We start from the raw sequence: 144179 nt of genomic DNA, 5'->3' as shown, positions 1-144179 counted from the left end.
GTACTTTCCCGATTGGCTGCTGATAAAAAGGAAATGACCATATTTGGATCGACAGCATTGTACAGGAGAGAGAGAGAGATGTCCAGCGGTGTGTGTGATGACGGTTCAGACAGAGATCGCGGATCATGATGATTTATAACGCCAACTTTTGATGAATTTAGGAGAAATCTACAGACGCAAATAGACAAAGTTAGTAAAATAAAGACCTAAATGTGTATTTTGGACTTTTTTTCACCACAAGTCTGAAAAGAAGACATGTTATTGAAAACAAATAGCCCAAAATCTCAAAATTGACCAGTGAAAAAAAAAAGCGATGTTTTTGCCTGCCGAGTCTCGCCTTAAAATAATAAGAAAGAGGCGAACGACTCATTCTGTATTCTGTGTGCTGCATTGCGCCGGGTGTGTGTGATAGGACCCTCAGTGTGAATGTAGAAGTGGTTTCTTTTCAGTTGAAGTTTGGCTCAGTCTGAGTTTGCTTCTAATAACTCAAGTGTGATCACTCTTCTACGAAGCGCAGATGCTACCGTGTTTAGCCCAATCCTCTCTGTCTGCAGGACGGTACCTGGGCATGTCGGTGCCTGTAGTGAATGAGATCACAATGGCAGATGACGGCACCAACTTCATGAAGGACGTGTTGACGGCGTACTATCTCCCCGCTGAGTTCCAGGACAGACCGCCTCAACCGACAGACCCGGACATCAGCATTGTCCACCGGGACACCATCCGAGTCATATCCAGGTATTTCATCTAATATTCAACAGTATTATTGATCTCCTGCATTGACACCATTATATGAGAACTGAGCTGAGCTGGACGATAACATCACGGTTTACTTGTAATATATGTATAAATTAACTAAAATAATAACTTTTTTACAATAAAATGAAACATCACTGAACTTACTTAAAGGATAATTCCGGTATTTAACACCTTGAGTCTATATTGTAGTTTGTTTTGGATGAACAAGAGTGGTGGACAACATTTTTTTGACAATGGTTCCTCTCTCGAGTTTTTGACTATAACAGAATTGGCCATGGACCCATTTAACATTGGAGTCAATGGGCATGTCCGAAAATGTCATTAAAACAGCCAATAATGTTCGTTTACAAAACTGTTAAACTCACCGAGTGATTAGTGGTGTTCGTTGATGATTATAAACAATATCCGTTTCTCATAAGGCTAGCGAGCAGAGCAACTGTGCTCCGGGAGAGTAAGCCAAATAAACAAACAAAACCTTGAAAATATTGAAAGACGTGACCACTGACCAGTGCAATATGAAGTTGAACTCGACTGTGACCGTGAGTGTCCCGCGAGACATAAACATCGGTTATCGCCATCAAGTGGTCGGGAGTGTGCTAACGCTTCAGATTCAAATATTGAGCGGAAGTTACACGGTTGTGAAGTGTCTGAAAAAATAGTTCCACTATAGCAAAATAAACGGATTGGAATCATATATTGCGAAAATATATTGTTTATAATCATCAACGAACACCACTAACCACTCGGTGAGTTTAACAGTTTTGTAAACGAACATTATTGGCTGTTTTAATGACATTTTCGGACATGCCCATTGACTCCAATGTTAAATGGGTCCATGGCCAATTCTTTTATAGTAAAAAACTCGAGAGAGGAACCATTGTCAAAAAAATGTTGTCCACCACTCTTGTTCATCCAAAACAAACTACAATATAGACTCAAGGTGTTAAATACCAGAATTATCCTTTAATCCTTAAACAGGCAAGAGTAGAAAATGATAAGCAACAAATAATTTCATGTCATTTTTTTATATCATCTTGACTTAACTAAATCATATCCAAAAGAATTTTTGAAAAATGTTATGAATTTTGGATTTTATGAGTTGTGACTCTCAGATCACGTTGCCTGTTTAGGGTATAAAAAAGGGACCAAATCTATAACTGTAACTGCCATTGTATGTTTAAAACAATTATATCCTATACTTCAACTCCTATAATGTTGACATATTATATATCATTGCTTACAAACTCTAGATTCAGCCTGTGAAAACCGGTTTGAAATCGGACCTTGCGTGACCACAAAAATGGTACTTTAAATTCGTTTAGCGAGTTCCTTACCTAGTGGGTGGTGTCGGGTTTCTTATTACAACATTTATTTTAACTACTTTATAATAAAAAACTTTTCTAATCTTGACAAAAAACATATCGTCGGAAAGGTCTGAGACTATTGAGACTAAAAATAAATTAATTTGTTACAAAAAACACCCAGTGGCTATTTTTGGTACAGCTCCTAAAGCATTCTTGAATTACAATCATTTAAATTTGGATAGTGCAATATTACATATATTCTCAAAAAGGGGGATGACAGGTTTGCATTTTTAACCTGTAAATATTATTATAAAAAAAGATACAAAGATACAAAGATACAAAGATAGTCAAAAGTAGTGTTAATCCCTTTTTTATACCCAAAAGTGGCAATGTGACTCAGGTGTAACATATATTTCAAAGTAGGGTTGTAAACGATTAATCGAATCCAAAATAAGTTGGACGTTTGTGTTTACATAATATATGTGTGTGTATTGAGTATAATTATTTTGTATATATATAAATACACACACATGCATGTATATATTTGAGAATTATTTGATTTTATATATTTTTATATGATTTATATTATATATAAATATAACTATTTTATATATAAATAACACATTTTTCTTAAATTTATACATGCATGTGTGTGTATTTATATATACAAGATAATTATACACAATACACACACATATATTATGTAAACAAACTTTTATTTTGGATTCGATTAATCGCGATTAATCGTTTACAGCCATATTTCAAAACGTGCTAAATAACAACATGAACAACATTTTTATACATTTTCTTTTTCCGCACCTTAAGACAATGTTCATAATTAATGTTAGCAGTGTTAGTATTATTTTTTCAAAAGAAAAGTAAGTTTAATATATATTTACTTATCTGAAAATCTGAATGTCCTGCACCACTGGCAGCCATGTTGGATTTAGGTCAGGCTGACTAATTAATCACACATTTTTTGAAACAAGTCATGTGACCAGCATACTCAAGACAGACCAGGCTGTGATAAATGATAAAAGGATTTGATGAAAAAAATATTCTTACGCCCCAAAAAAGACGACAAAAACTATATTACACCCAGATCACATTGCCAGTTTTAGGGTTAAGCTGGACTGTGACGCTATTTTCTTCTAGTAACAAACTTTGTTGTATTATTTTTTCTGTTATCTCTGTAAAGCAGCTTTGAAACACCCAAACGAGCCCCTGTTTTCCATTGTTCTAGGGTGTTTTACGGGACCACCACAGAGGAGACCGTCTCTCGTGAGATCAGCATGCTCTGGGAGCTTCTGGGCAACTCCGGCGATGTCCTCCAGAACCGCTACATGGTCGCCGCGTACGAGAACCCCGGCGTGCCCCAGCGCAGGAACGAGATCTGGTTCATTCGCCGCGGCCCGTGAACATTTCCCAGCGCATTTGTTAAGCCATAGGAGACGTTTCGCGTCGCTGAACGTCTCTAAATGAAGGGGTGGAGATAGTCATAATCAAAACCCTTTTATCCTTTTGTATTGTTGTGAGGAAAGAATCTTATGGAAGCTTGTTTCCGCCACAGAATAATTTTTTTTTTTAAATAATTACTTTTTATCTCAGAATTGCGAGATGTAAAGTCAGAATTGCGAGATATGAAGTCAGAATTGCGAGATATAAAGTCAGAATTGCGAGATATAAAGTCAGAATTGCGAGATATAAAGTCAGAATTGCGAGATATAAAGTCAGAATTGCGAGATATAAAGTCAGAATTTCGAGATATAAAGTCAGAATTGTGAGATATAAAGTCAGAATTGTGAGATATAAAGTCAGAATTGTGAGAAATAAAGTCAGAATTGCGAGAAATAAAGTCAGAATTGTGAGATATAAAGTCAGAATTTCGAGATATAAAGTCAGAATTGCGAGATATAAAGTCAGAATTTCGAGATATAAAGTCAGAATTGTGAGAAATAAAGTCAGAATTGCAAGAAATAAAGTCAGAATTATGAGATATAAAGTCAGAATTTCAAGATATAAAGTCAAAATTTTGAGATATAAAGTCAGAATTGCGTGATATAAAGTCAGAATTGTGAGATATAAAGTCAGAATTGCGTGATATAAAGTCAGAATTTTGAGATATAAAGTCAGAATTTTGAGATATAAAGTCAGAATTTTGAGATATAAAGTCAGAATTGCGAGATATAAAGTCAGAATTGCGTGATATAAAGTCAGAATTTTGAGATATAAAGTCAGAATTTCGAGATATAAAGTCAGAATTTTGAGATATAAAGTCAGAATTGCGAGATATAAAGTCAGAATTTCGAGATATAAAGTCAGAATTGTGAGATATAAAGTCAGAATTGCGTGAAATAAAGTTTCAATTGCGTGTCATAAAGTCAGAATTGCGAGAAATAAAGTCAGAATTGTGAGATATAAAGTCAGAATTTCGAGATATAAAGTCAGAATTGCGTGATATAAAGTCAGAATTTTGAGATATAAAGTCAAAATTGCGAGATATAAAGTCAGAATTGCGAGATATAAAGTCAGAATTGCGTGATATAAAGTCAGAATTTTGAGATATAAAGTCAGAATTTTGAGATATAAAGTCAGAATTTTGAGATATAAAGTCAGAATTGTGAGATATAAAGTCAGAATTGCGTGATATAAAGTCAGAATTTTGAGATATAAAGTCAGAATTTTGAGATATAAAGTCAGAATTTTGAGATATAAAGTCAGAATTGCGAGATATAAAGTCAGAATTGTGAGATATAAAGTCAGAATTGCGTGATATAAAGTCAGAATTTTGAGATATAAAGTCAGAATTTTGAGATATAAAGTCAGAATTTTGAGATATAAAGTCAGAATTGTGAGATATAAAGTCAGAATTGTGAGATATAAAGTCAGAATTGCGTGATATAAAGTCAGAATTTTGAGATATAAAGTCAGAATTTTGAGATATAAAGTCAGAATTTTGAGATATAAAGTCAGAATTGTGAGATATAAAGTCAGAATTGTGAGATATAAAGTCAGAATTGCGTGATATAAAGTCAGAATTTTGAGATATAAAGTCAGAATTTTGAGATATAAAGTCAGAATTTTGAGATATAAAGTCAGAATTGTGAGATATAAAGTCAGAATTGCGTGATATAAAGTCAGAATTTTGAGATATAAAGTCAGAATTTTGAGATATAAAGTCAGAATTTTGAGATATAAAGTCAGAATTGCGAGATATAAAGTCAGAATTTCGAGATATAAAGTCAGAATTGTGAGATATAAAGTCAGAATTGCGTGAAATAAAGTTTCAATTGCGTGTCATAAAGTCAGAATTGCGAGAAATAAAGTCAGAATTGTGAGATATAAAGTCAGAATTTCGAGATATAAAGTCAGAATTGCGTGATATAAAGTCAGAATTTTGAGATATAAAGTCAAAATTGCGAGATATAAAGTCAGAATTGCGAGATATAAAGTCAGAATTTCGAGATATAAAGTCAGAATTGCGAGATATAAAGTCAGAATTGCGAGATATAAAGTCAGAATTGCGAGATATAAAGTCAGAATTTCGAGATATAAAGTCAGAATTTCGAGATATAAAGTCAGAATTGCGTAATATAAAGTCAGAATTGCGAGATATAAAGTCAGAATTTCGAGATATAAAGTCAGAATTGTGAGATATAAAGTCAGAATTGCGTGAAATAAAGTTTCAATTGCGTGTCATAAAGTCAGAATTGCGAGAAATAAAGTCAGAATTGTGAGATATAAAGTCAGAATTTCGAGATATAAAGTCAGAATTGCGTGATACAAAGTCAGAATTTTGAGATATAAAGTCAGAATTGCGAGATATAAAGTCAGAATTGCGAGATATAAAGTCAGAATTTCGAGATATAAAGTCAGAATTGCGTGATATAAAGTCAGAATTTTGAGATATAAAGTCAGAATTTCGAGATATAAAGTCAGAATTGCGTGATATTAAGTCAGAATTTCGAGATATAAAGTCAGAATTGCGAGATATAAAGTCAGAATTTCGAGATATAAAGTCAGAATTTCGAAATATAAAGTCAGAATTTCGAGATATAAAGTCAGAATTGTGAGATATAAAGTCAGAATTGCGTGAAATAAAGTTTCAATTGCGTGTCATAAAGTCAGAATTGCGAGAAATAAAGTCAGAATTGCGAGATATAAAGTCAGAATTGCGAGATATAAAGTCAGAATTGCGTGAAATAAAGTTTCAATTGCGTGTCATAAAGTCAAAATTGCAAGAAATAAAGTCAAACTTGCGAGAAATAAAGTCGCAATTGCGTTTTTCAGAATTCTGACGCAATTGCGACTTAATATCACGCAATTCTGACTTTATATGTCCCAATTGCGTATTATAAAGTCAGAATTGCAAAATATAAACATGCAATTCTGAGAAAAAAAGTCAGAATTTCAAGTATATTTCTCGCAATTGCGAGTTTATATCTCATAATTCTGACTTTATAACACGCAATTCTGACTTTATATCATGCAATTATGACTTTATCTCTTAATTCTGAGATAAACTCGCAATTGTGAGATAAAAAGTCGCAATTATCTTTTTTATTTTTCACTCTGTGGCGGAAACAAGCTTCCACAGAATCTACACAAGAGATATGAGATCTAGATTATACACTGTACATATTCTGCTGTTGATCGGGGTCAGCGCGTGGACTGCTGAGAGATATCAGTGGGTGAAACTTCACCCTGCCATTATTTTTAACTTGAATAATACAAAGAAACATTTGTGCTACCTGGGGTTGAAGACGATTCATTACGCTTCCTCTCTTTTATGCTTGATTTAAATGTTTTACACTACTTGAATTTACTCTCGTTTTCAGTTTCTGTTTATTTTATCAAAGAAAATAGTGTTTCTAGGTTTTCCATATAGTGCCCTAAGATAGCGTTGTCCATTAAAAGCAATGGCTTTTATAGCTTCTCATTTGCAATATATGTTGCTCGGAAAATAGTTATTCAGTCAATTTCAAAAATATGTATTTGCAGCTGGGTATTAAGTTTCAATACTTATCATATATTTAGAATTATTGTCGTTTTAAGTAGCCGTTTAAACTCTGTGTTGGAAGACTATTGTAAAATACAATATTTTTGTACGTTGTGTAACAGACTATCAACATTTACCAGACAATCAGAGCACTAAAACTTCTACGTTTTTATCTTACGAGCCAATCAAATTGTTACTTTGATATTAGTAGTGCAGTTTATTTGCTAGAAATTGTGTTTTTTTACGAGTATGCTTGTTCTTGATCTCTTTTCTTAAGATGCAGTCTACAAGTATAGTATATCTAAACAGCTTTTTCTTCATCAAATGAATGGGACCACATGATTAGATCTCTACACACAGCCATGGTTTTGGTGAAATATGTCCCTTTGCAGTAAAGTATCCGATTACTATATGGTCTCAAGGACATAACTGCAATTTACTTTGTATTTCATTGTTGTGTTTTATGTAATGTTGTACAAACATGTGTAACATCAGCGCAGCGTGTTTAGCATATTACTCTTTAAAACACTGTTTTGCTATTCTTTTACATGACTCCTTGCTTTTGTAACATTGATGGCTTAGCTTGTACTTTTAAACTTGCACTCTCCCCCTCAAGTCTGTAATAATACTAAAAAAAAGTTTATTTATAGAGCACTGTCTGAGCATATTAACAGTAGCTTGCTTTACAAAGAGATACAAAGTTGAATAAATTTATACCAATAAAAACAATAAATTGTGTTTAGTTGTTGTGAAGGTGTTGGATAACCAAAAGACCAAACTTGTGATGAGTGAGTTTAAACTAGATTAATTATACTTTAACTTGGTACGCATGCTTAGAAAAATCTCTGAAGACTTATTTACATGTTTATGTATTTGTCTGTCTATAGTTTAAAAAATGTGGCTAAAATAAGGAAGGATTTGCCATTCTAAGCCTGTATGCAGAGATTAACTAGAGAAATTTACATTTTTAACATGTTATGTTATGTGGTTTTAACATTTTATTAAATTTTCCATTATTTTTCCATGCATTGAAATCGCAATTGCAACATCGGCCAGGTTTTCTGAACCCCGAGTGTACTGTAAATACTTCAGAAATGTTTCAGTTATAAATAAAGTATAAAGTAATCAAATGTAAAATAGTCTTCACTTTATAAAATAACATAGATTAATCCTTATTAAAGTTACAAAAGTTATTCAGTCAAGAGCAACCAGTGATTTTCTGCAGCAGGAAAATTAGGCTGCTGTCACTTTAAGAGCTAATACATGGATCCAATATACATGTGTGTTTGTGAATTAATAAAATAAACGAAAACACATTTCATTATACATAGTTTAAAAAAACAGTAAAAATAGAATAGGCTACATTTATACATAAAACAATAAGCAGAGGAAAGCTAAACCTTATCAATAGGATCATTATAAAAAGTGTGTTGTTTCAAGAATCTATCACACTGGTTAAACTAAAAAGATTTGAGAAGTGAGTCTACATTAAGAGTAGAAAACTTTGTTTATGGGTAAAACATTTACAAAAAAATAAATAAATAAATTCAACATAATGTGGATTATATATTTGGAAGTGTCAGTACAGTAGCAAATTTAAATGAAAAGATTGGGCAACAAATAAGGGGTTTAATTATAGAGTATAACTAAGAACCAAACTTCTGAATAAATTCACAATAAAAGTATTATGTATTAATGTAACTAAATGTATCAATGTTTCATCCTATTGAGCACAAGGGCCTACAACTAACTTTTTGCCACGCCTGCTAATGGCCGGAAACAGACAGTTATGACACCAAAAGTTTAGATACCAGTAAAAATTCATAATTCTCTCCTCCAATTTCAATACGACAGCTAGAACTATCCTAACTAATATATGTAAATGTCAAATGATAAAATGTAAAAAAAAAAAAAAAAAAAAATTAGGCTGCTGCCACTTTAAGACCGAATGAGCATAGCCTTTCTCTACTGTTTACATTCACTTAAGCCATAACCGACTATGTTTACGAGGATACTTGCTGAGATGGCTTTTAAAAAAAACATAATTTAGTGTGAATTTTTCCATTAAAGAAAGCTCAATTCAGTATTCGCGTGCTATCTCAGACGCGGCGAGTAACGAATTGAGTTTCCTTTTGCGTCTTCTTGCACTTGAATATTTAAATTGGCAAGGCTTAAACTTTTTCTTCACATGGTTTCTTCAGGTTCATGTTCTCTCAACATCACATTGTTAGAATTCATAAAAACGGTTCAACTGGCGATTGACACCATTTCATATACTCGCTAAACGCCGATTTTTGCCATTTGGTGGTGAGTGGCGTACAGGTTTTAGAAACATGTTTAGACACTGTCAAATTTACAGGCCATATTTTTGTGCAAGATTTTAAAGTGGACTTCCTTAGTCTCGTTGGGAAATTAAATTTTTATGGGGCAACAATGCTTTCTCCAAATCTATTTTGTTAATATAGGCAGTCCAATGCCATGCCATTTTCACGTGACGTCACCGAGAGATGCGCGTGCACGTCAGCTGCTGCCATTGGAAACCACAGTTGGAAACCAATGAATGGATCTGCCAATAGATGGCAGTCATGGTGAAGAAGAAAAAACTAATTATATTTCAGACCAGCTGCAATCCTTTTAAACAACTGCACTTACGCAGCTATTTTAAGTAATGCTGAATATAAGATAAACCAAATGAGATCTTTTGAACCGAGTGAAACTAACTTCCCATCAGTGGTGTGTTACTGGTTTCCACTTACCTTCCTCGCGCCCGGGTAAAGCCCACCCACCTTCCCATCCACTCCCACTGGAGAGAGAAACACGACTCCTGTTCTCTCACACAAACCCCCAGCAGCACTGGCTCCAGCACACGGTCAGAGGGGCTCTTTGTCTCCATTTCCAGGAGGTTTCTGCTCAGTTCAGCATGGAGCTCTTGACACATCAGCCAAACCCGCAACCGCTCCAAACTGAAGAGTGAAACTCCCGAAAGACTCGCCGCGAGGAATAACTGGATTCTAGCCTTTATACAGCAACTCACAACCGCAGAATTTCCTCAACACAAACACTTTTGAGCCTTTAATCCACAGCCGTCGCGTTCCTCGACTTCTTCAGCCATGGGTTTGTGGACGAGAAGACGCGAGCGCAAACTCACACACGCCGAGGCGGTTTTCCTGACGCTTACTCTGATCGGCGAAGGTAAGAAACAAAGTATCCATCTCTCCATCAGCGTTGTTCCCTTGCTTTCCTATCACACAGGTCAACATGTTTGTGGAAACTTCCCTTCTTTTCCGAATGTTTAAAAAAGTTATTAGACGTAGTAGTAGATGTGCGTGAAACTAACCAACGCGAAGTTTAGTTGCGTTCACACTTGGATCTGGATTCAACGTGAGTGTTTTGCACATACTTGCCAGTCATTGTGTTTGCAAATGCACTTATTTCAAATCTCAGAAAAATGTTATCCACTGAACTAAATAATACCCATGCTTGTAGATGAATGAACCAAGCCACCCCCCAGAAGCTCAAGTACAGTAAGGGCTCAAGAGGCCTGTAAAATAACATTAGCATACTAGTCTGTAAAAGGAGAAATGGGTCTTGTGTCTTATTATCTGTACTAGATATGCATACTTGTTGTAGTCGGCTAAGTGAACTTCATGAAGCACGCCTATCAACATGAGCTGAATATCAATTGCATCCACTTGGACTTCTTGAATTTTAATTAGACTTTGCTTCAGTTAAGTCAAGTAAGCGAAATGCACAGCAACACAGCATGAAGAATTACATGACATTCCAGAGGAAAACAAGAAAGGAGAAAACAAAATGAGTTGAAGTACGATGTCTGTATGTGTGAGATGTTAACTTTTTTTGCTTGACGTCCAGGAGAGAACAATCCCATCTGTGTGGCCGGTAATGAAATATGCATGGCTGGAGCGTGTAGTTTATCTTGAGGGAGTTTTGGGGAGGTGTAAGATGTTAGTCCTGAAGCTTCTCTTCTGGGGGCCATAAAAAGCGGTACATGCTGTCCTGTGGAGTGACCCATCGGGTTTCTGTTTTTTTTAATCTCTTGATTAATTGAACCCATGAGACGTGGCCACAGGAGCGCTGGTGGAAAAACAAGAGGAAATGCTTGCATGTTCAAAGGGTTTCTTCTGGAGATTCTATCATAATCAATTCCAGGTCAAGTTCTTACTGGATAAACGAAGAAAACGAAGAGGTCTACTGAATGTGTTGCTCTTTTTCAATTGTATATGGCAGGGGGGAGTATTCAATTAAAGTTTCCAAGAGGTCCGGTCTCGGATATTTCCTTCCCACTGGACAATACTTTTTTATTGGAACTGTTATACATTTCAATCGGGGCACCCCTAGTACTTTGTGTAAGAAAATATCTTAAAGATTGAAAATTAGTCATCAAAGATTATATAATCTTATAAACCCTGAGAGCCAAAGCAGTGATATCTAACAATGTTTACCAATAATTACCAAAATAAATGGATTTCTCCCAACTGGAAATCAATATAAAAACGTTAGATCGGATGTTTTATCAGACTTTTCTTTTTTGTAATTTTTTTTTTTTACATTTAGACACCTAAGTCTACGGCAAAACGAAGGCCTTGTGACCTGAGAAATCATACTGAGGTGCAGGTTTACCTCTTAAGAAAAGTGTGAACCATTTTTATATTTTGCACAAACAAAATGATAAACTACTAAAAACAAACAACGGACTTAATCGGATCAGCAAAACTCTCATCATGAGCACAAAACAAAGTTAACTAGTAATTTCAAAGTTTTTTTTGTCTTCTCTTGCCATCTATAAATAATTCCCCCAAATTATATATTTTTTTATTATGAAATGCTCTGAATATGCCTTTTAATAATGCTAAATGTATGGGGGAAAAACGTCTAAATGCGCCACATGTTAACTTGTCTAAAACCTAGTTTAGTTAATGGTCAGATGGATAGAAATCACTGTATTTTCTGCGTTCCCGTTTTCTGTGGTGTTGTAAGTGTATATTCTGCGGCTCACCGTGTTTCTGTAAAAAAAAAAAGTTGGTTTAACTTTAAAAAAGTTACCTTGTTGCCTTAATTTTGAGTTCGTTGTAATTACAAATTTGAGTTAATACAATGAAGAAGAATGGTTTACTCAACTCAAAATAGCATGTTATCTTCACACATTAGTTATCGAAGTTGATTTGACAAAAGATAAAAAGTTGTGATAACAAATCATGAAAATATTTTTTTACAGTGTTTCTGCTACTGTTGTAAAATAACCGCGTCGTCTGCGGCTCTAAATGCGGCGCTTTAGCGGGAGAGAGAAGTAACGCTCACGGTGGAAAGGGATTGAATGAAGCGCATTTGGCTCTAGATGAACATATTTGAGGACACCGCTCCGAGAGATCGACCCTGAGCACTTTACACTGCACTCTAAAAAATGTGGCTGCGATTAGTTATAACAACTTAAAATTTGTTGAGATAACTTAAATATCCAACTTAACTAAACTAAAGTTAACTAAGCTTAATATTTTAAGTCAAGCATGAACACATACTTTTTAAAGTTGAAACAATATTGGATTTTTAAGTTGTGATAAATAATCGCAGCAAATTTTATTTTTACAGTGTGTAGAAACGGTAAAATGTCGCAATTATGTCCAGTGGTCCGGATGAAATTGCGTTTGAAAACCGCTGGCATATTTAATAATGTCATGCTACTGGACAGAACTGGAGATTTAAAATCTGTAAGGATTTCTTAAAAGTCCTTTTGGTGTCTTACAGGGGCATATGTGACCCTCGATCACAAAACCAGTCACATGACACACGGGTTTATCTGTGGCAATAGCCAAATACATTGTATGGGGCAAAATTATCGGGGGTTTTTTTTTTCTTTTATGCCAGAAATCATGAGGATATTAAGTAAAGATCATGTTCCATGAGGATATTAAGTAAAGATCATGTTCCATGAGGATATTTTGTAAATTTCCTACCGTAAATATATTAAAAATATATTTTTTGTGAGTGAATGCAGCACAATCGTGAACATAAATGCACAACTTTAAAGGAGTTTTTTTTTTTTGCACCCTCAGATTCCAGATTTGCAATAGTTGTATCTCGACCAATATTGTCCTATCAAACCACACATCAATGGAAAGCTTATTTATTCAGTTTTCAGATGATATATACATCTCAATTTCCAAAAATTGACCCTTGTGACTGATTTTGTGGCCCAGGATCACATTTGTCTTTTTGGGAACGGCCTGGAACTGTGCTTTCCAGAAGGTCCGCTTTCTATGTTGTGCTGGACTTGGAAATCCAATGGAAATTTCCATTAGGATTCTTCAATTATAACAGAAATCCCATTGGTAATTGCTTCATTGTTGGACTGTGATCGAGATGGGCTGTGGTCATTGTCGGAGCGAGGAACTGCCCCGGGGCCCATTGAAGAAACGCCAGCATTTGCATGAAGACTGGGAAGATAAAAGGGTGGAGGGCCGAAGCATTTCACAGGTACTTGAGGGCTCTGCTTGATCTCGGGGACGACGGGGGTCCATCTCCTGTCTTTCTTATGCTAATGGGGGACAGTCTGGGAAAGACATCTCCCCCACGATGCAGCGTCGAGGTGCGACTCTGGGTTTATTCCTTTATCTGAGGTCTGTGTTTCACTGAAATCTATTCGATTAGATGTTTTCCGTTAAATATTCGAAATTCTCGTTCGTTTTGTGGTCTTGATCATATTATCATAATCATTTGCTTCATGGTCCTTTTAAACGTCACTCCAACTGGAGAAAGGGGAAAACAATGTCTCATAAATTATGAATGAGAAGACTTAGTTCCTTAAAACTGTTTTTGTAATTTCGCCAGAGTAGTTCATAGAAAGAGTGTTAGTCAGAATCAACTTGGAGGATTTGACCAAAGTTGATCGGATCCTTGTGAACAGTGATATTTATTAGAAATGTTTTTAAGTGTCATGTTTTTGTGTAAACTCTGTAGTCTGGCTCAAAGACCTTTAGACATACTTTTTATTACATTCATACAGTTGAAACTCAAAAATGTGAATATGGAGTGAGATATTTCAAGCCTTTATTTGTTATCATTTTGATGATTATGGCTTACAGCTTATGAAAACCCCAAATTCAAAATGAGAATATTGTGAAACAGTTTTCATAAGCTGTAAGCCATAATCATCAAAATTATAACAAATAAAGGCTTGACATATCTCACTTTGCATGTAATGAGTCTATATAATATATTAGTTTCACCTTTTAAGTTGAATTACTGAAATAAATGATATTTTGCACCATATTCTAATTTTTCAAGTTTTTCCTGTGTTTTAAGTCATTTCATAATCGCCTTAGCTTCCATTTGTTGCTAAATTTATTATTTTAAAAGCAAACTATACTAAGTAACTCCCAAAATGACATGTCTTGGTCATATTTCAACCCAAAATCAAAAGAAAAAATAATGAAAAATGTTGTTGTTGTTCTAAATTAAGCCTTTTTTTTTTGCTTTACAATTTAAGAATATTTTCATGACAAGTTTTCCTTAAATTCTCATTATCGTAATGCAAAAAATACTGTAAAATCCTGTTTGGACTTAGGACACAATATTTATCAGCCTAAATCCAGTACTAATATTAAAAGGAGTACTAATACTATTAAACAAATTATTAGCTTAACAAATTTACTTTACAGTAAGATTTGCTTTACCAATACAGTAATGAAAATGAGCTGTTTTTGCATTAAACCCGAATTAAGGGGAAATGTATGCATTTTCATGATTCAATATCACAATGCATAAGGACTTAGTGGTCCTGAAAGTCCATTTTGGTCTGGAGGTGAAATATAATGTGGACATTGTTTTCATGCCCCCCCCCCTGAAACTAATGGTTCTTGTTATCTTGTTAAAGCTTGTCGTCTGCATACTTCAAGCACACGTCAGGTCAAGATGTGGCGCTGCCAGCTGTTGTTTCTCTGACCCAATTTCTGCGGTGTTGTTTTAAAAAAAAAGCGATTTTGTTTGATGAAGTAAAAGACGCGAGCAGAGCTCCACAGGAGACGTGTTGATGGACACGACAGCTGCTTTACCCCTGCATACACACGGCCTCGGAGACTCTGAAAACGAGATCACACACACAGGTTTTTCAGGAAGTTCACACTCATTTAGGAGCCTTTTGTGGAGTCACTCATTGTCTTTTGTTTGCAAGTTACTGTGAGATGGTGAGGTATATTTCGCGTTAAGTCTCGGACCATTAAGATTTGCACTCGTTCTTTATTACTATTGAGAATAATAGTAAAGCCATCAACACTATGTAATAACCCAGAGTCTGGCGAGAAGTGCTGGCTCCATCACCTTGGGTAAACTCGGCATGTCAGAGCATGTCTGAACGGGCTCGAGTCTCTGATTAAACTTCTGGGGCCGGCTGACAGCGCGCCGGTTTGATCTCGCTCTTAATGAACTCCTGTAACGACAGCCTGGAAGATGCCTTAAGATCACTCTCGATGGCAGTGATGAAATGCAGAGGTCTTGAGACGCGTTTATCTTGGAGCCGCGTTCAGAAATGTGAGCCGGCTGGCTTTTAAGTGCAATGCACAAGGTTTAAATAATAAAGCTCATAGTTTTGTTAACGCAATCTTAGTGGTTTGTTTGAGTCGTGCATTTTTAAAATGTGAATCATGCTTGAGGTAGGACTGCTTTTTATGACTTAATGTTCTCTATATAAAGGTCCCTTTTTGGTATCCTTACCATATTATGTGAATTTTATTTTACTTTGTTTACTGGTTTGACATGGCGGGAGTTTAAAAATTAGACTTAAGTTTTCAAGGTCACTTGATGATTTTATCACACTGGTCTTGTGTTATGTAATTTTCAGGTCTTATGGCTGTTATTGGTTATTATCACGTACATTTTCAATAATCACTGGGGTCAGATCATATGTAAACAATGAATAGGACATTGCCTCAGTATCACTCAAACATTACGTTTTATTAAATTGTGCTGCTTTAAGTAATTATATGCAGACAGTGTTGGGTAGGTTACTCTTATAAAAAAATAAAAATAAAAAAAGTAATTAATTACCAGCTACTAATTATTCAACAGTGTAATTAGATTACTGTACTAATTACTCTCTAGCTAAAAATGATTGCATCACTTTATAAATCCCATATCAACTTTCGTGAAGTTGAACAATACAAGGATAGACATAAAACTGCTCTTAATTCTTTCAAATAAACAATCTAAAATTGCACAAATTATTATTCAACTGAACAAAGTAGGATTTAAACGTTACATTAAAAACATGCATTTTAACATTAGACGTTACATTTTATGTTAAATCCACTATTTTTGTTTGTATAATTATTGCATAGTCTATACAATATTTAATGCAATTGCATCGGAAGTAACTAATTAAATGACAGATCAATTAAGAGTACGATTAATCGAATCCAAAATAAGTTTGTGTTTACATAATATATGTGTGTGTATTGTGTATAATTATTTTGTATATATAAATACACGCATATAGCCTATATTTGAGAAATATTTGCATTTATATACTGCATATATATGATTTATATTATATATAAATAGAACTATTTTATATATAAATAACACATTTTTCTTAAATATATACATGCATGTGTGTGTATTTATATATACAAAATAATTATACACAATACACACACATATATTATGTAAACACAAACTTTTATTTCGGATTCGATTAATCGCGATTAATCGTTTACAGATCAATTAAGATTAATCCCTTACTTTACTTTTTCAAGAGGAAAGTAATTAAATTTCATTAATGCATTGCAACGCTGATTATATTATTCAACATTTTTGAAGACATTTTGTTAACACTTTTTAATCAGGTCTCATCAGTTACAAACTAACATGAACAGTACATTATTACAACTTTTATTTATTAACCTTTGTTAATGTTAGTTAATAAAAATGTCCATGTTAGTTCACAGTGCATTAACTAATGCTAACAGATGATACAACTTTTGATTTAAAAAAATGGTTAGTAAAAGCTAAGTTTAACGTTAACTAACATTCTGTAGAAGTACTGTTCATGTAATGTGGTGTATTAATGTAATATTAATAAATAAACATTATTATAAAGATTTTCTGAAATGTGAAAGTCCAGTTTTAGAGTTTTAATCCAAAGCAAACTTGAATTATTTTTTATTATTAAGTATTTGAACCATGAAAATAGCCAAGGAAGCCGGCATGGCTTTAAAACTCCAACCATCCAATGTGTAATTGGTTTATAATTGTGTATATCAATGTTTTTCGCAACATAGATGGACATAATTGTGTGTTGACTCTGTAATATTCTGTTTAAAAGTCTCGGGATAGTTCAAGCAAAAATAATAACTCGTGTTGTTCCAAACAGTTTGCATTTATTTATTCTGTGGAGCGCGAGAGCATAGTCTGAATAAATCAATCTGAAGTAGTGCATATGTAAATGAATTGACTGTTAGTGTAGTTTTTCAAGCGGCAGAAGCAGCTGTCGTCTCCACTGTGAGCCATCCAGGCCATGGCTTTTGCCAAGTCTTACCCAGCGTTCTCTAATGCTCTGCTAAAGACTTCCACAAGCTGCTCTTCAAAACCACAAGTCCGTCATCAGAGAAATGTGTTTGACCAAATGCAATGATCTCCTTGTGATGCAAACGGCATATGGGAAAGTTTCCCTAAACTATATGTAATAATCCCTCAAAGTAATACAAATACAGCTTTTTTTCCTGATCCACAAACTATTCCTTGCTAGCGTTACATGAGTTTTCAGTGGTTTTGGGGTCAAACCGTCTTATTTCATCCCAAAATCAAAAGATAAAATGCATTTTTTTTTTGTATAAAGAAATATCTTGCACTGCATCCGTTAAGTTTTTGTTTGCATCGACACCATTTTTTTGATAGTTATGCAAATTTTTCATTACAGTTATGCAAAATATTTGATCACGTGACAAGCCATGTTGGAAGGGCATTTCTTCACGAGATTAGCTTGTGATTTTCAGTGATGTGTTCTGATAAAGTATGATTTTCGAGGTAGTTTTTCAGGGTTCGAGATGAGAGGGGGTTTGAGGCCTGTGTGGCGTCCTGGCCGGCTCTTCACAGAGCGAGTGGTTCTTGTTAGTTTTGATAGGAGAATGAGAGCGATTACAAGAAGTGCATGTGCTTCACGTTACATTCGCTGGCCCTTCCCCCGCCGCTCCGTACTCCGCATTCCCCTCCTTCACCACAATGCCGCCCAGATGATATTTAATGAAAAAAACCTGTGCGTACTTCTCTGAAGGGGACTGCGTACTGGTTTCTGCCCTCGGATACTCAAGAGTAAGTCTTCGAATCATTAATAAGTGGGACTTCAGCCTCAGAAGTTCGTGTTTAGTATCACATTCCGAAGTTTTGCTTAATCCAAACAATAGCTCTGGATTCTTGGTTTATTTCATTGTGTGCACATGCTAAACTGGATCTGTTTGTATTAGGGCTCCATGGTGTCTCCTGACACACTCATCCGATGCTCCCGCTGTTTAAAGTGTGTGAAGCGCTCGTCATATTCCACCAGCGCTCCTTTAATGTCGGCTAATTGCATCAGATTGCAGGTCTGGTGCTGTAAACACGCGGAGGGTCACCGGAGGACTCGCGGCGGTGTGAGCCGACCCCCAGGACTGGACCCAGAACACGTCTCAGTCATGAAGCCATACGCATATGTTCTTCATTCTCGTCTCATTTATTAGTGAGGACAAGCAGAAAAGTATCCCTGATGTCCATTTATAATGCACTGCACAAATAGCAGATTTTTCACGTTCCTGTCTTTCTAAACGCTAATGCCGTGTGTCCACTAAACGCTTTGAAAACGCCAGCCGCTCTTCTGAAAGCGTGCTCGAGAGTCGCTATAATATGGAATATTATTATTATACGGATTTGGAGACGGATCAGATCTGATTTTGCAGATAATTTAACATAAAAACATAAAAAGGTTACACTTTACAATAAGGTTCATTAGTTGTAGAATGAACAATACTACTTCAGAAAAAAATAATCTTAGTTAATATTAATTTAAACATTTACTAATACGTTATTAAAATCAAAGGTTGTGTTTGTTAACATTAGTAAATGCACTGTGAGCTAACATGAACAAACAATGAAGAGCTGGAACGTTAACAAAGATTAATAAAAATGTATTGAATGCTCATTATTAGTTCATGTTAGTTAATACATTAACTAATGATAACTAATTAACCTTATTGTAAATTGTTACCAATGAAAATAACATACAATGTAAAGTACTTGCTGTGGCCCTTGTTTTAAATGATTTTGTTCAGTTGTTGTGCTTGTTGTTGTGATGATTGGTCGGTGTGGTATTAGTCCCGCCCCTCCTCCCCTGTGATTGGACCGCTGGGTAAAAAGTGGCAGTGATGAGCGCTGCTGGTGTTTTCATACACACAGTGCTCCCATTGAAAACAACTGGAGGAAACACACTGGGCTTAGGGGGAAAAAGGGATTTGGTGGAAACATGGAAACAATTGCCTGACAATTTCACAGGCTGTTTGTGTTTCTGCCCCTTTAAGAGTTGAACATGTAAATGACTTCTGTTGTGATTGGCTAACCTCTTCACTGAGAGGTTTGCTGTTGGTCTAATAGCCTAGCTGGCACTGCACCGTTGTTTTATCTATTAACTAATACAAAAATACATTATAAATGCAATTAATTTGCCCAATCCCTTCTATGATTGACTGTTTTAAAGTTCTAAATGAAAATTCATTTTGATATTGTTTTGGTGTGCATAGTCAAAAATGTAATTATATAAATATGACTGAATCACTGCTTATTAATATTTGAAAGAAAAAACAAGAACATTTACCAAATCAAAGTCGCATACAGGATGAAAAATATATATATATAAAATATCATATCATGACTGTGTGTCAATGTCAATAAGTCTAAAATATCAGCTGATTTGTAATTTTTATGTTAAAGTTAGATTCAAGTTGTTAATTACATGTCTTGTGACGCAACTCTCCAAAAACGTATAAACGTTATAAATAATTCATAACACTTCTAAAAATATTATACATCTAATAGTAGGCTATATATAATTTTTACCTTGAATTAATATATTAAATAAGGGGAAATAATTAAAATGTGTGCACATATGTATGGAAGATATTTTATTACTTGGTTACTTCACACAACATTTTAGAGTCATTCAAAGTTTTTAAAATCATATGAAGCATGTCTACACCAGATGTTGTATAGATCACACAAGTTTGACCCATGCTTTTTTAGTTAAAGGTGAAGACCCAACTTTATGCATGTTTTGTAAGATTCCCTTTTCTGTCGAACAGGCACGTGCAGAGGGGGGGGGCTTTGGGTGCTCGAGCCCCTGCCCTTTTTCAAAATTAATCAAAAGTGCCCTTCTCAAACATATATCAATGATAATATTGTGGTCAATAAAACAAAATGCATTTGCTTATAATTTACATGACAATGTGTACAAGACTAAAGTAGCCTAAATTCACGTTTATTTTTACGTTTCTGTCAGTCTGAGGTGTCGTTGCTATAACGCGTTGCTATGGGTTGCGTCACTTGCGTCAAGTTGTGCGTGTCTTGCTCCGGTCTTGACTGACGGTCTCCATTTTCGAGGCTCTAAAACTCCGGAGTAGTGTGTGGGCGGCAGGCATAACCGTAGCAAAAGTTATGCGTTTTAAAATGAAAATGTATTAGTGTACACGTAGGTATCCCACACAGTCTGCTTGGGAACCGATGCTCTCGAGCGTCTTTCAGTGAGTAACGTTATGCTCGACGGCAGGAAAAAAAAAAAAAAAAAAAACTTTTTTTTTATTACTATTATTATTTTTTATAATAAAAGGTTGTGTGTCGATTCAATTAAAAATCCACATAACACATATTTTAAAATATTACTTAATTCGCTGAAGCCTGTTTGTCATGCATAATACACCGACCAATCGTCATCTGGCACAAGAAGTTCAAATATCATTGGACGGTCATTTATAAATAAATCATTTGAAAATTACATGGACAGACGAATTTACATTGAAGTGATCTGAATCTCCGTCGTTGACCTAATATGTTAATTGACTACAAACCAGCACCAAAAGTAGCATTAATGGTAAGTATAGTATTCAAGTCACTTGAATTTAGGCCTAGTCTATATATTGATACACCGTTTACATTATGAAACTAGTTTGTTAAATGAAGCCCAGGCCTACAGTGTAGGCCTATTATGTGAGGTGTAGGCTGCCTGACAACAACAGGCGAAATGGTGACTTTATTATTTTAACATTTTTGCACACACAAATTACTATTTTTTTAAAAAAAGAAGTCCCTAATGCGCTTTAAGCCTGCATTTATTTGATCAAAAATACAGAATTTTTTAACTTTAAAAATATAATTTATTTCTGTGATACAAAGCACATATTTATATATATGCCCCTTTTTATATTTGAGCCCCTGCCCCTGAGGAACTCTCTGCACGTCCCTGCTGTCGAACATGTTTTATTAGATTGTCCTGGACTTAATACAAGCAGAAGGCTCTTTTATGAAGTTACCTCACTTAAGGACTTTAGTAAGATTATGCCTGAAAAGGTTTTGGATTTTCTATCATATGTTAATTAAAAAAATCTTGTATAATATGAATTGCTGTTTGGTTTTTATTGTATTTATATGATCTTTGCTTTTTTGTGATTTAATTTTTGCCATGAAAATAGCTTTGAATGCCGACATGCTAGGGGTGTAATGGTACATGTATTCGTACCGGACCGTTTCGGTACAGGACTTTCGGTACGGTTCACATGTGCACCGAATGCAATCTTTCACGTAAATTAGGCTAGTTTTGTGTGCGGAACATGCGTCAATTCCGAGTTTCCACCCGAACATATTAAGTGTCGGAAGTCTCCGCGTTGCACTGATTAAATCTGATTAATCGTTTTTGTGATTCAAATACATGTAAAATATTACCATAACATCTGTCTTCCTGTGTGCGGAAATTTGTTTATGTTGCTGTGACAACGAAACGCGTGCAAGCGCGCCTGTGTTAAGAGCACTGATGCGCTCATCTGTGGACATTTCTGAATGCCTTTCTGTTAAAAGCGGGCTTTCCACACAAACAAACGTACATGTGCCATTAGTATGAGAAAAATAAATTGGACTTTAACTCTCGGGTCGGGCTCGGACATAAATATCGCATAAATAAAGATCACCACATACACGGCACGCTCGCTTTAGCCCAGCCTCTCGCTAGCTAGCGTCACGGCCAATATTGGTTTAAGAGTATTTTATTTAGTGGAGAACTTTGCAGCAGTATTTTATTTCTTATTCTTTTATTTTTTTATTAGCCTAACGTTATATTTTATTAAAAAGTGTGTTTAAAAAAAGTATAAACAAATTGTAAAAAAAAAGTTTATAGTAAACAACCAGCAGTTTAATGTTTTGCATTTCTTTCCGTTACTGTACCGAAAATGAACCGAACCGTGACTTTAAAACCGAGGTACGTACCGAACCGTGATTTTTGTGTACCTTTACACCCCTACGACATGGCACTAAATAAAACAATCTGATCTCATATTGCACACTGTAATTTGACATTGACCCCATTCCCCATTTTACTGTTGTGTAGTTCTGGCTGAAACATTCCTTGAAAGTTTTCAGTTTTGATAAGAGCTTCCTGAAACGTGTTGTAGTTCATCATTAATCGGCCCTGTCCCAAATGAGCCTTCAGAGACCACACTTTCGTGACTTAACACCGCTCAGCAAAAAGTGCACATCAAGGGCACGTATCAAGCCTTCAGAAACCTAAAATGACAAATGGGACCCCCTGTGGTCTTGTGAAATTAATGGAGACACGCATGCGGTGACCATTGCAGGGCCTGGGTTAGTGCACATGAAGTGTGCCATATAGGACAGGGCCATTGAGTTGGGTCAGCAGATGCTATTCACCCTTGAGAGGTAAAATCGATCCCACAAACCCAGTCAGAATACGAGTTGTCTATAAACTTGCCGTTTGTTATTTTCAGGGCTCTGCTGGTTTCGCCCCCCACCCATCATCACTCGTATAAACACAGAGAAGCCCATGCTTCGCCCTGCTAATGATGTAAGGTGTTGGGTTTCCACAAGTGTGGAGGCTCCGCTTGACCTTTCAGACCTCCTCGTGAAGAGCAGTGAGTGGAGCACAAAGCAAACGGTGTCACGGGGTTCGGCTCAAAGCGCGCTCGCTGTCCTGATATCACAATGACAAACTCAGGAATTCAAGTCTTGAACATCCTTGGCCTTGGTAAATAGTTTGGCGCAATCTGTTATTTCTTAAAGTATTTTTTAAAATCCATTACTGTTGGAAAAAAAACACGTAATGTATAGTTATGAATGGCCTTGAGAGTGTAAATTGATTGCAGTCGTTTTTTGTACAATCTGCTTATGGCCCACCAAGAGTTATCAATTGAAATATTTGAGAAAGCAAGGTTGCTTCAGGTTTTGAAATGTCATGTGGTGCAATTCACCAAAATCTGTAAAAGAACTAGTTTACGTCGTTTTTTTGCAAATAATGTTTAAGATATGGAAACTCCCATGTATTCAAGATTAAATATTAGTTATTCTTACTTGGTGGTTACACCACATGATCATTTTGCGTTCAAAATTAGCATCTTGAAAATGGTTTCAAAGCTGTATAAAACAAAGAAAACATTTATAAAAACGTTCTCACGAAAACCAACTCTGGGCGAACCAAGGGACCAAGTGATATCATAATACATAATGGAAAATGTGTCTTATAAAAAGCAGTAGTGTCTTATTCTGTAAGTGAGGACATTAGTTATCACCGGTTAAAACCAAATAGCACCTCTTCATCTTAAAATGTGTGTGTAATTGCTCTTCTCCGTGCGAGAATGCCGTCCCGATGAAGCCTTGATTAAGTTAGAGGTCGAGCAGGAATGACGGCATTCCTGCTGTAGTGTTTGCATGTGTCTCGACAGCTACAGACAAAGCCACAATAAGCTCGCGGAACGAACTTGTCAATCATCAATGGATGATGCTGAGGAAACGCTGACCAATAAGAGGACAGTTGTACTCGCATGTGACTTACTTGGTAAAAATTTAAATGTTGCCTTATGAAACAAAACATGAAAAACTGCAACATTGAAACAAATCAAGTACTTGTTTCAGAACAAAGCAAACGATCAACTGGTCTGAAAACCCTTAAACTTGATTTGTAAAATTTTGTTTATTTTGGAAGCTCAATTTTGCCTCAATTAACCAAAAATGTTGCCTCACTGTAACTATTATTTGTACTTGAAATCCAGTTAAAAACTCTTATCTCTTAATATAGTCTGTCTAGCAATTACTGTAAACAATTGTGTATATAAACAGACCCCTGCTGTGACACTCCCTGAATACCAAATCCGCCCGATGGTAATGTTCTGTAATGTGATTCCTCTTCGGCGCCTGGCACCTCCACCAGCCAACCGGCTCTAATCAGACTGGATTTGCCGTGGTCTCTTCTGGCCGTTTCATTAACCTCACCCAATCCTTCAGCCACCTTTGCTCCCGCATGCATGTGCAGCCGCCTCCATTTTCTTCTTACACGTTATTATGATCCAAGAAGTGGCACCTGTTCAGCCCTGCCCGAGCGCAATATGACGACTGTGATGCGGAGAACAGCTGCGAAAACAACTTCCTTCCTGCGTGAAATGAGTCTCCCACCTATTCAATAGATGATGGAGCACCTTGCAAATCTCCTTGTTTTGGGGTCAAAGGCCTGGAGCGGGCAGACAGGACATTTTAGGGATAACAGGCTTTAATATCTAGTTTCCCTTAGGGAGAGAAACGGCTCGGCCTAAACGACAAATGCCTATTATGTCTGAAGCTAGATCTTGTTTGGATATTTCCGTTGAGTAAAACATTCCTTGTCTCCAAGTAGAAATTGCAGAAACTCCTGTTCTGTGGCTGCTGATAATTAAATATGTAATGAGTGTATACTTAATGCCCAAGCCCTGAAAGGGCAAAGGCCCTATTGGTTTCCTTAAGATTCTTTTTCCGATTCTTCTTATTTTTCGTCAGGGTTTTGGGGCCCTTAATTTGCTCAAAAACTCTTGAAAATTTGTCAATCCATGGCCATTAGGTCCGGACCAAAGCTGGTACACGGCTTTACACAAAGCGCATACTAGCACACACATGTATGAAACCCAGTACACATAGATCTCATTGGGCTGGACAACTTCCGTACTATATGTCATAAGCTCCGCCCAACAGGAAGTGGGTTAATTAGTTAATAATAATAAGGGTTGCTCTGTAATTTGATATTCTCCTCCTAGGGAATGCATCCGATCACCTCCAATCCCAGTCAGCATGAAGTCAAGACATCGAGGATGCTAAATTGCGAGGGGATTTTTAATATCTCGAACGGTTTGGCCGTGGCGTTGAAATATTAATTAATGGCAAGTAAAGGGAAACAGGAAGTGTGTTATGACTTCTGCATACATTGAATGATTTGGATGAAACTTCAGATGTGTGTTCGTTCACGAGTTCACACTTACGAATGATCAGAGAGTAAATGGTTATGCGTATTTGGCGTGCTGTCCGGGGGAGGGCTCCGAGCTCGGAAATTGGGCCCGAACCCAGAGTACTCCCCCGTCTCTGGTTAGGAAGATAGCCATGCAAGTGTGAGGAGATGGGGTGGTGGAGGGATGCTGAAAACTGTCGAGGAATAAGGGTGAGTTGACTGTGAATATTTATAGGTTTTACTCATGCTGATTGAGTAGATCTGTTGATTACTGATTGATGACAGCTGGTTGGAGTGACTTGATTGCTTTATCATTAGAACGTGTTCCTCCCGAACCTGGTTAATAAAACATCATTTGTTGGAGACCTTCATTATTAGTAGTTTTGTTTCCTCGTAAAACTTTTTCTACAAAATCACCAACCTCTTAGAATAGCTACATTAGTGTTACATTAGTGTTATTGGCCATCTTGATTTCTGTTGGCATCGGCCATTGGCAAACTTGCATTGGTCAACTGGATTCAATTTTATGGCTTTTCATTTTGCTGAATTTTCATGGATAAAATCAAATCATTTCAATGAGAATTTGAATCGGGTTTTCCCTTACACAGATTTTACAACTGGTTCAAGTTGGGTACGCAGATTCACTGCATTGTTTTCTATTGATGTTGCTTCCCATCTTTGCCCACAGAAATGAATCTCATTGGTCCAAAACCGTATTCCACATAACTGCATATAAAAGGTAAAATATTTAGATTGACTGTGTTGCACCTCGCAACATTTTTGCTTAAGTGTCAGGAAAAAAAAACGTTTGGAAAATCTTTTAGTGTCAAATATTAAAATATGATCTCATAAAGTTTAGGTATCCAGTTCTTACGCCTACAGTTTTCTGTGGGCCGACCCACAGCGTCACATTTCCAAGTGAGCTGTTCTGATGCTTTCAGATCAGATTAACAACCCAATTACAAGTGTGTTTAAAGAAGACAGGTGGAGTTCATCAGCACCAGCTATGTGGGTGCTTTGCTGTCTCAACATCTGTGGGTGGCACAGTGTGTGTGGGGTGGGTCTAACATTACAGTGCAGTCTGAGTCCACCAGTCTTTGTTTCATATGCCAAGTTAATCACACCGACTCATAAATCAACGGCTCTTTCTAACTCATCCTCCCGACTGCATACCGGCTGTGCTTCTTGTTGCACCTTTTAATACACACAGTTGAAACACAGAATTGGTGCGTCGGCTCTCTGAAATACTCCATTGTGATTGGTGAATGGCGGCATTCTGCTGCTGAACTGTGTAGTCGACAGGTTTATTTTGTGTTAATGACTGACTGAATGTACAACATCCCTTTAGGGCTGAACGATTTTGGAAAATAATCTAATTGCGATTATTTTTACCAATATTGCGATTGCGATTTAATATGCGATTATTTTTTAAGCTCTTTATCTATTATATTATTCAACAAACACAAGCAATAAATCATTGTAAAATATGGATGGGAATCTTTAGGCACCTCATGAGCTGATCAACTTTTTTTATTTATTAATTAATCTTATTAATAAAACTTTAAATATTTATTTAATTACATATGTAATTATAAGTAGGCTACTTTAAAAAATAATTACACATTAAAAAACGAAATTAATAGTTACATGTTAATAATTTTAAATAGGCTATATAAACGATTATCTTCAAAACATAAAAGTTATCAATAACAAAGAGGGCAAAAAACATTACAAGCAATAAACAAAGAGTGCTTCAGTATTTAAGAGTAGTCTGAATGTTTTCCATTCAAGAGCTGTGATTAAGTGTTTTTCTTTCTCAGTTTAGATACGATAAGCTGCTTCACACTAATGCACAGATCTCTTTTGAAATATAAGATGTGGTTTGTCCTGTCTGTTTAATAACTTAAGACATAACTGACTGTTTATATTAATTTCGCGTCATAAACGCATTTTGAGATGCAAGCTAACCACGTAGACAGAGTCGCTCACAGCCGCATGTGAGAGCGCTCTTCACAAAGCGGGCGTGAGTATTTGAAATTGAAAGCAGCTTCTGTTGATGGTTTTCATATTTTTATTTTTAATATATAAGCCAACTGCATTCCAAAAGACATATGATGCCTTTATAGAGCATTTGTAAGGAAAATACCGGCGGGCGAGGAATTAGAAGCAAGCAGGATACGGTTGTGTTGTGTATAAAGCACACGCAGCGTCATATCACGCATCTGTGTTTAAAACTAGCTCAGACTCGATTCTGAAATTATCTGAATCTATACAGAATCGTTGAAGAGAATCTATAACACAATCGCATAAATTAAACAAACTGTTCTTTCCTGTAGCCTATGCCAGGCCTATATGTGTAGCGTAACAAGTTGATGCTTCATCTGCAGTGCAGACTGCTTTACTATCGCGTGTCACGTGACCAGAGAGTAATCGCAGCTTTTGCGGTTACAAAATCGCGTTTCATCATATCGCGATATTATCGCAAATGCAATTAATCGTTCAGCCCTACATCCCTTACTTGTTTAATGGATAATCAGTCATGACTCTGATACAAGCGGATTAGTGGATCCCAGGTTTTCCAGATGTGGTTTGAGTTCGACCACAGGTGCTCCTTATAAAGTTTTTCTCAGCGATGACCATCTGCCATCTAAGGTCCATTGTGAAGGTGGTGAGCTTAGTGCTTGCAAGGAAGACTGATAGCATTGTAAATATAAGTTGAACCTCTATTTGTTCAAATTCTGGTCCTGTTCATCCTTGTGTTTGTGTCTAGAGCAATGTCAGAAAACATAATTTTGGATGGTTTCTTCCAAATGTGTTGGTCTCTCCAGTATCTGGAGGTGTGTGTGTTGAAAGGGGCCAGTTTGGACACAGTTTGATAGTGTTAGGGCACAGCCCATGCTCTTTGGAGAGGTTTTTTGAGCAAGCCTACATAAAGTTTATATGTTCTTCAGCCAATCAGGTTCCTCTCCTGGTTCTCTCCTGGCTTGTTAGTTGTAGAGAGGGCATGAATGGCATCTTTGTCCCAAAAAATTCAAATTCCTCCACAGGAATCCAGGAAGTGGAGAGCAACTTCGGCCAGGTTAGTGCTCTTGCCCTGAAGCATCCTGTTCTCATCAGCGCCAATGAAAGTCATATTGATATTAGCTGCTTTTGAGAACTTGAAGATTAAACACAACATGGTTTCATTTAAAACATTGTGCAGTTGGTCTTATTTCGCCGTATACAAAAAGTTTATTTTGATGTAAGTTCTTGTTTTGATATAATGTCTAAAAGGGGGGAGCTCCGATTGATCTGATACTGATCGCTATCAGCCGATAATAGGGCTGGATTTATGGACGGTATGGGATTTTATTTTTGTTGATATGAAACAAATGTGGTCATTTTTTAATGAAATTGAAACAATAAATACTGTTTTGTGGCTCTTTAATGTGTCTGACAGATCGCTGTGTCGCCTCAGTTAAAGCCGCTCGTGAACCGATCATCTCTTCCTTCTAGTTCATTTATAGCATCAAATAAACATAAATGAACATCAGAAGGAATGTTGTTTTAACCGCGGAAAGATGTCCGTACACTGTTTTTCAAGTTCAAATCCTCCAACGTTAATCTACGAAGTCTCCTTAACAGTTTTGTCGGACAAAAATGGCGGATGACGTATCATGATTGGTCAGATCACCTGTCAATCAAACTCGCTGCAAAGGGTCAGACACAACGTGCACATGTGCAGGCCAATGTTTTTTTTTTTGGCTGTGATGACAGTGACGAGCTCAGACCCGCGGTAAGCGTCATGTGACCGCGGTAATGCGGTAACCGTCCTAGCCGATAATCGTTTTGGGAAGTTTGATCAGCGGTCTCTATAAAGGCCGATCTCATGCTGACAACGCATAAAGACGGGTAAAATAATTATAATGCTAAAGGTGAGGTACAATTAATATTTCTTTATTAAATAGCTTGCAAAGTAATTTGAAAACTTTATGTGAGATGTAATTTCGCTAATGCAAACTCAAAGCCCACGCACATAAGGCCGCCTCACAAACAGCTCGCCAGTACCAAATTTGGCTTAAATGGTCAAATACACAAATGTATGTACATAATTACAGTTTTGACGAGTTATGCACATAGTCAGTTTTTGTCATAAGTGAATGTAAACAGTATATTGGATCCGTGCATTCGGTCTTAAAGTGACCGGAACCTAATAATCCTGTTGCTGTCTCAGATTTTTTTTTGTCTTTTGTTGTTTGATTAACATTAATGACTCTCACTGCTCTCGAATGCCTAATTGTAAGGATAAATCTGTGTTAATTTATTCAGGGAAATTTTGTTAGAATTTCTTACCTCTATACTACTGTTAATCCCACCTGACTTAACTTAAATCACTGTTTATTTTATGTTTATATTTATTTGTTACTGCTTGTAAATTGATCTATTAATTTAAATTTTAGTGTAAGTTTTAGTAATTTTGTTTTTTGTATTAGTTTTTTTTTTTTTAGTTTATTTATTTTATTATTATTTTGCTGATTCAACTTATTTCAGTTAGTTCCCAAAGCAACATTTTAAAATTTCCATCTAATATTTGTATTATTATTGTTATAATAAAAATATATATATTTTTCACAGTACACAAGCTGACTTTAATGAAATGCTCAGAAGATGTTTAAAGATATAATTAATAAAATGAATAGTAAAAATGGAATGTATGTTTGTAAATAAAATAATATAGCTGTGCAGCAACTTAGAAACTTTAGAAACAATAAAATAATTTTCCTTTGTTTTAACCCAGTGCTTTCCCATAAACTTAATTTGGAGTAGTTGTTTTCCTGCATTAAAGCTTTCGATGGTGGTCAGTCGGATTGTGTAACAGTTGTCGGTGCAGCTGTGTGGTTCGTGTCGAGTGGCGAGTTAATTCTGCCCCTCGGCCTCATGGGAGTTTACAGACTAGCTCTTCTGGTCATGCGGAGCCGCAGATAGAGGGCTTTCTTTTCCTGTTGAAGCACAAGGAGAGATTATACATCTGTGTTTATTTGTGTAGGTGTGTTAGTGGTTTGTGGTAGGAGTCTCCCGCTACATCATTGCCCGGCTCTGGTTTGCTGTGGCACTCAGTTCGTAAAGTACAATACTTATAGTGGATGTCTATTGCACCAGTAACATTGACTTTGTGCTTTTAAGAGCCCTTTAAAATAAAGGAAATTTTCCTTGGTCTTTTATTTTGATATATAAGAGGTCTTTGTACCATTAAAACATCCTGCAAGTTTAATAGGAACAACTTTATACATTTATATTTGAACTAGGGCTGTAAACGATTAATCATGATTAATCAAATCCAAAATAAAAGTGTGTATAATTAATTTGTATATATAAATACACACACATACATGTATATATTTGAGAAATATTTGCATTTATATACTGCATATATATTTTTTTATGATTTATTTATATATATATATATATATATATATATATAAACTTTTTTAATATATAAATAACAAATTTCTCTTAAATATATACATGCGTGTGTGTATTTATATATACAAAATAATTATACACGCATATATTATGTAAACACAAACTTTTATTTTGGATTCGATTAATCGCGATTAATCGTTTACAGCCCTACTTTGAACCTCAAGGAACAAATTAAAATATTTTGTCATGACAATTTTAATATTTGTGTGAAATATTATTTTATTTCGTTATTGATGAATTATTATTTTAAGTGTTGCTTGCAAATACATTTTTGTCTGAATAAAAGACGTCAGGATTAACGCTCATTGCCTTATTCTAAACTTTTTTTGAGATTTTAAACAGGTTTCAAGTCTCTTCTTAAAGCATATTTTTTTCCTTTGCTTTTGAACACGTGGTAATATCTTGATTTATTAAGTGTTGTAGAATTATGCTCTTATTGTGTTTTCTTGCTCCACAGCACTTTGGTCAGTCTTGTGTCTGTTTTTAAACGTGCTCTATAAATAAAACAACTTGAACTTGAACTTAGAAATAGCTATCAATGAAGAATGATGCTTTTTGTCCATTTAAAAAGATGTAGTTGCAACATCTACAAGAAGAATTCATGCTAAATGCCCAAACCTAGATATAAATGTCTGTAAAGCATATTTTACATGGAGCAAACTCTACTACACACATGAATTACATCAGTAACTCATAACCGAAGTTTTATTCTTCAAATGAGTGATGCTTTTAAATCTTTAGGTACTTTTCCCCCCATAGACTTCCATTGTAACTGAGAGACATGATGAAATCATCTATGGGAATGCAATAATGCATGTCCATCGAGATTAACTTGCATTGAACCCAGAATGATCCTTTAGTGCTCTGCTGGCGTGGAGATTCTTCATAACTATGAGTAAGGTCTGAAGACGTTGATGGTTTGAGGACGATGTCAGGTTCATGGATAAAGATCTTGTCTCCTGGATACTTGCATGTGGAGACATGAGTCTGCTTTCATAGACCTACAGGTGTAATGACAGGTGGCTTACGTATGGGATTTGATGATGTTCAGTGTTTCTATGGGTGCACATTCTTTGTGAGCATAATCATAACCACATTATAGTCAGTAGTCAGTCTTCAAATGTTGTTTTGATGGGTTGGGAACCTAAGGTAGTGGCTGGACACATAGTAGGAAAACCTTTATTTTTTACTAGGGCTGTTACTGTAAACGATTAATCGCGATTAATCGCATCCAAAATAAAAGTTTGTGTTTACATAATAAATGTGTGTGTATTGTGTATAATTGTTTTGTATATATAAATACACACACATGTTTGTATGTATATTTGCATTTATATACTGCATATATAATTTATATTATATATAAATATAATTATTTTATATATAACACATTTTTCTTAAATATATACATGCGTGTGTATTTATATATACAATTATAATTCTACACAACACACACATATATTATGTTAACAAACTTTTATTTTGGATTCGATTAATCGCGATTAATCGTTTACAGCCCTATTTTCTACTAATGATTCAAATTTCTACTAATTTGATTTTGTAAGTTTGATTAAATTTCATGATTAATTTTCTTGAATCAATTTTATCATACGCATTGTTGTTTATTAAAATATTTATGAATTTTAAAATAGTTTTTTATCACATATGTTTTGTTATATTGGTGCATATAAAAGAAAATAGTTAAATATTCTTTATTTTGTAAATAAAAATCACTGTATGAGCTAGGGATCGTCATCGATTAATCGCATCCAAAATAAAAGTTTGCGTTTAAATATATGTATGTGTACATGTGTATAATTATTTTGTATATATAAATAAACATGCATATTTAAGTACTATTCGCATGTATACAGTCATGGTCAGAATTAATGGTACCCCTGGTAAATATGATCAAAACTGGCTGTAAAAAATAAATCTGCATTGTTTATCCTTTTGATCTTTCATTCAAAAAATGGCCAAAATTCTAACCTTTCATTGAAGCAAGAGAATTGAAAGTGGGGCTAAATCACATTATGAAATAAATGTTTTTCTCCAAAACACGTTGGCCACAATTATTGGCACCCTTTTATTAAATACTTTTTGCAATCCACACAGAAGCACATGCAGGAATATTTACAGATTTGCCATTTCTCAGATGACACGCATTCAAAACATACTAACCCTAACTAGATATTCTAGGGGTCACTTGTTGCATTCAGGGGGTTTCAGACTGCCGTAAATCGGCCTGTGTTTTGATGTTGTTTTACTGGGATGGGAAGCTTTCGGAGCTTAAAAACAGTTGGGCGCAGACTGGTAAAGACCGGAGAGCCGAAAGTATACTTCCCTTGTCCGCGTTTCACTCCGACTCACGTCTACATGACGTAAACTTCATCATCACCACCATAGTTCGCTCATGAAAAGAAAGGTCCTCTAGAACGCATCCATTCTCCCGGTCAACAGATTGTACTTGGAAAGGCTTGTGCACTCAACAGTATGCGAGACGAAAAATGAAGTACGCCTGGACTGTAAGATGACTATGACCTGCTCTCGAGGAGAATATTCTGACACAGGTGCGGGCGGAGATGGCAGACTCATAAGACAGCAACAGATGGATGAAGACGCAGGGTTTCATAGGCTGATGTCACGTTGACATCATGTCAGAGTGATTTAAAGAGAGGTTATCTCGCCCCCTAACAGGTGCAACCTTCCTTTACCCTCGTGCACTCATGAAATATCCCAGTTCAAGCTTCAGTCACTCATCGCAGCTGTTTATTGAATATGTTTTACTCCACTCCACAGGGAATCCGGGCTTCATTTCCCATTCCCAGTGCAAGCTGGTCCTCTCCCAGCGTGAATTGTGCTTGTTGGAGCGTGACCGACTACTGTCTGTCTGTCTGAATGTGAAGTCTTCTGGTGAATGGAGGCTTGAAAATGGGCAGAGGCGCCAAAGATTTAGAGACTCCTGTCGTTCACCGGGGATGCCTTTTGTTTTATTCCCCCCTTTTTTTAATGTGTGAACGTTGGCATGTCGGAATGAGTGATATAAATATAAATATTTGAAGATTATATGTGACCCTGGACCACAAAACCAGTCACATTGGTCAATTTTTTGAAATGGAGATTTATATATCATCCAAAAGCCGAATAGGCTAAAAAGCTTTCCATTGATGTGTGGTTATTGGCCGAGATACAACTATTGTAAATCTGGAATCTGAGGGTGCAAAAAAAATGTAAACATTGAGAAAATCTCCTTTTAAAGTTGTGCATTTATGTTCACGATTGTGCTGCACTCACTCACAAAAATACATGTTTTATATATTTACGGTAGGAAAGTTACAAAACATCTTTATAGAACATGATCTTAATATCCTAATGATTTTTGGCATAAAAGAATAATCTATAATTTTGACCCATACAATGTATTGTTGGCTATTGCCACAGATATACCTGTGGGTCATGTGACTGGTTTTGTGATTCAGGGTCTCATGGTCGTCACTGGCATATCAAATTTTGTTCACCAAAGCAAGCATCACTTTTACTATTTACTATTGCTTATAGTCGGATTGCGGTTCATATTCATAATCAATATCTCAGTTGCTTCCTTCTACACTGTTTCTGCACCAAACACGTTTCCATTATTTATCAATGGCTACAGATGGATATTGGGAATGCTGATGTTATGCTGATATAGCACTTTTGCTTTAATGTAAAGTAGGAAAACAACACATGGGTAGCTGACAAGATATGCCAACAAGTGGCTTATTATGTGCTGGTTGTTTTTAATTAGTCAGTCAAAAATATTAAGGAAAGACGTTTGAATCAGACTGAATTGTTACTGAGATCACAACTGACTCCTTCACTAAACCATTTTTTGGTGGTGTCCAACTCAAAATAAACCTGGAACTGCAATGTCCTAAACACTCGCATTTTTCCTCAGAGACGAGAAACTCGCCCCTCGAGAGCCAAAGCAGTGATGTCCATCTAAGAATTTTTACCAATATTTACCTAAAAAAGTAGATATTTCTCCCAATTGGAAATGGATCTAAAAAGGTTAGATCAGAAGCTTTTTTTTTATCAGGCTTTTTTTTTTTTTATAAACCTACGTTGTCTGGCACATCGAAGGCCTTGTGACTGAGAAAACATACTGAGGTGCAGGTTTAATATGAACCATTTTTAGATTTTGCTCAAAGTAATAAACTACTAAAAACAAACAACGTATATAATCTAATAATCAACTTTCATCATGAGCACAAAACTAACACAAAAATAATTATCCAGTTTATAACATTGTTTATTATGAAATGCTGATTACCCTTATGTGCTGTTGGGGATGTTTTCAGCCACTATGGGGTATTTTTGAGTCTTAATTTGGCCATAACTTTTTCCGTGTTTCAGCAAATGGAATGATTTTTGGTGACAAATCTTTTGACACATATTTTAGGAAAATGCTTTGAAAATTTTTTAAAAACATAACAGTACACTGTGGGCAAATTCACCACCCTTTCGTTATGTTCGGGGCTGAAAACAGCCACTACTTTAAACTGCTGTAAAAATTGATCAGATAAATATTTTTTTTTTTTTTTTTTTTGCATAAATCTATTAATCAACCTCAGTCCTGTTCAAAACTACTAAATGTTTTTTAAAAATTCAGGATTTTAACTCTTTAATTGCCAAATTCATAAATTGTCACTGATTTGGGGGGAAAAAAACACAAAATGACTTATTTTCAATATAAAATGTTTTTTTTTTTACCTTTTATCACAGTCTTGGACATGTCAAAGATTAGAAACAACATTGGTTTTGATGCACACACACACACACACACACACACACACACACACACACACACACACACACACACACACACACACACACACACTTTATTATGCTATTATACTCCATATAACTCCATGTAAAAGGCAGAAACTAAGCTTTTTTTTTGCACAGGCCTATATAAAGGGTTAATGGTGCCACCTGGTTATCAACAGTAAAAAATACAAATTTTACCTCTTCCCAACAGGGAAAACCACCAACAATCAAAAATGCATGATTATATGGTGTCATGGCTTTGCAATCAAAAAATGTGGTTATAATGGAAGTCAATGGGGCAAAAACAGCCACGAACAGTAAATGAGGAAGAAAAAGTTAAAATCTGATGCTGCACAAAAACTAACAATGCATCAAAACCAATGTTGTTTCTAATCTTTGACATGTCCAAGACTGTGATAAAAGGTTAAACAAATCCAGTCCACAATCACATTTTATATTGAAAATAAGTAATTTTGTGTGTGTCCCCCCCCCCCCCCCCCCCCAAATCAGTGACATAATTTATGAATTTGGCAATTAAAGAGTTAAAATCTTGCATTTTTTTAAAAAACATTTAGTAGTTTTGAACAGGACTGATGTTGATTAATAGATTTATGCAAAAAAAATATTTATTTGATCAATTTTTACAGCAGTTTAAAGTAGTGGCTGTTTTCAGCCATGAACATAACGAAAGGATGAGAATTTGAACAATGCACAAGGGTTAATAATGTTAAATGTATGGAAAATAAACATGTTTATTACTAAAGTTTACATGTGAACATCTGCCCCACATGTTAACTTGTCTCAAACCTAGTTTAGTTAATGGTCAGATGGATAGAAATCACTGTATTTGCTGCGTTCTCGTTTTCTGCGGTGTTGTAAGTATATATTCTGCGGCTCACCGTGTTGCTGCTACTGTTGTTAAAATAACCGTATCGTCTGCGGCTCTTAATGCGGCTCTTTACGTCTTTAGCCGGAGAGAGGAGCGGAAAGGACTTAAAATTAAATATTTGAGGATGTAGCGCCAAAAGATCATTAGCATAAACAACCCTGAGTGCTCGTGGCGTGAACCGCTGCGCTGTTTTGACTCGCTGCTCGCTTTAAACTGTAGAAGCCGTAAAATGGCGCAATTATGTCCCCAAGCCGTTTGAATACCACAGGTTACATTAGCTGCGCACTTTAGTGCTTCTGAACTTTGAGTGATTCTGTATTAATTAGTTTGGTTGTTAAATGTTTCATTCAGTTATATTGCTTGTCCTGCACCTAATCAGCCTGAAAGTAGCCAGCTTTTTTTTTTAATCTGTTTATTTGTTTGTGTTAGGCCTGACCGGTATGTCAAAAATATATTGGCAGTATTTTAATTAAATAAAATATATATCCTATTATTAATCAACCCTAACCTCCCCTCCCAATAAAAACACATTAGCATAGCAACCTAACAGCAACATCTTAGCAGAAACCCACAACATTGTAGCATTGCCCAAGAACACCCCAGCTTCACCCTAGCATGTTGGCATGGCTGTTTCATGAAAATCAAATGTGATTTGAAGTTAAATAATGTTATCCAAATGAATGAAGGTAATGCATCATGTAAAACCCCACACTTTGCAATGGTGGATGATGCATGTGTATATAGTTTATGAAATCACGCTTCTAAATGTCTTTCAGGAGTAGTATACAATCCAGGTGCTCTAGCCACACTTTGATCTTTAACGAGGCCAATGCCAATGGTTTTACTCAAATACACAATGCTTAAGGTTATCGTTTGGGTCAGATCGACTGGTCAGCATTAAAAGGGTCCAGTTCTTGACTCGTCTACCCCAGCTGTCTAAAGCACACCTGGGCTTCTGGCCTTGAAGTTCCAGCTGGATGAAAACAAAGAGCAAGTCTGAGGGAGGGTGAGGGGGTGTCCTGCTCTTTTCAAAGCTACATTCTTTCACCTGTGTTTCAGCATCTTGCTAATCAACAGCACAAGTTGCCCGTCTGGACATGTAAGCGCTGAGACTGATCTACTAGATTAGGACTATAAGTCGAAGTTTTTTTCATAGTTTGGCTGGTCCTGCGACTTATAGTCGGGTGCGACTTATATATCAAAATGAATTAATACTGACTGAGATGAACCAAGAGAAAACATTACCGTCTACAGCCGCGAGAGGGCGCTCTAGTTAGCGGAGTTGTTCACAAGCGACACCGAGGAAGAACTCAATGGATTCAGTGTTGAGGAATGAGATCGGGAGCTTGGTCTTTGTTTACCGGTAACTTGTTGAACTCGCTGGCTAATGTTAGTTTAGCCTATTCAGCCTCCCAGGTATATGTTCTTTATGCTGTTGTGCAGCTGAATAACTGTTAATGTGTTACGCTAACACACCGGACACTATTCACCTGTTGTTCTGTGTGCTGTTGTGCAGCTGAATAACTGTTAATGTGTTACGCTAACACACCGGACACTATTCAGCTGTTGTTCTGTGTGCTGTTGTGTCGCTGAATAACTCGCCTTTCCAGATTAAATGTCTGTTCTTGATCTTGGATTTTGTGAAATAAATTTCTAAATAAATGCGACTTATAGTCCAGTGCGACTTATATGTTTTTTTCCTCTTCATGATGCATTTTTTGACTGATGCGACTTATAGTCCAGTGCGACTTATGTTTTTTTCCTCTTCATGATGCATTTTTTGACTGATGCGACCCCTCTCTTTGACCCTGATCCTAGCCCTAACCCATGATGCATTTTTTATACTCCGGAGCGACTTATAGTCCGGAAAATACGGTCATTTTTTGGCGCAGTACTGGTTATCTTTGCTCATGCCTGTGCTTTGTTTTCTTCTCTTCATAGTGATCCTTGTGCAGGCCGGCTCTTTCTATTTCACCAAGGAGCCAAAATCCCAGGATGCCTTGCACGGCCGCAGTGCCATGCTGCGGTGTGAAGTAAACGACCCTCAAGGTGTCATCTACACCTGGAAGCACAACGGTGAGACTGTCACCAATTCAGAGCGACGATTCCTGGAAGGGGGCAACCTGAAATTCACTGCCATCGACCGAACACTGGACTCGGGAAACTTCCAGTGCATTGCCTCAAAGAACACCAGTGGTGAAGAAGATAACACCGGCGAGGCCTCCTTCAATATCAAATGTGAGTGTATCGCCCATCCATCGCTCAAAATATCCCTCCCTCCCAAGTCTTAACAAGTTAGTTAAACTTTGTGTTTTCTGCCTCTTGGAAATGCTTTCCCTGGCGTGTAAAACACATGTGAACCATTGGCTCTTCTTGGCCTGCCTACTTCACCCCCTTTGCGACTGCAGTAAGCTAAACAACGCCCGCGTGAGACAAGGTTATTTTGAGCCAGCAAGTGAAAGCCAGACAAAGCGCCCCTTTATATCCAATGCCAAGATTAATTGGTTGAAATGCAGCGTCCGGCCGCTTGTGTCAGATAACAAGTAAGGTCAACTAAATGGAGAGGCCTGTTTTTGCAGCGGGTGCAAAGCATGACCAGATGGTGTGAATGGGGGAGTTTGTTTTTGATAATGAGTGCAGAGGGTTTCAACAAGAGTTTCCGCCATCTCCTGATCATCTAGCTTGTTGGTCTTTAACATGTCTTTCTTACAGGGTTGGAGAGTGGTGCGGTGAGTCTGAAGAGTCCAGAATCAGTGGCAGAGATTGAGAGCTCCTCACAAGTGATACTACGGTGCAACATAGACGGACACCCACGGTGAGCTATTGCATGTCTGATTCCTTGCCGTAGATCAGAAACATGCGACTGCGTTTAGCGACGCAAGCTCATATTCGCATTGAGTTCTGCAGCTCATAATGCAGAGCAGGTACTCATTATGTTCTCATCGTAAAGGTCCGGATATACTTTGTTTTCTGCGCTCCGCTCCGTCTAGCACAAGACTTTCAAAGTAGTACACTCCAGATGGACTCTGGTGCATTTAGTGGACCTTTCTATTTGAGTGTTAAAATCACTTGTGTTGTGGTCCGGGGTGCAAACGGACGTGTGCTCAGACAGCAGCAGACTGCTGATGATGGAAATTGCATATCTGTGCGCCAGAGCAGAACGCAGACAAGGGAAGCATAGTTCTGGCATAAGCCACGGGTTTCCAGTGCTGCTTCTGGAAGGCCCGTCCTGCGGATTTTAGCTCCAATCCTAAATTAAACACACCTGGATCAGCTAATCAAGTTCTTCAAGATCACTAGAAACATCCAGGCTGGTATGTTGAGGCAGGTTGGAGCTAAACTCGGCAGGATCTGGCAGGAGCAGGTTTGGACACCCTTGATTTAAGGGGAGCATAACTTGCATCTAGCTACATGAATAACAACATGTCCGGTATAATGACAGAGACATTTGATGGTAAATTGCCCCCTTGAGGATTTTATTACCACCACAGTGTGCACGGTTAGTATGTTGACAGACATACTAAACGGGCGTTGACCAAACATTCAGATCACGACCACAAATATCAAGTAATTTTCCAAAATTCTTTGGTAACATACTACAAAATGCACATAGTCCCCCTGTAGTCAATTTTATAACTTAAAACCGGTCTACTTTGAGCCATCAAACACTAGTTGTAGCTGAGACAGTTTGTTTTGTGTTGTTAACATGTCGAGAAGATGCTGTTTTCTGTTCTACGATAGCAAATCCACTTTGATGCACTTCCAAGGGATGAGTACTCACGCTGGTAAATTGCCCCCCTAGAGAATTTTATTACCACCATAGTATGGACGTTTAGTATGTTGACCATCATTCAGGTCACGACCCAAAATTCTTTGATAGCATATTACAAAACGTCTTAGTACATCATATTACACGTCATATTACAAAACGTTACAAATTTTTTGACAACATACAAACAAACTACATGGAGAAAGAGCTTGTGGCCACGTGTGGTTCTTCCACTCAGTTTCATTGGTTGTTGGTCATTGTTGCCGTCTTGCTTGTTGGAGATAGTGTACCACAAGTTTGAAATCCATAGCATTCGTAGCATCTCTGACTACTTGGAGCGTGAAAACGACTAAAACTGCTGTTATTCATGCCAGGCCAGTAGGTGGCGATGTCACTTTGTAAAGAAACACGAAGCGCCTATAGACAGAATATGAAATACACATGCGCATGACATCACCGTTTTTACTAATTCATGTTTTTGTAGTTTACACGGAGACGATAACGGTATCATTTTATGACATACAACTTGTATTAACTATGTTCAATGTCATCAGAATACAAATGAGAAAATAACAATGAGCTGAAATACTAAAATAAATAAAAAAGATAGAGAAAAAAAAACTTGAGGGAAATATATTCATCTATACATCAGTTACACTGTACACATTTTTTCATGTTATGTTTAAATTTGCATAAAGAACAGTTTCATAAGAAATGTTAGGTAATGCAGGGTCCAAAGTTTTAAGAGTATAACACATATTTGCTTGTGTTTTTTCTATTTGCATGTGCTTTTCTATTTGCATGTGCTTTTTTTCTATTTGCATGTGCTTTTTTTTCTATTTGCATGTGCTTTTTCTATTTGCATGTGCTTTTTTTTCTATTTGCATGTGCTTTTATTTCTATTTGCATGTGCTTTTTTTTCTATTTGCATGTGCTTTTTTTTCTATTTGCATGTGCTTTTTTCTATTTGCATGTGCTTTTTTCTATTTGCATGTGCTTTTTTCTATTTGCATGTGCTTTTTTCTATTTGCATGTGCTTTTATTTCTATTTGCATGTGCTTTTTTTTCTATTTGCATGTGCTTTTATTTCTATTTGCATGTGCTTTTTTTTCTATTTGCATGTGCTTTTTTTTCTATTTGCATGTGCTTTTTTCTATTTGCATGTGCTTTTTTCTATTTGCATGTGCTTTTTTCTATTTGCATGTGCTTTTTTTCTATTTGCATGTGCTTTTCTATTTGCATGTGCTTTTTCTATTTGCATGTGCTTTTCTATTTGCAATTGCGTGCGTTTTCTTCAATTGCATCGCGTGAGCTCTCTTGGCCACCGCACTTCCTTCAGTTCTAACTCTGCTGCAACACTCCTGCCTGTTATTTTCAAGTAATCCTGAGCCAGTTAATTAAGGTGCTCGTGTGTTTGATTTAAGGCTGGGGCTAAATGAGTGCTAGGCAACTCTGGCCCTCGAGATCCACTTTCCTGCAGAGTTTATCTCCAATCCTAATCAAACACACCTGAACAAGCCAATCGAGATCTCTAGGATGACTAGAAAGCTACAAGCAGGTGATTTTGATGCTGAGCTCTACAGGAAAGTGAAACTTGAGGGCCTGAGGTTGCCCAGTCTTGAGTTAAACTCTGCAGGTTGGGAGCTCTTCAGGGCCTGGGTTGGCGACCCCTTAGCTAACTTCTTGTGAAGTTTTCTTCAGCTGTAAATAACCCTTCTCCCGACTGAATCTACAGGCCAACCAATCGCTGGCACAGAGATGGAACACAATTAACAGAGAAGAGCTACAAAATAAACAACAAAGACAGAACCCTTACTCTGCCGAATGCCAGTCCTGATGACAACGGACTCTACTACTGCTGTGCCAAGAACGCAGCGGGCCAAGTGTGCAGCAATGACAACTTCACACTGAACATCATAGGTATGCGTGTCTCTCAATGTGCTTTGCGTGTGTAATTGAACCACAGGCACTTATATTATACAGGTGAACCTCGAAAAATTAGAACATGGTGCAAAAGTTCATTAATTTCAGTAATTCAACTTAAAAGGTGAGCTATTTCAAGCCTTTATTTGTTATAATTTTGATGATTATGGCTCACAGCTGAAAACCTTTTCACAATATTCTAATTTTGAATTTGGGGTTTTCATAAGCTGCTAAGCCATAATCATCAAAATTATAACAAATAAAGGCTTGAAATATCTCACTTTGCATGTAATGAGTCTATATAATGTATTTGTTTCTCACCTTTTAAGTTGAATTACTGAAATAAATGCACCATATTCTAATTTGTCGAGTTTCACCTGTACACAGGCACTATAGTTTAAGTTTTACGTTCCCATTATGTAATGAATGGCATTGGTCTCTTCTGTAGATAAGAGTTTTCCTCAACCAGTGGTGAAGCCAGAGGATTTGGTGGTCATGAAGAATGAGGAAGCGCTTTTCCACTGTCAGTTCACGGCTGAACCGCTGCCTACCGTTGAGTGGTACCATGAGAATGAGCTGGTGGCCAACAAGAGCCGGTACTACATTTTAAATCAGTTTGCGTGTAATTACTAGAAATGTTGTACTTTAAAAAGTTATATGCTCTTAAAATGAATGCAACTTTAGAAACATGTGAACTGTTGCCTTGGCTTTTGGCTTGCGTAGTTTGAGACATTTAATATTCAACAATATTATTGATCTGCCTTACTTCGGGTGGATGATGACGCAATTTTCTTCTAGAAACAACTTTGTTGTATTTTTTTAATGTTATCACTGTGAAGTTGCTTTGATACAATCTGTATTGTAAAAAGCGCTATATAAATAAAGGTGACTTGACTTGATGACATGAGATACGCCACCCATTGTAGCATTTGTCAGCCACTTGTTCTGCCCATGATGATTATAAACTATAATGTATGGATGCATTTCCTCTATTTTTCCTACAGTGTCTTTATTCTGAGCAATGGGTCCCTCTTCATCACTCAGGTGAAGCATCGAAACACAGGCCTGTATAAATGTGTGGCACATGGACCCCGTGGCCCTCCTGTCTCTCTCGAGGCCTCGCTGCAGATCGCAGGTAACAAGCTTAGACCTGTTCATGTGCAGTTAGACATGTAGTGTACAGTGACACCAGACCCTTCTCAGTTGTATCTGAGAGTGGGTCTGGGGAAGGTTCATTCACAGCCCATTTCCAAAGGGGCGTCACCAACAGACGTCGCTCAAATGCCTCTGGGCGCAATTGGATAGACTTAAAACCAATCAGAGCGATCGTCATCATGTAAACCCGCCTCAACGCTCGTGATTGGTGCCTCGATTTGGAAAAATTGGAAATGGGCTCTTGGCCAGATGGACTTGCAGAGCAAATCTCAAATTTGCCGGAGCTTTGTCAGGGTTTTCCCAGGCTAAGTGTACAGGCCTCTGTGGCCCATAGAATCAAATGTATGTAGGAGCGAGAAATATCAGAGGGATTGACCCATGACTTTATTATTGAATTTTTAATTAATTTTGATTTTCAAACAAGTCAGGGTTAAAACCGATTAAACGAATGAAATTGAAAAAAGAATAACAAACCTCAAAGCTTCTCTACATAATATTTTAAAATGTTTAACCGCCTAATCAATGTCATGTCAAGATCAAGAAGCATGCAGGAAAAAACAGGAAGTGAGATTATAGAGCGAACCCCTGCAGACATTTGTGACTAATTTGATCTTCTTTTTTTATATTGACTTGTCTTGAAAGTGCCCCTATCCCCCGAAGAATACATTTCATGCAGTGTGTAATACTAGCTGCTTGTGAACGTAAAAGAGCTGTGAAGTTTTTAAGATCAAATAAAATAGACAGAATCGATTCTGAACTGCTGAAAGTTAATTCAAGTAATTCCAGTCTCACTTCCGGTTTCAAACCTACGTAACAATGTAAAAAGATTTTTTATAAAGTTTTGTCTACTTTGACCCTCAAACACTGTAGTTGTAGCTGAGAAAGAGACTCAAAAACTAAATTAGGAACTGTTAAAATGGCACAATGGGGCACTTTACAGGAGTCCTTAAGGTATGGAGTCGGTGAGTGGATCTTGAATTGGACCCAGAATTGGTGCATCCCTTCCTTGATCCCATTGGTACTGTATAGAGGCCTGGTGTGCTTCTAGTGGCCCTCACATACTGGTGAACTCTGGGATCCTGGTGCAGTAAATCTTCAGAGCGATTAACTTCAGTGATGAAGCTCATCTAATCCCTTTCTGTTTCCAGCACCTGCTTGAGTGCTTTTACAGGACTGAGCGGCTTACACGGCTCAGATGTCATTGTTTTCACTGAATAAGGGGCTGCTTAGAGTCCATGTTTTGCTCTCAAACGTCTCCATCTAACCCGTTTCTTGTCACCGCTCCCCCCTCAGAAATCGAGGACATGATGCCGAAACAGTCCAGGGTGTTCACCGGAGACTCTCTGCAGCGAGTGACCTGTCGACGCCCCCATGGGCAGCCGGAGCCAGAGGTTTGGTGGGAACATGCGGGACAGCGAGTTCCTCCCACAGGCAGAGTATCCCAGGATGGACTGGACCTGATTTTCAGTCCCACTCGTGGCGAAGACTCGGGGACCTACACGTGTGTTGCAGAAAACAAGGCTGGAGTGAAGAAACAAGAGTTGACGGTCACTGTGGCCAGTAAGTCTCAGGCCAGAAACGCACTCAGATGTGAATGCTTGGCCAAAGTTTTGCAAGTTCTTCTGTTAGTGGTGACCGTTGCCTTCAAATGTCTGTGCCATTATGGATTGCTTAACTGATTTGGTCAGCTCTTCAAACTGTTGCTGTGCCATTAAAGTAGTTGACCTGAAAGGGATACCTGTGCTAATAGAGCATTTCAGCACGCTTGTGTTCCTCAATGCATTTAATTTGCGTATTTCAGTAGCATATGTTTCGGGCCCAACTGTCCTCTACTGAATATCTCACATTCCACCAACTTTTCTTCATAATGGCCAATACTATCTTATGAATGTGATCTTCGACACGAAGACAAGAAAGTCTGTTAGTGTGACACAATAGGACCTTTCAGGACTTGAAATAAATTACTAGTGGAAAAACTTCCCTTGGAGACTCGTCAGCTGAAGTAACCAGATTGACCTTTTTTTAATGGAGTTGAATGATTGGATACAAGTTTATGCAGAAATGAAATATTCCTTTACCAGATCTCCGCTGTAAAAGTGTGACGGGACGATGTTTAAACTCTGATTTCTGTTTTGCGTGTGCAGCCCCACCGGAGTGGATCGAGAAACCTGAGAACAGTCATCTGGAGGAGGGGCGCGCCGGGTACCTGCACTGCCACGCGCGCGCCACGCCTGAACCCCAGGTCACGTGGTACCGCAACATGCAGCCAATCAGCGCAGAGGTGAGGGGGACAGTGATGTCATGCTGATATCATATTTGTAAAGTGATCTCTAGCTGTGTCCTGAGGCCAGTGAAACCTTTTGATATTTCTGAAAATGAAGATGTGGTGATGTTTCTACAGGGGAAAGGCGATCCTCTGCTGCACAGTAGCAAATATATTAACCCTCATGTTGTTTTCCGGACATTTTGACCTGGAGAGGATTTTCTTTTTCCTGAAATGTTATTGCATTACTGACACGTGTATAACAACTATTCTTGATCATTTTTTGTATTTTTGGGGATATTTTTTTCATACCTTGTTCCACATGTGATGGCCCTGGTGAAAAATGACTGGCCTACAAAAAAATGCTTATGAATCTGTCAGTATGCCATGTCATTAACAGTTATTGGATTCAATCTTTTTGTGCACTTGTTTTCTTTCAATTAAAGGACACACTCCACTTTTTTTGGAAATGGGCTCATTTTCCAACTCCCCTCGAGTTCAACAGTTTTACCGTTTTCGGATCTATTCAGCCGATCTCCGGATCTGGCGTAGCACTTTTAGCATAGCTTAGCATAGATCATTGAATCCGATTAGACCGTTAGCACCTCATTCCTTGGCTTAAGACGATTTGATTGCACCCTATGACGTAATTTTCTGAAAAACCTACCTTTTTGAACTCCTATTTACTCAGATGTTCATAATTTAACCAGATCACTGTCAGACTATGTCGACAAAAATTATGTAATTCAATCAGCTGCGCTCATCTACATAGCGCAGCTGATTGGTTGCTGTTGTATCAGTGGCTCAACATTCAAACAAATACCGGTAGTGTTGCTGTTAGCAGTGTGCAGCGCGCTCTCAGAAACCCTTCCCCAGCTCCACCTGTATAGATCTGTTACGGGGGGTTATTTCATGTATGTTACATGTGCAGCCTCATGTCTTACACATGCCAATCGCTCCAAGAGTTGTCATGACCGTAATGTTGTTATCATGGAGTCTTTTTATTTAAATGTGCTTAACACTCTTTGTGTTTTGTAAAGGACATTCGCTTCAAGCTCTTCTCCAATGGAACTTTGCGCATAAATAATGTGGAGGTGTATGACGGCCATATGTACAGCTGTGAGACCAAAACGGAGGCGGGGAAACTTAATGCCCAGGCACGGGTCTATGTACTCGGTGAGGAACATTTTGTTACGTGCCGATTGTTGTTTGGTAGTTTTTTTTGTCTGAATGTCTGATATAATGCCTATATATAAAAGCCTTTCGAGGCTGTGCGGCCCAGAGCACTTCTCACCAAGTGCTCGCTGTTACGGTATCTGTTTCAGAGCGTCTGAAGTTCACGCCGACGCCGCAGGCCTACCAGTGCCTGGAGTTCAGTAAGGAAGGAAATCTGCAGTGTTCTGCCAAGGGCCGCGAGATCCCCACCATCCGCTGGATCAGAACAGGTGTGCAGAGAAATAAAGATGCAACTTTACTACTTTGTGAATTATTACCCCAACAGCTGCCAAAATAAATGTATGGGATATTGAATAAACCTAATACTTAATATCCTAATCTTTATATACAGTGACTCCAATTAGGGGTGGGCGATATGGCAAAAATATCATATCACGATTTTTTTCAGGAAAATCACGATTCACGATTTTATCACGATTCCTTTTCATGTTGGTTTTACTATTTTGCAAGTGACCGAGCATCACAGCCAAACTAATGTTCCTATTCTAAAAACAAAGCCTTAGGTAACAAAATATAAAATAAAAAAGAATGGCAGACATTTAGGCCAAAGTGGCGAAGATAAAAAATATTTGTCTTTGTTATTAAAAATTAAAAAACACAGATACACATACACAACTTAATATACAAATGAAATAAACAGTGCTTTATGTTTTCAGCTACAGGTGTATTTAACAGCATTGAAGAAAGTAATTAAATGAACAAATATGAAAATAAAACACAACATCGACTTCACTGTATAAATTTTACATTGATTCTTATTAAAGCTACTATTAAAGTTCTCAGTCAAGAGTGAGTGAGATGCTCTTTGTATTTTGTTGTTTTATTAACAGGGATAGTTCTCCCAAATATTTAAATTCTCTCAAGCCGCTTTAAACCCGAATAAGTCTCCCTCTTCTGTTGAAAATAAAAGTTATTTGGAGGAATGTGGGTAAACAATCAGTTGATGACTTCCATAATAGTTTTTTCCTACTATGGTAATCAATGGGGACCAGCAACCGCCCGGTTAGCCACACTCCTCAAAATATCTTCTTTTGTGTTCAGCACAAGAAATAAATGGTAACACTTTACAATAAGGTTCATTAGTTAACATTAGTTAACTACATTAGTTAACGTTAACTAATAATGAACTGCACTTATACAGCATTTATTCATCTTTGTTAATGTTAATTTCGACATTTACTAATACTTTATTAAAATCTTGTTAACATGAGTTAATGCACTGTGAACTAACATGAACAAACAATGAACAGCTTTATTCATATTAACTAACATTAACAAAGATTAATAAATACTGTAACAAATGTATTGTTCATGTTAGTTAATACATTAAATAATGTTTAATAAATGAACCTTATTGTAAAGTGTTACCAAATAAATTAATACAGGTTTGGAACAACATTAGAGAGTGAGTAAATAATGACAGAATTTTTATTTTTGGGTAACTGTCCCTTTAAGGACAAGCGGCTGCATGTTTAATATTAGGGCTACTGTCTCTTTAAGATCTGCGCGCAACGAGTCTACACGCATTTGACAAGCAGATTTTTTCTTCATTTTTTCTATTGTTCTTTCACTTTAGACATAACCAACTTTGTTTATGTAAACCTTGTGTGTATTTGACACAATAAGACTCGAAAGATAACTTAGTCCAGTAAACAGACGCTGTTATACAGGCTTTTAGTGCATGTGCGCGTCGGGTGTTTGCGCTCAGAAAAGCGCCCGTTAGAACAGCGCATCAGCAGCGAATGACATGTTTAACCGGCAAGGCTTTAAAGCACATGCAAATAATAAATTTTTATGAACTACAGTGTCCCGTTCCTCTGCATTTCATGTGGATATACGTCGCGCTGTACAGTATGTTGAGACTGAGGCGCCAGAAATGCAAACTGATAAAATGGACGATCCTACGATATTTCTTCAAAAGCAGATCGTGGAGACATTTTAATCGTCCACGATCAAAAATCGTAATATCGCACACCCCTAACTCCAATACATATTTGCACACCTAAGTCATAATTTTTCAAGGTGAACAGTTCACAAAACTAAAATTATTTAAACAATTCTTACACTTTGTGGTTCTCAACGATTGGTGAAACATGTTCATAGTTAATGTGATGAACTGCACTTGTGGTTACACTGCTAAGACAACTGTGTGATCTTGAGGGAAAGTGATGCATCCAAGTTAGTACTGAGAAAAACTTGCGCAACACGTCAATTGGTTTCATATTTCGTTACCTAATGAAGTCATATTCAGACATTTTGCGTTACTTGTCCAGGAATATTTTGATGCCGCTGTACGTGTTACAAAAGGTTAAACTAGGGCTGTCACGATTCCTCGATTAAATTCAAGTACTCGATTTAAAAAAATTCTCGATAGCAAGTTACGCAAAATACCAGAAGTGGCGCGTTTCACAGACAAGAATCCATGAACTGCATTATTAGGCCGTTTTCTAAATATGCACATTTTTGTTCATTGCGATTTCAAAATAAAAGTTTAAGCCTTCGCTCTGAGTTTGCATGTTTTGATGTCCACATATTCCTCTTCAAGATAATACAGTGGCTGTAGCATCTCTATCGTAAAGTAGCCAAATATCAAAGATTAAGTAAACATTTGAATTAAATGTTGTTTGGCCAATATTAAACAAGGATTTGGTCTGCTGTAAAGTGTAACAACACCAGGCCGTTGTCGCCATCTGCAGGCATTTGTTATAATACATATTGTACATAAGATGATTGTTTATATTGCTGTATGTTTTTTAACAGTGTTGTTCTATAAAACCATATTATTAGTTGCTTTTGATACTTTATTTGAACCAAATATTATTGCCTGATTGTTATTATATATGCATTTTTAAGTCATTTTAAATGCTTAGGTCTTTGCATGGGCCTATTTTTACCACAAAATATCCAATTACTCAATTAATCGTCAAAATAATCGACTGATTACTCGATTACCAAAATAATCGTCAGTGACAGTCCTAAATGAGATATCTAGTTTATGTGCCTTTAAACTCCTAATATCCTTTAAAATTCTTCCCTTTTAACCTTTCAAAAAAGTGTCACTTTTTTTTTTTAGCAAACTTTGGCAGATCTAGTGATTATTTTCATCTGAAGTGAAACTGATTTAGCAGCAAGGTCCCTACGCTGGATTCTGTCAACTTTCTGTAATTGTCATGAGCTGCAATGAATATTGTGTAAATCTTTAATTACCTTTTTAATCAAAACCAAAGGGGATGTGGGGGTGTGCTATTATATATTAAAGAAACATTTAAGTGTGAGGAAGTTAACATTGATGTGAAACTTGAATGTTTGGGGTTAAATGTAATTTTTTTCTCCTACAATGAAATTTAAATTAATCGTCATTTACAATCCATCTTCACATGGAGCAAATTTCGATGATGATTTTAAGACTCTTCTATTGAATATTGACAATTGTACTGAATGTATAATTATGGGTGATTTCAAAATAAATTGGCAGAAGAAAAACAACAGCAGAACAAAGCTGAACTCTTTGATGGATAAATTCAAATATAAGCAAATTATAAACCTACTAGAATTACCAGACACCGCGAAACATTGATTTGATTTTTGTAAATAGACCAGAAAGAATAACTAAAAACTTATAACCTGATCACAGGGCTTACCGATCATAACATGACATTAGTTGTCAGAAAGTTAACTAAAAAGCGCTTCATTAATCATAATAAAGCAGAAAACAAAATGAAAACAACAGGAATTCCTAAAGCAAAAATAAATTAAATTAAATTAAATTAATTGTGTGCCCTTGAAACTGAAAGCAACTGTTGCTGGAAAAATAGATTTTGATGTAGTGAGTGTGTGTGTGCAGATGGCAGTGATATCCCAGTGTCGGTGGAGCAGCAGAGGGGCACACTGCACTTCACCAAAGTCACCCGGGCCGACGCGGGCAACTACACCTGCCTGGCCTCCAACGATCAGCAGGGAGAGATCCGAGCAGTCGTCCAGCTCACCGTCGCAGGTACAGCCGAAACGCCACTTCACTCCAACGCCAGAGCTAGCTGTGGTTGATCAATAATTCATGCATTTGTTTTCATTGAAAATATCCCTTGTTTTTGTCTCTTTTTTTGTTTCCTTTTACTCTAACTCCTTTCCCATTCATTAGTATATGTGGTGTTTAAGCTCAAGCCAGAGAATACCTCAGTATATCAGGGACACACTGCAGTACTTCACTGTCAGGCCACTGGAGACCCTCATCCCTTTATCCAGTGGAAGAAAAAAGACAAGTTTCTGGAGGCAGACAAGAGCAGGTAAATCACAAACATTATCAGAATTTCGGCTTTCTTGAGTTCAAACTGAAGCGGGAACATTTCAGTGCTGATTCTTCTTGATTATTTCTAATTCAGATTCCAGAAGATGCCCAACGGCTCCCTGGTCATTCATGACGTCAGCACGGAGGACACTGGGAGATACACTTGCATTGCAGGGAACAGCTGTAACATTGCACACACTTCAGCAGAGCTCTATGTTGTGGGTGAGTCCGACACCCTCCACGTTCTTCAGTTATTAGTTAGGAGCCATCAAATCTGTTGGTTTTGTTATTTTCTGAGTGGGTGTCCATTGGTAGGGCTGTAGTCAAGACCACCTTTGTCGAGTCCAAGACCAGGACTAGTCGAGTCCAAGTCAAGACCAAGTCCAAAGAGGTTAGAGTCCAAGACAAGACCGAGTCCAAAAAGGTTAGACTCCGAGTCCAGGACAGGAAAAAAAAAAAAAGTCTTATACATGACATCAAGACAATCATTTTGGGTCATTATTTGTTGATCTAAAAGCAAAAACAGTGTCACAACACCCAGGATTTTTAAGTATAGACGTTCCCCTTGATATCATCTAATCTAAAGAAAACAGAATGATGACATATGGTGATAGCCCATAATAGCAGTGTTAGATCTGATATACAAACACCAACCCACTACTATTACCACTGCTAGGTACTAGTACTGAGCATTTGAGCAACTAAATGACAATATAGCTTCACTCCAGTAAAAAATATCTATGATAATTTCTTCACGTTAAACCGAACTTTTATTTTGATGGGTTTCTGAGTGTATCTGACGATGAAATGCTGAAGATGAACGTGTACTTGAGTATGTGTAGTACATGAACCTGCGGCACTCATTTGATGGGCACTACAATCTGCGGAGGTTTCTGCGGAAGTCTGCGGGTGCATACTACAATAATACGTTACTGGGAACATGATAAAGAAACCTGGACTCGGTCAAGACCAAAAGCCATATTTGGCAAGACCAGTGGCCGAGACAACTCCGAGTCCGAATACCAGCGAGTCCGAGACAAGTCTGAGACCATAGAAAAACGGTCTCGAGTCCAAGACCGGACTCGAGGACTACAGCCCTGTCCATTGGTGCTCCTAAATCTGGAATGGTTTTACAATTTGGCTCATGGTATCAACACCTGTCATGCCAAATTTAAGGTTTATTTCAAACCCTCTGCCACCACCAACTGTTTTAAGTTGCATGCACATTTAAAGTCATTTGATTTCAATGATTTGCTCAGCCAAATTATTCCAATGTCACCAAGCACTTATTTTTAATTACTTCTGGTTATATTTTGGTAGGCATATTTAATAATATTTTGGATTAAATGCGTTGTATTATTATTATTTAATTCAGTTTCTCTTTAGAATGTGTAAAATGCAAATTGCAAACTCTGAACTTTGAACTTGGTCGAAAACAAGGTTGGTTTTCGGAACTTGGTTTTCAAACTTCTATGGCATTCTTTGGCTATTCCCTCAATTTTGGTCAGATTATGTTGAGGCTATCCTAGTTAAGTTATTAAAAAACTGTCTTTAAGTTACCTGAGCTATTCCAAAACAGGGCAAACTTTCAAGGTCGGTCCATATTGCCGGTTTACCATTTTGAATTTTGTCAAAAATGTTACTGTGAAGACACCAAACAGAAAATGAAGATGCAGTCATTAGCAAATTTTCTGTTGTCAATAGTTTAGCATTGTATGAAGCACAGCTCACACAAGTCACTTTCAAATCAAACATCTTTTTGCTGGTCAACACTGCAAAATCTGTGTGACCAACTTGAACTAGTTTCAAAATCTGTGCAAATAAATTCCCTATTGAATTGACTGGGATTTCACCAACTCCTGCAAACTATTCTAACTCGAAGGGAAAATCTTAAAAAGTAAAGACTGAAAGAGTTGTCAGAAGCTTAATGGTCGTGATGTTGAAGTCATGTGATGTGGTGTAATTCATTTCTAGTCTAACTGTTGCACGCACTTTTGGAGATTTTGTATTTATAAATTAATAAAAGTTGTTGATTTGTGAAGACTACCATGATAAACAAATTGTGTAAGAATCAAACTTTTGTCGGTCACAGAGCTTATTTTCTGCAATATTTCAAAAACAATTGGATAAAATCACTGGCGCTCCATGGGATCATGTCCTGCTGGTCAAACGTGCTAAAAAATGGCTATAACTACTCTAATCCTTTGAACCAATTACAACTGTTGTCTTGCTGTTTTTTGGGGCTTAACTGCTCCTTGCAGCCGTGTATTTAACCAAGTTCGGTACTATTTGGTTCTTTGAAACCTTATAAATACTGTAATACAGTTTTAAATGGACAAGCACTTTGAAAGATCACCCTAAACTAATTGTGGCCTGCCTCGGACATACCAACTCAATTTTCAGATTAAGTTGAATTACAAACTCTTTAAGTCTAGTGGTGGCGGTGACTTCAAAGAAAGGAGAGGCACTTGACATTTTCTGTGTTTTGGTGAGAGTTCAGGACTGTAAGATCATAATTGAATTTTCATGCCAGTGTGTCACTTGATTCCTATAAGGAGACTATTTAAGTTGGGATCAAAAGAGATTCAGGAGTGAAACCGCTTCTCTATCTAAAAACATGGTGTTTAATGTATGATTGAACGAAGAAACGCTTGACTTCAAAGAAAGGAGAGGCACTTGAAATTTTCTGTGTTTTGGTGAGCGTTCAGGACTGTAAGATCGTAATTGAATGTTCATGCCAGTGTGTCACTTGATTCCTATAAGGAGACTATTTAAGTTGGGATCAAAAGAGATTCAGGAGTGAAACCGCTTCTCTATCTAAAAACCTGGTGTTTAATGTATGTTTTGTGTGTGTGTTTGTGGTTATCTACAGAAAAACCAGTGCAGCACTCTTTAGCAGATGATGAAAAGACCCCTTACAAAATGATCCAGACTATTGGTCTGTCGGTGGGGGCGGCAGTCGCTTACATCATCATTGTGCTGGGTCTCATGTTTTACTGCAAGCAGAGACGCAACGCCAAGAGACTCCAGAAGGGGCAGGACGGAGACGAGCAAGAGGTGGAATGTCTCAATGGTGTGTGGTGGTAACTTTTGTTAGCATGCAATTATGTGAATACAGTAGAATCGGTTCTCTGACACAGTTCTCTGATCAACCCATAGGGGACGTACAACAGAATGGCCACACCACAGCAGAGATCCAGGAGGAGGTGGCGCTGACCAACATGGCTTCCACCGGAAACAACAAACGCCACAGCAGTCACGACAAGCTTCAGTTCCCCCGAAACAACCTGCACACCATCACAACCCTGGGTACAGAAACTACCCCAAAACCAAAGACCTATTGACTAGTGCGGTTTAACATCACTATAACACTTTACAATAAGGTTCATAAGTTAACATTAGTTAACATGACCTAAGAATGAACAATACTGCTACAGCATTTATTAATCATATTAATCAGTTCTACATTTACTAATATGTGATTAAAATCAAAGGTTGTATTTGTTAACATTAGTTAAAGGTACAATATGTAAGAATTTTGTAATAAAATATCCAAATATCACTTGCACAGTGTGATTTATTTCCTGCAGTTGTGTACTTGCAATATCCCATTAGTTCACAAAGATTTTTAATTTCAGAGAAATTCCAATTGTAAATAATGGGCCGTCCCGGACTCCCTGTTCACTTGTCGCCTGTCACTGACGTAATATCCGCGTTATCCCTGGTTTCCGCTCGTACTGCCATAGTAACCATGGCGACAGACATGGACAACTGCGTAGTGCTTAACGTCTAGCTGCACGCTGTTGTTGTTTTGTTCAAACATGATGAACCCTGGCAAGCAGACTATGGGACAAAAGAGAACTAAAACGAGGATCAATATCAGCGTGGTGTTTTCGAGACGCCGAGAGCTAGCGTACGCAACAAACTTCGACTCGACAGAGACGCTCTTACATGTACTTTATTAGACAGGTGAGCAAATGTACATAAAACGAATCAATGTAATATAGCTCAACTAGAGATGCACCGATTACAATTTTCTAGGCCGATTCTGATTTCCGATTTTTCATTGAGTTTGACCTGCTGATACCGATTTTAGCACAAATATGTATTGTCTATATAAAACACCATATACTTTTACCCAAACTGAATAATAAAAACAAGTTTAAATGGGTCAATTTTCTATAAATATTTTCTTTTCTGACACACTACTACTGTTAAAACACGACATGCAAATTCTGTGCATTTTGGGCACTTTTTGTGTGAAATCATATTTGTTTTGTCTATCAAAAGTGTGCTTTCACTTTAATTGAGCGTGAGCAGCGCAGCAAAAATAGACTCGGCGCCAAAACCCACGCTTTGCTGCTCACGCGACGCTCCTGCTTGACGCTCACGCGCCGGTGTGAACACACTCTTTGATGAACATGCACGCCAGAAAAAATATGCGCTGCTCACGCGTTGCTCGTGTTTGCGGTGTGAAACGGCCGTAATTCACGAGGTTTCCTACATGTGCGTTCCGTGTGCACGTGTGATGCTGATGTTGCGATGTTAATCATGCGGTGCCCGAGTGCATTTGACCCGCATAAAATCGCCATATGTCAGACTGACTGGCCGGTCGCCAGTCATGGCCGATCACGTGAAAATCGGCCTATATCCGGTCACCAGCCGATCAATCGGTGCATCTCTAAGCTCAACATGATGAAATGCTAGAATATGATCAGTATGTTATTCTAATGTTGATCTAGATTACTGCTACTCTCATACAGACAAACTAACACACAGAATAACATTATAAGTTTAACACACTCAGATGCAGTTTAGTGTGATCGTGTAGAGCGAGTCAGACAGCGCTGCGTTACCTCACAAGCTTCATTCGCCTAATAAACTGACCTGTGTGAGTAGTAGCCTAATTCAGCACTTGCGTGTAGTTCGGTAGAATGAAATGTCCTTATTCCTTTATATCCGCGGGACTCGTGTGTGGCACTGATATCTGTCTCTCCGGCTTCATACCACAGTCATGTTAAAAACATCAATGTATTCACTCATCCATAAACATTAGATCTATCGGCTTGACGACAAGTTCCATAATTCCGCTTATGCGTTATCAACCTACGCCTTTGTTATTGTAATAGGTTAGCGACACTTAGCGGCGAAAAAATTACATATTGTACCTTTAATGCACTGTGAAGTAACATGAATAAACAATGAACCGCTGTATTTTTTATTAATTAACATTTAACAAAGATTAATAAATACTGTAACAAATGTATTGCTCATTGTTAGTTAATACTTTAACTAATGAACCTTATTGTAAAGTGTTACCAACATCACAAGTGTTCAGCCAAAACGAGGCACATCTGCATTTACCCTACGGCAGCGGTGTGGTCACATGCCTTATCGCAGAAAACAAATCAATCTACACTGTTTGTCATCATGTAGGTAAAGGAGAGTTTGGTGAGGTGCTGCTGGCTAAAGCTAAGGCCAGCGAGGATGAAGAGGAGAAGGTTGTGCTGGTGAAGAGTCTGCAAACACGCGACGAGCAAATGCAGTTGGATTTCCGTCGCGAGTGTGAGATGTTTGCTAAGCTGAGCCACGCTAACGTCGCTCGACTGCTGGGCCTCTGCAGAGAAGTGGAGCCGCATTACATGATCATGGAGTACAGCGACATGGTGACAACTGCTCAACACTACATATCTGTCCCTCTGTCTTTCTTTACACTTCATCACTCTGTCCATCCAACCTTCCTGTCTGTCTGTCGTTCTATCTGTCTATCATCTATATATCTATCTATCTGTCTGTCTGTCGTTCTATCTGTCTGTCAATATTCAAATAGCTTTATTGTCATGGGGAAAGAAATCTTTACATTGCCAAAGCATTAATAACACTACAATACAAATATTTGTTTATAAATTAATAATAAAATGTCTGTATGTCTACATGTCTACATTTCTGTCTGTGTCTACATGTCTGTCTGTCTGTCTGTCTGTGTCTACATGTGTCTGTCTACATGTCTGTCTGTCTGTCTGTGTCTACATGTCTGTCTGTCTGTCTGTCTGTCTGTCTGTGTCTACATGTCTGTCTGTGTCTACATGTCTGTCTGTCTGTCTGTCTGTCTGTCTGTCTGTCTGTCTGTGTCTACATGTCTGACTGTGTCTACATGTCTGTCTGTCTATCTGTGTCTACATGTCTGTCTGTCTATCTGTGTCTACATGTCTGTCTGTCTGTCTGTCTATCTGTGTCTACATGTCTGTCTGTCTGTGTCTACATGTCTGTCTGTCTGTCTGTCTGTCTGTCTCTGTCTGTCTGTCTACATGTCTGTCTGTCTGTCTGTCTGTCTGTCTCTGTCTGTCTGTCTACATGTCTGTCTGTGTCTACATGTCTGTCTGTGTCTACATGTCTGTCTGTCTGTGTCTACATGTCTGTCTGTCTGTCTGTCTCTGTCTGTCTGTGTCTACATGTCTGTCTGTCTGTGTCTACATGTCTGTCTGTCTCTGTCTGTCTGTGTCTACATGTCTGTCTGTGTCTACATGTCTGTCTGTCTGTCTCTGTCTATCATCTATATATCTATCTGTCTGTCTGTCGTTCTATCTGTCTGTCTGTGTCTACATGTCTGTCTGTGTCTACATGTCTTTCTGTCTGTCTGTGTCTACATGTCTGTCTGTCTACATGTCTGTCTACATCTACATGTCTGTCTCTCTGTCTGTGATAAATGGCTTTATTGTAGTTGTATTTTTGAAGTGGTGATTGACATATTATATCCTGAGCAGTGTCTCTCCTGGTTTGGTTAATTGAGCTGTGTGTGTGATTTTCAGGGTGATCTGAAGCAGTACCTGAGAGTGTCCAAGAGCAAAGATGAGAAAGTCAAAGTCCAGCCGCTCAGCACCAAACAAAAGGTAATTAATAACTATCCCTCGTCTTTCATATAAACACACACACACACACACAAACACACACACACACACACACACACAGGACCGAGCTCACTCTCTCTCCACCAGGTGTCGGTGTGTCTGCAGGTCGCTCGAGGGATGGAGCACCTGTCCAACCAGCGCTTCGTCCACCGAGACCTGGCCGCTCGCAACTGCCTCATCTCTGCCAAACGCCAGATCAAAGTGTCCGCTCTGGGCCTCAGCAAAGACGTCTACAACAGGTACAGAGCCACGCCTACCACTTCCTGTTTTATCAAATGAGGAATGAAGGATTGTCCTGTAATCCCGGTTTGAAATTAACATTTTCACTCACCGGCCAATTTGGCTACTTAATTTAAGTTACCGGCCATTCAGAACTTCTACTAGCCAAAAAAAAAAAAAAAAAAAAAACAGATTAAATGTCACATATATATATATATTAATAAAATTTTGATTGCATACATTAATTTCTTATTCAAAACAAAATCCTGTCATCCAGCATCTCCTCTTTCATCCTCATCACCAACAATGTGTTGTAGAAGGACAGATCAATACAGTTCAAAGAACTTCAAAAACATGTAGGATGTTGGTAAATAATGTCTTTTCTGTCAACCAAATGCTTTTTAATCTTCGCTATTGCTTCAATGTTATTAATCGCAACTAATCGTTTGCAGAATAAAAGTTTTTGTTTACATCATATGTGTGTGTACGGTGTATAATATTTATGTATATATAAATATATATAAACATGCGTGTATAATTTTAAGAAAACAATATATTTATTTATTAAGTATTTATAATTATATATAATATAAATTATATTTAAATATAAAAATGTATATAAACATGTAAATATTTTTTTAATATATACATGCATTGTGTGTGTACTGTGTAAAATAATTATGCATTTATAAATACACACGCATGCATGTATATATTAAAAAAATATTTACATGTTTATATACATTTTTATATTTAAATATAATTTATATTATATATAATTATAAATACTTAACATATAAATATATATTTTTCTTAAAATTATACATGCATGTTTATATATATTTATATATGCATAATTATTATACACAGTACACACACATATGATGTAAACAAAAACTTTTGTTCTGCAAACGATTAGTTGCCATTAAACGTTATGCTGCCCTACAAATGATCAAGCGCGCCGTTATTTGTTGCGTCGTGACGTTTGTGTGTGTTCAAGTAAGCCAGATATGAGCAGATCCTGCGCAACACGCTCTATTTAATATATCATGACGACTCACGGGTTGAGCGTTTGCGCTAAATCTGGCTTACACGAGCTTCCCCAGCAAAGTGCTAAACATAATAACACGGCTAATTGGCTCGTGATTTGTACCCGCCACAGTTGGTATTTACCCACATTTGGTGTGTTAATTTCAAACCCTGCCTAATGATTGTTACACACACACACACACACACACACACACACACACACACACACACACACACACACACACACACTGCTCCCCCTTGTGGTGACAGTCATCATTGTTTCTGTTGTGTCTGTCTCCACACAGCGAGTACTACCATTACCGGCAGTCCTGGATCCCCCTGCGCTGGCTGCCGTCCGAAGCCGTGTTTGATGACGATTTCTCCACCAAGACGGACGTGTGGTCGTTCGCGGTGCTCATGTGGGAGGTGTTCAGCTTTGGGGAGCTGCCGTACGCTGATCTATCTGATGATAAAGTGCTAGAAGGTGTGGGATAGTGAGATGGCTTGCGTATTGGCTTATGGTTGTGTTTGGTCCCTGACTGTCTGTGTGTGTGTGTGTGTGTGTGTGTAGCTCTGCAGGAAGGCAAGCTGAAGTTGTCTCCTCCTCAGGGGTGTCCATCTCGCGTGTTCAAGCTGATGGTGCGCTGTTGGGCCGCCAGTCCCAAAGACAGACTGTCCTTCAGCGACATCACCAGCGCGCTCGGCGACCTGCCGTCCGAGAGCAAAGTCTGAGAGCGTGGATCACCCGCCGGCCGCCACACACACCCTGGATCACCCGCCGGCCGCCACACACACCCTGGATCACCCGCCGGCCGCCACACACACCCTGGATCACCCGCCGGCCGCCACACACACCCTGGATCACCCGCCGGCCGCCACACACACCCTGGATCACCCGCCGGCCGCGATGGAGAAACCCGCCGCCACACACACCCTGATTCAAGTGTCTTGTCTCGAGAAAAAAGACTTGTTTTATTATCAACCATCTCTTCCTTTTATATATATATATATACTGTATATGTTTAATAAAATGTTTTAGAAGGTTCCTCCAACATTTGCTTTTTAACGGGGTTTGTCTGACTTCTCAGTGTGAGTTTGCCCGCTCAAAACCAAGAAATGTAGTAAATGGTGCGTTTGTAATACCAAACCATGCACTGACCAATTTTATATTTTAGAAGGATTGTCTCGGGAGCCTCTTGATTTATTTAAAAGGTCCTGTTTGTTCAATGTACAGAAAGGTACTGTTTATACGACTTTTTTTATGATGTTTATGAGTTAAGCCTTTTTTTTTTATATAATTCAGAAGTACTCATAGAAACAATTGTTGAGAAAACCATGTTTATAAAATGACTGTCATCGAGATCAAAGTTCAAGTGCCTGTAGAATGAAGGATGTCTTGATTTTAGTATGCTGTATGTTACGACTTGGAAATGCCTTGAATGTTTTAATTTTAATTTTATATATATATACATTTATAGTGTTTTATTGCTTAGTAAGAGTCCAGTGTTTTATCTTGTAATTGCTACACACACGTTACATATCGGTTTCTATAAAAGTCCAGATGTTTTTTTGACTCTGGGGGGGAAAAAGTGAACACAAACTTCTGTCGCATACGTTACTCTGCTGTCGCAATAAAACTTCACTTTTAACAAAGCTTGTTTGATTTCGTGTGATGGAATTATTATTTTTTAACTAAATGTAACAATGAACATTTAAAAGGGACCTTTTACAAAGTCTAAACTAAAAAAGTTTTTTTTTGTGATTACACAGTGGTGAGTGGTAAATGGACATCTTAGCACAAATCTACATATATTATTAAAAGTGACATTTAATACTTTCAAGTTTACTTCTGAGGTGTTTTGATGGACAACATCCGCATAGTCTTGTATGGGAAATATTAACTGTGACACAATTCGTAACCTAATCCTTTGAGTAAAACACTTAATAGAGCGAAACAATATTCGCAAGTTACAATTAATCTTTTTTACAACAGAATTGATATGACATCTAAAGGTAAGTTGTGAGTCAAGCCATAGGCCCAAATATCATGATATTTCAAAATATCAAATATCAAAAGTTCATCAACTTGTAATAGTTGAGTATCGTCTAAAAATTTGAGTGACAGATTGTTAACTTGGTTCCGTGTAGCTGATCTGGTGGGGAACCGTAAACTATATGACTTTTTTATTATTATTCAATAATAGGAGATGGTTAGATTGGAACCAAAGTTGAATAGCATTAAAGTCCGATTGCAGTGAGGATTGAATCTTAGAGACAGACTTATTGGATGTATAAATCACTGTGTCATCTGCATATAGATGAATACAACAGTCTGAGCAAGTTAGAGGAAGGTCATTAATAAACAAAGAAAATAAAAGAGGCCCTAATGCAGAGCCTTGAGGAACACCTTTCTCCATTATTAAGGACTGCGATACACAAACATTAACATAGACACGCTGACGTCTACAATGGAGATAAGAATTAAACCAGAGAAGAGTGTGTCTAGAAAGGCCTATTGCATATAATTTGTCGAGAAGCAAATAGTGATCGACCATATCAAAAGCCTTAGTGAGATCTATAAATATTGCACCAGTTGACATGTTATTGTCTAGAGAAGATGAAACATCGTTGGTCAATTTTAGAAGAGCAGTAGTTGTAGAAAAGTTTGGTCTGAAACCAGATTGATCTGGTGATAGAAAATTAATTAATATATTTAAATAATTGTTTAAATATTAGTTTTTCAAACACTTTTGCTGTACTACTGATGATAGAGATAGGTCTATAGTTGTTGAGATCAAGTGCGTCGCCACCCTTATGTATTGGTGTAACTCTGGCAGATTTCCACATTAGTGGAACCACAGAGGTGGATAAAGATAAATTGAATAAATCTGATAAGGGAAATGCCAATACATGAGACGCAAGCTTAATAAACTTAATCTCCAGGCCATCAGGATCAGTGCCATTACCCAACTTTAGTTCAGAGATTGATTGTTGAACGTCAGTAGGATTTATAGTAGCAAATGAAAAGGAACTGTTAGGCTCATCTGCCAAACTAGAGAAGGAAACATTAGAAAATTATGAGCTACAAATAGAGGAAAAGTGTTGGTTGAAGGCATTGGTAACTGCGGAAGGATCACTGATAACATCATTATTAACTTTAATTTGGGTAGCAATGGTTTTAGTGGACTTGTTTAAGACTTTTCCAGAACTTCTTAGGATTATTTAAATTATTAGACAAAGAGTTTTTGTAATAATTTGATTTAGCATTTCTTGTTTTAGTCGTACACGTATTTCTTAATTGTTTATATACTGGCCCATCTACTGGGTCCTTTGACAGGCGGTACTTGTCCCATGCCTTATCTCTTTGTTTGAAAAGATGTATTAATCTGCATCAATCCATGGTAAGTGTCGGCCCTTGACCTTTATTGATATCCAAGGGGCGTGTTTATCAATTACTTTAAGAACTTCCGTATAAAGAAAATTCCAAGCATCCTCAACAAATGGAATGAGATCAAACCTATTCCAATTTATATCTAATAAATCTTGGATAAAAAAATCTGTGTTAAAATATTTGCTCTGTCTTACCCTGATCACTTTGGGTGGTAAACGAAGTAATCTAATTTTCCCGAGTTGGTTCACTAATTAATTGAGTCAGATTTAAGCTTTCAACATAATTTCTATCATTTATAGATGACCGTTCTAACCAGTTAATATTAAAATCACCTAGAATAGTCATCTCGTTTGAGCTACCCACAAATTTTATAGTATTACCTATGCAGTCTTGATTTTGTTTTTGGACTCTACTTGAATTTCACGCTTAAATGTTCAAAAACACCTTTAATTCCCCATTATTGCGGCTCCTCTCTTCCCAGTCTGTCAGTAACGCTCTGTTTACTTCCTGTCTCTATGAAGCCCCTCCTTCTGAAAAGCACACTGTGCTCTGATTGGTTGACTGGATCAGTGTGTTGTGATTGGTCAAGCGCTTCGGGAAATGTCCCGCCCCTTACCATAACCACCCATAAAAAAAAAAAACTAAACTATTATTTGAACAAGTAATTACTTCACGAGTTTCTCGTTCTCTAAAGGAAATACATTTGTTCTTGTTCATGAGCCGTTTCACTCAGATATAGGAGCAAATCAAGTATACATCCAGCTTTTAATGTTGTTTATGTGTCTATGTGGTGTTTTTAATCTGCTTTAAGACAAACCGTGTGTAAGTTCATAAGTCGACACGACAGCATTGCTGAGTATTTTCTGCTTAAAACGGCAGTGAACCAAAGACAGTCTCAAAAACACAGTTTGAAATCGCTGGTGTTTCTGACGTCACACACTACCTTGTAACCAATCAGATCAACGTGTGATCGTCAACCAGTGGATCTCTGAGTGAGTGAGTGGAGGCGGGGCTCATTTGCATATTCATAGAACCGCGCATACTAAATTAGGAAAGCGTGTCGAGTAAAATGATTGACTACAGGGGGACTTTAAAGGGATAGTTCACTTTGGATGCTCCGGAAGTGGTCTCCCGAGCTTACGTAAATGTATTTTTTTACATCGGTGTAAACATCCCGGATAAGCGCAAACTAGTACCATCTCTATTAGCCGTCCTACCTACAATCTCTGTTCTGTGCATAGGTTCTGGTGTAAACAATGAGTGACGTACACGCGCGAGAGATCACTTCCGGAGCCTTCCGGCGCTTGCGCAAGCGACGTTAACAGATCACTTGGACGTGGTTGTGTAAAAGAGATAAAAACGATATAAATACTGTTCGTTTTATCACACAAGCCGCTTGTTTCGTGTCTTAGGCCATCAATGTGCACTTACGATGGGGAATTTTTTTATTTGGACTTTTCTCTGCATGCTTTTGGAGACAGTGCCTATAGACCTGCATTATATGACTGACAGACAAGAACGGTTTGACCTAAAAATGTCAAAACTGAAACTACTGCAGAGACAAAGACACCTACATCTTGGATGCACTTCAGGTAAGATAAAACATACCAACATTTAATTTCAAAGTGAACTATCCCTTTAAGAGTCGTCTTCACGGCTAGACCAGCATACATGCCTTGATTTAAACCTTCAAACCGTATTTCTGCGGTGCACAGTGAGTGTTGTGTACACTGCCATGTCAGCTCCTGCTGGTCGATGCCGTAACTACACCATCATCCTCTTCACAGCCATGCACAATTAGCTGTGTATTCTGACCAAATAATACAACTGTTTGCAAAATATTGCTCAAAATTAATTATAATAGTAGAGGTTTTACCACTGTTTTTATATTATTTTGTTATATTTATTATATATTATATATATATATATATTTTGTCATCATTTACTCTCCCTCATGTTGTTCCAAATCCAAACCTGCATGAGTTTCTTTCTTCTGCTGAATATCTGATTTTTTTCCTATTATGAAAGTCAATGGCTATCGTCGACTCAACTGTTTGATTTCCAACATTCTTCAAAGTATCTTTTGTGTTCAACAGAATAAACTCATACTGATTTGGAACAACTTGAGGGTGAGTAAATGATGACAAAATGTCCTTTTTTGTGTGTGAACTATTACTCTAAGTGTGCTATTCCTAAATCAGCATTTTTTTTTCTACTAAAATTGTTGCACACTTCTAAAACTCATTTGACGGCTCCCCCTGGCGGTGTGGAGGATGTTTTGTTCAGAATCTACTGTGTTTCCAACATACAATTTAAATAAAACATGATGAAGAAATTTAGACTTAGTTATTCTTACATTTTTTGCAGTACTGTTTTAAAGCCGTTAGGTGGTGATGTAGACCAAATATGGACAAGCATATTATAGTGCGCTTCTTATTTTAAGAGACAGAACATTTCAACAGTGTATGTAGGTTCATGCCCTTTTCCCACACACTATAGTCTCAAATAATGTGGCAATATTGTGCTTGCCATGACAAAGCATCTGCAAGTGATATTATAAAACGAATTATTTATAGTAAATACGCGTTTAACACTTAAATAGCGGCATTGATCATTTTAAGACAGAAGCACTGAGCGCTATCATTGTCCTCCCCCTCCGCGTGTGTGTGTGTGTGTGTGTGTGTGCGTGTTTCTATCAGGGTGGATCAATGCAGGAGCCTGAGCTCCACACACACACACACTCGCGCGCGCGCACACACACTCGTCCTGTCCGCGCATCCGCAGCGTCGCGCTCGCTCCGTCTCTCTCTCTGTATCGCCCGCGGCTGACGCGCTGACGCGGGCCGCTCCTGCTGGATATGTGCATGTTATAGTCGTAGGTTGAAGGCCAGGAGACATGCCGGTGTGAAGCGGGTTCAGATATCTGTATCTTCCGCGTTATCTTCGCTGAGCGCCGGTGCGGAGCGCGCGGCCTGTAAACACAAGATGTCGACCAGAACGCCATTGCCCACCGTCAACGAGCGCGACGCCGAGAATGTAAGTCAATGATACAACATATCAGTCTGCATGAATATTCATGATTACAATGCATCTGTGCTCGCTCGCGTCCTTGTGTTTTAGCTGACGCGTACACAGGCTTTTAATGCTTTAATAAGCCGGATTGGTTGAATGCTCGTTTGCCTTCTGAAGGTTTGATAGTCATATCTAGTGTTAATTTAAAGCCATTAATAGAGCTATATCTGCTTTATAGCTATACACAATGGTCAGGGACGTTCAGGTGTATAAGATGCCTCCCCTGTCCTATGTTAAGCATTCAGCACAGTGATGATCCTCATCACATCACATGTTTCCCATCATCTGTCCCACCTCATGCTTCATCGTCCCGGCACCAATTTCAACACTGTTTACTACATTGTAATTAATATGTAATAAGCTTGGTAGGCCTACTGTACAGTTTACTTAATGAGGGTTTTCAGGATGAACGTAGAGTTTAATGACAGCAAAAGGGATGTAGGAAAACAAATACTGGAATAAAATTGTTATTTCGCGCAATATAGACTACTGAGTGTATAAAAAATTATAATAATGATAACACATTGTTTATTAACCACCACTGACACAGCTTTTGGTAGATTTACAGGCTGACACAAGGATAGTGAACACATAATGGAACATTTTACCAACAATTTACTTGACTTTGTTTCTAGCGATTTGTATTATAGCGTGAATTTGTGCCAATGAGATTTAACCGTGGGTGGGGCTACACGACACAACTGTGCAGGACCGGATAACAATTATGTGTAGTATGTACTATGTGTAGTATAACAAGTATTATCATAAAAGAGTAGGCAAAAGTACCCGGGTGAACTATAGGCTACGTCGTCCATATTTCATTCCTACTACACGCATCCATACTTATTTAATGGTTGTGAAGTTTTAAACAAATGTACTACTACTATTAACTTTGAATACAGCTATTATGTTTTTCTCTCTTTTACGTACAATGACGTTTTTTGTACCGTCATGCTCCAAAGGGACAATAAAATCACCATAAAACTGTGCTATATTCCCAGTCTTCAGAAGCCATCCATTTTCCCCCTCCAAATTTAATGAAAATATTCCACTTTGGTCTGAGCTCTTAAATCTTTTTAATTGGCCTGGCAGAAATATTGGTCTGTAATGAAGTTAATGTGATTTGAGAACACGAGGTTTGTGCATTTTGATGCACAAAAGCTCTTCACTCCTAGAGGAATGATCATTGGGGAAGGATCTTGATCGGTGAGTTATTGGAGAAAGGAGGCCGTGTGAAGTCTTGTGTTCCCGTGGGCTTAAAGTCACCTCGGGTTCTCGGCCTGCAGAGCTCAGATTATGTAAAGGATTGCGGAGATCCTCCAGTGATGCGAGACTGTGGGCTGTGGGAGATCTTTGTGGCGGGCGGATAATGGGCGCACAGGGGCTGTTGACTCAATCATGTAATTACTGGCTGTGATTAATGAAAAGCACAGAGACGCTCCGAGGTCGTCTGGGTCTGTCATTAATGCTGAATCCGTGGCATCACCTCCGGACATCACCATGTTGTCAACCCCGTTATCGCATTTCAACAGTGCTTACTGTTAAATAACTGGTTAAATGCCATTCACAGATCATGTGTGAACGCGCCCTTTCCAAAAAATACCGGTAAATCAGTTCTGGCAATTGTGTGGCATGAGAAGTTGTAACATTACGAGTATGAACAACGCATCAGAAAAAGAAAAAAAAAGAAACATTTCTAGACGTTAACTCGAACTATCAAATATCTTCGTGTTTGTAGACGAGGAAAAGGTTTGTAACGGGCGAGTAAATGATGACGAACTAGGGCTGTAAACGATTAATCGCGATTAATCGAATCCAAAATAAAAGTTTGTGTTTACATAATATGTGTGTGTGTACTGTGTATCATTATTTTGAAATACACACGACATATTTAAGAAAAATGTGTTATTTATATATAAAATAGTTCTATTTATATATAATATAAATCATATAAAAATATATATGCAGTATATAAATGCAAATATTTCTCAAATATATGCAAGCATGTGTGTTATTTTTGTATATATACAAAATAATTATACACAATACACACATATTATGTAAACACAAACTTTTATTTTGGATTCGATTAATCGCGATTAATCGTTTACAGCCTTGCAGTGCATTATGGGTGTTGCATTTTGCATGCAGTGAGATCATGATATAAAGATGCGGGGTAATAAACCGTCATCAGATATTGAATCTTGGTTTGCATTGGCGGTTGTGTGTTCTCACTGGGCCTGAAGTTGCAGACGGGCCGGTGTGTGTCTGACAGGAATGAGTGTGTCGTAAAGCTTGTCCTGGCAGAGGTCAAAGGGGGTTTGGGTATCAGTGCACTTCTCTCGGTTATAATCAATGCAGCTGTCCAACTATAACACACTCGAATCCACTGTGTGTGTGTGTGTGTGTGTGTGTGTGTGTGTGTATCTGGAGAATGAACAGCAGGACTGTCTGCAACAGTGTTGTTCTGGTAATTGGCTCGTCTAACTATTGCTTGAACAATTACTCGACTATTTGGCCGATTAATGCAACGATTCATAATCAACTTTTCAGCTTTTGCCTTGAGTTCGTGCTTAGTTGGGGACATTTAATATTCAACAATATTATTGATCTGCCTGCATTGACTCCATTATATGAGAGCTGAGAAAGGGTGTGTGTCCTGTACAGCGCTGTAACTCACTACCGTAGCACGACGCATCGTTGAAGAACTCAACTAGCGAGTCACGACTGTTTCCCGAAACTGGTCGTTCACTCGCGTTGGTTAATGACGTCACGCAGGAGTGGAGTAATAACTACTTTTAAAGGGGTCATGACATGAGAAACCAAATTTGCCTTGATCTTTTGGTATATAAGAGGTCTTTGTACCATTAAAACGTCCTGCAAGTTTCATAGCTTAAGACGTCCTCCCCATTATAAACAAATCATTTATTTAATCAAGCTCTAAATACAGCTCGTTCTGGATCCATGGTAAGAAGTGACGTCACGGTACGAAGTGACGTACCAGCGTTTGCATATCACCACCTCCAGCAGAAGACAACTACGCTTAAAGCGCAAGACAACTACGCTCATTTCGTATCATCGTCGCGCCCGCGCGCTGCGCGCCTCACAAGTGTTCAGTCGACGGACAGCGAGTGGGCAGAGTGGATCTGTGTACAGGGAAATTACGACGCCGCAGATGTGCTGTTCCTGGCTGTGGACAAACAACATCTTTGAATACGCTGCGAAAGATCCAGTCGTCAGGGGAAAATGGATGCACTTTATTTTTTGCGGACGTCTCAGTCACGGCAGTGTTAGTTTAAGCGTTTGTTCTATACATTTGAAGGATGACTGTTTTGAGCTTTGCCAGAAAACTGTTGCTCAAAGATAAGTCCGTGCCGACTATTCTTGGCTCAACAACGACGACGCAAACTGTAAGTAATGTATTTAAAACTTTAAACTACTTTTTAAATACGCTGAAAGATCCAGTCGTCAGGGAAAAATGGATGCACTTTATTTTTTGCGGACGTCCCAGTCACGGCAGTGTTCTATACATTTAAGGATGACTGTTTTGAGGAAAAAATCCCAATATGATGCTTGGCTTTGCCAGAAAACGGTTGCTCAAAGATAAGTCCGTGCCGACTATTCTGGGCTCAATAACGACGACGCAAACTTACTTTTTACCATGGCTAATATAAACACATTTGTATAAGAGAATCTTGAAAATATGTCGCCTTTCTAGTAGGCCTACATGTGATAGAAAATTTAAAATGTTGCCTTTATCAATGCTGCATCTTCAAAGATGGCCTGTCTGTGCATGCATTTTTGTCCGTGGTACACCCTATCGTGTCATTGGAATTAGTTAAATAATGTTAAACTGTTAGCAAATGAAGCTATAGGATAATTATGCAACAATAATCCGTTTTCAAGTGTCTCGGGTTAATTTTTTTTTATTAATTCAAAATAGTTTCACTTTCCATGTGGACACGGGCTGATCCAGTCTTCGTTGTTGTGGTGATGCTTCATTTTCCTCTGATTCCGGCTCAAACATAATAAGGTTTTATCATTGCAAGAGCCATCGCTTCGCATGCATCACCCGCTATTAAACAGTTGCGCCGAATCCGCAAACGTTCTGGCTGGGAGCGTTAATAATTGACGCATAGGCACTGACGTTAGCCAATCATAACAGTGGGCGTTAACACTGAACTCTTAAAGGGGAAACACCCCCAAAACAGACTGTTTGAATCAGAGGATGAGAAACAGGGTGGGAAAAGGTCATAAATCACTACATTTTAAAAGTTTTTTGTAAAAAAAACTATAGTAATACTATAATTGCACCTAAGGGAACATAATAATAAAATAAAAAAAACCATGTCATGACCCCTTTAATGAATCTGTTTGAGATCGTATTAACGCTAGATGTTTTGATAGAAATTACAGACATGTCATCTGACGACTCTTTCTCATTTTTCTGTTATTTTGCTTTATTTCCAGATTCAATCATAGGCTCGTTCTTACGCACTAGAGCACGTTCACACATACACACTCTTCAAAAACTACGCTTTAACTCTCTTAAGCGGCACCCCCCTTTTTTTAATAGACATGAAAATGCACATGCCGAACTTAAATGGTTGTAATTCAAGAATTCTTTGGAATATAGATGTGAGATTGGTCTTGGTTTAAAGAAGACATTTGGCAGATTTTTTTAGAAGTGAAATAAATTAAGAACGTTAAACAAAAAAAGTTATAGAAGTTTGAGTTTATGAAAATGTACAATGTTAAAAAATGTATTATTCATATTTTATATATATTTTTTCAAAACCTGGTGGACTCTAAAAATGCAAAAGAATCAAATAAAAAAATCTGAACAAAATGTGTTTCAAATTTTAGGTTGATATCTCAGAAAATGAGCTTTCAGTGAGATTTAGTTTGTGCGCAGTACCACACTTCTCCACTAGTGGACATTACTGCCCATATAAGGGCGCCTCCATTTCCATATGTTGTTTGCGTGATCTGAACCATTATTTTTACAATTTTCATACAATTTATGAAGTAGACATCCTATTCAGAAGTAGTGTTGGAAGTTTGGCAGATTTTGAAATGAATTCAACCTCTAAGAAACAGAAAGATCACGCATGTGCATTATAGCTCGCCGCCACATCACTAATGCTGAATCTATTATTGTTTTCTTTATATTTGAAACATTTTCAGACCTTTTTTTCTAAAAGAATTGAATGGATGCTATCTTCTGAACTCTTGGCATGAAAACAAACTGAGGTTTCTACCATTCTTTCATGATTTTTCATGTTCATCACTATTTGAAAATAAAGGTCTGAACACGCCTTAGGAGTATGAACATATTATTGTTGCAAATTGATAAGTTACGACTTCTCTGTAATGTATTTTGAAAATCAGTCACCAAATATGTAAACTAGAGATTGTAAGCTTTCAAATGATATATAGTTTGTCAAGATTTAGTATAGGATATTACTGTTTTAAATATGTAATGGCTTTGTTGGCGATGCCAATATAAGTTTAAAGACGTAAATGGCATTTGTATGTTGTACGCCGGTTCTTATCTCTGCGACGTCGCGGCTGGAACAACTACAGAAAGTGTGATAATCTCAGGTACTGAGGTACTCGGGTACATTTATTTAATGTTGAAAGCGTCTCTGTGAGTTTGAATATCATTTTGTGTGTATTTTATAGCCGTACTGAAAGCAACACACCTCAGATCTTCAAAATAAATGAAAGTGAACAAGAACGTTCAAATTGTTAACAGACAAGTGTATTTATGACAACAATTGTTTCAGTCACTCAGTTTGTATTTTTAATAATGTTTAAATGGTGTAATATTCAATATTCTGATTGGCTGTGGTTTTGTATAGTTTCCCATATGGGTGTAACAATATATCGTGTCACAATGTATCGCAATACACAAATGCAACAATATAGGGCTGTAAACGATTAATCGCGATTAATCGCATCCAAAATAAAAGTTTGTGTTTACATAATAAATGTGTGTGTATTGTGTATAATTATTTTATATATAATACACACACATGCATGTATATATGTACGAATTTTTATTTATTTATATATAAAATAGTTATATTTATATATAATATAAATTATATAAAAATATATGCGGTATATAAATGCAAATCTTTCTCAAATATATACATGCATGTGTGTGTATTTATATATACAAAATAATTATACACAATACAATACACACACATATATTATGTAAACACAAACTTTTATTTTGGATTCGATTAATCGCGATTAATCGTTTACAGCCCTAAGTCGTGGATAGTTCGCCCCAAAAGGAAAATAACTTTGCGTGAAAAAAGAGTTTAGTGTCAGTACATTAAACTGCTATATATAATGTTGAATATAATGTATAATAATGTGAGATATAATGTATAATAATGTGGGAATATTTGTGGGTCCTGATAATACCAAATGTCTGTTACCAGTAAACATTATTTTAAATATATCTAGTCAGTGACAGAGTGCAAACATATTCGTCTAAAATTATCCTGTATGTTCAGCTTCAGAATCATGAATATTGTTATTCTGGCGTCTCTGTTGTCCTGTGCTTTGGGCTTCCAGCATCAAGTCCAACACTATTCATTTACACACACTATGTAATACCAAATTTAGCATTTTATTCAACAGTAAATTTTTTGTTACCCTTTTATCATATGACTTGGAGTATCGCACTAATATCGTATCGCACTAATATCGAATCGTGACATGAGCGCATCGGTACACCGCTAGTTTCCCATAGTCGCGTCGCGTCTGGTATGGACAATGTGTTAGCATGCATGCTAACTAATAATAAAGGCACAATCTTACCTTTTAATAACTTTATAGGTCAAGTTTTAATAAACTACATATTAAAACAAAAAAGTGTAATTCAGTTAAAAACACGATTGCCCCTGTTATGTTTACAGTGCTGAGGAGATTACTTACAAATTGTAGATTATTGCTGAATACAGATTACATGATTAAAAATTTTAGTAACGTAATACATTACACATTTAGGGTCATATAATCTGATTACTTTTACCTTTATCCTCATTTTTACCTCATAACTTATTTATCAAATTGATTAATGTTTTACTAGTGATAAAAAATACAAAAGAGAAAGAAAAATTATTACATTTTTTGTCATCAACCAAATGAAGGACACCCACACCTGGGTCTGAATGACCAGGACCGTGTGGATTAGAGATTGGACTGCTTTGTTTGCAGTGCACACCCACTTTTATTAAGTATGGACACAGTGAATCTGATGAAAAGCGGCGTTTGTTGACATCTGTTGGTCTGATGCCTTTAGGTTGTGAATTTGTTGCGTATTTTCAACACACTAGTTCTGCAAATTGTGCAAGTGATGTCAGTGACAGTCCCGATAATCTCCCTATCGACTTCCATTGTTTGCTTAAGAACAAATCAGAAGCCAGTCGTGTGACCTTTGCTATCCCTATATCTTGACTCACACTACTGGATTGATGAGTCAGTCGGGACCGGGACCGTAAAGCCAGAAGCACGCGTGTGTTATGTTGATGGTTACGAACCTCCGTGCTCAAGGATGTGAAAGAGTATGAGCTTCTGTGGCATGGGGATGAGTTTAGAGAAGGCGTTAGCATGCTGTGCGTTAACATGCATTAGCGATGGACCCGAGTACTCAAAGGTGACCGATGATAATGCGTGATTTGACCTTTTACTGAGTTTGAAATTCGACTTTGGCTAAGCCACGCCCTAGAATGTAGATTGACCAATCACAGCGCAGCCAAGAACGAGCTCCACAGCGGTCCGACACTTCTTCACAGCGCTCCATTGACTTTAACACAGGCGTCTCATATTTTTGGTCTCGGCAGGCTATTACCGTCGTAGTTTTATCAGAAATATGGTTAACCGTTGTGCCGGGGGCATTTGTAACACAGATACGCGTTTCCCAGAGAGGTTGGAGGGGGGTGTCCGTTTATTCCCTTCCCAAAACTGAAGTAAAATACTGACAAGTGTCGTCTTCGGATTAAACTGTGTGGACGTCCTCAGTCAGCGAAACCCCTCAAGATCAACAACACACCTTTGTGTTTTAACCTTACTGTGAAGTTATACTAGTTAGACAGTTTTATGCTATGATTTCGGTTCTCTACGCTAATTGTTGATACGCTAGCACACGCTGCTAATAAACACAACTTTATACTCGCGTAGTCCGTTTGCTTTGTAATAACGATTATAGAAGTGTATAGAGACCCAGCTCTGCATGAACAGTGTTGCTCCTGATATTGAGTCCCAGCCTCCGTCTCGATTAGGATATGCGGTGGTTCATTTTTTAACTGTGACCGTTATGCTTTTGCCTCTATTTGGATCTTGTTGTTGCTTGCGTTTCTCCGGTATGTCTTGAATATACCCTTCGAACGCACACTGCAGCCGCTTTTGCCTACTTCTATCGGACACTTTATTTGCTGCTTTATAAAAGTTTGATAACATTTCAGCAGGAAGAGCCGTCACAGCATAAGCCATGTTGATACCAAACCAGAGCCCAGATGAAGTTGTCGGAGGTAGCAACAGTAACTAAGGGGGGCGGGGCTTAGCCAAAGGTGAATTCAGAAGAAACAATACATAAAGGCGTCCCACATGCTGCTTTGATTTTTATTTTCTTGTAGGTCTGCGACTGACTAATAGTCCTCGCCAGTGTTTTAAAAAAAAAAAGTTGCCAGCCAGCGCCAGCATTTTTTATGATTTTCACAATTTCATGGCCCCCAGAATATTTTGTTACAACATGCACAGGTATATCTGTGGCAATAGCCAACAATATGATCTTATGGGTCAAAATTATAGATTTTTCTTTTATGCCAAAAATCATTAGGATATTAAGTAAAGATCATGTTCCATGAAGATATTTAGTAAATTTCCAACCGTAAATATATAAAACAATCGCGAACATAAATGCACAACTTTAAAGGAGATTTTCTCAATGTTTCAATTTTTTTGCACCCTCAGATTCCAGATTTTCGAACAAACCACACATCAATGGAAAGCTTATTTATTCAGCTTTCAGATGATGCATCTCTATTTAAAAAAATTGACCCATGTGACTGGTTTAGTGGTCCACGGTCACATATATTTCAAACAGAAATCTGAGAAAATGGCTTTTTGTCAAAGAGTAGGCTATACTTCCTGATCGTATTCGAAACAATGATCATAACATAGATGGAGATCAAGTCCATCAACACCTCCAAAGCTTCAGTCGTTTCCTCTTCCTTATTGCCGTTTAATGTTTGAAGATTGCGTTATTGTACATGTGCGTAAGCAATGCTTCTATCGCTTGTTTCTGCTTCTTCTACACCTGTGTTTTGCTCCAGAGATTTTGTGCTCTTTCGGAAGAAGCGTAATAGCGCCTCCTATCGAATTACCGTGAAAACATGGATAGCCTGAAAATTTCGTCAATGTTGATTAATTAATCGCTTGATTATTTTTGGAATATAAAAAGCCTGAGTTAATTTTTTTTTAATCAAGCGTGACGCCCTGAAAAGTGAAGCCAAAGTGTCTCAATTCCACGAAGTTCCTATGATAAAGACTTGACTGTTGTCAGAAAAGACAAGAGTGACCATATAGAAATGCAGCTATAGCTCCCCTTGTGGTCACACCGAGAATGCAATGCATAATGTGTTGCATTTCAGAACGCGGTTATGCATGAAATCAGGCTTGAAGTGTTTTTACATTTGCATACTTGCGTATAGTATGTTTCCGTACAGACGGCAGAGTATGGAAGTGAAAGTGAGGCAGAGATTGAACAGAGCCATCATCATCATCATCATCATCATCATCATCACAACTAATGTTTTGGAGAGCGCTTTTTCTTTTACAACAGTTGCATAACAGAGGAAAGACTGCGAGAGAAGGGAGTGCTTTTAAAGAAACGCGTGTGTGTGTGTGTGTGTGTGTGTGTGGAGAGGGGGGGGTGTGCAAACGGAGGTTGTACCTTGTGGGAATGTTGTGTCCAGGCAGTGTGTTCATTGTCATGCTAAAGCAGGAATGCCGATGCTGTGTCATGAATGCCTTCAGTTTAATTTCTTTTCTCTTTTCTTCGGGATATTTAACATCTGTGACTCCTGATCAAACTTTAGCGCTCTTCCAAAACCAAGTGAGCTGCCTGGCTGCCTTCTAAGGGCCCTTCCACGCAGTGTGCGTTTTCATAAAACCGAACGCAGACGCATTTTTAAAAGTTGAACACGAGAGTCAAAGATGTCCGTCTGGGATGTGGCATATAAAAAAGATGGCAGATCTTCTCACAAAATACTGATGCTTTCTCAAACGGACAAACAAACAGAGTCCTCAAACAAATATTGGGTAAAATATAGAGATTTAATTGGAGCTATTTGTATCAATGCTTATATTTCTAATCAACACGGGTCATTGATGAACAAAAGTGTCCAGGATAAAGCTATCAATAACAATAGCAGACTGTATTTGCCTTTCACCTTCATTTCAAAAAGTCTTTATGGAGATTTTTTAAAGGTAATAAGTTGTTGGGGAGTCGCACTACATGACATTTAACAATCTAAACATTGCCTTGTGATAGAAAGGTCAAATCATCAGCTATTTTAGGAGAGCCTGACACACAGTCATGAGGGTCTGCAGGGGTCATCTCTATGATATCATTTCCTGTTCTATTTTTAAGTTGATTTTACCACATGACAAGTAAATATTTAAATATTAAGCAGTTTTATTTAATTAAATTAGAATAATTTCTTCATTATGATCTCAGTAAAATAGGATTTTAGGCCAACTAAGGTCACGGCGAAGCAACGTTTTTAAGAGAATCGGAGAAAAGTTAAACTGTCGACACTATATATAACCTTGTGAAAAAGAAGTGCAATTAATTGTGTTGAATATGCACTTGTAGTGTGCTTAAAATCTATTTGTAATACTTGTGTGTGTATGTATATATATGTGTGTGTGTGTGTGTGTGTAGCATAGTTTGTTGTTATGGGAAGGAGGAGTCTGGAGCCGGCGAACGTTCACATACTTTAATAATAACTGAAAGTAAAGACGGCAGCCCCTCATGGCCGACTGCTGCAACATTAATAAAACAAACACAACACAACATAAATCAGGCCTGCCTTCTCTCGGTCTTCAGTGGCGTCGCTCCTCCGTGAGAGATGCGAGTCCGGTGCGTCGCGCAGGCCTCATATAGATATATATATACTTATTTATTTATTTATTTATGAACTACTTTCAGATAATATAATAATAATGAAATAAACGGTTCATGACTAAGGGCCCTATCACACGCCCGGAGCAATGCAGCGCTGGCGTGACAAGTGTTTTCTGCTAGTCTCAGCCCGACGCAGTTATCATTTTCACAAATGCATTTGCGCTCATCTGTGCCCCATGGGCTGAAACCAGGTGTGTGTTCAGGCGCATTGCTGGAGCGTTGCTATTATGAGGAACTGAAATAGACTGAGCCATTGATCAACTGAAGCCTGCTCTGAAGTCAGTGGCGCTGTTTTTTTTTATTTAAAGAGCACGTTAGTAATGTGAGCCTATAAGCGGGTCCACAACTTGCGTACACTGCTTATTACACACACACACACACACACACACACGCACACACACACACACACACACACACACACACACATTGCACACACACACATTGCACACACACTCTGCTTATTACACACACACACAGACACACACACACACACACTGCTTATTACACACACACACACACACACACACTCTGCTTATTACACACACACACACACACACACACACACTCTGCTTATTACACACACACACTCTGCTTATTACACACACACAAACACACACTGCTTATTACACACACACACACACACACACACTGCTTATTGCACACACACTGCTTATTGCACACACACTCTGCTTATTGCACACACACTCTGCTTATTGCACACACACTCTGCTTATTACACACACACTCTGCTTATTACACACACAGACACACACACACACTCTGCTTATTGCACACACACTCTGCTTATTGCACACACACTCTGCTTATTACACACACACTCTGCTTATTACACACACAGACACACACACACACTCTGCTTATTACACACACACACAGACACACACACACACACACACACACACTGCTTATTACAGACACACTCTGCTTATTACACACACACACACACACACACTGCACACACTCTGCTTATTACACACACACTGCACACACTCTGCTTATTACACACACACACACACACTGCACACACTCTGCTTATTACACACACACTCTGCTTATTACACACACACACACACACACACACACACACTGATTACACACACAGGGACGCGCAGCAGCACACAAACATGCCAAATATGAAAAATAAAAGGATTACAATGTAAAAGATTAATATAGTGTACATAAAGATATGGTGGAATCCGGCTTGTCCAGTAGAGGGTCTTGCTTTAACCACACACACACACACACACACACACACACACACACACACAGCTTTAACCTCGTGCACGAGCAGATCCGTTTCGTCTCTGGAGAAGCGTTTTTCCGCTTGCAAACTCCTCCATGTAAATAGTGAATCCGCCGTGGCGCGAGCGCAGCTGGCTTTTAAAGGCAATGGGAGATGAGACTCTGATTGGTTTATTGTACGTTACGCCCAAAACACACCCATTACTCATTAAGAGAACAACACTTTTAGACCATGCGCCGGGAGCGCCGACCATTTTTCCCGCAGTTAAACTAGCAAAAGTGGACTTGGACACTAAGTGCACTTCCGCCGATCGTTAAAATCGGGCGTTAAGTTTCTAAATACACTTCATGACATTTTCAAAAAGTGCGCTTTGTAATAATGTCATTTAAAAAAAAGACTATACTTTTTACAAGTACTTGATTATAATTTTAACCATCGTGTGTTGTTTGATATTAGAGATGCACCGATTGCAATTATCTTGGCCGTTTCCGATTTCCGAGTTTTTTGTAAAGTGTGTCCTGCCGGTTATTTCAATGAGCAATACTTGACAGCGTATACAAACATTTTATTTTCATAAAAAAAACTTTTTCAAAAAAGACAGTAATAAAGTAAGAACAAATAAACACATTTCAAACAACATCGCAAATAAGTGCAATAGAATAAAGAGAGAAATGAAATAAACACGGCTTTAAGTTTTTCAGCTGTGAATAGAGTATATTCAGGTAAGAAAGACTATAGTAATCAAATGTACAATAACACTGGATAGTCTTCATTGTACAAATTAAATACAGATTAATGCTTACAATTAAAGTTACAAAAGTTATTCAGCCAAGAGCAGAGAGTGCTTTTATTTGTCTTTTATTAACATCCTCAGGTTTATTAGACTACTGTCACTTTAAGAGTTTGTGCACGGATCCAATACACCGTTACACAACTTGCCTTATCTTTCTCAACTAATTAGGTTTCAAAACTAACTGCTGAATACTCATTTTGACATAATTGTGTGTGTATTTGGCCGTTTAAGCCACTCATTTTGGTACTTGTGACTCACAAGCTGTGTGTGAGTGCGAAAGCGGAGTAAAATTATACGCAACACAAGCGCTATTTAACCGGAGCGAATGAGTATTAAGTATCCTGGTGAGCATATACTAATGATTCCAGAGCAGTATTTACAGAGTGATTGAGTTGGGCCTGTGTATTAGCCTCCTGAAAGTGCAAAATCTGCTCCTGGGCAGCGTTCGGTATCATGTGTTCGGATCATTCGATACCTCGCTGAGTCACCAGTTACACTGAATGCTGATTGTCAAGGCCGGCGTTGGGCTTTCTGCCATCGGGCTCAAAACGCAAGATAATGTGGATGCTACTAGTTTCGTTTCTTGAGGCTTAAGGAGTGACTTATTCCACCAACCTCACGGTCTGAATGGTGCTGGGGTAAAAATGTGTCTGCGGTGTTGAGGTTTGCTCAGGCGCCAGATTTGAAGTGTTAAAGACACTTTATGGTGTTATTGAAGTTTGCTCTGGGAGACGCCAGATCTCCGCTGACTGAAAGCTGTCATCGCCGTTGTTTTGGTTGGTGTCGGAGCGGCCAGATCCTCCCTGGCATTAGGTGGTCTTTTTTCTCTGCGAGCGTGTTTTAATAGTTTCCTTTTGAGAAGAAATGGTTGTGTTTTGCAATGCTGAGTTCTGCTTGCATTGATGTCAAACATGGTTTTTCCTCCAAGACATCACTAAGACCTGCCAGTTTTCCTTGTTCAGGGGCGTCGTGAGCTTATACGACTGCTAAAATAGAAAATAAACCAAATTCTATACTATTACATCCATAAAAGAAAGTGTCTTTACACCCAGGAATGTTTTGTGGTGCAACCAACATGCAGAGAAAACAAACAAACAATGTAAAACAGGAAATGATATCATAGAGGGGACCCAGGAGACCAGGTGTGTCAAGATCAAAAAATATCTTAGATAATTTGAGGTTTTTATGACAAGGACAGTGTCATGTGGTGCAACTCTTCGAAAGCTTAATAATATTTATGAATTAAGAATTACTGTTATTTAAAAAAAAAATCTGACTTGAAAAATATGCTTTGAAACCTTTATAAAAGTAATGACCAGGATGTGTACTTTAACGTGTATTCAAGATGTAAGGAAAACATGTTTTGCTTTTGTTGTGGCAAATACAATTATATCACTTAATAAGAGACAAACATTTCCACTTCTCTTTAATGGAAAAATTAGGGTTTCAAAGGGATTGAAAATGGGTACATTTCCAGAAACCTTCCGAAAGTTTCCAAAAAAATCCTGGAAAGTTTCCGAGAAAGTTTCCAAAAAATCCTGGAAAGTTTCCAAAAATTCGGGAAAGTTTCCAAAAATTCGGGAAAGTTTACAAAAAATCCTGGAAAGTTTACAAAAAAGTCCTGGAAAGTTTACAAAAAATCCTGGAAAGTTTCCAAAAAAACGGGAAAGTTTACAAAAAATCCTGGAAAGTTTCCAAAAATTCGGGAAAGTTTACAAAAATTCCTGGAAAGTTTCCAAAAATTCGGGAAAGTTTACAAAAAATCCTGGAAAGTTTCCAAAAAATCCTGGAAAGTTTACAAAAAATCCTGGAAAGTTTACAAAAAATCCTGGAAAGTTTACAAAAATTTGGGAAAGTTTATTGAAACTTTGCAACCCCACTTTAAATTATATTAAACCTTTTCTTAAAAATGACATAAAAGTTACCTCGGTTATATGGTTTCAAGAGTTATTTACGAAACCCACATGAATGCATGCAATTTTTAGGAACTTGACACTGAATATTTCAATTTTTTAAATAGATTTTTTAAAGTTATACTGTATCGACAGCTTTGTGGAATAATATCATACCAGAAAGAAAATGATTTTGACTTTGTGCATGTTCATCTGCCTAGAAAAAAAGTCCCTGCTACAAGATGATTTGAACAACTTTACAGCTCAAACAATAAATGCTTTTTGCTGAATAAACGAGTAAAACTTTACGAAATTCTATGTTTTACATATATGCTTTTAAACCATCCCATAGACCGTCTTTACTGTAAACTGGGATGAGTGGAAACTAACATTATGCCACAACTGCTGTTGATAAAGCTGGAATAGTGTTGAGACTTGAAGCTACCCCTCATTGTGAGGCGGTAAAGACGGCATGTATTGACCAGGGCAAATGGATGAGATGTTTATTGGCTTTCCTTAAAGTCGCTGTGTGTCACGAGGAACAATAGAGGAGGCGCAGTGAAAGTAAGAGCACGAGGGAAGGACGTTTCTCTAGTGTCAGAGTTTTATTGTGTTGTAAGACACAGGTCATCCTCAGTTCACCAAAGTCACAGGATGTTACTGTACTAGTGACTCAGCAGTGATCCACAACAGGCTCTTCCAGTCACTGGTTTCTGGACACTCTTCAGTTCAGTCAGTTTGTCTGGAAAGTCCTAGCATTGTGTTTCTTGTCAGGGTAACACTGTAGTTTTGGCAGTTTGTGCTAGAGATGGGTTCGTAAAATTCCCCTTACCTATTTTATGCGTGTTATAGATATTATTGTAAATGATTCATCCATATTTTTGACCTTGTTTTATCTAAACATCATGAAAATAATCAAACTGGCCCTTCCAGTGAAAACGACGGACATCTTTTAGCGTGTTTAAACCAAGCGGCAACCATTTTTTTACTCACAAAAAATTTGTTGCACATGTAAACCAAGCGGCAACCTTCCCGTCTCTCTTGGATCAACACTGAAGAGACTCAAACTGCAGTTCATCGACTGGCCACTAGAGACCGGCTGCAGAAGAGAGTCAATCCCATAGACCCCCATGTTGAAATGCCCAACTTTACAGCAGAAAAAAACATGTTCACAGCCTGGTACTAAAAGAGCATTTGGTCTATATAGCTAATTTTGCCCTTCATGACGACTGTGATTAAAATTATATTAAGTCTTAAAGGTCTGGATAATTAAGGGCGTGGCCACTTGAGTGACAGGTGGATTTCCGCTGCTGTCACTGCTAGCCATTTGTCTGCTGTGTTAGCGTCACGTCACCTCAGCTAATCCGCCTCGCTGCCCACTTTCGGTTATCCGGGACGGGACTGACGCTGCCAAGATGGCGACGGCCGGTTCCGCCCACTTTGGGCTTCAATAATGCCCTTCAGAAACACTGTCACAGTCCATATTTTTTTACGGACTGTGTTTTTTTTAACCTAGTCCCGCCCTAATGCAGTCTTCTGTTGCTAAATTGCGGGATTTGCTTGCTATCAAAACGTTAAATGAAAGAGAACTCAATGGTTTTTTATTACTGATTTTTAATGTGTCTTTTTAATAATTGTTTGTAGATTTTTTTACTTTCATTAGTTAGTGTAATATTAGTTTTTGCATTTAAAGGGACAGACACAAAACGTTTTTGCTCACCCTCAAAAAGTGCCAACTTTAACATGCTATATAAAAATATCTGTGGGGTGTTTTGAGCTAAGACTTCACACACACACAATCTGGGGACATCAGAGCCCCCCCCCCCCCCCCCTTTTTAACTCATTGTAGGTTTCACACAGCGATAGTGTGGAAGTAGTGGTTTCTGAGGCTTTGAAGGACTAGCATGTGTCTGGATACTTGAGCAGAAATGAAGAGTTTAGACACACACACACACACACACACACACACACACAATTATTCCAATAGTAAAGATTCAACGTTAACTAATGCACTGTACAATATTTATTATATGATGGCTTGTTTGTTAGATAGTCTACAGTATATTGTAGTGAGCTGCATGGTTTGAAGGGTCATTTTGAATATTGTGTTTTGTAAAAATAACCAATGAAATATCTTGAACTGTCTTATTAATTTACTTTTAAATGATGTCCATCTGACTGTACATTATCTCCTAGTTAACATGTTCACAATGGGTTTTGTTTCTCATGCAGTCTGTATATTCAGAGGAGTTTTCACTACGGCATGTGAATGACTGGATTGCACTTCGCTTGCATCTGATTTTAATGTGAGCAGGTCTTGATTTTCCTTAATTCTTACTTTATTGATTGTTTTATTGGATATGGGAAGTCATTTTCTGCAACTTATGTAGCTTAACCAATCATATAGCTTCATGACGTTCACACAGAGGGCTTTTATGATGGCCTACTCATCTCAGATTTCCTCCGGTAGACACAGCTCAGGTAATGAAGCTTCACTCGTATGGACCCAGCGCTGCGCTGTAATGGGTCCTGGTGTAAGTGCTCTCTGTGGTTTGGGCTGAACGTCTCTGCTCATTTTCCACTTTATCCAGGAGCTTCATATATTTTTGATATAGATCTCTGTTAAACCAGGGAATTAACAGCATGATAGTCGCTTTTAAAACGGAAGTTGCGCTAGTCTTTTCTTCCCCATTGTGACGTATATCTGAGTGAAACTGCTTATCAAATAAGAACAAATGTGGGCGGGGCTTGATTTTGTCTGTGGGGAATTGATTGGATGGTTATGGTTTGCTATTGGTGGATCTTGTGTGATTGACAGGTCATAGCCCCGCCCTCATCATCAGAGAACAGAAGAGAAGAGCTGTCAATTGACCCTTCGCAGGGAGTTTGATTGACAGACGATCTGACCAATCATAATCCACCAAATCCGCCATTTTGTCCGACAAAGCCATCAGGAGAGTCAGTAGCAGAGAGTTCAAAGCCGTCAGTAGATTAACGTTGGAGGATTTGAACTTGAAAAACGGTGTACTGACGCCTTTCTGCGGTTAAATTTTTAACTGCGTGAGAACATGGTGTGTGTGTGAGAGCGGCGTAGCTTGTCAGACATAGCAACAGTAACTAAAGGGGGCGGGTCTTTGCGAACGGTCAATTTTTATTTCATAGTGACTTTAAGAAGTCCTGTAGACACTTATTTAAGTTGCCATTCAGATGTGTTCATTTAGGATTAATTGTTTTATTTTGTTGAAATTAAGAAGAACTCAGGAGTCTCGATTGATACACTTTTAAAAGTTTGACTCAATGTGTTATCTATTGAAAACTGCTCACGGCGTGCGACGCTGAAAAGAAATGGGGATGGATTAACAGCCAAAAACATCTCTCTGAATGTGTACAGAGTCCTACAAATTAAGTGTTTTTTGTGTGTTATTTGTATGTTTTTTAAAGGTGGCGAGTGTGTAAAAGTCCTGGGATGATGATAGTGTGACGTGATGCTTTAAGAGTGGGACGCAAGACGCAGCTTTTAAAGCCTTGTTTATACTTTAATTTAGCACGTGGTACAATTTTCTGAAACAATCAGTGTTGGTGAAAGTTACTTTTAAAAGTAATGCGTCACAATACTGCGATACTCCCTAAAAAAGTAACTAATGGTGTTACTTAGTTACTTTTTATGATACTTTTGCTTAACTTTTTCTCATCTGGGCAGGGCTTGCTTGTTGGTTTTTTAATAACAATAAAGTTCTGTATTTGACAAATGTAAAGGCCAAATGAAATGCAAATACACAGTAGAGTACAGTAGATGTACAGTAGAGGGCGCCGCTCAGACAAGCTAGGAGAAGAAAGACTTAAAAAATTAAAACACTCACTTCAAAAAATGAATAAATCTGTGATGTTTATCTAAAGTAATTTTTGCTTTTAGTATGGTTGAATTGTATCATCGAAGGTATCATCGAAATATAAAGTAAGATTAAATGCATAAAGTATTTAACATTTAATTATTATAAAGAAAAATCCTCGAAACAAAGTAGTGTAGAAGCAGTAGTTTAGCAGAACAAGGTTTCGGAAAGATTTCTTGGAAAGATTGTTTTAGAAGAACGTGGAAACTTATGAGGATTTTTAATAAAAAAAATTCGTATTTCATGTTTTTTATTTTAAAAATATAAAAGAAAGGACTAAATTAAAGCTATTATACAAATAAATAAATAATACATATATTAGGAATAAAGATAATATATCATGTAAAGATACTAAACTATGAAAGTTCAACACATAGTACAGTTATACAATAATATATATAACAATAATTTTACTGGGAAAAATAGCATTGTCAGCCATCATTTTATATATGACTTCTACTCATAGTTATTTTGTTTATTTTCATCCATAAACTCAAAATCAAAGCAAACAAAAAATAAAACAAAAGTCTGTATATATAATCAACTAAATAAATTGACCAAACACCCCATAGTGACCAGAAAGAAGTAGACTCTTATACTTCTCACGATTTGTTCATTCAGTCTCTCAGTAACTTATTAATTATTAATTGATCCACCTGATAAGCATCTCAAAACCAGAACATGGCCATTCAACAATATCTTATCAACCACATTTAAAGAATATAACCTTCCTTTAGGTATTTGTATTTGTAGGTATTGAATACAAAAATAATATTTACGTTTATGTTTGATTCACTGACCGTGTGTAAATATTTATTGGCAAATCTGCATCTGTCATTGCATTGTGGAAAGTGCATGGCTCGCTAAAGTTACAAAAAACGTCTTGCACACGAGCCCACACAAATTTATTGTCTTTCTTTTTTTACTTTTTCCTGTGCACTGAACACCCTGTCCTCTCCTCTTCCAGCACACGTCTGTCGACGGCTATGCGGACACACCAGCCCCCCCCACCAAATCAGCGAGTCGCCAGAGTCTCCCGCGCTGCAGGAACTCGGTGGCGTCCATCACGGACGAGCAGCCTCACATCGGGAACTACAGACTGCTCAAAACCATCGGCAAAGGCAACTTTGCTAAAGTCAAACTAGCCCGCCATGTTTTAACAGGAAGAGAGGTGAGCGGACACTTATTTGAAGATGCTTATTGTGATTATTTTAGGTAATGTCTAAGCTTTCAGGGGTCATCGGATGCCCATTTTCCACACGTTGGTATGATTCTTTAGGGTGTTCATGTAAAGTTTGTAACATACTTTGGTTAAAGTTCCTCAATGGTTGTGTAAAACAACACCCCTTCTACCTCCTCAAACACAGTGTTCACAGCGACTCGTTTCGGTGCATGTCTCTTTAAATGATAATGAGCAACTGCTCAGAAATATGGTAATACGGGACAGTCGGGGGCGGAGCATTATGACATCATAGTGCTCAGAAAATCCAAACGGCCTGATTATTGAGTGTTTAGGCTTTGAGGATTTAAGGCGAGACACGGCAGGCAAAAACATCGTTTTTTTTTCACTGGTCAATTTTGAGATTTTGGGCTATTTGTCCTCAATAACATGTCTTCTTTCAGACTTGTGGTGAAAAAAAGTCAGAAATACACATTTAGGTCTTTATTTTACTACACTTTGTCTGTTTGCGTCTGTAGATTTCTCCTAAATTCAACAAAAGTTGAATTTCAATTTCAAAAAATAATTTTTTTAAGGCTATTGACAGTATATTCTGATTTACAGGATAACAAAAGTAGATATCCATAAATCCCTCTGTAATTTTTTCCCATCGAATATGTGAACACAATGAAAAATAAATTAAACCTGGCTTTATCCAATAATTTTTTCTTTTTTAATTTTTTTTTAATATATGCAAATTAATGCATATTTAATTAGATATTGCCTAATTTGCATATTTAAACATTAAATTACTGAAAACTTGTAATACATTTTTTTCTCATCTTAATGTAGGTATAATCAACTGGGAAAGTTTCATGGTGAGATCAGCTAGTTAAAACATTTACCCTATTCACCTGTAGTGTCTCGCCTTAAAAAAAAAGAGTGATTTTTTTCATTGTATGGTGGTTGTCCACACACTGCAAAGACACATTTATATGCAAACACCATATAAAAGTAATTTTTGCATCCGATGACCCCCTTTACGTAACCTAATTTTGCATTACCAGACTTATGACTGTTGCCATGCATTGTGGTGCACTGTCCATCTGATTCTGTACAGGAACCGCCCACTTAAACCCAAATTATACTTCCGCCGTCCGTTCTGGGATGGTCTGTGACGTAATTTTCATCATGTCCGCGTGTAGCCCAATTCTTGTGCCGGCGCGGACAGTGCACATACAACAGTGCAGGTTTAAGGTCAATGTTAAAGTCCCGCTGAAGTGCGTTGGAGCGCAGCTTTGTTTTATGCGTTGACGTGATTTCCACTGAAGCAGGAGCTGAGGCGGGACATATTGAGTGGCTCCTCCCCCTTTTCAAACAGCCAATAGCGTTTCGTTTCCCTCACAGACTGAGTCGTACTTAACAGCACATGGAAGCGAATCCGGGCGCTGATGATACGCTGGATTCAATAGTAGAGCTGTGAATAAACTCTAGCCATTTCATTCTTAACCAACGTACGGTTGCAAAACGGGATAAAACTCGAGCGTTTGAGCAACTGAACACACACTGCCACCCGTATTGCTCCGTGTGTCAACGGTCGCTTCGGCCAGGTGGTGTTTATAGCAGAGGGGGCGGAGCTTTATATTCTAGAGAGCATTTGATTGGACAGAAGATGTCATAAAAATCCCTGATCCAGCGGAAGTGAGAGACTTAATGCTTACATCTCCTAAACGCGGATGTTGTCATTGTTTTGGATCACACCAGCTTATTCACAACCTTAAGGCTAACATATTCATACTAAAAGCTAAAAAAAAAGATGTATCTTTAACACAGAGGAGTCCACGCGGTTGTGCAGTTTTACTGTGTTGATGTATTATGCAGTAGAAGAAGAGTGTGTGGAAAGAGCCATACACAACAACACGAGAACGAGGACAGTAAACGAAGAAGTGTATCGTTCTACCGTCATATTTGTAAAATTCTTGTTCTAAACTTCGTATGCAATGGCGGATCCGCTAGTTTTCTTCTTCTGTCCTTCCGAGCGAAGGTCCTGTAAATGACTGGACTCAGTGCTGCCCTCTGACGACTGGTAGAGGATTGGAAAACAGGTGCTTCTCATCTCCATCCGGATCAGATTCTGGGTCAAACTGGAAAGCTTGAACGTCTACGAGCCATTGCGATACATCCACCTCTCTCCTCCTCATTAGCATTTAAAGCTACAGACACAGAAATGGCACGTCCTAAGGAATGCTCATTGTGGGACTGGCTTGTAGTGGCTGTAATTCTGCACCAAGGCTGAATTTCGGGAAAGAGGATACAGGATTAGGGGACCACAAAGGCCTATATAAAAGCATCCAAAAACAGCGTGTCTAAGGACCTTTAAAGTGCCAACCACTTGTAAATCTGAAATAGATTGTGCACTTCTAATATACCAGTTATTTCACAAACATAAGTCAGAAAACAAATCACATGATACATGTATCCTGTTGAACTCTTGACCCCTGTGAACCTGAAGCTGAAGAGATGCTGTTGAGCTCTAACCCAGTGCTCGAGACGCCATGCGTTAGTCAACACGTCACATGACCAGCACATGCTGTCAGACACGGAGCCGGTTTGACTGTAGGTATATAGGCTATATATGGGAATCTATGAACGTTTCACAGTAACACAGTGTTTGTCTTTCAGGTAGCAGTGAAGATCATTGATAAAACACAGCTGAACCCCACTAGTCTACAAAAGGTGAGACTTCAATGTTTGTTTGACTTCATGCTTCATGCTCTTTTGTGACTTTAATCCAGTTGCTAAGTATTTCAAAGGTTTAAGGAACCGTATGTAAGATTGTGGCCAAAACTGGTACTGCAATCACTTTCAAATTACTGTAGAGCGGTGTATCCCCCCCTGACTCGAGGTTGCCAGATAGGCTGCAGGATCCAGAGTAACTAGAGTTAGGGTAGGTTAGAGCAGATCTGGCAACCCGGATGCCGAAACACTACTGACTTCGTGATTGGTGGATAGGTGGAGGGTGGCGCATCAGGCCGAAACACAACATCAACATCAGTTGAGGGCTGCAACTTCACTTTTAAATGACAATATCCTGGCCGGACTACTGTTGTCAGTGATATAAGTGTTTGAAATTAACATGATTTCTTAATGTCTACTGACATATCAGGGCCATTTTATGATTACCGGTATTTGAAATACATTTCTTACATACGGTTCCTTTAATTAAGCTTTTGAAAGTAATTAATAGACTGAAGAGTTAATAGCCTGGGATGGAGAATTGTAAGTTAAAGACAGGTGAGACTGAACGTTTGCCGGGTCCCGAGTCCTCCGTGCGAGTGTCCATTGAACATTTAAATGTAATATTTCCATCCTTTATGAAAGACAGCATTAAACGGCAGCTTGTCAAGCGTAGATTTCTTAGAGTGAGTGGTATAAAAAGTTTATATGAAACTTGTTTAATAACCAATGTCACAGAATCATATTATTCCTATTGCTTGATCTAAGTTGTATATCATGTGATGCGATTCGTAGATGCTTCTTTTTTTTTTGAACGCCACATTTATGTTATCAGGTAGAATTGAGTAAAAATAGATCGTTCTCCTGAATCCTTATCCAGTAAATCATGATCAACTAGGAAAAACTGTCAAAAATGTTGATCCGAAAATGGATTTGCGAAAATCCTAGCAAGAAAAAATAATACTAATACGTTTCCTAAAATTCCCCCTCATCCCCCATCGTCCAGTAAGGGCGCTGGAGGGTTTTGGCATTATAAGCGAGGATTTCAGAGGCGTGGTCTTTAGCGAGACGAGAGCGGTCCAGGATCAGATGATGACTCCCCGACCAACACCTGTGTGGATCAGGATAATCCGTCGGGAGCACGCGTTTAGAATTTGCTTTTAATGCGTTACGCCTTTGTTCAATAGAAATATGTGTTTTATTAATGTACCAGTAGTGTAATCTCTGTAAAGTCAATTATAATCTCATTTGAATATGTTAATGAGGCCCCTCCCCCTGTTTTGATTGATGGGCACATTAGCATCGCTTGAACAGATGGACAGTGAAACCTACACTGATCTCGCGTTTCGACAGCAAGATTAATGACCGCACACACACACACACACACACATAACTTGTCTGTAAATACAGTTGCTCCCCCAACAGCGCTCGTCCAGTTACTTTTTCATATTGTTAAATTGTTTTTGGTCACAGATGAATGGTCCTCCTGTAGCTTTATTCATCCAGTGTCCAGCCGTTACAATAATCATCATCATGCTGGAATATGATCCAACACTATCAGCGTTTATTCACATATACGTGACCCTGGAGCCGCACGGGTATATCTGTGGCGATAGCCAACTATACATTGTATGGGTCAAAATTATAGATTTTTCTTTTATGCCAGAAATCATTAGGCTATTAAGTAAAGATCATGTTCCATGAAGATATTTAGTAAATGTCCTACCGTAAATATATAAAACATGTATTTTTGTGAGTGAATGCAGCACAATCGTGAACATAAATGCACAACTTTAAAGGAGATTTTCTCAATGTTTTGATTTTTTTGCATCCTCAGATTCCAGATTTTCAATAGTTGTGTCTCGACCAAATATTGTCCTATCCTAACACACCACACATCAATGGAAAGATTATTTATTCAGCTTTAAAATGATATATACATCTCAATTGCATAAAATTGACCCATGGTTTTGTGGTCCGGGGTTACATGTGTAAAAAATAAAAGCACAAGTAGGTTTCCTAAACATCCTCCCGTCTTGCGTTGTTCAGTAAGAGCAAATTTTTAAATTCCGAGTCTCAATGAAATTCCCTCAGGATTTGTGAGGCGTGTGTGTGTGTGTGTGTGTGTGTGTGTGTGTGTGTGTGTGTGTGTGTGTGTGTGTGTGTGTGTGTGTGTGTGTGTGTGTGTGTGTGTGTGTGTGTGTGTGTGTGTGTGTGTGTGTGTGTGTGTGTGTGTGTGTGTGTGTGTGTGTGTGTGTGTGTGTGTGTGTGTGTTAAACAACATCATTCGTCATGAGTGAGTGTGTGTGTGTGTTCAACCTCCGTGAGTGGCAGGGAACTGCTGCGATGACGTCTGTGTAAATCAGGGGATTGAGAAGCGCACACACACACACACACACACACACACAGGAAGTGACACGCGTGTCAGTGTCAGAGAGGAATGTTGCTGTGGCTGTTTTTAGAAATATCTGTGTAAAAATAGAAGCTGTGCTGATTGTTTACCAGAGCCGACTGCCAAGAAGAAACACGCTTTCTCTTCTCCTCCTCCTCCTTTTCCCTTTTCCTCCCTCTCTCACTGCCTTTGCCTTTCCGAAGGACACGCTCATCGAGACCGAGAGAGGTCAGAGGTCACAAACTTCATGATATATGGGTTATCAAAATCATTTGCTTGTTTTATAAATCTCATTATATCATGTGGACTTTATCAAACGCTTTAATCAATTCAAATTTAAACAAACTATTGTGGTATTTTTTTTTTTTTTACTATTTGCATACTATTCTCATTATGCAAATTAGCAGAGGCACTTTATTAGGGTTTGCAAAAGACCTTGAAAATAAAATATTTTTATTATTTATTTATTTTTCAACAAATTGTCAAAGGAAGTGCTTAACTTTCAAAAATGCTCATTATCATAATCTATGATTTTTTTTAAATTTTACATGTTTTACAGTTTTTAACTGTAACATTTAGAAATGACTGGAAACAGTTTAAAATCTTTATTTATATGATTTGTTATATAAAGATAATATAAAGATAAAAGATAACCGTTTCAAGTAACATAGTGGCAATGCTAAAACGGGACCAAATGTTGATTTGTATTTATTTGTACAAATATGTTATCTATAATTTTTACATAAATGTATCAATAACATGATGAATATGGGTTGATAATTCAGCTTGATGAATGCAGTCAATATTACAATTATAAGATAACTGACTCGACTTGAGTTGTGAATGAGTTCATGCCGTACACACGCTCAGTTTCATATTAGCTAATAGTTTATATCTACATTTATAATAGTTCTCATTTAAAAAAACAAAAAACATGGGATTTGTGGATCACAAATATAATGCAAACAGTACAAATAGAAAATGACAAATACATTAGTAATAAAATCTCTCAAAACTTTTTCATTTTTATGACTTTTAAATACATTTACAGTAACACTTTAGTTTAGCATCCAATTCAATCATGCGTATTACTAGGATATTGTCTGTTTATTAGCACTTATGAAGCACATATTAATGTCTAATTCTACATGATCATATTCAACATCCCTTAATCCACATGATACCTAAACTTAACAACTACCTTACTGACTATTAATATTAATAAGCAGTGATTAGGAGTTTATTGAGGGAAAAGTCTTAGTTAATAGTGAAAATTGGAGCCTAATCTAAAGTGGGACCAAATTGATATTCAAGCATTTTTTGCTGGGTCGTTTGAGTCTAAATGTTAAACATTTGATTCGTTTTTCATGTTAATGTTGTGTTGTGTAATCTTTGTGTGGTTGAGGTGTTTTCTAAGCCCCTTTCACACAGAGATTACGGAAAATACACGGATAATGTCAATGTGTCCCGGACCGTTTGCTTTTGGTTCATTCACACTGCCAGTGATTTTCCGGGATCTGCGAGTTCCCGTAAAGACACGTGACGTGTAATATCTCCACATGCGTCTATGTTTGCTTACATTTTTCTTCTGATTGGATCATAAACTAGCGCACTGCACACCGCTCCACTCATCTGGCGAACGATCCCGGCTTCAGCGCCATCACTACGACACACACGTTACGGCATCGGTCCTGGCTTCTGTTCACACAGGGCTCGTTCCGGGACTGATCCCGGCAATGTCACTCGGTCCCCATCCCGGCATCGATCCCGGGACGTGTTTGCGCTCACACAGAAGACACTCTAGCAATTTTACGGCAATTTCCCGGGATCAACGCGCTGTGTGAAAGGCGCTTTTCTAGAGTGACATTCCCACATAGATCTGTTTGTGATCCCAAAAAACTGGCCCGTTCCCGAGGAGACTGGGACCACAAAACCAGTCACATGGGTTAATTTTAAACAAAATTGAGATTTAAACATCACCCGAAAGCTGAATAATAGTCTTTCCATTGATGTGTGGTGTGTTAGGATATGACATTATTGGTCGAGACACAACTATTGAAAATCTGGAATCTGAGGGAGCAAAAAAATGTAAACCGTGAGAAAATCTCCTTTAAAGTTGTGCATTTATGTTCACGATTGTGCTGCATTCACTCACAAAAATACATGTTTTATATATTTACGGTAGGAAATTTACTAAATATCTTCATGGAACATGATCTTAATATCATAATGATTTTTGGCATAAAAGAAAAATGGATAATTTTGACCCATACGCTGTATAGTTGCTATTGCCACAGATATACCCGTGCGGCTCCAGACTGGTTGTGTGATTGAGGGTCACATGTTGAGGTATTGCATAAAATATAGAGGACATGCACATAAACTATGATGGAAACACATTAACTAAATAAATTCCTCGATTCACAACAAAAAGCTCAACCGATAATCTGATTGGATAACTGGAGTAACCAGCGGACCAATGGCGTCGCAGCATCTCAGATGTTGGTTTGGAGTTTCTGAAACCAAAAGCTTTCATTTGGTTGAATCATATATTCATTTGCCTTCGTATCATATAAATAGTTTTTTTGAATGTGCGCAGGCTATATTTTGGTGAATCGTGGCAGAGATTAATCCGTCGCATCACATCTGTGTCCCGTCACGTGTCCGCAGGGCTCCTTCATTCACTGAACACACACACACACACACACACACACACACACACACACACACACACACTCCTGTTGTTGTTACTGTATAAGAGCGCCTGTCTTCAAGAGTGTGTTTGTGTGTACGACAGCTTTTAGTACGCGAAGAGAAGGATCATTTCTTTACTATATAAGACGCCCACTTACACAGGACTGTGTGTACCCGTGAGTGACACAGTGTGGACACATACGACACGTATGCCATGTTTACAGCTGGGTAAATATATGAAAACACATATTTCCATGAAAGAAGATGTGCTCATGAATATTTGATTTACTTGCTACTAAGTGCTTAAAAAAACTCTTGAACATATTTCTGAATTAGTGGCATGAAGCGTGCAAACTCTGGCGAAGTGACCATGCTGGCTCCTTCAACTCATGCAACTTTGTTTCTTGCTGTTTTAAGGCCTTTAAAAGCCTTAAAGGTCCCATGACATGAAATTTTCACTTTTTGAGGTTTTTTAACATTAATATGAGTTCCCCTAGCCTGTATATGGTCCCCAAGTTTCTAGAAATTTCAATCGGTGTAAATCGAGCTTTTGCTATCTTTCTCTGCCTTTGAAAAAGTGGACGCTCAATCGGGCTGATCTTGAATCTCCTCCGTATGACGTCATACGGAGGAAATGTTACCTCCCCTTTCTCTGCTTCGCCCGCCCGGAGAATATTTCCAGTCCCTGAGAAAATGAGGGAGTAGGAACGCGTGCGCGCGATTTTAGTTTGTCCACGGAGATATCATGGCTTTTGAGCGAGCGAAGCATAATAATTGCTCAATAATTGGATGTACAAATGAACACCGAAGCCTTTTTTTAGTTCCTTCATCCAAGCCCCAGAAGAACCAGTGGATTAATTTCATTTTCTCTGGAAATGCGCCGACACAACTCCCCAAAGTTTTGCATGTCTGCGGCATAACTTACATTTCACCGACGACTGTTTCCTCAACTTGGATCACTACAGAGCTGGCCTCGACGAACGTCTGAAAATAAATCGATCGAGCCGAGCAACAATTTCTGATGTGTAATTGTTCAAGTTCAGACAGGTAATCTTTCTCTCAAATCGTTCAATACTGCTGTTTATGCCTCAGTAAGTCAAGCCAGTGACTAAAATATCAACTTCACATCGTTTCTTTTAGTAGGATGAAAATAATCGTATTTAAATTGTGAATAAATTATATACAGAAAGCGATCAAAGAACAATCTTTGTAGGAATCGCGCGCACGCGTTCCTACTTCCTAGCTCATTTTCTCATGGACACAGCGCGATCGAGTTTATCTGGACACTAGTCAAACTCGTTATGAAATCAATGACACACGTTACACTGCACAAGCTCTTACTGTATTTACATCATGGTGTTTGCATTGGTGAAAGCAGAGAGAGTGCAGAAACTGCGTTGAAATGATAAGATCTTCATTCTCGCGATCAACAACAGACTTTCATCTGCTTGCGCAATGCTCATCACGGCAACATTTTATGTGATGGGAATATATCTAAATACTTTAAAAGCTTCTGACGATTTGTTCATCTCGATAGCTGTAATAGTAAAAACGTATAATAACTGTAGTAAAAGTATTCGAGAGAGTTTCACATGTAATAAGTAGCTATTTCATATGCAAGCATGTCAGCCAATCACAGCAGTGGCCGGTTACACTGAAGTCTCACACAGACACGCCCCTTCAAACAGAGCGTTCAAATCAGAGGCTAAAATCAGGCTAGGAAAAAGGCCTTTTGTTTCTAAATTATGACTATTTTCTATCTAAAAAACATACTAACATTATAAGGGCAACCCAGGACACATTATAAAATAATATAATAACCCCATGTCATGGGACCTTTAAATGTGTTGAATGGTATAAGAACATTCCTTGTTATCATTTTAAGAGGTCTTTAATTTTGTCCAGATCTGTTTTTGAACTGTAAAGTAGTTTTTATAGTCATTTTATGGTTTAGTAACCATACATTTTTACATTTTATTTGTGCAGGTCTTAAAAAGCCTTAAATTTGATTTTAAAAATGAAAAAAGGTTTTAAAATTGAAAGCTCTTGCCATGTTTGCAGTGGTGGACAGTAAGGAAGTATTTTACTACGGTATGTTACTGTACATCTGAACTTTTTTTTTTAGTATTTATTTTTTAGGGACATTTTTACTTCAGTTTATTTTATAAAAACATATATTTTTTAAAATTATTATTTCGAAATAAAGAAATCAACCCCGCTCCGCGATAGATAGATTCGTGAACACGCTGATTCTTTTCAATGAACCTGTTCAATTGAATCGAATCATGTTGAATCGGTTCGCAGATCGCACTGATCCGATTGCTGCTTTCGTCGAGTCACTGATTCAGTGATCCGGTCAGAGCGATTTACTGAACTGTTCAGAGCGATTCACTGAACTGTTCAGAGCGATTCACTGAACTGCTCAGAACAATTCACTGAACTGTTCAGAGCGATTCACTGAACTGCTCAGAACGATTCACTGAACTGCTCAGAGCGATTCACTGTATTGCTCAGAGCGATTCACTGAACTGTTCAGAGCGATTCACTGAACTGCTCAGAACGAATAACTGAACTGCTCAGAGCGATTCACTGTATTGCTCAGAACGATTCACTGAACTGTTCAGAGCGATTCACTGAACTGTTCAGAGCGATTCACTGAACTGCTCAGAACGATTCACTGAACTGTTCAGAACGATTCACTGAACTGTTCAGAACGATTCACTGGACTGTTCATGACTCAAAATGAGTCAAAAACCGGGAGATGCTCTGAGTCACTACTAGTGCTGAAGCTCAGGGATTATTTATTACGAATAGTGGTATTGTAAGTTTTTGTTAGTAGAGACTGATATTTTGATATTAGACCAGTACTGTATGTTTAAAGTTAAACTGCAGAATATATGCATCTTATCTGACGTCTCTGTCTCTGTTTGTTCCCACAGCTCTTTCGTGAAGTGAGGATTATGAAGGTCTTAAATCATCCTAATATAGGTAAGACATCATTCTCATATTCAGGTTCATGATCACTACACCATATTCTGCAAATTCTTGTTTATTGCCACAAAATCAGGCAATAATTGCATTTGTCCCTTTTGAAACGGGGACCCCAGTTATGATTGGCTCACATATTTGCACATCAAATGCAAAATTCAAATGCAAAATACTTTTAAATGTTTTTTTTGTGCCTATGTTACATTAGGAGAAGTGTTAAAGAATCATATAAATGCATTTATATGACAAAAAATAATGATATCACACTAAAGTGAATCGTTTAGGTTGTAAAAATGGCCTTTGTATGGATGGCAACCCAACGCAGTGTTATTTTAGTAGTAGTATTTATTCATATTTTGGCTTTTATTTTTATATTTTCATTTTAACATAAGATAGATTTTTTTTGTTTGTAATTTTCTCATTTTAATTTAATTTTTTTTTATTTAACTTTTATTTAATTTAATTTATAGAGCTAGTTCTCCTAAAAATATCCATTCTGTCATGATGTACTCGTGTCAGTCCACAACCATACGACTCTAGTTCATCTTTGAAACACAAATGAAGATATTTGTAATGAAATATGAGAGATTTCTGTCCCTCCATTGAAACTCTATTCCCCCGAACACTCAAAACATTCATAAACAGATGCTAAAATTAATCAAATCCATATAATCCAAATCTTTTGAAGACACACTTTATATGATGAACACATTTAATAATCTTGATCGGATCGGATCCGGTGACCGGAAGCTCAAGCGTGCGGCTCGTCACACACACTTGGATTAAGCCGCTCGATCATATTGTTATTTATGATGTTTCCCTTTAACAATATCAGCACTGGTGTGAGGCCCCGCGATGGCCTTCACACACACCGCTCGAGCCCGGGCTCTGGAGAGGACGGTGCTTCACGGCTCCGTCTCCTCCATGACGCGGCACTTTCCCGCTCTTTCCTCGGATAACTGGATTATTTATACTCCTAATGGAAGGGAGTCGCCGGAGAGTCGTTCGGACTCGAGCACGGTTAGCTCTGCGGCGTCTGACCAGCTCAGCTCTTCTCTGAACATCCCCAGACTGTGTGTTCACTCCGCTATCGATCCGCGTGACTGGCGGTTTCTGCTGCCGGCCCGCATGCGTGTCCGCGCTGGCTTCTGATTGGCTGAGACTGAGCTGGATTGTAGATTAATCAAACTAAAAGCTGTGATCACACACCTATCCCTGCTGCCACTTTCCTAACACACACACACACACACACACAAACTTACACACGCACACAAACACACACACACACGCACACAAACTTACACACAAACGCACTCAAACTTACACACACACACACACACACACAAACTTACACACACACACAAACTTACACACACGCACACAAACTTACACACACACACTCTCACAAACACACACTCACACAAACTTACACACACTCACTAACACTCACACGCACAAACGCACACAAACTTACACAAACGCACACACACACTCACACAAACTTACACTCACACACGCGCACACTCACAAACACACACACACTCGCACGCATACACACACACACACACACACACACACAAACAAACGCGCACACACACACACACACTCACAAACACTCACACAAACTTGCCCACACACACACTCACACAAACTTACACACACACACGCACACAAACGCATGCACACTCACAAACATTCACACAAACTTACACACACACACACTAACGCACACACATTCACACAAACTTACACACACTCGCACACACACACACACACACACTCACACAAATGCCCACACACACACACACACACACACACACATTCGCGCACACACACACACACACACACACACACACACACACATTCGCACACACACAGACACACACACACACACAAACAAACGCATACACACTCACAAACACTCATACAAACTTTAACACACTCGCACACGCACTTACACACAAACGTTGAAGACTGCATGCAGGAAGCAGTCAGGCGTTATTCGAGTCTGCTCCTCACACACAGTGATGCATCGCTATGAAGTGGAAAGAAACTGTGTGTGTGTGTGTGTGTGTGTGTGTGTGTGTGTGTGTGTGTGTGTGTGTGTGTGTTAGGGGTGGTTAATCTGTCTGATTTCCCGATTCGATTCGATTACGATTATTGAAGTCCCGATTCGATTACAGTCGATTTTCGATTATTAACGATTCTCGATTCTCGATTATTGATTTTCCATTTCACAACAGTAAATTCACTACAGTAAAAATCACAACAATAACAAATTATAACAAACTTCAACATATTCTGAATCTCTATTAACATAAAATACGGATGTCCACGCATCACATGTTACAGCTCCTACCCGCTTTCTTCAGTGATTCCATGACTTCGGTTTTGGTCTTGTTGTAGAGTGTGGGGATCACTGTGTCTGTAAAATATCTCCGAGATGGGACGTTGGATCTCGGCTCCAAAGTGTGCAACATAGCGCGAAAGCCCTGGTTCTCAACGACTGGATGCAAATCCTTGGCAATAAAAGTAGCGATTGATTGTGTAATGCGCTTTGCCCTTTCCGAGCCGGGTGGAAGCTTTGACAATATTGTTTCCACGCTTCAGAGTTCCGTCTTTTGCGTTCCGTCAATATTACGTTATTATCGATTTTCCAAAAAAAAAAAAAATTTTTTTTATTATCGATTTTTTTTTTGAAAATCGATTTTTGGCATTTGTGAATCGATTCAGAATCGTCCACGTCCGCAACGCGATGCATCTAAGAATCGATTTTTTTCCCCACCCCTAGTGTGTGTGTGTGTGTGTGTGTGTCTTCATATCTCCATAACAAGCGTCCCCGGCGTGTCATTGATGAGAGAGTGCGAGCACAGATCTGGGGCCAGTGGCATAAGCTGAGCCTAGACTGTGTCCTAAAACTAACCGTCACACAAGACTCGCTCTACTCTTCTATGATTTCCTTTCCCCTGGTATTTAAGATTCTTGATACAGGATGAAAAATATTCATTAAAAACATTAACAACATTTCCCAATAATAATGAATAAGTTGAACAGGAAGTTATGTACTACTCATTTGCTTAGCGACATGCTAATGCCAATATTCTGCATATTAAGAAATTAAATGCTGTTAGTTTCAGGAAATTGTTCTAATGTTTATACATATTCAGTGCCGTGTGAAATATCAATGTGATATTAACCGCTCTCTATGTCTGCCTCTCTTTCAGTTAAGTTATTCGAAGTCATTGAAACAGAGAAGACGCTTTATTTAATAATGGAGTATGCGAGTGGAGGTGAGTTTGATGGACAGGCGGATACATATTTAATATGCCTCGTGTCACACACACACACACACATCTCTGAATGTCTCTGTTTACGTCAGGTGAAGTGTTTGACTACTTAGTTGCTCATGGGAGGATGAAGGAAAAGGAAGCGCGAGCCAAGTTTCGGCAGGTGAGACACGTATGTTTTTATCAAAATTACAAGGTATGTTTGTTCCAATAACAGGATTTCATAACTCTGTTTAGTTCAAAATATTAATAAGTATGTGTACGTACAAACTTTACGGATGTGGCCATTTTATTTTCCTACACCAGGGTTTGTAAAGGTTGGCATACCACCTTAAAATGGTCAAAATAAATGTACATTTTTGATTTACGTAAAAATATAATAAAGAAATAAAATATAGCTAGTTACATGTACAATATATAATGAATAAGTTCTAGTGTCAAATTAAGTGTTACCAGTTAAATTTGAGGGATATTAGTTACTAGCAAACAAAACTAAGTAAATTAAACCTCAGGTAAAGGACTAGATGTTGCGATATTTACATTGTAAATATTTAAATATTGGGATATTTACTTGAGTTATGTAATCAGATTACTTTTTCAAGTAACTAGTAAAGTAACGCATTACTTTTAAAATGTACAACAAAATTACTTTTTCAAATAAGTAAGGCACGTACATTACTTTGTTTTCCCATTTATTGACTGACAGCTCTCCTGTCCTCATGTTGAGAGAGTGTGTGTGTGTGTGTGTGTGTGTGTGTGTGTGTGTGTGTGTGTGTGTGTGTGTGTGTGTGTACATGATGGTTATTGTAGTTCTAGACTAAAAGTGAGCATTTACTCATCTCACTTGCACAAAAAAAAAGATTCAATATTCAAAATGAATAAATCAGTGAAATGCAGAATCAGAATACTATAGAACTTTTAGTTTTTATTGCTAAGCTTTCTTCTCCTGCATCTATTCTTCTGTTATCCAGAATATCAGCAGAAGGTTTGTTTGAGCGGCGCCCTCTACTGTACAGGAGGAGATCTGCACTTCCGTCAGCCTGAGGATTATTATTATTTCACTTTTGCTGTGAAAGGGTCTTTACATTTGCCTAAAAATATAACTTTTGTGTTATAAAAAAACAAGCCCAGATGGGAAAAAAGTCATGTGTAACATTACTTTTAGTTACTTTTTAAGGGAGTAACGCAATATTGTAATGCATTACTTTTCAAAGTAACTTTCCCCAACCCTGAGTAACAATTATTTTAAAGTTATTAATCCTTTTTAATACTTTAAAAGGTGTTTTAGAGCTACCTGTGTCCTGCCTTACTGAGGAGTTTAAGTGTGCCAGGGTGAGGCTTGAGATGAGTTGGGGAAAGTTACTTTGAAAAGTAATGCATTACAATATTGCGTTACTCCCTTAAAAAGTAACTAATTGCTTTACTTAGTTAATTTTTTCTAAAAGTAATGTGTTACGTTACTTCTGCGTTACTTTTTTTCATCTGGGCTGGGTCGTTTTTTATTTTATAATATTTTTGGGCAAATGTAAAGACCCTTTCACACCAAAAGTGAAATAATAATCCTCAGGCTGAAGGACATGTGTACAGTAGAGGAAAGCACACCAGCAAACCTTTCTATCTATCTACAGTCATTTCTGCTTATTAAACTGCATCATCGAAGGTCAGAAGCAAGTACATTGGTCAATAAACAAAGTTTTGTTGTTTATGTATAAAGCATTAAATAACCTCGCTCCTCTATACCTTACTGAGCTGGTTATGGAACACAAACCAGTCAGATTGCTCAGATCACAGACCAATTATCTGATACGAGTACCCAGATCCAGATTGAAATGCAGGGGTGACAGAGCCTTTTCGATATCTGGACCCAGGCTATGGAACAAGCTGCCAGTATATATCAAAACAGCGTCCACAGTGTCTGAGTTCAGAAAACTTTTAAAAACCTATTTGTACTCGTCTGCGTTCAATGTCTTGTGAATGTTGATTTAAATTTTTGTAATGATTCTATCTTAGATGTATCTTATCTTGTACAGCACTTTGGTCAACCAAGGTTGTTTTAAATGTGCTTTATAAATAAAGTAAACTTGAAACTTGAAACTTGAATAAAGTGAGATTAAATGCATAAAAATGTATGTTTTATTTAACATATTAAGTTATTGGAGGTTTGCATCGTATTCTGATTCTGCATTTCACTGATTTTATTAATTTTGAGGAATATTGAATATTTTTTTGTGCAAGCGAGATGAGTAAATGCTCACATAACATAATGTTCACACACACACACACACACACACACACCTCTGCACTTTGATTTGTCAGGAGAGCTGTCAGTCAATAAATGGGAAAACAAAGTAACTTGCGTTACTTATTTGAAAAAGTAATGAGATATTTTGTTGTAAATTTTAAAAGTAATGCGTTACTTGAAAAGTAATCTGATTACATAACTCAAGGTACTTGTAATGCATTTCCCCAACACTGCTTGTAGTGAAATATTTAATATATATGCATTATTTTTGATAACAATATACAATTATCAAGAAAATCTCAATGCATATTTTTGTGCAGTTAAGTTTCGTAAAGTGTTATTTAACACATCTCTGATTTAAACTTTTAATGCTTCTTTCTTGAATTCTTTCAAAATATCTGAACAAAAAAAAGTCCCTACATGTTAATTTAGCATACTCAATGATATTGCTGTTTATTAATATGTATTGTTATGTTGGTTTACATATAACATAATTTATTTCATTTAGATTCTGATTAACAATGGCTACTTGGTTGGAAAGATTATTGCTATGATGATTCCTAAAACATCTATTTGAGAAGAAACAAGCGTGTGTAGATTATCAGATGTAGTATTTGACATTTAATGGCACCTTTAAAAAGAACTGATATCCTGATCAGTAAATACACACTGTTAGCTAGTTTCACTGAACACACACACACACACACACACACCCTCTAGTGGAGTGAAGCGTCGTCAGGTTTCCTCGGATCAGCTGCTCCTGTGATGAGAACTGTAAATGAACAGACATGTGATTAAACCCCGCCGCTGCCGGACAATCATTAGCTGGCCGTTTACAGTCAGGCTCTGCTCACGAAGCCAAACACAAGCCCCGGGCCTCAGAGACTCTCTTTATATCTGTCTCTCTCAACTACAGTGGCATAAAGGCATGTTGTGGCGTTTTCACATCTATAGATCGTTTGTTTTGTTCCCGAAACAGGGACTTAATAACACAATGTGTTTATTCAAGTCACATGTGAGTACAACTGTCCTCTTATTGGTCAGCGTTTCCTCTGCGTCATCCATCAAGATGATTGACAAGTCCGTTCCGCGAGCTTATTGTGGCTTTATTTGTAGCCGTCGAGACACACGCAAACACTACACTAATGCAGACGTCATTCCCACTGTTAAAGCGGTGGTTGAGTATGATTTCACTTCTCTAACTGTAGTTAGTGTGTAATGTTGCTGTTTGATCATAAACAACATCTGCAAAGTTACAACGCTCAAAGTTCAAAGCAAAGGGAGATATTTGCTTTTACAGAAATAGTTTTTTAAGGACTACAACAAACGGCTGATAGAGACTACACGACATTCCTCCAGGGTTAGTGACGTCACCAACCCTAAAATTTACATAAGCCCCGCCCCCTGAACACGATTTATAGATTATCAAGACAGAATATGCTAATCAATGACTAGAAGATATCTACACATAATCTTCATAAATTCACCAACTAACCATTCAGAAATGTCCTTGTTGTCTCTTCTTCTTGAGTCTCTCCATCTTTCTGACTCCGGTTTGAACATAAAAGGCTAAAAGTTTTTGAAATGTTCAGTGTGTGTGTGTGTGTGTGAGGTAAAAGGACACGAGCTCTTGAAGCTCCGCCCCCTGTGCCGGGAGCAGCAGCTCATTTGCATTTAAAGGGACAGACACAAAACGGTGTGTTTTTGCTCACCCTCAAAAAGTGACTTTAACATGCGATATAAAAATATCTGTGGGGTATTTTGAGCTAAAGCTTCACACACACACTCTGGGGACATCAGAGACTTATTTTACATCTTGTGAAAAGGGCATTATACCCCCCCTTCACGCCTCAAGCGAACCGTCCCATGCCGAGGCGACCTCGTTCAGGCGGTGTAGGAGTGATTCACGTATGCCTAAACGAACCGAACCAAGGGAGAATCTGACGCAGTGTCTTCATTAGTTGGGTTGGTTTAGGCATAACTCGCTCTGATCCGCACCAAAACAATCGGCCTGAGATCGCGGCGGTCTCGGTCCTCGTGAAAACGAACTCGGGAGCGGCTCGCTTGTGATGAGAAAGCAGTCCGACCCAACGGACCAACAACAAACCAGGCTGTATCGCAATGTATGATGGGTCATCACTTACATTTTGTGGAAAAAAAACGCAGTGTTTGCTTTGCTAAATGAATCATGGGTTGATCTCGATTAAAGACGAAATTTGGTCGGACAAACATTTCAGAACAACTGTCCAAAACACACAAATATACAGACGAAGGCTTAATTCTTGCTCACAATGATAACGACGGCTACAAAGAAAGCCACAGTTAGCCGCCGGAGATGTTGTCTATCCATCCTCTATCAATAAACAGGGGAACTCGACCAATGAGAGGACAGCTTACTTGTATTTTGGTCCGTTTAGAAGTGCTGCCATGTGAAAGCGAACCAAACCAGGAAGAAATTGCAACATTGTAACAATTTTAATTTCTGTTTCGGAACGAAGCAAACGATCTGCAGGTGTGAAAATGCCATGTCCGTCTAGCACGTGTACAATTTACAAACTTTCTCAGCTTTAATTTGCTGATAAAAAGGTCTGGTTTGTTGAATGACGCATTAATTGCCATGCTAATGTGACTTTGTGTGTGTGTGTGTGTGACTACAGATCGTGTCCGCAGTGCAATATTGCCACCAGAAGAGAATAGTCCACAGGGATCTCAAGGTGAGACTCACTCAAAGCGGGTTAAGCCTGTGGCGTAGATCTGGTCACCTTTCTAATATGTGACCCTGGACCACAAAACCAGTCACATGGGTCAATTATTTGAATTTGAGATTTATACATCACTTGTAATCTGAATAAATAAGCTTTCCATTGATGTGTGGTTTATTAGGATGTATATTTGGTCGAGACACAACTATTGTAAATCTGGAATCTGAGGGAGCAAAAAAATCAAAACATTGGAAGTTGTGCGTTTATGTTCACGATTGTGCTGCACTCACTCACAAAAATACATGTTTTATATATTTACGGTAGGAAATTTAGAAAATATCTTCATGGAACATGATCTTAATATCCTAATGATTTTTGGCATAAAAGAAAAATCTATAATTTTGACCCATGCAATATGATATATGATACAGATATACCCGTGCGACTCCAGACTGGGTTTGTGATCCAGGGTCACATGTTCGTAAACAATGCTGACCGCTTTGCTACCTTCTTTTTGCGTCCCTCTCTGTAAGGCTGAAAACTTGCTGCTAGACGCGGACATGAATATAAAGATTGCAGACTTCGGCTTCAGTAACGAGTTCACGATCGGGAGTAAGTTGGACACGTTCTGCGGCAGTCCTCCGTACGCGGCTCCCGAACTCTTCCAGGGCAAGAAGTACGACGGGCCCGAGGTGGACGTCTGGAGTCTAGGGGTGATCCTCTACACGCTGGTCAGCGGGTCACTTCCCTTCGACGGACAGAATCTGAAGGTCATTTCCTGTTTCATTCAAGGTCACCTGACTACAAGCACACACTGTTCATCGCCCTTACTCTGAATGTTGGTCCACACAGGAGCTGCGGGAGAGAGTGTTGCGAGGGAAGTACCGGATACCCTTCTACATGTCCACAGACTGTGAGAATCTGCTGAAGAAGCTCTTGGTGCTTAATCCAGGCAAACGGGGAAGTCTAGAGGTGAGACTGCTCTACACACCTCACAGTTCTTAACAGAAAAAAACGTATTTGTTGAACACAAAAGGAGATGTTTCACAGAATGTTCTCACTGCTCTTTACCTCACATGAAAGCATACTGTGAACAGGGCAACTGTAGACTCAGAAAAGGACAAAAAGCACCATTAAAGTTTCATAAAAGTAATATATAAAGTTATATTGTTCATCTTATAAATCCTGTGATGGCTCCCCTTCTGTTGTAACTCTCAAATCTCATCCATGCTTGTAAGCAATACACCTTGTCACACATTGTTCTTGTTTAAAGTGATAGTTCACTTTGTAATTAAATGTTGGTATGTTTTATCTTACCTGAAGTGCATCCAAGATGCAGGAGTCTTTGTCTCCGCAGTAGTTTCAATTTTGATATTTTTAGGTCAAACCGTTCTTGTCTGTCAGTCATATAATGCAGGTCTATAGGTACTGTCTCCAAAAGCATGCAGAGATACGTCCAAATTAAAAAATTCCCTATCGTAAGTGCACATTGATGGCCTAAGCTCGCGCGAACTCATCCGGGAGTGTTGAGTTTTCACTTATTCCCAATTTGTAAGCCTTCTATCTTGACGCACTACTCGCTTCATTGTTCCGGTCAATCAAAGGCATACGTTGAGCCGTACAGCCAATCACACGCGTTTCTGCTGAGTTTAAAAATGCAACGTCCAATCGAAGGCGGTTAGATTAGTTTCCGGGGTGTAAACAGATCACTCGGACGTGGTTGTGTAAAAGAGATAAAAACAATATAAATACTGTTCGTTTTATCACACAAACCGCTTGTTTCGTGTCTTAGGCCATCAATGTGCACTTACGATGGGGAATTGTGTAATTTGGACTTTTCTCTGCATGCTTTTGGAGACAGTTTCTATAGACCTGCATTATATGACTGACAGACAAGAACGGTTTGACCTAAAAATATCAAAATTGAAACTACTGCGGAGACAAAGACACCGACATCTCGGATGCACTTCAGGTAAGATAAAACATACCAACATTTAATTTCAAAGTGAACTATCCCTTTAAGAAAACTCTAGATAGCGTAAGCTGACCGGTCTCGGTGTTAAAGAGTTTCTTGAGACCCTCCACCTCCCCAGCTCCACCTGTCTAAATCTATTACTGAGGACATTACGTGCCTTTTTGTGCAGCAGCAGACTAAAATACTAGAATTAGGATACTAGATGCTGGAATTACTTACTTTTATACAATACTTTGAAAAATTGTACATTCAGTTCTATTTTTATACCACAGGGAAACATTGCCACAGCATAAATGGCAAAAAAAAGTATAGTGTCTTTCTTGTGACCCATAGTCAAAGTATTCTCTTATCAAGTGAAACTCTTCTGTCTGAGATTCCTCAGGCCTGGTAATACTGAGTTGGAAATGTAATTAATAATTGCATTATTGATTAATTAATTAATTAATTTATTTATTTATTATGAATGCATTGCTATTGTAGTACAACTACACTGTAAAAATAAAACGTTTCATAATAGGTATATTAATTATTAATTTACTTATGGTTTAATTTCATCAATTCATTTCATAGTTCTTAGTAAAAGCCTAACTTAGGAAAGTATAAACAAATGTATAAACAAAAAGTGCTAGAAGCATCTGATGCTCAATACTGTGCAGTAATATTAGGACTGAGATTCAGTTACGGGACATTTACAATTACAACATATTACAACATTAATCATGCAGAACATACAGTTACAACATTAATCATGCAGAACATACAGTTACAACATTAATCATGCAGAACATACAGTTACAACATTAATCATGCAGAACATACAGTTACAACATTAATCATGCAGAACATACAGTTACAACATTAATCATGCAGAACATACAGTTACAACATTAATCGGGAAAAAAACGCCTTTCTTTCAAATTTTTGCCTTCTTGTAAAACAAATTTTGTATCAAAGTATGCATTTAAAGGCTGTCTACTGTTCTTTTAGCATCATTACATCAGTGTTAAGAATTAAAAACATTTGATTCATGTGCAAATGTGTAGTTTAACATCTGCCAATCTCGCACAGCAAATCATGAAGGACCGCTGGATGAATGTAGGCCACGAGGAAGAGGAACTAAAGCCGTATACAGAACCCGAGCCCGACTTCAGCGACACCAAACGCATAGGTCTGGACCTTCAGTTCTCATAACGGTCAAAACTATAAATCTCTGGGTCATGGCAAAGACATGTCCTTTTACGCATTAAGAGTAATTGTGTGTGTACTCTTCCAGAGCTGATGATCACCATGGGTTTCCCTAAAGACGAGATCACAGAGGCATTAGTGGGGCAGAAGTATGATGAGGTCATGGCCACGTATCTTCTGCTGGGCAGGAAACCTCCAGAGGCGAGTCGTAATGACGGATGTGATTTTAGTATCGCACTTTATATTTCAAATGAGTTTTAGTTGCATATGTAATAATAATGTGACTGTAATAACTGTGCTCCTGTGGTTTGTTTGCTCGTGGCAGTTTGAAGGGAGCGATTCGCTGTCCACCACAAACCTGTGTCAACGGTCCCGACCCAGCAGTGACCTGAACAACAGCTCCACGCAGTCTCCCGCTCACTCCAAAGTCCAGCGCAGCATCTCTGCCACGCAGAAGCAGCGCCGCTTCAGCGACCACGGTACGACACACACGCTCACACGACCACTGGAACTCTTCCATAACCATTCATCAAAACTCAGCTGCTCACGCCCTTACATTTACCACAGAATCAGCTCACATCACTCCCTTCCTACAGCTATTGACCCTTCGCAGCGAGCTTGATTGACAGGCGATCTGACCAATCATCATCCGTCCTTTTGTTCGCCAAAGCCGTCAGGAGAGTCAGTAGATTAACATTGGAGGATTTGAACTTGAGAAGCGGAGTGTACTGACGCCTTTTAAACAACATTCCTTCTGATGTTCATTCATGTTTATTTGATGCTATAAATGAACTAGAAGGAAGAGATGATCGGTTTACGAGCGGCTTTAAAGGGGTAGATCACCCAAAAATAATTCTTTATTCTGTCATTCTTTACTCCCTCTAATGTTGTTCCAAACCTGTATTAATTTCTTTCTTGTGCTGAACACAAAAGAAGATATTTTAAAGAATGTGGCTAACCAAACAGTTGCTGGTCTCCAGTGACTTCCATAGTATTTTTCTTTCCTACTATGTCAAGTCAAGTCATCTTCATTTATATAGCGCTTTTAACAATGTAGATTGTTTCAAAGCTGCTTTAAAGAGATAAACATATAATTTAAGGTAACAGATTGTTTTGGCTTTATAGCGGTTCTTGAATAATGTTACTTTCCAGCTAAAGTTAGTTTTGATTGATTCACTTCCGTCGAAAGGATAATTTGTTATTAAATTAGGGGCCGCTGAGACGACACCGTTCTCTCTACACAGACTTTAAACTGAACCTGTGAGAAACGCTGATGGCACTCACGTGCGCATCAATAATTAATTCTATAGTTATGTGCGTTTGAATATATGTGCGCATGTTTGTAATTCTCTACAAACCAAACCTTAAACTACTTGTCCTGCCTATACATTTGATACAGAATTTTATTTTATCACTTCGGGGGAGATACGCAAAACCGAATTTTCAACAACGCTTTATCTGTAGAGTGGTCAAGGGATCCTCCATAGTGGGAGAGGCTAGTTGGCACTTCAGCACTGCGTTGTCATCGGGTCCAGGCGAAGGTCCTTCGTCAGATCTGGATACGGCCTGGATCCGGCAGGCTGCGTGAAAACCTCGGGATAGACAAAGACACTAAAATTAGCGTAGATGCCATTCTTCTTATGATGTAACGAGTACATCAGGATTTAAGGGAAGTGTTCCCAGTTCCGGCTGACCTAATCTATGCAGCCTAACATTGAGTTATAGAAGTCTATAATGTGTTATGTGTATGCTAGGCCAAAGAGATGTGTCTTTAATCTAGATTTGAACTGACAGTGTGTCTGCTTCCCGGACAATGGTAGGAAGACTGTTCCAGAGTTTTGGTGCTAAATAGGAAAAGGATCTACCGCCAGCAGTCGATTTTGATATTCTAGGTATTATTAACTGGCCGGAGTTTTGAGATCGCAGTAGACGTGAAGGACTATAATGCGTTAAGAGCTCGCTCAAGAACTGCGGAGCTAAACCATTCAGTGCTTTGTAAGTAATCAGCAATATTAAAAAATTTATACGATGTTTAATAGGCAGCCAATGCAGTGTTGACAGAACGGGGCTAATATGGTCATACTTCCTGGTTCTGGTAAGAACTCGAGCTGCTGCGTTTTGAACTAGCTGTAGTTTGTTTATTAAGCGTGCAGGGCAGCCACCCAGTAGAGCATCACAATAATCTAGCCTTGAGGTCATAAACGCATGAACTAATTGTTCCGCATTTGTCATTGAGAGCATATGACGTAATTTATATATATTTTAAGATGGAAAAATGCGGTTTTACAGATACTAGACACATGACTTTCAAATGAAAGATTGGTATCAAAGAGCACACCCAGGTTCCTAACCGACGACGAAGACTTAACAGAGCAGCCATCAAGTGATAGACAGTACTCTAGGTTATTACGTGTGGAAGTTTTTTGTGTGGAAATTTTTTATATCAGCTATGCATTCCGTTAATTTTGTGAATTGGTAGGTTTCGTTAGGTTTTGAAGAAATATACAGCTGAGTATCGTCGGCATAACAGTGAAAGCTAATTCCATGTTTCCTAATGATATCTCCTAATGGTAGCATATACAGAGTGAACAGCAACGGTCCTAGTACTGAGCCTTGTGGTACGCCATACTGAACTTGTGATTGATAAGACATCTCTTCATTTACTGCTACAAACTGATAACGGTCAGATAAGTATGATTTAAACCATGCCAGTGCAATTCCACTAATGCCAACATAATGTTCGAGTCTATTTAAAAGGATGTTGTGGTCAATGGTGTCAAATGCAGCACTAAGATCCAGTAATACTAATAGAGAGATACAACCACGATCGGATGATAAGAGCAAATCATTTGTGACTCTAACGAGAGCTGTCTCGGTACTATGGTACGGTCTAAATCCGGACTGAAAATCCTCGCAGATATCATTTCTTTCAAGAAAGGAACACAGTTGTGAGGACACTGCTTTTTCTAATATCTTTGACAGAAAAGGCAGATTAGAGATCGGCCTGTAATTGACTAGTTTTGTAGGATCAAGTTGCTGTTTTTTAACAAGCGGTTTAATCATAGCTAGCTTAAAGGTTTTTGGTATGTATCCTAGAGACAAAGATGAATTAATGATATTAAGAAGAGGATCTATGACATCTGGAAGCATATCTTTCAGCAGTTTAGTCGGTATAGGGTCTAACATGCACGTTGTCGATTCAGATGATTTAACGAGTTTGCAAAATTCTTCCTCTCCTATAGCAATGAATCAAATTTTCCCTCAGGGAGACTACAATGCACTTCCTGATGCGATACTGTATTAGACGGTTGCATAGTTATAATTTTGTCTCTGATATTATCGATCTTATAAGTGAAGAAGTTCATAAAGTCATTACTGCTGTGTTGTTTGGAAACTTCTGGGCTTGAAGCTTTCTTTTTCGTTAGTTTAGCCACTGTTTCAAATAAATACCTAGGATTGTGTTTATTTTCTTCTAATAGGGTTGAAAAATAAGCAAATCTAGCAGCTTTTAAAGCCTCTCTGTAAGCAATCGAGCTCTCCTTCCATGAAATCCGAAATACCTCTAGTTTTCTTCCAGTTGCGCTCCATTTTTCTGGCTGCTCTCTTAAAGGAACACTCCGACTTTTTGGGACTTTATCCTATTCAACTTATCCCCCAGAGTTAGATAAGTCCACACATACCTTTTTCATCTCCGTGCGTGCTATAAGTCTGTTTGACGCACCCACCGCTAGCCTAGCTTAGCACAAAGACTGGATGTAAATGGTTGCAGCTAGCATACTAATCCAAATAAGTGACAAAATAACGCAAACATTTTCCTATTTACATGTTGTGATTTGTATAGTCACAGAGTGTACAAAAAACAAAGTCACATGAGACACAGACATATTTTAACCGTATAAATACTGGGAACTATATTCTCCTAAGGCGAAGCACTGCTACTTGGGCGGAGTGATAACCGCAGCACCTGAGACGCGCCGTGGTGAGGAGCAGAGAGTTCGTTCAGAGCGCGTCTCAGGTGCTGCGGTTATCACTCCGCCCTATATTCAGGGAATATAGTTCCCAGTATTTATACGGTTAAAATATGTCTGTGTCTCATGTGACTTTGTTTTTTGTACACTCTGTGACTATATAAATCTCAACATGTAAATAGGAAAATGTTTGCGTTATTTTGTCACTTATTTGGATTAGTATGCTAGCTGCAACCATTTACATCCAGTCTTTGTGCTAAGCTAGGCTAGCGGTGGGTGCGTCAAACAGACTTATAGCACGCACGGAGATGAAAAAGGTATGTATGGACTTATCTAACTCTGGGGGATACGTTGAATAGGCTAAAGTCCCAAAAAGTCGGAGTGTTCCTTTAAGGGCCCGAGTGTGCTCGTTGTGCCACGGCGTTGGACTATGTTCTTTAATCTTCTTTAAGCGCAGCGGAGCAACTGTGTCTAAAGTGCTGGAAAAGACTATGGAAGTCAATGGGGACCAGCAACTGTCTGGTTAGCCACATTCTTCCAAATATATTCTTTTGTGTAGGGCGATACAGTACACTAGCGTAGGGCGATACAGTACACTAGCGTAGGGCGATACAGTACACTAGCGTAGGGAGATACAGTACACTAGCGTAGGGCGATACAGTACACTAGCGTAGGGCGATACAGTACACTAGCGTAGGGCGATACAGTACACTAGCGTAGGGCGATACAGTACACTAGCGTAGGGCGATACAGTACACTAGCGTAGGGCGATACAGTACACTAGCGTAGGGAGATACAGTACACTAGCGTAGGGAGATACAGTACACTAGCGTAGGGCGATACAGTACACTAGCGTAGGGCGGTACAGTACACTAGCGTAGGGCGATACAGTACACTAGCGTAGGGAGATACAGTACACTAGCGTAGGGCGATACAGTACACTAGCGTAGGGCGATACAGTACACTAGCGTAGGGCGATACAGTACACTAGCGTAGGGCGATACAGTACACTAGCGTAGGGAGATACAGTACACTAGCGTAGGGAGATACAGTACACTAGCGTAGGGAGATACAGTACACTAGCGTAGGGAGATACAGTACACTAGCGTAGGGCGATACAGTACACTAGCGTAGGGCGATACAGTACACTAGCGTAGGGCGATACAGTACACTAGCGTAGGGCGATACAGTACACTAGCGTAGGGCGATACAGTACACTAGCGTAGGGCGATACAGTACACTAGCGTAGGGCGATACAGTACACTAGCGTAGGGCGATACAGTACACTAGCGTAGGGCGATACAGTACACTAGCGTAGGGCGATACAGTACACTAGCGTAGGGCGATACAGTACACTAGCGTAGGGCGATACAGTACACTAGCGTAGGGCGATACAGTACACTAGCGTAGGGCGATACAGTACACTAGCGTAGGGAGATACAGTACACTAGCGTAGGGCGATACAGTACACTAGCGTAGGGCGATACAGTACACTAGCGTAGGGAGATACAGTACACTAGCGTAGGGAGATACAGTACACTAGCGTAGGGCGATACAGTACACTAGCGTAGGGCGATACAGTACACTAGCGTAGGGCGATACAGTACACTAGCGTAGGGCGATACAGTACACTAGCGTAGGGCGATACAGTACACTAGCGTAGGGAGATACAGTACACTAGCGTAGGGAGATACAGTACACTAGCGTAGGGTGATACAGTACACTAGCGTAGGGCGATACAGTACACTAGCGTAGGGCGATACAGTACACTAGCGTAGGGCGATACAGTACACTAGCGTAGCGTAGGGCGATACAGTACACTAGCGTAGGGCGATACAGTACACTAGCGTAGGGAGATACAGTACACTAGCGTAGGGAGATACAGTACACTAGCGTAGGGTGATACAGTACACTAGCGTAGGGCGATACAGTACACTAGCGTAGGGCGATACAGTACACTAGCGTACGGAGAGACAGTACACTAGCGTAGGGAGATACAGTACACTAGCGTAGGGCGATACAGTACACTAGCGTAGGGCGATACAGTACACTAGCGTAGGGAGATACAGTACACTAGCGTAGGGCGATACAGTACACTAGCGTAGGGCGATACAGTACACTAGCGTAGGGCGATACAGTACACTAGCGTAGGGCGATACAGTACACTAGCGTAGGGCGATACAGTACACTAGCGTAGGGCGATACAGTACACTAGCGTAGGGAGATACAGTACACTAGCGTAGGGAGATACAGTACACTAGCGTAGGGCGATACAGTACACTAGCGTAGGGCGATACAGTACACTAGCGTAGGGCGATACAGTACACTAGCGTAGGGCGATACAGTACACTAGCGTAGGGAGATACAGTACACTAGCGTAGGGAGATACAGTACACTAGCGTAGGGAGATACAGTACACTAGCGTAGGGAGATACAGTACACTAGCGTAGGGCGATACAGTACACTAGCGTAGGGCGATACAGTACACTAGCGTAGGGCGATACAGTACACTAGCGTAGGGCGATACAGTACACTAGCGTAGGGCGATACAGTACACTAGCGTAGGGCGATACAGTACACTAGCGTAGGGCGATACAGTACACTAGCGTAGGGCGATACAGTACACTAGCGTAGGGCGATACAGTACACTAGCGTAGGGCGATACAGTACACTAGCGTAGGGAGATACAGTACACTAGCGTAGGGCGATACAGTACACTAGCGTAGGGCGATACAGTACACTAGCGTAGGGAGATACAGTACACTAGCGTAGGGAGATACAGTACACTAGCGTAGGGCGATACAGTACACTAGCGTAGGGCGATACAGTACACTAGCGTAGGGCGATACAGTACACTAGCGTAGGGCGATACAGTACACTAGCGTAGGGCGATACAGTACACTAGCGTAGGGAGATACAGTACACTAGCGTAGGGAGATACAGTACACTAGCGTAGGGTGATACAGTACACTAGCGTAGGGCGATACAGTACACTAGCGTAGGGCGATACAGTACACTAGCGTAGGGCGATACAGTACACTAGCGTAGGGCGATACAGTACACTAGCGTAGGGCGATACAGTACACTAGCGTAGGGTGATACAGTACACTAGCGTAGGGCGATACAGTACACTAGCGTAGGGCGATACAGTACACTAGCGTAGGGCGATACAGTACACTAGCGTAGGGCGATACACTACACTAGCGTAGGGCGATACAGTACACTAGCGTAGGGCGATACAGTACACTAGCGTAGGGCGATACAGTACACTAGCGTAGGGTGATACAGTACACTAGCGTAGGGCGATACAGTACACTAGCGTAGGGCGATACAGTACACTAGCGTAGGGCGATACAGTACACTAGCGTAGGGCGGTACAGTACACTAGCGTAGGGCGATACAGTACACTAGCGTAGGGCGATACAGTACACTAGCGTAGGGAGATACAGTACACTAGCGTAGGGAGATACAGTACACTAGCGTAGGGAGATACAGTACACTAGCGTAGGGAGATACAGTACACTAGCGTAGGGAGATACAGTACACTAGCGTAGGGAGATACAGTACACTAGCGTAGGGCGGTACAGTACACTAGCGTAGGGCGATACAGTACACTAGCGTAGGGCGATACAGTACACTAGCGTAGGGCGATACAGTACACTAGCGTAGGGCGATACAGTACACTAGCGTAGGGCGATACAGTACACTAGCGTAGGGCGATACAGTACACTAGCGTAGGGCGATACAGTACACTAGCGTAGGGAGATACAGTACACTAGCGTAGGGCGATACAGTACACTAGCGTAGGGCGATACAGTACACTAGCGTAGGGCGATACAGTACACTAGCGTAGGGCGATACAGTACACTAGCGTAGGGCGGTACAGTACACTAGCGTAGGGCGGTACAGTACACTAGCGTAGGGCGATACAGTACACTAGCGTAGGGCGGTACAGTACACTAGCGTAGGGCGATACAGTACACTAGCGTAGGGAGATACAGTACACTAGCGTAGGGCGATACAGTACACTAGCGTAGGGAGATACAGTACACTAGCGTAGGGCGGTACAGTACACTAGCGTAGGGCGATACAGTACACTAGCGTAGGGCGATACAGTACACTAGCGTAGGGAGATACAGTACACTAGCGTAGGGAGATACAGTACACTAGCGTAGGGAGATACAGTACACTAGCGTAGGGAGATACAGTACACTAGCGTAGGGAGATACAGTACACTAGCGTAGGGAGATACAGTACACTAGCGTAGGGCGGTACAGTACACTAGCGTAGGGCGATACAGTACACTAGCGTAGGGCGGTACAGTACACTAGCGTAGGGCGATACAGTACACTAGCGTAGGGCGGTACAGTACACTAGCGTAGGGCGATACAGTACACTAGCGTAGGGCGATACAGTACACTAGCGTAGGGCGGTACAGTACACTAGCGTAGGGCGGTACAGTACACTAGCGTAGGGCGATACAGTACACTAGCGTAGGGCGATACAGTACACTAGCGTAGGGCGATACAGTACACTAGCGTAGGGCGATACAGTACACTAGCGTAGGGCGATACAGTACACTAGCGTAGGGCGGTACAGTACACTAGCGTAGGGCGGTACAGTACACTAGCGTAGGGCGATACAGTACACTAGCGTAGGGCGGTACAGTACACTAGCGTAGGGCGATACAGTACACTAGCGTAGGGAGATACAGTACACTAGCGTAGGGCGATACAGTACACTAGCGTAGGGAGATACAGTACACTAGCGTAGGGCGGTACAGTACACTAGCGTAGGGCGATACAGTACACTAGCGTAGGGCGATACAGTACACTAGCGTAGGGAGATACAGTACACTAGCGTAGGGCGATACAGTACACTAGCGTAGGGAGATACAGTACACTAGCGTAGGGAGATACAGTACACTAGCGTAGGGAGATACAGTACACTAGCGTAGGGAGATACAGTACACTAGCGTAGGGCGGTACAGTACACTAGCGTAGGGCGATACAGTACACTAGCGTAGGGCGATACAGTACACTAGCGTAGGGCGATACAGTACACTAGCGTAGGGCGATACAGTACACTAGCGTAGGGCGATACAGTACACTAGCGTAGGGCGATACAGTACACTAGCGTAGGGCGCTTATACGTAGGGGTGTGCGATATTACGATTTTTGATCGTGGACGATAAATGTCTCCACGATCTGCTTTTGAAGAAATATCGTAGGATCGTCCATTTTATCAGTTTGCATTTCTGGCGCCTCCGTCTCAACATACTGTACAGCGCGACGTATATCCACATGAAATGCAGAGGAACGGGACACTGTAGTTCATAAAAATGTATTATTTGCATGTGCTTTAAAGCCTTGCCGGTTAAACATGCCATTCGCTGCTGATGCGCTGTTCTAACGGGCGCTTTTCTGAGCGCAATAACGTTACACCCCGACGCACACATGCACTAAAAGCCTGTATAACAGCCCCTGTTACTGGACTAAGTTATCTTTCGAGTCTTATTGCGCTAATACTGTCAAATACACACAAGGTTTACATAAACAAAGTTGGTTATGTCTAAAGTGAAAGAACAATAGAAAAAATCTGCTTGTCAAATGCGTGGAGACTCGTTGCGCGCAGATCTTAAAGTGACAGTAGCCCTAATAGTAAACATGCTGCCGCTTGTCCTTAAAGGGACAGTTACCCAAAAATAAAAATTCTGTCATTATTTACTCACTCTCTAATGTTGTTCCAAACCTGTATTAATTTATTTCTTGTGCTGAACACAAAAGAAGATATTTTGAGGAGTGTGGCTAACGGTTGCTGGTCCCCATTGATTACCATAGTAGGAAAAAACTATTATGGAAGTCACTGGGGTACATCAACTGTTTGGTTACCCACATTCCTCCAAATAACTTTTATTTTCAACAGAAGAGGGAGACTTATGCAGGTTTGAAATGTAAATAATGACAATTAAAAATTTTGGGAGAACTATCCCCGTTAATAAAACAACAAAATACAAAGAGCATCTCACTCACTCTTGACTGAGAACTTTAATAGTAGCTTTAATAAGAATCAATGTAAAATTTATACAGTGAAGTCTATGTTGTGTTTTTTTTTTCATATTTGTTTATTTAATTACTTTCTTCAATGCTGTTAAATACACCTGTAGCTGAAAAAAATGTTTATTTCATTTGTATATTAAGTTGTGTATGTGTATCTTTGTTATTAATTTTTAATAAAAAAGAAAATGACAAATATTTTTTATCTTCGCCACTTTGGCCTAAATGTCTGCCATTCTTTTTTATTTTATATGTTGTTACCTAAGGCTTTGTTTTTAAAATAAGGACATTAGTTTGGCTGTGATGCTCAGTCAATTGCAAAATAGTAAAACCAACATGAAAAGGAATCGTGATAAAATCGTGAATCGTGATATGATATTTTTGCCATATCGCCCACCCCTACTTATACGCTTGTATGTTTGCAATATGTAAACTATATTATCGCCTAGCTTTATGCAACTATAAGGCATGAATATATTATTATGGGAAAATATTAGACTTGATTGTCCATATTTGAAAAGAACCCAAAGTTGCTGATGTGCGATTGTGAGCCGACATGTTTTGATCCGCAAAGCTGCATGGGTGTAAAGGTGTGCTGTCTCTGCAGTTGCCCCGTCCATCCCCCCGACCGTGTCTTACACCAAGCGCTCGCAGGCCAACAGCGTGGAGGGGGAGAAGAAGGAGGAGTGGGACGCGTCCCGTAAGCTGGCGTCCTCCGGCTCTAAAGCAGACGTGGCCGTCTCTCCGCTGGTGGCCCAGGAGCGCAGGAAGACCTCCGCTTCAGGGGTGAGGCCTCACCGCAGCTGGCACATGACTAGCAGCAGGCCACGCGCTCTCGGTGTGTGTGTGTGAGTAATGTGTGTGTGTGTTGTGTGAGCAGAACAGCGCTGCTGGAATGACCAGGAGAAACACATATGTGTGTGACAGATCCAGCACAGAGCGGCACTCGGCGATCCCTAACGGCAAAGACAGCAGGTGACCGCAGTCTCACGCTCCTCTTCCTCATTCACACCACAGTGTTCACAATCACACTCACATAGACCTCTCCACGCAAAGACCAATGAGAGGGCAGCCTTTGGGTCACGTGTCATTCCAGCCGTGATGATAGCAAACAAGAGAAGACTTGACTTGACTACTTGATCATCCTCATGGGGAAATTGATGATGTTTGTTTAACAGAGCAAAAAAAAATTGTTAAATCTGGCCATATTGGTTGTGAAATGTAAGTTAATAAAAAAAAAAAACGTTTGCTTGTAGAACTGTTGAATGTAAAAAAAAAAAAGAAGATTTAGAAGAAAAAGAAGATTTTTTTTTTCTTCTTCTGTTTACCGTGTTAAAAATAATTACCAATTAACACAGCATCCATTTTTCCCCTGCCACTCAGTAAAACAATTTAACATTAAACACAATTTTGAAGGGGGGGGGTATAATGCCCTTTTCACAAGATGTAAAATAAGTCTCTGATGTCCCCAGAGTGTGTGTGTGAAGTTTTAGCTCAAAATACCCCACAGATATTTTTATATAGCACGTTAAAGTCACTTTTTGAGGGTGAGCAAAAACACACCATTTTGTGTGTGTCCCTTTAAAGGGATAGTTCACTTTAAAATGAAAATTCTGTCATCATTTACTCACCCTCAAGTTGTTTCAAACCTGTATTAATTTATTTCTTCTGCTGAACACAAAGAAAGATATTTTGAAGAATGTCAGTAACCAGACAGTAGACTGTACCCATTGACTTCCATAGTAGGAAAAAAAAATACTATGGAAGTCAATGGGTACAGACTACTGTTTGGTTACTGACATTCTTCAAAATATCTTTCTTTGTGTTCAGCAGAAGAAATAAATTAATACAGGTTTGAAACAACTTGAGGGTGAGTAAATGATGACAGAATTTTCATTTTAAAGTGAACTATCCCTTTAAATGCAAATGAGCTGCTGCTCCAGGGCGGAGCTTCACAGGGGGCGGAGCTTCAAGAGCTTGTGTCCTTTTACCTCACACACACACACACACTGAAATTTAAAAAACTTTTAGCCTTTTATGTTCAAACCGGAGTCAGAAACATGGAGAGACTCAAGAAGAAGTGACAACAAGGACATTTCTGAATAGTTAGTTGATGAATTTATGAAGCTTATGTGGAGTTATCTTCTAGTCATTGATTAGCATATCCTGTCATGATAATCTATAAATCGTGTTCTGGGGGCGGGGCTTATGTAAATTTTAGGGTTGGTGACGTCACTAACCCGGGAGGAATGTTGTGTAGTTCCTACCAGCCGTTTGTTGTAGTATTTAAAAACTATTTCTGTAAAAGCAAATATCTCCCTTTGCTTTGAACTTTGAGCGTTGTAACTTTGCAGATGTTGTTTATGATAAACAGCAACATTACACACTAACTACAGTTAGAAAAGTCAAATCATATTTAATCACCCCTTTTAAAATAAACCGTCTTTATGTTGTTTCTACGTTAATTTGGAAATTCAATGTGAAAGTATTTCAACATAAAAATATATAAAAAATGTTAATGTTAGATTCGATTAATCGCGATTAATTACAGAACAATTTGTGATCAATACGTTTTCGTTTTTTTTTATCGATTTACAGTATAATTGCACTTCCGTGGATTATTTATAGTTATAAGCAGTTGAAAAACTTACACATTTTACCATGTTCAAATTCATTATGCAAAATCCTGCACATTTCCCTCCAAAATGAGTTCTGTCTGGTCTTTGGTTTCATTATACATTAAAAAAACATGCAAAATTAATTAAGCTTAAAGGTAGGGTAGGTCAGAATTGTCTAAAAAAAACTTTTATTCAAATTGGCTTAAACTGTCTTTATATACCAATACATAATTAAAATGCAAGTACTCTGAAATAGAGAGTATAAAAAACTGAGTGACTCTAGTGTATTTAATCTTCAATAAACACAGCTCATTAATTCCATTCACTCCCACCTAAAAACGGGTGCGCGCACGTGGGCGGAGCCAGTAATAGAGGCGGTAGTCATGGCGACGGAGAGTGACAGTTGCGCAAGCCAATCACTTGTTTCGTCCCGGTAGGAATTAATGAGCTGTGTTTTTTGAAGATTAAATACACTAGAGTCACTCAATTTTTATACTCTCTTTTTCAAAGTACTTACATTTTAATTATGTATTGGTATATAAAGACAGTTTAAGCCAATTTAAAAAAAAGTTCTTTAGACAATTCTTACCTACACAACCTTTAAGTTTGATTTCTCTTGGTGTGAAAGGATCTGCAAAACATTTGTTTTACCCCCGAAGAACTCGATACGCAAAACTGTTCAGTGGCTCTCTTGATGCTGATGTGCAAATGTGTGTGTGTGTGGTGTGTATCTCAGTCTGACGGAGATGTCGGGCTCTGCGAGCGCCTCCTCCTCGGTGTCTCCCGGCGGGTCCTCGGCCGGGGCCTCCACTCGCCCGCGGCACGTCAAGTCCATGTCCGCCTCGGGACACCCCAACAAGTCCCCGCTGCCGCCCATCGAGGACAACACCGAGTTCAAGGGGTGAGGACACACACTCTGGTGTTTCAGAGATTTTGCTGTCATTGAGATACTATTATAGTTTTATTCATGTTTTGAATTTCATATTTATTCGATTTTCAATTTCAATACATTTTTTGTGTTTTTGTCATTTTATTATATATTTTTTTAATCTGTATAGTTTTAATTTAGTTTGAGTTATTTTAGTACATCTTCAAGTTAAACTAAATTAAATTAGAAATGTTACTAGATGAAATAAAGTAATTAATTTCTTTTTTTATTATTGTTTAGAATTTTTGTTAACTATAATAACAAGTGTTGGGGTAAAGCATTAGTAAACATGTATTACATAATCGGATAACTTTTTTGATGTAACGCATTACTTAATAATTGTACTTTTTTAAAGAGGTAACGCACATTATTTTTTAGTTTAATTAATATGCTTAAACATTTTTAAAACTATTATATTCAAATTCTCTCTCTTCTCCGTAACGTAGTCACTTAGACTTGGCATTCATGTGAGGAAAAGTAACAAAACGCATTACTTGAATGCAAAGTAAAGAAAATTATTTAATAGTTGTCACCAAACTTCCACGGTTGATTGATTACATTAAGACTTGCAAACATTTTTTGTATTACAATTTTTTTTAAGTGTTATGTTTAAATATGCAAATGAGGTGTTATCCAGTTAAATGGTTTATCAGACCACAACATGATTTTATTTTCTAGGAAGCTTTCAAAACAGAGGTATCTAAAATTAAATAGTGCTCCTCATTCCTCCGATGTTAAATTAAACTTTATACCTAAAAATCAAACACTGAACCTCAATACAGCCTTGAAAATGGTTGATTGGGAGGAAACATTATTGTCAAAAAATATAGAAAGCAGTTGTAACAATTTTATCAACAAACTCAAAGAGGTGGTGTCCTCCTTCACCCGTAAGAGGAGCTATGGGGCCAAGAAGGGAAATAATCTACCATGGTTAAATCAAACCTGTAAACATCTATTAAAAAAAAGAGATGTGCTGCTCAAACAATACCTGAAATCTGGTTTGTCCACTGACAGGGAAAAATTCACACATGCATGTAATAAAGCTATACAAACTATAAGAAAAGCCAAAGCAGATTTTTTTGTTTCCATTATAGAAAGTACAAGAGGTAACGGGAAAAAAACATGGCAAATTTTAAATAAACTATTAGGTAGACACAAACACAATAAAAAGGAAACTACAGCTCTTGAGTTAGTTGTGAATAATGCCCTGGTTAAAGATCCTACGATCGTGGCAAACACTTTTAATAAAATGTCCTCTCTATTAAAGGCTGCACAAATTGGAACAGTATGCCCTCGGAAATTAGAGGTAACCCCACCTTTGCATCATTTAAGAAACAGCTAAAAAGATGGCTGGATAATAATCAAAAATGTGAACATTAGGTAAAAATGTAGATTTCGATAGGTAGATTTATTTATATTTTTATACAGTAACAAGTAGATTTATTTATATTTTTATACAGTAACAAGTAGATTTATGTATATTTTTATATAGTAATAAGCATGGGATGTCTGTGCACAGGCATTTACGATAGGTACTCTTAATGTTTTGTAGCTTTATGTGTATTCGTTGTTATGTATGTTTGTGCTTTTTCTTTTCTTTTCTTTTTTAAAATTTTGTATGTCTGGGACTACGGATGGAAACTAGCACTGTGCTAAATCCGGCGTATTTACGTCAATTTCGATTGTACGCTCATTAATATGCACTGTCCCTTCTAAATAAAAAATAAAAAAATAAACAGAATTAAATATGCACTCATTTGCATACATTTCTAGAACTAAAATCTGAACACTGGATAAAGTCGGGTTCAGAATTCTTGTGTCTTTTTTTGCTATATTAAAGGTTTTTACTGAGGGGATTTTGGAAATCTCTTTTCATCACTCCATAAATCAGAAAATACTCTCAACAGCCACAAAGAGAAAAGGATTAACATGTTTTAGGAATAAAATGCTGTATAAAATCAGGCAAATTATACATGAACAACAACATGGAGAAAACAAAAATCTAATTTTGAGTAAACATGCCTTTAAAGATGTGTACTGTGATTGAAACCTACATACGCAAGTAGATAAAATGCTATTTGTCTCTAGTGTCTCGCCTTAAACTTTCAATAAGAAGAGTTGTACAGTAGGTAATATTAACCGCAATGTTAAGAGATCTTTTGTTCGGCATACTTCGCTCTAGGGCTCAGGAAATATTCACAGTGGCCAGACTATTATAATATTCTACATGCATATTTCCAAGAAAAAGAAGGTGTATGTTATATTGTTGTTAAACGTTAAACGGCCTGAAAGAGAATGAGACATGTGACCCTGGACCACAAAACTAGTCACATGGGTCACATTTTTCGAAATTGTTTTTGAAATTGAATAGTTTGTTAGGATGTATATTTGTCCGATATACTATTAGAAAATCTGGAATCTGAAGGTGCAAAAAAATCAAAACATTGAGAAAATCTCCTTTAAAGTTGTGCGTTTATGTTCATGATTGTGCTGCATTCACTCACAAAAATACATGTTTTATATATTTACGGTAGGACATTTACTAAATATCTTCATGGAACATGATCTTTACTTAATATCCTAATGATTTTTGGCATAAAAGAAAAATCTATAATTTTGACCCATACACTGTATTGTTGGCTATTGCCACAGATATACCTGTGAGTCTCTAGACTGGTTTTGTGGTCCAAAAAAAGTAATGCAAAAGTAAAGTAATCTAACATTACTTGTAATAGTTACAATTTCCCTTTTTAAAGCTCAGATTAAAACGCATCTGTTTAGAATAGCTTATAGTGATTTGATTGTTTGATTTGTTGATTGTATGTTGGATCTGTTTGTCTGTCTTTTTGCATAGCTTTGTATTTTACTGATTTACCTTTTATGTTGTAAGGTGTCCTTGAGTGCCTTGAAAGGCGCCTAAAAATAAAAGGTATTATTATTATTATTAAAGCACTGATGATAACCCTGTTCAGAGATTCAGCTGGGTTTATAGATAAACTATGTGAAGTGTTACACCGTGTCCTAACTACACACAACGTGCGATAAAATGCCTATTTTCCATGTTAAAGGTACAATATGTAAGATTTTTTATTATAAAATATCCAAAAATGATAATCTCAGGCACTGTTTATGTGCTTTATTTAATGTTAAAAGCGTGTCATGTGACTTTGAATATCATTTAGTGCTCCAGCTTTGTAGCTGTAAAAGCAACAATGGATAATTCACCTCAGATCTTGAAATTAAACAAATGGAAACAAGAATGTTCAAACTGTAAACAAGTGTATTCTTTGACAAAGATTGTTTTAGTAACTCAGTAGCCTATGTGTTTTTAATAATGTTTAAATGGTGTAATAATTGTGAATTTGATAATGTACTTATCCATTTTTTTGCGAGTGCCGTCAAGATTACTCTCTGGTGCCGTGCACTCGCCGTGAGACTCCGCCCACACGCTGTTCTGATTGGCTGTGCACTCGCCACGAGACTCCGCCCACACGCTGTTCTGATTGGCTGTGCACTCGCTGCGAGACTCCGCCCACACGCTGTTCTGATTGACTGTGCACTCGCTGCGAGACTCCGCCCACACGCTGTTCTGATTGGCTGTGCACTCGTAGCGAGACTCCACCCACACGCTGTTCTGATTGGCTGTGCACTCGTAGCGAGACTCCACCCACACGCTGTTCTGATTGGCTGTGCACTCGCTGCGAGACTCCGCCCACACGCTGTTCTGATTGGCTGTGCACTCGTAGCGAGACTCTGCACACACACTGTTCTGATTGACTGTGCACTCGCTGCGAGACTCCGCCCACACGCTGTTCTGATTGGCTGTGCACTCGTAGCGAGACTCCGCCCACACGCTGTTCTGATTGACTGTGCACTCGCTGCGAGACTCCGCCCACACGCTGTTCTGATTGGCTGTGCACTCGTAGCGAGACTCCACCCACACGCTGTTCTGATTGGCTGTGCACTCGTAGCGAGACTCCACCCACACGCTGTTCTGATTGGCTGTGCACTCGTAGCGAGACTCCACCCACACGCTGTTCTGATTGGCTGTGCACTCGTAGCGAGACTCCGCCCACACGCTGTTCTGATTGGCTGTGCACTCGTAGCGAGACTCCACCCACACGCTGTTCTGATTGGCTGTGCACTCGTAGCGAGACTCCGCCCACACGCTGTTCTGATTGGCTGTGCACTCGTAGCGAGACTCCACCCACACGCTGTTCTGATTGGCTGTGCACTCGTAGCGAGACCCCACCCACACGCTGTTCTGATTGGCTGTGCACTCGTAGCGAGACCCCACCCACACGCTGTTCTGATTGGCTGTGCACTCGTAGCGAGACCCCACCCACACGCTGTTCTGATTGGCTGTGCACTCGTAGCGAGACTCCACCCACACGCTGTTCTGAATGGTTGTGGGTTTAGATTGATTTTGACGCATCTCACAATTGCGTCGCGTCTAGTGTGGACAGACAAATTATTTGTTGCATCGTGTCTGGTTAGGACACGGTGTTAAACGGTTGTGGTTTTGATTATTCATTCTGAGTGCAGTTCCACTTGTTAGTTTGTTTTAATCACTTTAATGTGTGTGTGTGTGTGTGTGTGCAGGGCTCCGTCCACGTCTCCGTCGGCTCACAGCATCAGCAGCATGACCCCGGACCGGACCCGCTTCCCCCGGGGCACCTCGAGCCGGAGCACCTTCCACGGGGCGCAGCTCAGAGACCGGCGCAGCGCCACCTACAACGGCCCCCCCGCCTCGCCCACGCTGTCCCACGACACCGGCGCCCTCGCCCAGGCCCGGCGCGGGGCCTCCTCGGGCTTCATCAGCAAGATCACCTCGAAGTTTGTGCGGAGGTCAGTCTCCAGGTCCATCTCTCAGTGCCTCATGCTTTTCCTTCACAGTCTCCTGGGGTTTGTATGAAAGTCAAGTCATATTATTCTGCATAATGGCCTGTGGTTCAGTACCATTGAAGATCTCCAACACGAGGCAACCGTGATCCTGAATCCATGAATCAATGGTCCTGAATCAATCTATATTGTTAAAAGCGCTATATAAATGAAGGTGACTTGATTGACTTGGCACCTTTAATTGGCTTAAAGGTGTATTGCGTAAGAGAAATGCTCATTCTAAGGTAATAAAAACATAACGGTTCATTATGTAAGGATTACCTTAGAATGAGCATTTCTCTCTACACACACCTGCGGGTCCACATGTTTCTACAGTGGCCCTGAACGGACAAACGCGTTTCGTCACTATGTTCTCCGTGCAAAGAAGCTAGCTAAAGTTAGCGAATAAAACACTGACACAATGATGAACAAGTCACAATTATATTCGCAATAACGTATCGTTTTACTGAATAATTAAGTAAACAAGGAAACCTCATTGCTGAACTGGCTACTCTCTGCTGTCTCAGACGACGACATCACTTCCTGTCGGCACCGTAACTTCTGTTGGGTGCAATTCGTAACCTCACCACTAGATGCCGCTAAAACTTACACACTGCACCTTTAAAGACCATTTCCATATGTCTGTTGATTTGCCAGTGCTTCTACTAGACATCCAAAAGGAGGATGTTATGGCGTGTTAAGTGCTAGTCACAAGATGGATTAACATTCACCAAATATGAAAAAATATTGATCTAATATAAGAAAAATTGGCTTTGATGAGTGAATAAAAAGGAGTTACTTGCTTAAAGAAATGCAACATGAGTTGTGGTTCATATTGTTCTCAAACGTGCACATTCCCTTAAAGCAGTGTAAAAGTCTTTACTTTTGTTTTTGATCAATTTAATGCATGCATATCAATTTCTTTAAAAACAAAACTTATATACTTTTGTATATACTTTTTATTTTACCATTTCATTTGATTGTAATGTATTGACATGTCTAGTTTCTCTTAGTAAAAAATAACCTTTGTCATCATCTTTGTCACCAGCAGAAGTGCCAGAGAAAATAATAAGGACCTCAGAGTATTGTCAAGATCATTATGTTTGAGAGCCATTGTTAAAAAAAGATTTTTATTTCAAATAAATGCTGTTCTTTTGAACTTTCTGTTCATTGAAAAACCCTGAAAACAATATCACGATTTCTACAGCAAAATGAAAAATAACTCTAGAGAGGAGCATTGTGATAATTAAAGGTAGGGTAGGTCAGAATTGTCTAAAAAAAACTTTTATTCAAATTTGTTTAAACTGTCTTTATATACCAATACATAATTAAAATGCAAGTACTTTGAAAGAGAGTATAAAAAACTGAGTGACTCTAGTGTATTTAATCTTCAATAAACACAGCTCATTAATTCCATTCACTCCCACCAAACTGCGACTGCGCGCACGCGGGCGGAGCCAGTAATAGCGGCGGTAGTCATGGCGACGGAGAATGACAGTCGCGCAAGCCAATCACTTGTTTCGTCCCGGTAGGAATTAATGAGTTTTTTTTCAGTTGAGACGCATCGTTGCTATGATACAGAATATCCGTTGGTCCGTGTGGTATTAGTCCCGCCCCTCCTCCACTGTGATTGGACGGTTGGCTAAAAAGTGACAGTGATGAGCCTAAACATTCTTCAACTCTCGGCGACCTGTAAAAAACGCCGAGCGCTCAGCACTTGAGCGTTAAATACTCGCTCGTTACGCTCCTGGCGTTCTAAAAACGCGGCGTTCCCATTGAAAACAATTGAAAAATAAAGCCAGCCGCTTTGGTGGACACACGGCCTTACCTACCCAACCTTTAAGTGCACTATATTACATATTCATTACATCTTTTTAAAAACTTTTTGTCTTCTATCACAAGTTTTTATGATAGCCAGCGTTTAAATGTTTATATTTCAGAAAACTAATTGAAACATAATTATGTCATTAAAAAGTGATGATTTTAATGCAATTGTAATGCAGTGATGCAAAGTTTGTTTTGTAAACAAATTATTTATTTATTTTCCTTAAAAAATTGACGTACTGTTACTGATATACATCCAAAAGAATTGATATCGAGTCGAATTGAATCAAAAATTTGAATTGAATCGCTTGTGAATCGAAATCGAATCGGGACATTTGTGTCAATGCCCAGCCCTGCTGCAGTGTGTGTGTATGGAGGAGAGAGAGCCAGGTGGCCTCACACACACACACACACACACACACACACACACCCGCAGTGCTGAGCATGCAGTGACTCTGAGAGTGCTGCAGTCAGTGAAGGACACTGGGTAAAGTGAGCTCAGTCTCAGAGTCGCCCCCTACTGTCAGTCTGCAGGAGTCTCACACACACATATACACACACACACCCTATCAGGGGTCTCATAACTGCAGATTAATGAATCCTCCATAATATGTATGGTCAGCTTCAGTTTCATGCATTGCTCCTCAGACTCCAGGGCTGGCCCAGTGGTCTCGGGTCTGCTTTGATTCGCTGTTTGTTTGTGTGTGTGTGTGTTGTAGAACTCTGTCTTTCAGAACGGCGAGGTAGGGCTCAATCGTTTGACCTTTCCCCTCAGACTTACACATGAAGCTGTGTCCTCACACACCCTTCTCCTCAGAAACCGTGTGTTTCTCACTAATGATCTGTGCATCTCTGTGAATGTTTGCACGGCCTGCAGACTGATGATGATGATACCCCCCCCCCCCCCCCCCCCACCCGTGTGTCCTCAGACTTTACCTGTGAAGTGTTTCGCTGTTGCACATGTTGAATGCTGACGGCCTGTAGTGATCTGTCCTCCTTCCTCCATTTGAAATGTATTTTACTGGTCAAAAGAAAGTGTGTCCTTCGCCAGCCTATCAAACCCACAGTAACACCTGTTCACTTCTCTTCCACCGTAAGACGGATGTAATGAAGGAATAAGAGGCCGTGTGTGTGTTACTGTGAGTTTCCCACGGTTTAGAAATGGCATGTCAAGCAATCTGTGGTAAAATCACCGTAACACACGGCTCACGGCTTTCATAAAAACAGCAACATGATGAAACCGTCAACAGCCGGAGGTATTGGTATAAATTAGAGTTAATCTTCCTAAGTCTAAAGGTCTGTTCACATGAAGGATGATAACTATAACCATAAAGATGTTCTCATTATACGAGAGTAGCAGAGTCTACACCACAACTTTAACAATAACGTCCGAGGAACAATAGCGTTGGAATCACTCTTCACATTATTTCTCCCCACAAACCAATCCTGCAGAAACAAAAACTTAAGCATTACATTTAGATCTTCAGTGAGCGAGTTTACAACGTTTTTAACCCGATTATGCAGAATAAGTCGACAATGCGTGTGGTCATTTAACGTGTTTTCCTGTATGACAGTCATAAACCGCTTAAAGGATAATTCCGGTATTTAACACCTTGAGTCTATATTGTAGTTTGTTTTGGATGAACAAGAGTGGTGGACAACATTTTTTTGACAATGGTTCCTCTCTCGAGTTTTTGACTATAATAGAATTGGCCATGGACCCATTTAACATTGGAGTCAATGGGCATGTCTGAAAATGTAATTAAAACAGCCAATAATGTTCGTTTACAAAACTGTTAAACTCACCGAGTGATTAGTGGTGTTCGTTGATGTTCCAGAAACAAAAAGTGTTGCGAAATACAGTTTCTGTCGTGTTTTATTCGTCATTTTGTAAAATCCCATTGAATTCTGTTGAAGGACTGAGTGCTCGTTAATATAAATGCGCTACCGGTAACGGAAAGGGGGCTGTTTACATTTGGTCGATGTAGTCTTTTTGCTCGCTTCCGTTTCTCATAAGGCTAGCGAGCAGAGCAACTGTGCTCCGGGGGAGTAAGCCAAATAAACAAACAAAACCTTGAACATATTGAAAGACGTGACCACTGACCAGTGCAATATGAAGTTGAACTCGACTGTGACCGTGAGTGTCCCGCGAGACATAAACATCGGTTATCGCCATCAAGTGGTCGGGAGTGTGCTAACGCTTCAGATTCAAATATTGAGCGGAAGTTACACGGTTGTGAAGTGTCTGAAAAAATAGTTCCACTATAGCAAAATAAACGGATCGGAATCATATATTGCGACGATATATTGTTTATAATCATCAACGAACACCACTAACCACTCGGTGAGTTTAAAACAGCCAATAATGTTCGTTTACAAAACTGTTAATGACATTTTCGGACATGCCCATTGACTCCAATGTTAAATGGGTCCATGGCCAATTCTATTATAGTCAAAAACTCGAGAGAGGAACCATTGTCAAAAAAATGTTGTCCACCACTCTTGTTCATCCAAAACAAACTACAATAAAGACTCAAGGTGTTAAATACCGGAATTATCCTTTAAGCATACACCGATTGAGAGATTTTTATCCATTACCGTGATTCTGCCTGGCGAGTAAACGCAGTAACCTGTGACAGGAAAGCATCACGGCGAGGTCATATTAGCAATATTTCAGCGATATCGGCGGGCAAAAAAGATTGTCTATTGTCAACAGAGTAGCGATGTATGAAGCACAGCTCACACACTAGACACAATCAGCTGTTGATTCTGTCGTCAGTTTGGCAAAATTCACGTCACCAACTTGAACATGAGCAAAATCTCCACGGGGAACCTTGAAGAAGTCAACTATAGTCACGACTGTTTCCCGAATCTGCACATCGCAAACTGCTCGTTCACCCGCGTTGGGTAATGACGTCACGCAGGAGTGGAGTAATAACTACTTTAATGAATCAGTTTGAGATCGTATTAACGCTAGATGTTTTGCTGTAAATTACAGACATGTCATCTGGCGACTATTTCTCAATTTTCTCTGATATTTTGCTCTATTTACAGATTATGTACTAGAGCACGTACGCACAATATGCCACGCTAAAACACGTGAATGACATTTGTATGTATTCTAAATAAAAGATATAGATTGTACTGAATATCAGCTTGCTTATTTTGCTCAAGATAAGGATTGATTGAGTCCATAGGTGAAAAAAAACACAAGAAACTCTGCTTCTAACCACGGCTCGAGAGCTGTCGCTCCAAACACTCAACTCTGCGATGTTGTTCGCGGAACGATGGTTTCGGGAAACGGCGACTCGTTGAACTATGACGATAATGACAGAACTTGCGAGTTATATCACACTCAGACTATTTAGAAAAATATCATAAAATTGTGTTTTTGTGAGTTGCATATAAATTTGCTCATTGTAAGAAAATAGTGACGTCTAAACAACGTCTATAACAATAACGACAGAAGACCGATACTGTCAGAGTGATTTTTTTCTCCGCAAAGCCCATTCTCAGCCAATTCTAAAGATTTAATTGGTCCTGTCAATCACAATGCCAATTGCCTTACAAGGCGCTAAAACAAATACTAACCCTTAACCTGCATCTAAACCCGTAACTTCAGCTCCGTGTGGCATTGGTAGCACATCCTGATAGATGGCATTACTGTCGTGATCAGATCAATCCGGTCCATTTACACAACACCGTTTTAAACCAAAAACTTGTTATGGGTTTTGGCCGTTCATTTACACGGCGTTGGCGTTTTGGGCCTGAAAACAGGATTCAAAGTGCAAGTTTTTAACAACGATACCGTTATCGTCTCCGTGTAAACTACAAAAACATGAATCTGTGAAAGCGCTGATGTTGTGTATTACGTGGTCAGTCTGTAGAAGTGTTTCTTTAAAAAGTGACGTCGCCACCTACTGGCCTGCCAGGAATAATACAGCGTTTCTAGTCAGTTTTACGCATCCGTGTGAACCGGGATCGCTTTGACAATATTGCCGTCTGCACATGGAAAAACTCAGTACGTCGTGTAAACGTACCCTTAGTCGACCACTGAGGTGTAAACATTGACAGCCAATCAAAAGACGATATAAATGCAGCGCACACTTAGCATGTAAACCAGAAAGCGCTCGTCTCCTGGTGTGGACGCTGATATAGTTATCACTATAGTTCTGGTTTCTGGTGTGAACAGGCCTTAAATATAAGCAGTTAGGTCGCCTAGAATCCTGTTTCTGTCAGAACAGCGGATTTATACTCAGCTGTGGTTTTACAGTTCAGTTGTCCACTGCTTTCTCAATATGACCTCTGATATTTCCCAAGGTTACCCAGTGAAGGAGAGGCCCGCGGTCGGGCGTACAGTTTGAGGTGAGGTTTCTATTGGTCCTCTGATTCCCTTAGACTCTGTCTTCTGTGAAACTGTAGCTTGTTGCTGCCCCTCCAGCTCAGCCGACAAGAGTCAGCGCTGATCCCAAGTGTTGAGATGACGACTGTACAGTGTGTGTGTGTGTGCGATAATGTGTGTTTTGCATGTTTTCTAAGCAATGAGAACTGTCTTCTGTCTTTCTAATATAGATTTTAACAACCATGTTCACTTGCCAGTCCATTTATAGTAGTGATGAACCGTTACTGAAAATCTTAGTACCTCAAAAAAGCAGAAGCAGACGTTCAAACATGTACGCTATATATTGTGTGCCTAATTTGTATGTTATGCTTTAGCTTTATTTGCTCCAGATTTTTTTTCCCATGCACAGATTTTCCCCCCCATGCACCTTATTAATTTTTGTGAAGTCCGAGAACATCTAATATGAAGATAACTATTACAATATATTACCAGCCACACCGATAGACGATAACATTCTGCTTCTTATAAGCATACACTGGTTATTTCATATGGAGATTTATACAGCTCTTTAACTCTAACTCTTTCCATGTTTTCACTGTCATTGTTATGCGGTAGGGGGCGCTATTACACATCTTCTGAAATACAGAATCTGCGGATCCAAAAGCAAACCACAGACGCATTGCGTACGCACACGTAAGCTAACGCCATCATCAAACATTGAACAGCTTATAAATCAAATCTGCCTAACGTCACCGAATGTAAAGTCGACCCAAGAAGAGGAAACGACTGCGAGCTTTGATGGACTCAATCTGGCGAATGTTTTATAAAACGCTGGAGGCGCCATTATCATTATAGTGGTTGTTCACTTCCCTATTCTCACAGACTTAGAATGATTACGATAACTTTATGGTCTTGGTGTGAACGGTGGCCCTTAAACGTCTGTTTGCACCAATAACGATATTTATATCATAATTATAATATGAAACAAACCAACAGATTTTTATATTGGAGCATTGCAGTTAAGTTGTGTACCGCTTTATATACTCAAGCTCTTTAAAGTCAGCTGGATTCTGATTGGCTGTCAATGATTTTATTGTTAATCAGTTGCAAAAAATTGCTCTGACCGTGATTCCCACGATATCGTTATATTGTAGTTGTGATGTGGACTTCCCTCTTCTCATAATTAGAACGATTATTAAAACTTTATATAATTATCGTTCTGGGTGTGAACGGATAATAGCGTTGATAGTGTTCACACCAATAATGATAACTAAAGTGGCGTACAAACTAACGCACGGTAACATTGCTTTTAATATGAGCATTCGCTGCGATATTGTCGTCTGCTGCTTTAAATGCGTGAGCGTTTTGAAGTCGGCTGGATTCTGATTGGCTGTCAATGTTTTTATAGTTTTTTTTTTTTTTAATAGTTCTGAAAGTGATTCCAGCGATATAATTTCTGCGTTTCGTGATAGGATTAGTAGACTTTACTATTAGTAAATTTGACCGATTATTAAAACTCTATCGTTATAGTTATACTATATAGTATATAGTTGAACGAGTCCACAACACAACTATAACGATAACGTCACAGAGGAACGATATCGTTGGAATCACTTTCAGAATGATTTTTTTCTAGCTGATGAAAGAAAAAAAACATTGACAGCCAATCAGAATCGAACGACTTCAGGGAGCTTGAGCATTTAAAGTGACAGGCGACAAAATTGCAGCGAACGCTTAGAATAAATTGAGCGGAATCGTCTGCAGGTGTGGACGCTAATATAGCTATCATTATCTTTCTAGCGGATGTTCTTGGTGTGACCTGGGGCCAGTTGCATAAACTTAGCCACTATGATAAGACTGTCTTAAGAACCAGTTTGACCAATTAGCAGTTAATCAGTCTTGCTTTCACAATTTTAATTGACCGTTCGCAAAGACCCGCCCCCTTTAGTTATGTCCGACAAGCCACGCCCACTCTCACGCCACACCATGTTCACACGCATTGAAAACACACGCGGAGCAGAGAGGACACTGACAAACACAGACCAGGTTACTATTGATATGAAACAAAGTCTCAACTTTCAGATTTGGTCATTTTTATTAATAAATCCCGTTTTGTGACTCTTTAATGTGTGTGACAGATCGCTGTAGACTCAGTTAAAGCTGCTCGTGAACCGATCATCTCTTCCTTCTAGTTCATTTATAGCATCAAATAAACATGGATGAACATCAGAAGGAATGTTGTTTAAAAGGCGTCAGTACACTCCGCTTCTCAAGTTCAAATCCTCCAACGGTAATCTACTGACTCTCCTGACGGCTTTGTCGGACAAAATGGAGGATTCGGCGGGTGGCGGATTATGATTGGTCAGATCGCCTGTCAATCAAACTCCCTGCGAAGGGTCAATTAGACCAATCTACCAATTTATGTAACTGACTTAAAAGTTAGGGGCTGTCTTGATGAAAAAATTGAGATGACGAACTTTTAAGACTAGTCTAAGCTGTTTATGCAACCGACCACTGGTCTTAACTCTACGATCAGCAGAGCTCGTGGTTTATGAAGCTAAACCTGACGCTCTGAACGCTTCTGTGTTTGTCATCAGGAGCGGATCCGGGGAACCCAAGGAGGACGGCCGCGACTCGAAGCCGAGATCGCTGCGCTTCACCTGGAGCATGAAGACCACCTCGTCCATGGAGCCGGGAGACATGATGAGAGAGATCCGCAAGGTGCTGGACGCCAACAACTGCGACTACGAGCAGCGCGAGCGCTTCTTGCTCTTCTGCGTTCACGGAGACGCGCGGCAGGACAGCCTCGTCCAGTGGGAGATGGAGGTCTGCAAACTGCCCCGCCTGTCCCTCAACGGGGTCCGCTTCAAGCGCATATCGGGGACCTCCATCGCCTTCAAGAACATCGCTTCCAAAATTGCCAATGAGCTCAAGCTGTAGGCGAAGGGTTCGAGAAAATACAAAACTATAGGCAACACTAAAAAGGAATTTCGCCAGGAAGTTTGAGCGCCGTTTTTGAGTTCCTGCTTCTGTAAGCTACTGCTGTAATGTTTAGTGGAGACAAAAAATATGAATGCGAAACGATGAAAAAGCGCCCTAGCCCCGATCTCCGTGACCTCTAGCATTATACGCCTGGTTAAAACAACCATCTTGCAATAATATCGAAACCCTTTCAGGGTCGGCAGGACACACAATCTGTCGAGCTAATTATCGTAACGAACTTCAAACCGACTTTTTCCACATGTACAGTTAAGATTTAGAATGTTTTTGTTGTATTGAATTGATCATAGAGACTGTCAGCCTACTTATGTGGAGGTGTTGTACAGTCACTGTTGAGCTCTGTACAGAAAAATGATGTTCAATGTGTCATACTTGTTTAGTTTGTTGCTTTTCCCCTTTTTTTAGACTGACACCACCCAGTTTTGACAGTTCTTTTATATGTTCTCAACACTTGTTTATGCAACAATTGAAATTCGATTATTTTCTCACCCTCCTGCGTTCAAGCGCGCATGCTGTTGTTTTTCATGAAAGAAGAACATTTTGATTTTTCCATTATGACCAGCTCCAAAAATGACACAAAACACCACCATAAAGTTAAATAGCCATGCATTAATCCAAAATTGTACGTTGGTAATGCGTTTAGTTTACTTTTGTGTTCTATGGAGAAGTAACAACATGCATGGATGGACATGAGGGTAAGCAAATAATGCCAGAACTTTCCTTTTCTTGTGTGAATTCTCCTTTTAGTTCAGAGTGAGAATTAGACGTGATCACGACATCAGAGAAGTGTTGTGTAGAGCAGGCGGTGTGTTTCCCAGAAGCGGACGCATGGATGTACAGCTCAGCTAGAAAATAGCACACGAGCGTCTACATTAACATTCCTTAGAGAACACACACTGAGACTAACATCATCAGAAACACTGCAGTGTGTGTGTCTGTGTGTGTGTGTGCTTGTACAACTATCTTTGTGAGGACCAGTTTGAGTTTTAAACCATCAGAGTGAGGACAAAGAGAGTAAAGTGAGGACATTTTGGCCAGTCCTCACTTTCTGAGACCTCTTTAAAGGCCGGTTTGAGGGTCAAGACTTGGTTTTAGGGATAATAAGGTTATGAGGTCAAGGGTCGGTTTAGGGTCAGGGTTCGGGTTAGGCACTTAGTTGTGATGGGTAAGGTTTGGGTAAACTGCTAGAGATTTCATTGTGTCAATGAATGTCCTCATAAAGATAGGTGTGTGTGTGTGTGTGTGTGTGTGTGTGTGGCGCGTGTGAACACACTTTCAGAATCACGTGAAAAGCTTCAACTAATAACTACAAGAAATTTATTTATTAAGCCATTTTATGCCTTGTTTTATTACCTGTAGAAACTGTTCATCCAGAGAATGCATGACTTTTTTTTTAAATGTAATTTGTTTTGTAATAAGTGGTGACGATGAAGATGATGATGATGATGATGGATTACAACCACTCGTACTGGTACTTTCTACTAGTTCTTTTGTACTGAAGTATTGAAGGTTAAATGTGCAATGCTGTCTATGTTGTATTACTGTAATGCTGAGTAAAGAGGTTGTGACTGCACACGTTTGAGGGACGAGGAGGTCAAGTTACCGTAGTTTGAGAATATTACGATATTAAAAGGGTAAAGCTGTGATTAAAGCTCAGAGAGGCATTGAATGTTCGAATGTCAACTGTGATGTTGCATTTTGTGACGGTACATTTCCAGGACAAATTTCTTTTCTTTTTTCAAAGTGAAACTCTTTGGGAAGGAAGCTGAAGGCTGAGGATCTCCAAAAAAAAAAAAATGCAATTAACTCTTCAACACATTTCGTCCTTCCACACACTTTTCCCATTTATTCTCTCGACATTGTACTGTACATTTCTGCGGAAAATCCCTTGGGCCACTGTGGTTCAACTTCAGTCCCACTGGAGCACATTAAAGCTTACTTGAAATGAGTCTTTGAACTGAGAAGTTTTGTGTCCTTTTTCCCCCACTAACATCATTGCAGTAATTATATCAAGTCATTTGTTGTTCTTAAAGGAAAACCGAACTGTTCTTGTGTTTTGCACATGATCATCTATGTTTATGATATAGTAAATATGCTTGTCTGCTAGCTGAGTCTGGAAATGCAAACGCAACAAAAAAATTATATACAGGTGAAACTTCAAAAATTTGAATAGAAAAGTTCATTTATTTCAGTAATTCAACTTAGAAGGTGAAGCTAATATATTATATAGACTCATTACATGCGAAGTGAGATATTTCAAGCCTTTATTAGTTATAATTTTGATTAGGGCTCACAGCTTATGAAAACCTTTTCACAAATTTGGGATTTTCATAAGCTGTAAGCCATAATCATCACAATTATAACAAATAAAGGCTTGAAATATCTCACTTCGCATGTAATGAGTCTATATAATATATTAGTTTCACCTTTTAAGTTGAATTACTGAAATAAATGAACTTTTGCACCATATTCTCATTTTTCGAGTTTCACCTGTATGTTAATTTCATTAACATGAATAACAATTTCATTAACAGTACAAAAAAATTCCCTGTATTCATATTTCAGGCCAAAATCGAAAGAAAGAAATCAAATCAATTGCATTTTGCGGAAAATTTTGACATTTTCATGAAAATATGTGTGGATGTAATAGCTATATAGAACTGGGTGAAATATTACCAGGGTGTTTTCCATGAGATTCACCCTAATGATAGAAACCATAGGCGAATAAACCACTAGCTTCAAAAAAATATTTTACAAACAAAGCAAAAAGTGTCCCTTTTCAATCATAATATTGGTGAGACCAGCAGGCTTGTCCTCGGAGAAATGGCTCTTCAGTTCTCCTGACGGCTGCTTCACTTCTGAGTCGGCACCAGGTCATCAATGCCGCTGTTGTTCTCCAGTCTTTTCTCCATTCGGATGAGAAGTTGGACCCCATCCACCACTAGCTGGGTCAGCCCCACTTCATTAAACCCAATGGTCTGCAGGTTGCTGATCTTGTAGACGCCTGGACAGCCTGTGTATTAAAAACAATGCAACCGTTTAAGTTTGTTTCGAGTAGTTCCTTTTTTAATTTAAACAATCAGGTTAGTAGATCAATCATGCAAATATAACAGTGGCAGCTTCATTCTCATTTATACATGACATTAAAATATGTGTAGTACTTGCCATCATCCTCATGGAGCTTTGATTAACAGATGGTTTTGTTTTACAAGCTTGGTGTGAATATCATCTGGGCAGACATTGATTAATGTTGCATTGAATTTGAAGAAGGAATGGCAAAAATGTATTTAATGAAAACGGTGGACGTTGAAACCACTGAGTACATTGAGCTCGACATGGCCAAGGAGATGGACAAGCGTAGCGCCAAACATTAGTCCCAAACTGATGAGTGATATCGTCTTGCGGTGCGTAGATTCAAAAAGTACTTCAGAAAATAACAAAAAAATGTACCAAAAAAAATTGGGGGGAATGGAGGATTGTTGTGATATGTATATAATCATGTAGATTATTGATGTGAATATCTGTATATCCCTTGTGCACTGTTTGATTTCTGTGTACACCCTTTATGGTGCGGGTCAAATTGACCTCAATTCCTCAAAAATCACACTATGAAAAACAACAACGATTCAGGTACAAATTGTAAACTTTTAATATCAACATTTGTAAAACAAAAAAAAACAAAAAAATGAACATGATTTATGGAAAACATGTTTAACCATTTTTTAAAACAGTTTTGTTTTGACAAAATATTATTATTGATTAACAGAATACTGTTTTTTTTTTTTTACGTTTACGTTTTCTTTTTTTTTCTTTTTTTTACATTTTATACTTAGAACATCATAACTGAACAATTACATTTAGCTGTATAATGAAAATAATGTTTACTTTTCCTAAGTTGGCTCAACTTTTGTTTTGTAGACTCATTTCATAAAGTCAAGAATTTACTTCTGACATGATGAGCACACAGCAAGTGTGTGTTTTCTGCATATTAATGTCTTGCACTTCACACACGCTGCTGGTTTTGCTCTCGCACTCGGATGGGCACACACACCTCACATCACAAGTGCCCTGCCATACATAACATACATGTTTTTATTTTGTGTCTGTACAGTCTCTTTTGAATAGCTGCCTATGAGGGTCAAATTGACACTATTAGTAATAATATGAACGTAATAGTCAAGAATATTTGTATAGCGCTTTTCACAATACAGATTGTATCAAAGCAGCTTCACAGTATTAATAGTAATAGTAATTTTGTTTGTATATGTCAAAACACATCAGCATGTTGAAACTTTGCATGCATGTTCATGATGATAAATGAGAAAAAGTCACAAAATATCAAGAGAAAAAAACAAAGGTTTAATTTTATTTCAGGGAGCTTGAAAAAATAAATGATAGCTAATTTTAACAATCTGGCTGACAAAATATTTTTCTGTATTGAAATAAGTATGGAAAAGCTATTTTTTAGCTTCATAAGGTAGTAAAAAGCCACAATAACAAAATATAACCAATAAATGTTATTATTTTGGGTCGGTACAGTTGCCTTAGAGCGTTAAAATATGAGGGTCAAATTGACCCGCGAACATCACGAACGTAATAGTAATTTTGTTTGTATATGTCAAAACACATCAGCATGTTGAAACTTTGCATGTTCATGATGATAAATGAGAAAAAGTCACAAAATATCAAGGAAAAAAAACATAAGTTAACCAGTATTTCCAACAAAAAGTTATTAAAATGTTTTGGACTGTTTGTGGCTCTAGAACATTTGAGATCTACCCCAGGAATGCTGAGACCAACCCCGATTAGTGTCCTAAATTTCACAACCTTTAATGTGGAAAAATAAAGCTGTGTCCAAAAACACTCATCTTTAGAGTAAGTACTAAAGTAAGTCCTATATAGTATGACTGTAATCTGGACGTGATGCATCCGCCACGTTGTCATTGTAATGTGACCCGCAGCATTAGTCACTTCACTGGCGGTCACAGCCCGTCTGCTGTTGCCTCATGGGATAGTAAAGTGTCTGTTACTATATCTATTGTCTATTATCTAAGTGTCTATTATTATAGTAGATTGCGCATTTCAGAATCTTGCCGGAAGTATTCGGTCATCCGGGTGCTTTTTGCCTACTTTTTTTACGAGTACTGAAAATTCAGACTTACTTTTCTTGGTAACACTTTACAATAAGGTTCATTAGTTAACATTAGTTAATGTAGTCACTAACAATGAGCATTACATTTGTTACAGTATTTATTAATCTTTGTTAATAAAAATACAGCTGTTCATTGTTTGTTAATGTTAGCTCACACCAAATACAACCTTTGATTTGAATAATGTATTAGTAAATGTTGAAACTAATATTAACTAAGATGAATAAACGCTGTAGAAGTATTGTTCATTCTTAGTCCGTAGTTCACTAATGAACCTTATTGTAAAGTGTTCATTTTTACACACTGTTTTCGCCTACTGTATATAACTAGTCACATTTTAATGCAGCCTAATTACATTTTCATGTTAGACTGTGGCTGATATCATGTGTGATTTTACACGAGTGAGTTTTGCCATACTTGTTGCTTCCATCTGCAGTCGTAGTCTGTCCAAGATGTCGTCGATGCGCTTGTTCTCAGCGAGATGCAGCAGTTTCACCGTGACACTCGCCCTCAGGCCCGTGCCCACCTCCGCAGGCGAGCTGATCACCCAGCCCAGGTGAGGCTTCCAGATAAATGGGTGTCTCCGCTTATTATATACTGCCTCCATCTAAAAACAAAATATGGCATAATCGACTATAGAATATGGCATGCCTCATGGTTCAATATTAAATGGATGGTTCAGAGTAAAATCAACCTAGGATGCTTTGCACCGTGACCTCGAGCCAAACACCCCCAGAAGCTTTTCCCCCTTGGTGGAACATTATTAAAGTGAGAGGTTATTTAGAGATATCAGCGAATGGCTTAGTGCGGGCGCTAACGGCTCCAAGGTTGTATCTGGTAAATTACCGCACTAATAATGCCCGGGACGGCACCAAACTTCTACAGTAGTGCAAAGAGGTTCTGTACTCATAAAACGAGGCATTGTGAAGTGTGTAAGTACATCAGGAGTTTATTTAAATAACACTTTCCTGATGGCTAATGCTACCGCTAACCCGGACGTCGAGGTCACTTCTTTGATCTGGGAAAAGCCCGTAAAAGTCCTGGCAGTTTTTTGGTATATCCAAGTTTTTTTTTATTTTTTTCTCCGAAGTGTTGACAACTTAAGGCCCTCGCACACAAAATAGTTCGGAAAAAGTCCGAAATCCACGTCCGAAATTTTTGCTCGTTCAAAAATAAATACGACCTCACGTTATGTCAATCATGCTTACACACTGCCTCCGAAACTTTCGCCTGTCATACATTTTTTTAATCGGGTTTGATTTTTTGCGTTTTTCGCATCCGTAGCAAGCAGTTTGAATGGTGTTTGAATGGCGTTTTGACAATTCAGAGCCACCAAATCACGAATACGAAAAAACGCATACGAAAATTTCGGACTCAGTGTGCCTCAGTCAGGACCTTTAGTGTTAACTAAAATTGTGGCAAACTGGTACTACCAACAAAATATCAGTGCATTCCTGGAGCTGGGCGTCGCTACACTACATCCTCATTCATCGCTTTCTGCCAGGACTTTTACTGGCTTTTCCCAAATCACGGAAGTGACCTTGACGTCCGGGTTAGCGGTAGCATTAGCCATCAGGAAAGTGTTATTTAAATAAACTCCTGATGTACTTACACACTTCCCAATGCCTCGTTTTATGAGTACAGAACATATTTGCACTACTGTAGAAGTTTGGTGCCATCCCGGGCATTATTAGTGCGGTAATTTACCAGATACAACCTTGGATCCGTTAGCGCCCGCACTAAGCCATTCGCTGATATCTCTAAATACGCTCTAACTTTAAAGGTGGGGTATGTGATTTGCAAAACGGCCGGCAGATTTTGAAAATACACAACTCAAATGGTCCTACCTTCTTTCCTTTGACTCCACCCATTCAAAGAACATGGACATGGATGGGGGGAGGGGGGGATGGTACGACCGTTTGATTGACACACTTACTGTCCAATGATTCTAGCTGGACTTGGAAATGATTGGCTGGAGTTTTTCGAGTCCTGCCCGTTCCACAGATGATTAAATTGCTTAATTTTTATTTCAGTGCTTCTAACTCAGTGGCTGTAAGTGGGTTAGGAATAGGATTTTAAGTGATTTTGAAAAAATGGCCAAAAAAGAGAATTACATACCCCACCTTTAATAATGTTCCACCAAGGGGGAAAAGGGGGGGATGGTTTGGCTCGAGGTCACGGTGCAAAGGACCCTAGGTTGATTTTACTCCGAACCATCCCTTATAGACCTTTTGTCTTCTCATAGAAAACATATCAACATGATATTGTATAAGGTAGTGGATTGATATAAACCTTCAGCACATTGACGCAGATAGTTTTAAATGCTTCTTGTAAGCAAGCATCACTTCTGTAAGACACTAGTTTCAGATGGTCTTCCATGTTAACCCAGACAGCCAGGGTCCCATCCTTGCTCAACCTGATCAGAAGGCAAAAACATATAAGCAAAAATCAAATTGCTTAACATTATTTAACCACAACTTATGAACCCTGACCAACCACAGGGCCCTCGCATCAGGCCAGTCACGAGCCACACCGATCTTTATCAGAGAAGATGGTGGAGCGTCCATCACAACCCCTCGGTCTTCACTCTCATGGCTGAGTTCATCTATGGAGTAAAGCTTTCCTGGCAGATCCTCAGCCAACTGCTCCAAAGCTACAACACAAGTTAAGTAAGGGATAATGTACATCCAGCCGATTGTTATCTCAGAATAAACCCCCGACAGGGTGATGAGGACCCCAAAGCGAAGCGGAGCCTGAATGGGTTTATTCTGAGATAACAACCGACTGGATGTACATTATCCTGCTTATTACACGGCTACTTGCCACGTAAGTAAATAATTAGATACAAAATATTAATATGAGTGTAAATATTTTATTAGGTCTTAAAATGCAAAGCTTCCGTGGAGAGAGCAGTTGCTAGCGCGGCAAGTTCAAACTATACAAACATTTAAGATATATACGGTACCACTTATTACACAACATTTACACACATACATAATTATGGAGATAAGAGATATTGATTTTAGA

The 144179-nt window shown here is 38.7% G+C and overlaps 4 protein-coding genes across 5 annotated transcripts in view; 3 read left to right on the top strand and 1 right to left on the bottom strand.

Moving 5' to 3' along the window:
• soul4 (heme-binding protein soul4) overlaps positions 1–4446 on the top strand; it is a 10079-nt gene extending 5633 nt beyond the window's left edge. Inside the window, exons 5-6 of the mRNA XM_079594061.1 lie at positions 555–738; positions 3307–4446. Coding sequence (XP_079450187.1) covers positions 555–738; positions 3307–3481 — 359 coding nt within the window. The 3' untranslated portion in view covers positions 3482–4446. The remainder of the gene's footprint in view (positions 1–554; positions 739–3306) is intronic.
• Positions 4447–9628: 5182 nt separating this feature from the next.
• Positions 9629–61165, top strand: ptk7a (protein tyrosine kinase 7a). The gene is made up of 20 exons (XM_079593960.1): positions 9629–10254; positions 38667–38963; positions 39438–39540; positions 42230–42414; positions 42866–43013; positions 43422–43552; positions 44866–45132; positions 45717–45853; positions 46876–47011; positions 47161–47280; positions 50916–51065; positions 51210–51354; positions 51451–51578; positions 54229–54429; positions 54516–54665; positions 56793–57022; positions 58166–58246; positions 58352–58503; positions 59818–59996; positions 60084–61165. Exons 1-20 carry the CDS (start codon positions 10173–10175, stop codon positions 60242–60244), a joined length of 3183 nt encoding a protein of 1060 aa, XP_079450086.1. The 5' UTR covers positions 9629–10172; the 3' UTR covers positions 60245–61165.
• Positions 61166–65595: 4430 nt separating this feature from the next.
• Positions 65596–137959, top strand: mark1 (MAP/microtubule affinity-regulating kinase 1). 2 transcript variants are annotated; one of them, XM_079594075.1, is made up of 18 exons: positions 65611–65938; positions 85993–86196; positions 88867–88920; positions 96946–96994; positions 100219–100284; positions 100374–100444; positions 105181–105237; positions 105759–105995; positions 106078–106197; positions 108269–108368; positions 108474–108586; positions 108711–108864; positions 119017–119195; positions 119290–119384; positions 121764–121928; positions 126558–126803; positions 132981–133025; positions 135600–137959. In XM_079594075.1, exons 1-18 carry the CDS (start codon positions 65888–65890, stop codon positions 135940–135942), a joined length of 2349 nt encoding a protein of 782 aa, XP_079450201.1. In that variant the 5' UTR covers positions 65611–65887; the 3' UTR covers positions 135943–137959. The 2 variants fall into 2 exon arrangements, with proteins under 2 accessions (XP_079450202.1, XP_079450201.1); XM_079594076.1 differs by lacking the exon at positions 132981–133025 and having other exon boundaries at positions 65596–65938.
• LOC306988901 (creatine kinase B-type) lies at positions 137831–143669 on the bottom strand. The gene is made up of 3 exons (XM_079594079.1): positions 143445–143669; positions 141570–141759; positions 137831–139015 (listed from the first exon to the last, which is right to left on the bottom strand). Exons 1-3 carry the CDS (start codon positions 143529–143531, stop codon positions 138855–138857), a joined length of 438 nt encoding a protein of 145 aa, XP_079450205.1. The 5' UTR covers positions 143532–143669; the 3' UTR covers positions 137831–138854.
• Between the last annotated feature and the right edge of the window lie 510 nt (positions 143670–144179).

Source organism: Phoxinus phoxinus, assembly GCF_949152265.1.
Source record: "Phoxinus phoxinus genome assembly, chromosome: 20".
NCBI classification, from domain to species: Eukaryota; Metazoa; Chordata; class Actinopteri; order Cypriniformes; family Leuciscidae; genus Phoxinus; species Phoxinus phoxinus.
The sequence above is the reverse complement of the archived record's forward strand: the minus strand, read 5'-3'. Positions and strand labels throughout refer to the sequence as shown.

Excerpts from the sequence above, each read along its gene's own strand:
- mark1 (XM_079594075.1), top strand. The coding sequence starts at position 65,888 with ATGTCGACCAGAACGCCATTGCCCACCGTCAACGAGCGCGACGCCGAG. Across the intron at positions 100,285-100,373 it reads AATGGAGTATGCGAGTGGAG|GTGAAGTGTTTGACTACTTA; the intron begins GTGAGTTTGATG and ends TGTTTACGTCAG. Across the intron at positions 133,026-135,599 it reads GGTCGGGCGTACAGTTTGAG|GAGCGGATCCGGGGAACCCA; the intron begins GTGAGGTTTCTA and ends GTTTGTCATCAG.
- LOC306988901 (XM_079594079.1), bottom strand. The coding sequence starts at position 143,531 with ATGGAAGACCATCTGAAACTAGTGTCTTACAGAAGTGATGCTTGCTTA. Across the intron at positions 141,760-143,444 it reads TCTGCGTCAATGTGCTGAAG|ATGGAGGCAGTATATAATAA; the intron begins GTTTATATCAAT and ends TTTTGTTTTTAG. Across the intron at positions 139,016-141,569 it reads ACTGCAGATGGAAGCAACAA|GCTGTCCAGGCGTCTACAAG; the intron begins GTATGGCAAAAC and ends TTTAATACACAG.
- ptk7a (XM_079593960.1), top strand. The coding sequence starts at position 10,173 with ATGGGTTTGTGGACGAGAAGACGCGAGCGCAAACTCACACACGCCGAG. Across the intron at positions 39,541-42,229 it reads AACATAGACGGACACCCACG|GCCAACCAATCGCTGGCACA; the intron begins GTGAGCTATTGC and ends CTGAATCTACAG. Across the intron at positions 51,355-51,450 it reads CTGGAGGCAGACAAGAGCAG|ATTCCAGAAGATGCCCAACG; the intron begins GTAAATCACAAA and ends TTTCTAATTCAG.